The 128,049-nt window shown below is 43.7% G+C and overlaps 1 protein-coding gene across 1 annotated transcript; it reads left to right on the forward strand.

The window, feature by feature from the left end:
- Positions 1 to 48,055: 48,055 nt before the first annotated feature.
- LOC126456095 (gastrin/cholecystokinin type B receptor-like) lies at positions 48,056 to 109,938 on the forward strand. The gene is made up of 4 exons (XM_050091850.1): positions 48,056 to 48,222; positions 72,404 to 72,521; positions 98,276 to 98,561; positions 109,316 to 109,938. The coding sequence occupies exons 1-4, from the start codon at positions 48,056 to 48,058 to the stop codon at positions 109,936 to 109,938; spliced, it is 1,194 nt and encodes a 397-aa protein (XP_049947807.1).
- The last annotated feature ends 18,111 nt before the right edge of the window (positions 109,939 to 128,049 follow it).

The following is a 128,049-nucleotide window of genomic DNA, read 5'->3' on the forward strand; positions in this document are numbered from 1 at the left end:
CATTCGTCTTTTTTGTGCTATGATGGGATCGCGTTCCATTCTGGTTCCAACTTTTATTCTACCATACGTTTTACGTTAGACTGCCATATCTTGGCAACCGACGTAGATTTTTGTTGACTCGTGCGATGACTGAACCGGTATAGGTTTTTTTTTTATCGTTTTTAGAATCACGTTGCTTGAGTTGGGCATCGTTAGTCTGGCTCCTCTACGATTACCTGCCTCATATGGTTGAACTTATCCAGTATAACGACAGGCCTCACCACCACGTCAAGGTCACATGCTCGTAGGAGGTTTTCTTTACTTTTTACATTTTTAATTTTGTTATGTATTATTTTATTATTTTGTTGTTTTGTTTTATGTATTTTTAGTTTCTTTCATTTAGTTTAATTTTAATTTTAGATAAGTTTAACTTAGATATGTTTACTATATCGCAAGCTGAACATTTCACACAACAAATAGTAAACTACTGAAAAGTGTACATATTGTTATTATCTCTTATCTTAAAATTCTTGTCACTGTTTATTTAAGGTATACAATAACAAAAATTGAAACTGAAGGAACAGCCTTTAAAAAAACTCACGTGAATAATTTTGGCGTGAAACATTGCAACAACCAATCCGAATTAAGTATGATTGCCTGAAATAAGCAGAAGAACTGTGAAATAATGTATGCACGACAAAATACTGTTAACATTTCAGTCTTGTGCGAAAACTGGTGAACTTAAGATTATTTTGTCCAGAAAAAAATTTTATACATGTCAGCATAGTAGTTCTCGATGAAAAACGCAGTAAAACATTTTTCAATGGTGAGAAATTAAGTGACATTTTTCCTGACAATTATGTCCATAGTAATTTTCGGGTTTAATTTTCTGCATGGTGATTGATAAAGCTTTAAGCACTCGATCAAATAGTGTATCATTTTGTACCGGGCTGTTCATAACTCTAGTTTGGTACAGCATTTTTTTGGACGTCCGAAGATTTATCGATGATCTGAAGCCACTGGTGAATAAAATCTTTAGCGTATAAACAGCTAAACAATAATTTACTGCAAAAGTGAGTTTCTTCAATTACACCCAAATGCCACGCTTAAATTGCAATTCATTTCTACGAAACGCAGCTCCATGTGCATACCCATGATTTTTTTGCACATAAAATCCGAACGATGAAACCTTTTTGCCAACATTTATTATAATTACTATAAGAATATTTTCTTATTATCATCTGTATCACTTTAAACCATCTCAACACGTGCGACTAGCATAACACCGATTTCATGTATATTTTACGTGAAGCTTTAGAGCGCTATATAGTGCAACTATTAAAGCTTCCACAAAACAACAGGACGACCATTAGTTACGTTTGTTTGTCTACCTTCTTACAAAATTTGAACCTATTGGCACAAGTTTGTCAGAACACATTTTTGCAACAGCGCATCCACGTGTTACGATTACAAAGGCCGAATTTAAAATTATAATTTCTACAATAGTACAGACAATTTTAAAAGCGAATAACGCCTCAGAGGCACTAACTGAAATCAAATGGCATTTTACTTAGAACTCGGTGTTACAAGGACCCCGGTACATGTACACTTTGATCATAAATATGTTTTAAGAACAACAGAAAGAGAAACATGATAACAGATACTCCTGTACTGGCTTTAAAACAAAAGGTGAGCATTAGTAAATCAATAACAAATACAATTGAGCAGTCACTAATCCAAACATAATAGCGCTGTAACGCTTGTGTTAAGTAGCACACGACGGTAACTGTGCTAGCAAAAGCATAGGAGTTTTCATGAGCTTAACTTTTTCAATGAAATAACAAACAAAATATAAAACTAACTTTAGGCCTTTGTTGTACACGCTTAAGATTGTATTACATGTTTTTGTGACGTAAAAAACTTGCCCCACGGGGGCACTACACGACATCAAGGAAAGGAATTCGCGGAGTGCGAGGGCAGTTGGTGGGAGTTGTGAACTTCACAATTGTCAGCCTAGTACAAAATTTCAAAAACGGCTTTAAAACTGACTATATTGTCTAGCGCAGCAAATAAGAATATTGAAAAAAGGGCTTTTAAAAAAATGGTGGTACTCTGAAGAAAAGTCAATTTTTTTGGCAAATAGGTCGTTATAAAAACATGCACCAGAAATCGAAATTGAAATATATATCAGAAATCCTACGTACTACAGTGAAAAATAAGACTACTCACAAGTTACAAAAAGATGTGATGTAACCGCAAGTATATTTCATGAGTTATAGCTCCCGCCGTTTCAAAAATGCTGTTTTGGAAATACAAGCGTTTAAAATTTCAACTTGTGTTTTTTGATGTTGAATTGAAGAAAACCTTTAGTAGGCAGTGCCAGCACCGTACAATTGGCCATTTTTTCGACGATGTCGAAACACACTGCTTTTGACGAAATAATATCGATTAACTGACTTCCGCTTAAGAATGGAAGCTTTTTTTTGCGGGTCTGGGTTTACTTTTCGAACCTTTTCTAGGCGTATAAATATGTCTGTTTGTCAATTTCAAGCACTCACATTTTACTTCGTAAAAAAAAAAGCGAAATGAAAAGTTAACCAGGCGCGAGACAAGCACGCTCTTTCGTGGTGTTTACCATAAACGAATCATGTTATGAGGAGAATTCTTGTTGAGAATAGAATTTTATTTGGTAATAACGTCCTCTGTGGTGCTACCCGAAACTAACTGGATCTCTGTCCCAACGGTAACTGCCGGCCGCTGGTGGCCGAGCGGTTCTGGCGCTACAGTCTGGAACCGCGCGACCGCTACGGTCGCAGGTTCGAATCCTGCCTCGGGCATGGATGTGTGTGTTGTCCTTAGGTTAGTTAGGTTTAAGTAGTTCTAAGTTCTAGGGGACTTATGACCTCAGCAGTTGAGTCCCATAGTGCTCAGAGCCATTTGAACCATTTGAACCCAACGGTAACTATTATACGAGTAGTATTGGAGCGGTTGCATTCGGGCGCTCGGATGGTCCAGACCTCCACGCAGTAAATTGCGGTTTTAACATCCTTTTAACATTTATATTTTATATGAATGAATCTCTCTAAAGAACATTTTAAGCCAATAAAAACAATAGGCTACGAACGTTTTTACCCTGACCTATGCCCTTAATAGCACGATGCTCAGGGTTAGTCCTGCATCAGCCTCAGAAGCATTTAGAACGGTACATGTGGACACGTCCATCAAGCAAGTCAGCAGGAAACAGGTCTGGTCAAACTCCAGAGACAGAGCAAAGCAGCTGCTCTAGTAGGCTGTACGTGAGTCCAAAGCTTTCGCTATTACTTCTGTTTTTTTCTTTTCATAAAAATCGTACAGCTTGTAGACTATACTATTCCTTAGAATTATAAATAAACTTTCTAGCCACTAGTGCAAGTGCGCTTGATTTGGTCATCAGTCCGGAAGGGTTGTCTTGAAACTAACTCCCAGCTGAGGAAAGCCACGGAACTCTGGACTACTCGCTATTCCTCTTTATGTTGATCATTTGGACTACCCTACTGGTAGACAATAGTCCTCGCTTGGTCACTACTAAACCTGCGCTAGGTTTCTCATCAGTTTCACAGATGTGACGTTGGGCTTGTTCGATTTTCTGGATTGCGCTGTATTCACTCGCGCCGTTTCCATTTGCTTGAGGCGCATCTTGAATTTATACATCTACATCTACATGACTACTCTGCAATTCACATTTAAGTGCTTGGCAGAGGGTTCATCGAACCACAATCATACTATCTCTCTACCATTCCACTCCCGAACAGCGCGCGGCAAAAACGAACACCTAAACCTTTCTGTTCGAGCTCTGATTTCTCTTATTTTATTTTTATGATCATTCCTACCTATGTAGGTTGGGCTCAACAAAATATTTTGGCATTCGGAAGAGAAAGTTGGTGACTGAAATTTCATAAATAGATCTCGCCGCGACGAAAAACGTCTTTGCTTTAATGACTTCCATCCCAACTCGCGTATCATATCTGCCACACTCTCTCCCCTATTACGTGATAATACAAAACGAGTTGCCGTTTTTTGCACCCTTTCGATGTCCTCCGTCAATCCCACCTGGTAAGGATCCCACACCGCGCAGCAATATTCTAACAGAGGACGAACGAGTGTAGTGTAAGCTGTCTCTTTAGTGGACTTGTTACATCTTCTAAGTGTCCTGCCAATGAAACGCAACCTTTGGCTCGCCTTCCCCACAATATTATCTATGTGGTCTTTCCAACTGAAGTTGTTCGTAATTTTAACACCCAGGTACTTAGTTGAATTGACAGCATTGAGAATTGTACTATTTATCGAGTAATCTAATTCCAACGGATTTCTTTTGGAACTCATGTGGATCACCTCACACTTGATGTTCATTGTTCTATTTCTGTTTTTTGGTGACATCTCTTAAACTTTATTTCGTGATAAATTTTAACATTGTCATTTTATGCTTTATCCACCTCTTTAGGTTCAACCTCTGCATGTACGTTACACAAAACATCTTTTCAATATTAGCAGAAAAAGTTATAAAACTTGTACAACTATTTAGAATGTTTCACTGTGACGTGGATCGTAAAATGGAGATTATGTAGTCGGTAACCATACGCTCTTTCGTCTGCTTCACAGATAACGTCGGAGATTCGTGACTGCTGCAATGTCTCCAGACGCAATCATTGACAGTGAAAAAGTCGCTATTTACAACGGACCCATTGCAACGGTAAGTGACACCCGTTATTACTCTTTCATATTTTTTTTAATACTTCACAGTTTAGAAATTGTAAAGCGTCCCGTATCGTTAGCACTATTAAACGTGGTACGATGTACTTAAAATTTACAATGCGTTTATGTTCCGTAGTTTTGGTGGATCCTGTTCAAAGAAACAAAGCATCTGTGTTAGTCTTCACGTGCTATAATCCACGACAGTGACAACCAGTATGTAAATATGTTTTGATACACTCCTTTTGCTTCGTGGGAAGAATTATTTTGCATTAGCCGTGCTATTGTAACCGTCCATCGCTGGGAGAACCAGGGACTCTTGAATCCAGCGATCGTCTCGCTTTGCAACCCCGCCTAGCAACACTGGTGGATCCTTCACGTAGTGAGTCGGCTACACTGTTTGCTCCAGGAAAAATAGTAATTATTTTAGGAGGTACAGACTAAGTCGAATAAAACATTGCGTGCAAGGTATGTGTAGCAGCGCAAGTACCTACAAGCCCAGATAACGATCTAAGTCAAGGTCAACGCCCACGCCTCTAGTGCAATTGCGTGTGTTAAATTCAAGGTCTTTATGTCACCTTATACCTGTCACGTATCAAGATGACACCCATTCCGCCGCCAGCGCCTCTAGAGTAGTTGTATGACATTTATGTAGGTCAATAGAATAACATAAAAATGGCGGGAAAATAAAGTTCCGCTCCCACTGTCCTTCCCTTCTTCTCATTAGCCAATTGAGTGATCTCATAATTCGATCTGTGTACACTGTATAATTGGATTTCTCATTATTATTCATATATTAATATTCTACGTGCTTTCTTCAAATACGTTCGATTTTTCTTTTCAAAAAGTGTAGTGCCTCCCAGGTGCAGTAGGGTGGGAATCAGCACTAGCTGAAATATTGGGCCATGACACATAGTTGTTGAAGTTTCTGCTGCCTGCACCATAGAAGTAGCGCATACTTGAATTATGAGATCACGAAACGCAGCCAACGTATGCACCTCAGCAGCAGCAACACAGCGACGATCCACAGTGATGGGCAACCTGATATGCAGCAACTGTTCCCAGACAATGAGTACCTATTATGGCCATCATCGGTACCGCCCATCAGACAGCTAACATGGTATAAATCGGCCATTAAAGTGATGTTATCCTCCATTATGTACGGTCCAAGTGTGAGCGGTAGTATACGTTTTGTTGTAAGTTTGTCCTCAGATCGTAGGTTCAACATACTGTTAAGGATCGAAAATCGTCAATATAGCGGTACGAATGTAATGCGTTCACGCTATGAATGTGTATAATGTCACGATTTTTCAGATATATCTACAATGTTCAGTTCTCCTGTTACCAGACAGTATGAGTAGGTGACTGTCCGAGAACAGTGACAGTACATAACAATGGATGGGAATACCGAGAAGTGGAGTTCAAAATTTGGTGTGTTAGCTCAGCCAGCAGTGGGCTGTGAATGAATGTCTCAAGTGTTGCAAGTATGTGAACGGATTTTTAGGAAATGTATGGCATGTGCTTACAAAGCTTGCTCATCGGGACACTTCATGCTAAGAATTTCAGTGAGTGGTTTGCTTATGTATACATTATGTATGGTGCATCATCACTACCACATGTTGCTAAGGAATTACAAGCATGTTTGTACATATATGTTTACCCTACAATGTTAGCTGAAATTACAAAAAAATGAAAATAATGAATGTCTCCAATATAAAGTGCATCATTTAAACAGATAAACTCTCACTTCATATCAAGTGTGTGTTTCACTCCAAGGAACTGGTCTCTGCATTATTAGTGTGTTTAAAAAATGAAATCACAGTATATTATAAACAGTGGAATTTTCTGCAAGCGCTCCCACATGAGATCACCTCCCATTGCTGTTTTACAATTTTGGGTTAATTAGTTACATTTTTGACCAATTTTCCCTCAGTAACCAAAAACACACTTTTCAAGTTTGTCAACTAAAGTTCCAGATTTGATTATTCAACAGTTACTGCAATGCATCGTTTACACAAATAAACTCTTCCTGTGTGCCAATGCTACAAGTATACGATTCACTACAAGGAAATTATCCTGCCTTAGAGCAGACTGCTACTATAGGATAATGGTAGACTCGTCAATAACGGCAGAAAATGGAAATATGCACAAATACACACACACACACACACACACACACACACACACACACCCACACACACACACACACACACACACACACACACACACACACACAATGTAGGAAAATTTACACTGTAAATTTATACTGTAAATAATTACCCCCACCCACCACCACAATCAGCATATGATGGTAAAACACACACACACACAAACACACACATGATATAGGTAAATTTACACTGTAAGCAAGTAATCCCCACCCACCACCACAACCAGCATATGATGGTAATAGGATAGGCATGCAGTTTGTTGGAAACAAACTGAAAAGAATACGATGTGGCGTCCTGCATTAATCATATCCGTGGTCACATGCAGCTCCCCAGATAGCCAGCTGAAGATCTACTGCTGCAACAGCTCCCTGCCACCAGAGGCTGACCACCCACGTCAGAAGCTGCACTGTCGATAAGACATGACAGGTCCTAACTAGCAGACATGACGCACCGGCCAGAAACCTTCAGAATCGCCCACATACCTGATGAATAACGCTACTGAAGAGCTAGAAAGGTGGAGAACATCTCCTTGGCTCCTTTCGACGTACACTGTTATGTGTTTGTAACATTAAAGCAGTTAGGACCCTGACATACGTCCAGGAATTTCACAGTTGCTACCATTTCTGGAGGCTTGTTGCCTATGGCATAGTGGAATTGCAGCAGATTTCTACATACACTATTTTGTGTTTGTATCGTTTTAGAGCAGTAAGACGTCTGGCAAACGGGTGCAGGTAGCGTCTAATACACCTCGAAAACATCACGAACCAATCACTTACCTAACACGGTTTTATCAGCAGTCTCGAATGTGTTCTAAATTTAGGAGTCACAACCAGAAGTATTGTTATGATACATGAGCAACTTATAAGCAAAAAACGATCTAGTTTTCGGACTGACATTAGATTCTTAAGTGATCCTTATATCAAAAACAATGAAAGACTAGCTCCAATACCAAGAACGATAGCAGTTGTGCGCGAATATTAAAGCAGAAAGAATGTATGATTTTGTTTGCATGTGATGCGAGGATATACTGGGTGTGGTTATGAGAAAGTACAGCTAAAGCTATATTCCTGTATGTTTGAGTGTCCTTTATAGTATTTGATTCTTTAGAAATATAAGTGTGATATGGGGCCTTAAGTAAAATTCGAGCAACCTACCTTAACGAGAAAATGCTGTACTTCACAGACATCTAGACATCTTCATTTGGTGAACTCGTAGCGTCGAGAAGAAATGCAAATCGACTTTTTTCCGTTTTGCTTTGAAATCAATGAATTTTTAATAAATAATAATTCAAGAACAGTCTTAATCGCATTTATTATTGTGATAATGCCGCCAACCGGCTTCAATCCGACGTAGGGGTCATCTTCTGGGCGTTTACACCATTGGTCGACTGCTGGTGGTGTCACTCCTGTCTACATAACGGCAGAAAACTACCACTGTCGTTACGTAGACAGGAGTGACACCACCAGCAGTCATCTTCTGGGCGTTTACACCATTGGTCGACTGCTGGTGGTGTCACTCCTGTCTACATAACGGCAGAAAACTACCACTGTCGTTACGTAGACAGGAGTGACACCACCAGCAGTCGACCAATGGTGTAAACGCCCAGAAGATGACCCCTACGTCGCGTTGAAACCGGTTGTCGGTATTATAACAATAATAAACGCGATTAAGACTGTTCTTGAATTATTGATTAATCATGCTAATCGCTACTTCTCTCCATAACCATGTTGTCCAAAAATGAATTTTTACTTTGAAATAGGTTCTCCTGCAGTTTGTATCTGTTAGCGAATTGCAGAGGATGGCTAAGTGCTACATGAATCTTGACACAGGTATGTGTAACGTATTACATGTAAATATGCAGAGAGATCCACCACTGTTCTACTACACTATAAGTGTATTGGAGTCTTTGTCAGCGTTTGGTTTATAACTCATTCCACCACTTTAGGAAAGGGAGGGGAGGTGACTTGTACAGAGTACTGCGAGCATATTTGGAAAAAAAGTACTGTTTATTGCCATTTAATACATGTAGACAGACTTCCACGGGGTCAAATCAACAGCCCATTCCACAAAGAGAAATCGTAGCGTATAATATCGTAATACCACGATCCTTAGCCAAGGAAGATGTAACAGTTTTATCGTAGTTTACAGTAACATTGCTGCTTCCTTGGTAGCCTTCTCGCACACGGAAGTCGTGGTTTGATGTTAGGTGGTCATAAATCTCCATTTTGTTAAAAACCATAGGAAAATCGAGAAGTTACTCCACGCCTTGTAATGAGAGCCAGATGAGGCGTACTCGAAGTGCGGGAACAGTTTAACAGTGCGGCAATATAGAACATTACAACAGACGCGATATGGAGGCAATGGATAATCTTGCTAAGAAGTGCACAACGTAGAGCGTCACAAGAACATTCTCGATTTTTATACCAAAATTTACCTTATAAAAATCCGAATTATATTAATACCTTCAGCTGCCAACGAGCGTTGACATATATCAACGGGGACAAGTGAAAATGTGTGCCCTGCCTGGGACTCGAACCCGGGATCTCCTGCTTACATTGCAGACGCTCTATCCATCTGAGCCACCGAGTTCACAGAGGATAGCGCGACTGCAGGGACTATCTCGCGCACGCCTCCCGCAAGACTCACACTCTCGCCTTGTACGTCCACACACTACATTCGTAGTGTCCCACCCGAACACACTCGTTACTCGTGGAAGACATTCTTCCTAAGTACCGTAAGAGTTCGGGGAATATGTGTGCATCCGCACAGAAGAAGAAGGGTATGGCTGGTGTTGCCAGAACTATATACTTATATGGATATGGTGTCTGTTCTTTCGGACATGTCCGAAAGAACAGACACCATGTAAGCAGGAGATCCCGGGTTCGAGTCCCAGTCGGGACACACATTTTCACCTGTCCCCGTTGATATATACCATCGCTCTTTGGCAGCTGAAGGTATTATTATAATTGTGATTTCGTTCTAGACGGCTGCAGGTCATCGATGGTGTCTGTTCTTTCGGACATGTCCGAAAGAACAGACACCATATCCACATAAATTATAAAAATCCATACTCTTGTAGTGTACTTGCAGATATGCGTTGTGTAAGGCCGCTGCGTAGATTGGCAGATATCATTTTACGGAAACAGAATCCGATAAGATCAGTACAGTTCGACGATCGGAATAAATGTCTCAAGGGTTTCGGGGCACTCAGTTGAAACGTAATTGACGAAAGGAATCTAGTTACGTCCGCTCGTTCGTGTCCGAACAATCCGCCTCAAACCTCACATATTTTTCATTTTGTAACATTCAGAAATCATAATATAATTGATTGAAAGACAAGGTAATGGCTTGAATCAAAACGGAGCCGACACTACAGATAGATTTAAACAACCTCTATCGAACAAATATTATTACAACTACGACAATTACATCTGGTCAGCTGTAGCTCTCAACAACAACAAAGTGATAATACCAGGAGAAGATAGAAGAACAGCGCTCTTTCTTTTATTCTCAGTGACTTTGCATTAACCACTTTGATAACTTCAGGCTTGTTAAATGCAGTCTTTGAACACATACCAAAATCGTCTTCTTCTTTACAATTAAAGTATTGTTTTTTTCTTTTTTACACAGCATTACATTGTCAATTATGAAATAAAAATTAAGGCAAAAAGACAATGAAACGTTTTAAGGTCTTGTGTCATATCCACATCCGTAAGGTGGTAATCGTCTACACAAAGATGATGTAACACTCCAGGTACTTGACTCCTTAGAACATGTATTTTAACACCGGATAATTCCACATTATACGTATATGATATAGGCATAGGTTTTTTATATTTACTCGATATAGTTTCCAATGTCCCCTACTAATTTTGTTCCATTGTGGCTATTCGTGATACAGTTGTCCACATGTTGTGGAATACGGCATTTTCGTCTTCACCAAAATCTGTAGAATGTATTGGCTTTCCAATATTAAAGCACACATACAGGGTGTTACAAAAAGGTACGGCCAAACTTTCAGGAAACATTCCTCACACACAAATAAAGACAAAGATGTTAAGTGGACATGTGTCCGGAAACGCTTAATTTCCATGTTAGAGCTCATTTTAGTTTCGTCAGTATGTGCTGTACTTTCTCGATTCACCGCCAGTTGGCCCAATTAAAGGAAGGTAATGTTGACTTCGGTGCTTGTGTTGACATGCGACTCATTGCTCTGCAGTACTAGCATCAAGCACATCAGTACGTAGTATCAACAGGTTAGTGTTCATCACGAACGTGATTTTGCAGTCAGTGCAATGTTTACAAATGCGGAGTTGACATATGCCCATTTGATGTATGGATTAGCACGGGGCAATAGCCGTGGCGCGGTACGTTTGTATCGAGACTGATTTCCAGAACGAAGGTGTCCCGACAGGAAGACGTTCGAAGCAATTGATCGGCGTCTTAGGGAGCACGGAACATTCCAGCCTATGACTCGCGACTGGGGAAGACCTAGAACGACGAGGACACCTGCAATGGACGAGGCAATTCTTCGTGCAGTTGAGGATAACCCTAACGTCAGCGTCAGAGAAGTTGCTGCTGTACAAGGTATCGTTGAACACGTCACTGTATGGAGAGTGCTACGTGAGAACCAGTTGTTTCCGTACCATGTACAGCGTGTGCAGGCACTATCAGCAGCTGATTGGCCTCCACGGGTACTCTTCTGCGAATGGTTCATCCAACAATGTGTCAATCCTCATTTCAGTGCAAATGTTCTCTTTACGGATGAGGCTTCATTCCAACGTGATCAAATTGTAAATTTTCACAATCAACATGTGTGGGCTGACGAGAATCCGCACACAATTGTGCAATCACGTCATCAACACAGATTTTCTGTGAACGTTTGGGCAGGCATTGTTGGTGATGTCTTGATTGGGCCCCATGTTCTTCCACCTACGCTCAATGGAGCTCGTTATCATGATTTCATACGGGATACTCTACCTGTGCAGCTAGAACATGTGTCTTTACAAGTACGACACAACATGTGGTTCATGCACGATGGAGCTCCTGCACATTTCAGTCGAAGTGTTCGTACGCTTCTCAACAACAGATTCGGTGACCGATGGATTGGTAGAGGCGGACCAATTCCATGGCCGCCACGCTCTCCTGACCTCTACCCTCTTGACTTTCAATTATGGGGGCATTTGAAAGCTCTTGTCTACGCAACCCCGGTACCAAATGTAGAGACTCTTCGTGCTCGTATTGGGGACGGCTGTGACACAATACGCCATTCTCCATGGCTGCATCAGCGCATCAGGGATTCCATGCGACGGGGGGTGGATGCATGCATCCTCGCTAACGGAGGACATTTTGAACATTTCCTGCAACAACGTGTTTGAAGTCACGCTGGTACATTCTGTTGCTGTGTGTTTCCATTCCATGATTAATGTGATTTGAAGAGAAGTAATAAAATGAGCTCTAACATGGAAAGTAAGCGTCTCCGGACACATGTCCACATAACATATTTTCTTTCTTTGTGTGTGAGGAATGTTTCCGGAAAGTTTGGGGGTACCTTTTTGTAACACCTTGTATATGTATCGTCCCTCTCTGCATCTAGTCCTACAGCTTCTACCGCAATTTTCGACTACTCCCTCTGTATTATGTTTTTTCTAAGTGTATGTGTGGTTTCATCACTCTCCCATATCTAGTGTTTACACTGAAGTTCTTAGGTTTTCCATAAATTTCGATTATTCGTTGTGTACAAGGCTTAGTTATGTAAGTGTATCTGTAAGAAAGGGTACGCAGGTAGCTACAACTGATATGTTACAGTAAGTTTGTGTGGTAACAGAAGCAGATATGTTTCCATGCAATACACCACAGTACAGCATCAAGTTGCTATTAGAGGGTAGCAGAAGCTACCTCTGGCCAAAGCCTTCTCGGTGGTGTTGCTCTGGCATGCTATTCGACTAATGCTACAGACCCAAATGATTAAAGAGTAGCACTCTGCGAGGAATAAAATGCCATCTTTTTAACTCTGCACAAGACTGTCCACATCGACAGATGGGGGTACCGACTGTCAATCATGATTCCTGTGTTGACCAATTTTTTCCCAGCTAAGAGTTAAGATCACGATGTAATCACATTAAGAATTGACATAGCTAGATATTTTCTGTCTCCATGCAGAATGTCTATCTATCGCATCTCACTTTAAAAAAACATTCTTTGGAAATATACATAATTATGCAGCACTTTTTTCCAACCCCATCAAAGAATCTCTCATGAAATGTAAACTCTGCAGATTATCCCAAACACCTACTTATCTTCTGAGTCTGAAGCATTCGGTCAACTAATGTGCATCTAGTAAACACCTTTGAAACCATCATTTCTTTCTGCAAATACAGTAACATATGATCACTTTCTTTCAGTATTCACAGTAAATGCGGATATTCTGTATTCCCATTTCGTACCCTGATTTTTTTCTATATTGAATCCATATCTTACATATTTTTTCACGTTTTACATACTCTATGTGTAAATGTACACCAAAATTTACGTTCTGTTTGTTTATCCTACCACGTTTCTCCCCCACCAAACTAGAGAGAAGCTACAAAGTGTCTGGAAGATCATTTGTTCCACTTCTTCCGAATGTCATCCTAGAAAAACATCCATCAACAAACAATGACAACTGCCACGCCAATCCATACATACACTAAATACTCATGTATTGTGGTGGAATCTTAAATACAGCTATATGTTTACTACCTCCATGTCCACCCAACGATAATTGCACTCATTTGTACTTTCTCCTATGTTGTCAACATGGAATATTGTCCAACTACGGCTGTCAAAGTCTCGTATGTGCTATAAAAATACGAGATGTATGTAATAGATGATCATCTGCCTCTCCGAGAATTTGGAAAAAAATGTTCAAGTAACTGACGTTATCCACTTTTTAACTCACAGCCCAGTTGCTCTACTTGGTGTGTGTGTGTGTGTGTGTGTGTGTGTGTGTGGACGTAAGATGGTTGATGCCACTCTGGATGCTACCCTAGACCAAACGCTGGTCGATCCACCTCCAAACCATACCCAGATATAATGGGTTGATCCACGAACCTACCCTGTACAGTTGCAGCCCCTACGAAAAATGGACACATGCACACACAAAACAGTGTAACTGGGCTTTGTGTTTAAAACTCGAGAAAGTCAGCTTCTAAAAAAATTATTTTCAGCTGTTACATAGAGCCGTAATTTTTCACGAGGGCATGCAGCTTTACTGTATGGTTAAATGATGATGGCGTCTTCTTGGGTAAATTATTTCGGAGGTAAAATAGTCCCCAGTTCGGATCTCCGGGCGGGGACTACTCAGGAGGACGTCGTTATCAGGAGAAAGAAAACTGGCCTTCTACGGATCGGAGCGTCGAATGTCAGATCCCTTAATCGAGCAGGTAGGTTAGAAAATTTAAAAAGGGAAATGGATAGGTTAAAGTTAGATATAGTGGGAACTAGTGAAGTTCGGTGGCAGGAGAGACAAGACTTTTGGTCAGGCGAATAGAGGGTTATAAATACAAAATCAAATAGGGGTAATGCAGGAGTAGGTTTAATGATGAATAAAAAAATAGGAGTGCAGGTAAGCTACTACAAATAGCATAGTGAACGCATTATTGTGGCCAAGATAGACACGAAGCCCAGGCCTACCGCAGTAGTACAAGTTTATATGCCGACTAGCTCTGCAGATGACGAACAAATTGAAGAAATGTATGATGAAATAAAAGAAATTATTCAGATAGTGAAGGGTGACGAAAATTTAATAGTCATGGGTGACTGGAATTCGGTAGTAAGAAAAGGGAGAGAAGGAAACGTAGTAGGTGAATATGGATTTGGGGGGGGGGGAGGGGGAGGGTTGGGGGTGGGGGGGGGAGGGTGAAGAAATGAAAGAGGAAGCCGCCTGGTAGAATTTTGCACAGAGCATAACTTAATCATAACTAACACTTGGTTCAAGAATCATAAAAGAAGGTTTTATACATGGAAGAAGCCTGGAGATACTGACAGGTTTCAGATAGATTATATAACGCTAAGACAGAGATTTAGGAACCAGGTTTTAAATTGTAAGGCATTTCCAGGGCAGATGTGAACTCTGACCACAATCTATTGGTTATGAACTGTAGATTAAAACTGAAGAAACTGCAAAAAGGTGGGAATTTAAGTAGATGGGTCCAGGATAAACTGAAACAACCAGAGGTTGTACAGAGTTTCAAGGAGAGCATAAGGGAACAATTGACAGGAATGGGGGAAAGAAATACAGTAGAAGAAGAATGGGTAGCTTTGAGGGATGAAGTAGTGAAGGCAGCACAAGATAAAGTAGGTAAAAAGACGAGGGCTGCTAGAAATCCTTGGGTAACAGAAGAAATATTGAACTTAATTGACGAAAGGAGAAAATATAAAAAATGCAGTAAATGAAGCAGGCAAAAAGGAATACAAATGTCCCAAGACTGAGATCGACAGGAAGTGCAAAATGGCTAAGCAGGCATGGCTAGAGGACAAATGTAAGGATGTAGAGGCTTGTCTCACCAGGGGTAGGATGGATACTGCCTACAGGAAAATTAAAGAGACCTTTGGAGAAAAGAGAACCACTTGCATGAGTATCAAGAGCTCAGATGGAAACCCAGTTCTAAGCAAAGAAGGGAAAACAGAAAGGTGGAAGGAGTATATGGAGGGTCTATACAAGGGCGATGTACTTGAGGACAATATTATGGAAATCGAAGAGGAGTAGATGAATATGAAATGAGAGATATGATACTGCGTGAAGTAGACAACATTCCATTAGAGCTACTGACAGCCTTGGGAGAGCCAGTCCTGACAAAACTCTACCATCTGGTGAGCAAGATATATGAGACAGGCGAAATACCCTCAGACTTCAAGAAGAATATAATAATTCCAATCCCAAAGAAAGCAGGTGTTGACAGATGTGAAAATTACCTATCAGTTTGATAAGTCACGGCTGCAAAATACTAAAGCGAATTTTTTACAGACGAATGGAAAAACTAGTAGAAGCCGACCTCGGGGAAGATCAGTTTGGATTCCGTAGAAATATTGGAACAAGTGAGGCAATACTGACCCTAAGACTTATCTTAGAAGCTAGATTAAGGAAAGGCAAACCTATGTTTCTAGCATTTGTAGACTTAGAGAAAGCTTTTGACAATGTTGACTGGAATATTATCTTTCAAATTCTGAAGGTGGCAGGGGTAAAATACAGGGAGCGAAAGGCTATTTACAATTTGTACAGAAACCAGATGGCAGTTATAAGAGTCGAGGAACACGAAAGGGAAGCAGTGCTGGGGAAGGGAGTGAGACAGGGTTGTAGCCTCTCCCCGATGCTATTCAGTCATTATACTGAGCAAGCAGTGAAGGAAACAAAAGAAAAAATCGGAGTAGGTATTAAAATGCATGGATAAGAGATAAAATCTTTTAGGTTCACCGATGACATTGTAATTCTGTCAGAGACAGCAACGGACTTGGAAGAGCAGTTGAACGGAATCGATAGTGTCTTGAAAGGAGGATATAAATGAACATCAACAAAAGCAAAACGAGGATAATGGAATGTAGTCGAATTAAGTCGGGTGATGCTGAGGGAATTAGATTAGGAAATGAGACACTTAAAATAGTAAAGGAGTTTTGTTATTTGGGAAGCAAACTAACTGATGATGGTCGAAGTGGGGAAGATATAAAATGTTGACTGATAATGGCAAGAGAAGCGTTTCTAAAGAAGAGAAATTTGTTAACATCGAGTTTAGATTTACGTGTCAGGTAGTCTTTTTTAAAAGTATTTGTATGGTGTGTAGCCATGCATGGATGTGACACGTGGACGATAACTAATTTAGAGAAGAAGAGAATAGAAGCTTTCGAAATGTGGTGCTACAGAAGAATGCCGAAGATTAGATGGGTAGATCATATAACTAATGAGGAGGTATTGAATAGGATTGGAGAGAAGAGAAATTTGTGGCACAACTTGACTAGAAGAAGGGATCGGTTGGTAGGACATGTTCTGAGGCATCAAGGGATCACCAATTTAGTATTGGAGGGCAGCATGGAGGGTAAAAATCGTAGAGGGAGACCAAGAGATGAATACACTAAGCAGATTCAGAAGGATGTAGGTTGCAGTAGTTACTGGGAGATGAAGAAGCTTGCACAGGATAGAGTAGCATGGAGAGCTGCATCAAACCAGTCTCAGGACTGAAGACCACAACAAGAACAACAACAACATACATCCCAGATATTTAGTGTGTATATGTAGAAGCTTTAATAACTGCACCTGATTAGTATTCTGAAGATTATTTCCATATGTTACATACATCTTGTGTGTTTATGTCCCTGGGTACAGTTTGGCGTGTTATCGTTGTTATGTGGTGGCACAATGGGTATGCCAATTCTTTTTTTCTAAAAAGCCATGAGTATGATTAATTTTACATGTGCCATTGTACATAAGGTATTATTATGCTGTTAATATGGACGATTTTATTCATGCGACTGTATCGAGTATTCTCTTGTTATTTTATCCTGTAAGTGTGATCTGTTTTTATGTCATATTGTACAGAAAACTGGAGAAATTTACATAGATATTGCTGCAGATCGCTGATAGTAGCTTTGCTTTAATGAATAATTGGTGATAGGAGTGGTCATAGATCTACATTTAGTTGACTGTTAATATAAGTACCTTTAATTAGGTCAGACAGTTGTCTTCCAATGAGTTGTACTGTGGTTAATTGCAGAAATTAATTTTATTGCCATTTTTGTGTCTATGGGCAAAGACCACATAACAGGCATTATTATATTTGTTGGCCAAATTTTATCTGCTGGGGTGAAGTCTACTGAATTTTGTATTCAATGTGCTAGAGGTACTGTATATTTTTATCCTCTTGTTGAGCCCTGGCTCCCTGAACTATGTTGAGGTATAAATAAAGTTCTGTTTTGTTATTCTTTCTCTGTTATCAAGAAGAATGTTTATGTCAATGAATTTTTTGTGAAACTGAGCCCAAGACTGCGCAACCCCGAGCCCAGCCCCACTCAGATTGTACACTAAAATTGGCAGTAGAACATGATTGTGCATTGTGCCAGTGTGGGGCCCTTAGCCAGGCAGATAAGAGACTGCATCTTGCCATGCTGTGTGCTGTTACAGATATAGTTGTTAGGGATGTGGCAAGTGTGGTGTGGCATTACAGAGAGGAGGTCTCATACGAAGTGGTGGTACAGGAGCCGGTCTCTGTGAGCATTGGGGCAGAGCTATCCCACCTGTTTCAGTAGGTGAAGGGTAAGCTGGTGAAGTTGGCAGAAAGGCCAAGGTTGTGATTGCTGAGGTTAATACTATTTGGCTAGTCATGTTTGGGTTTAAGTTAGTATTTCTGTTATGAAAAGGTGATTCACCTTTCTGGGGTCGGGTACTACTCCAGCCTCGTTCTATCGCCTTCGGTTTCACAACCTTCGCATAGCGCTCCAGGGATGGCCCTCGGACTGACCATGGTGTCGGGTGTGCCGTCGTCATTGGCGCTGACGGCTTTCTGAAAACTGCTCAGTATTTACAGCAGAGCTCTTCACCTTGTATCAGACCACGTACAACATCCGGCGACACGGAATTTTAAATTGCCCCATTTGCTCAGACTGTCTCAGTGCCCTTCAAAGACTCTGTGTGCTGCACACTGTCCATTCCTTAGTGCAACGAGTCCAGGAAAGCTGTCACTTGCTCACTCTTGATGAAGCCACTGTGGTGTTTATGTGGGTTCCTGGTCACGTCGGTCTGACAGGAAACGAGGCTGCTGAGGTTGCTGCCAAGGCTGCAGTCCTCGTACTTAAGCCCGCTAGTTCCTACAACCTCTCCGGTGACTGTGTTGTCGTCTGTCAGCAGATGGTTTCACTTTAGGGTCACCACTGGTACTCCCTTCATGGGAACAAGCTCCAGGATACTGAGGCCCTCCCAGCGTCTTGGACGACCTCCTCTCTGCCCTCTCGCCGCGAGGAGATGATTTTAACCATGTTGCGTGTTGGGCACTCTCTTTTTAGCTATCGCCATTTATTTAGTGGTGCTCCCCCACCACTTTGTGCACATTGCTCCCAACCTTTAACTGTACGCCATTTCCTAACGGAATGCCCTTTTTTTAACCGCTTGCGTTCCCGTTTGTGTTTGATGTCTGAGTTAACGGCCGTTTTAGCGAACGACATCCGGGCTGTCGACTGCGTTCTACTTTTATCCGTGGTCACAATATGGCGAAGGCAATTTAATTTTTAGTTCTGGACCTTCGTTTCTCTACGGCGTATTTTATAGACGTTTCTCCACGTCCCCGTTTTTAGCTGTCTTCTCTTCCTTCGATTGGGGTTGACGTGTAGTCGTTTTAAGCTCCTCTCTTTGTCGTCATGTTTTACAGTTTTGATGTGGGCGCGTATGACCTTAGTTGTTTTTGGTCCCTAAAACAAAAAACAAACAAACAAAGAAATTTTCCGGGCCAGGACGTTAGATGCAATGTTCTTGGAGTGTGTGAATGATGTTAATGCTTTGTTGACGGTTGTTGAAGGGAAACTAGTCTTAGGTTCTACATCTACATGATTACTCTGCAATTCACATTTAAGTGCCTGGCAGAGGGTTCATCGAACCACAATCATACTATCTTTCTACCATTCCACTCCCGAACAGCGCGCGGCAAAAACGAACACCTAAACCTTTCTGTTCGAGCTCTGACTTCTCTTATTTTATTTTGATGATCATTCCTTCCTATGTAGGTTGGGCTCAACAAAATATTTTCGCATTCGGAAGAGAAAGTTGGTGACTGAAATTTCATAAATAGATCTCGCCGTGACGAAAAACGTCTTTGCTTTAATGACTTCCATCCCAACTCGCGTATCATATCTGCCACACTCTCTCCCCTATTACGTGATAATACAAAACGAGCTGCCCTTTTTTGCACCCTTTCGGTGTCCTCCGTCAGCAGTATTCTAACAGAGGACGAACGAGTGTAGTGTAAGGTGTCTCTTTAGTGGACTTGTTGCATCTTCTAAGTGTCCTTCCAATGAAACGCAACCTTTGGCTCGCCTTCCCCACAATATTATCTATGTGGTCTTTCCAACTGAAGTTGTTCGTGATTTTAACACCCAGGTACTTAGTTGAATTGACAGCCTTGAGAATTGTACTATTTATCGATTAATCTAATTCCAACGGATTTCTTTTGGAACTCATGTGGATCACCTCACACTTTTCGTTACTTAGCGTCAACTGCCACCTGCCACACCATACAGCAATCTTTTCTAAATCGCTTTGCAACTGATACTGGTCTTCAGATGCCCTTACTAGACGGTAAATTACAGCATCAGGTTGTTTGTGTTACTGGAGAGAATGATTGCGATAATAGTTGTAAGTAGCGCTGGGTTCACTGTATCTTCCGTGTTAGGTAGCTAGAGGGATTATACGCAGTTGTGAATTTTGTAAGGTTTTTTTCACGCTTTGAGGTGCTGTTTCTTGGGGCTACTTTGTTCGGTGTCTGGTTGAGTGTTTCTTTTTTGCTGGACATCATGAAGGTGCTGCCCTGTTGTGGACTGAAACAGGGAAAGCAGTAGTAGTGTGTATTATTTTGTAGATGTTCTTGTTTTTGTAATGGCTATGTATCAGCATGGCATGTTTGGGCTATGCAACATATTGTTGATTGTAATTGGTGTTTTCATGTGGTTTTAAATTGCGGGCTATGTGTGTGTATGTCACCCTTGTGTGATGGAGGTTCAGAGACCACTGTTGTGGATGGGAGATGGTACCGTGTATTTATAATTTATGGCATATCTTGTTTCCTGCTCCGCCTAACCAGCCATGTTAGCATTGCTCTCACTATAGCGTTTGGATAAGAGGCACAATTGGCGGCGTTTGTGGAGTTTCTGGCGCTGCTGCAAGTCTGGACAGGATACTGTGTGACAAGCACTGAGTCTTGGGCTCACCAGTGCTACAGCCAGAGTCTTGGGCTGACCAACAGGTGAGTTCTTGGACTGTGAGTGACGGTGCATGGTAGACTTGATTTCGATGTCAGCAAAGGACAAAAGCCCAGAACTGGGTTGCAGACAGCAGGAGCCATTCCTACTGCTGTGCATCCCATAAACAGGACCATCCATGCAGTCTGGTTGTTGTCTGCAGAAAATATGAATGCAGTCAGTTGGTGAGGAGCAAAGATCTGCTGCGCCAAGGAGCTCTCTATGGGACCCTCACTAACGATCAGCATAGGATGTGTGGACCAAAAACGATTGGAGTGTTTTCCTGGTCGAGAGAAGAGCAGTTGCAGTGGAGGCACAGCCAGGAGCTTTCATATTAAAAAAGTAGAGCTAACTGGATGCTTTACCAACCAACAGTAGTATTTTGGTCAATTGGGTGACGCAGCCTAGTGTATGGTGAAGAGTTTAGGCTGTGCATTTAGTGCATTGGGTGACCAGTAATATTTCACACAGTAGATGTATGCATGCAGTGCAGTGTGCTGTGGTTGTTGTCTGGTGGCATACTGAAGGTGCAGATGTTTTCTCTAAAAAGCAAGAGCCACATTGATTTTGTTTTTTATAGAGGCTGTGAGTGTGATCGATTTTGTATGTGTCCTTTTGCAGAACGTGATGTGGCTATTATCTCCAAACGCCTTTATCATTCATTATTTAGAGAAATCAGGACTTCAGGCTCGTACAGTCATTCAAATAAATCAGTGATGGAGGATGAAAATTTGTGCCAGACATGGACTTGAATCTGGATGCTCTGCTTTTCTAGAATGGCTGCCTTAACCGTCTTGGCCATATGGACACACCTCCAATCCTACTCAAATTCTCGAGCCCCTTTCCATCAGCCGCACTGCTCATAGCATTTCCTAAGTCTCACAGAGAAACTAAAGATATGGTGCAACTGCACTGAAAGTATGTGGATCTATTCTCACTCATATACATAGCCTGCTCTGTCAAGCACATCTGACAGAACAAACACCGCATACCAATATATCTTCATAATGGTTACCTGATCTGTCCAACACCATGGCTGCTGTCATTCACTGTGTACTACTCGTGGAGGAGGCGCAGCTGTAACATGGTGGCTGCGTGCTTGTGTGCAGCAGGTGGAGCCACCACGCGGCGCGCCCACGGTGCTGGTGGTGGCGCAGCAGGGCCAGCCAACATCTGGCTCCGGCTGTTGCACGTGGCCCGCGCCGCTCGCCGCCTGCTCGGCCGCCACCGCCCTCGTCGTCATCGTCGCCGTAGTCGCCGCCGCCGCCATCTTTACCTGCACCTCGGACTACCACTAGTGAGTATGCTCCACCTGCTCGCTTAACAGGTTTATAGTAATTTTTTTTGGTAGAAGCTAGGTGTGGTATTAGGCAACGGCCTTGCCGCAGTGTATACACTGGTTCCCGTGATATCACCGAAGTTAAGCACTATCGAGCGTGGTCGGCACTTGGATGGGTGACCACCCAGCCGCCATGCGCTGTTTCTGTTTTTCGGGGTGCACTCAGCCTCGTGATGCCAATTGAGGAGCTACTCGACCGAATAGTAGCGGCTCCGGTCAAAGAAAACCATCACAACGACCGGGAGAGCGGTGTGCTGACCACACGCCCCTCCTACCCGCATCCTCATCTGGGGATGATACGGCGGTCGGATGGTCCCGATGGGCCACTTGTGGCCTGAAGACGGAGTGCATAGGTGTGGTATTAACGTTTTAGTCGTATTACCATTGTTGTATTTATAAGTACCAGGAATAGATAATTAATATGTACACTTATTGAAACTTGAAACTTCCTGGCAGATTAAAACTGTGTGCCGGACCGAGACTCGAACTCCGGACCTTTGCCTTTCACGGGCAAGTGCTCTACCGACTGAGCTACACAAGCACGGCTCACGCCCCGTCCTCACAGCTTTACTTCTGCCAGTACCTCGTCTCCTACCTTCCAAACTTAACACAAGCTCTCCTGCGAACCTTGCAGAACTAGCACTCCTGAAAGAAAGGATATTGCGGAGGCATGGCTTAGCCACAGCCTGGGGGATGTTTCCAGAATGAGATTTTCACTCTGCAGCGGAGTGTGCGCTGATATGAAACTTGTTATTTGTGGAGCCTGACATTATCGGGAAAGGAGACAGTAGTCTTAGCGTAATTTATTAAAATTAACAAAAACTACAGAAAAGTTATTTTTTTACTGTCTAGATGGAAGTTTACATTAGACAATTAAAATATGACAAATAGTTTCGTTTCTGTATAACAAACATTTTCATATCGCACAAATCGTAAATACAGGCGAATATGCATGGAACAGTGTCAACAGAGAACATCATAAACACTTGCATTCGTATTAAAAACAACCAGACTAAGACAATGTCGATGTTTAAAGCATCATCAAGGGCAAGACATTACAGCCAATACCCGTAATCTTGTGAGACGCACGTGAAAAAAGAGAGAGAGCTGAAGGGAAATTGCAATCGTAAAATTGCATTAAACATTCATTGTATACGCTTGTAAAATAGGTGATACAGTAATAAGCTTTCTTACTCAACTACCTGTTTTACAAGCGTATACAATGGATAACTGATGCATTTTCACTTATGCACCTGCCCCCTTCCTCTCTTTTTGACCTCCCTGTTGCAAGATTGGCTCTGAGCACTATGGGACTTAACATCTGAGGTCACCAGTCCCCTAGAACTTAGAACTACTTAAACCTAACTAACCTAAGTACATCACACAGATCCATGCCCGAGGCAGGATTCGAACCTGCGACTGTAGCGGTCGCGAGGTTCGAGACTGAAGCGTCTAGAACCGCTCGGCCACAACGACCGGCCGTTGCAAGATTGTGGGTTATGCTTTAAACACCGGTATTGCCTTATTCTGTTTTTTAATACGAATGTATGTTCTTGCATGATGTTCACTGTTGATACTGTTCTATGCACACTCACCTGCATTTACACTGATGAGTCAAAACATTATGCCCACCGTGATGTTGAATGCCTCCTGGTGATGCTGCGAGCACGTGAAGCAGTAACGAAAGAAAGTAAGTGAAAGAGAGATGAATGGGCAGCCAATATAGCGAAGATATGGGCTACAAATCCAGAAATCCAATAATATATGTCATTTTGACACAGGGCACATTGTTGTGGAGCTTTGGTTGGATATGAGAATTTCTGAAACGGTGAAGCTGGTGGCTTGTTGGCGCTCTACTACTATGAACATCTATGGAACTTGACTGAAGGATGGTGAAGTAATGAGTTGGCTGTATGGTGTTGGACAATCACGTTTCGTCACAAAACTTAGAGGTCAGAGAATCCCCCACTTTGCATTCCAGGACAGGCAGCGATCTGTGGCAGTTCTGACGACAGAGTACAATACTGGTGCAGGCACAGGTGTTTCTGAACACATCGTTCGAAGGTCATTGTTGAACATGGACCTCCACATCTCACGCCCTCTACATATTCCTGTGTTGACCTAGCGACATTGTCAGTTACGATTGCAGGGCGCACAGCATTACTTAGTTTCCAGTGTGGATCAATAGAAACGTGTCACCTGTCGAATGAATCGCATTTCTTGTTACACCATGTAGCTAGATGGTTGGGAGCTTACACACCATCATCCATGGGACTGACTCCACGAAACATGCACTGTGCCACAAATTCAGGCCAGTGTGGGTAAAATTTTGCTATGAGGTATTGTGTTGTATTGTATGCTAACTGGGGGGCCTAGAAATGACGGAGAGGCTCCGACCCTGGCGCAGCCCCAGTGGTCCACAACCTCACGACGAATACCACAGTCCACTTCACTCCTCCTCCGCCCCAAACCAAACCACTCTTTCAGGCTTATTGGGCGATTCGGCCCCCGCTGGACGCCCCAGGGAACATCTCACACCAGACGAGTGTAACCCCTATGTTTGCGTGGTAGAGTCATGGTGGTGTACACATACATGGAGAACTTGTTTGCGCAGAAATCGCCAACATAGTGTAGCTGAGGTGGAATAAGGGGAATTAGCCCGCATTCGCTGAGGAAGAAGGAAAACCGCCTGAAAACAATCCACAGATCGGCCGACTCACCGGACCACGACACAAGTCTGCCGGGCGGATTCATGCCACGACCAGGCGCTCCTTCCCACTCTGGAAAGTCGGCATTAGACCGCACGGCTAACCGGGCGTGCTATGCTATGGGGTACATTGAGCTGGGGTTCCATGACATCTGTGGCGGTAATAGAAGGCATCATGACAACAGTGAACTACGTGAACTTTATTGCAGACCAGTTACATTGCTTCATGCTTGATGTCTCCCCCTTGGCGATGATATCTTCCAGCAGGATAACTGTCCGTGTTGCGAGGTCAGATTCGTGCTGTAGTGAATTGAGGGGCGTTATAGTGAACTCACACTGATGTCTTCTCCAGCAAATGTGCCTCATCTGCGCCCTTTGGAATACATATCGAGTACAACCTGCGTGCGTGTAAACCACGGGACTTGCTTGATCTGTGCATAGACGTCTGATGCCACATACTTCTGGAATCCTGTCGTAGAATCCACGCCAAACAGAAGTACTGCATTTGAAAAGTGAAACAACACGGTATTAAACAGGTGGTCTTAGTGTTTTGACTCATCGATGTACAATTTGAACGATCTGAAGATGATTATTACAGGTGGTTGTTAAACACAAACGAAACTAGTTATCAAGTTTTAGATGTCTAATGTGAACTGTGGTCTAGGCAGTAGAAAACAACTTCTGTACGTTTTCTTAAATCGTTGTAAAATACGTTTATTACTACCCCCAAAAATGTGAGTTGTATGGTAGCTTCCAAGACAACGGGTTGTAAGTGTGAATAATAAATAAATAAATCCTGCATCTATTATTCATCTTTTGGATTTGCAGCTCTTGTATTTTTTTCTTGTGTATAGTTAAAGGTATTGAATATAGGCTCCACCTTTACGAAAAACACTGTTTCTTCTTGTTATCATAACACATTTCGGAACCTCTATGTCATCACCAATGGCTTTCTTCCGCGAAAAACTGTAAAAAGTAAGCGTGTTTTAGGTTGTAACTGATCTAACAAAATGACGTCTAAACTCAGTTTTTATTTGTTTCTGTTCTTCCCTTATTTTACATTACATAGTTTTGCAGGACTATCTGTATGGTGTCCTGCACTGATAGCTTGTCATCTCCAAAGCAAACGATATAAATGTGAATGTTATCAGCGAGTTATCAACTCCCTTGGTTTTTTGAAAAACCTGATTTTGGTGTGGCAAAATGTCATGCATATATATTTGTTATTACTTACTTTTTTCTGACAGACCCTCCTTCTTTCGCGTTCTGAGAGTACTGCACACAAATAGTGAATGTTTTTTGTATGATTTTGGCTTAACAAACGCCTTTCCACGTCGCAAAACGAGATATAAACGATATTTTGTGTGTCCTAACCCCGCCCCCGACAATGTTCATTTGTTCTCTGGTGAGTTTGGCACCGATTTTGAATTTTGTTTACTTTTATCTCTCTTTTTCTGTGTGTGTGTGTGTGTGTGTGTGTGTGTGTGTGTGTGTGTAGCGGAGGGAGGGTGGGGGGTTGGGAAGGGGGGGTAAGCTACTTAACATACTCATGTTGTCCTTTCTGTAAAGTTCCTTTAATGTGTTTTAAGTAATGTGCCTTTGCAGAGTCTAGTGTATTAATCTAAGACTTCTTTGCCTTCTGCTACTGCCGTCTTTATGTGAAAGTTTCCTTCTGTTGTTATTTTATGGTATAGGCTGTGGCTGGATTTCAGTATTTTTAAATCTGTTCCTTTTGTAGTTGGGTGTTGGTTCTGGTCTGCTCTGTGGTGAGCAAACGCGCTATGGCTGCTGTTACTTTTTTTAGGCTGTTTAGGGGTTCTGAGTATCTTGTTTTAAAATACTTCCATGTTTGTCCTATGTATACTGATTGGCAAACGTTACACGTGAGTTCATATATTCACATTCTGTTGATTGTGAATGCCTCCTGTCTGTTGTTTTCGAAATTCCTGTTTTTTCTTTATGTTGCCTATTCTGTGGACAATTTTTTACTATGAGTCATTATGTGCCACTTTGTTTTTTGTGTGTGTTGCTACACTGTTGTGTCTTGCATGTGGTCATTGGTTTTGTTGTGTAGTTCTGTATTGTGAACGGTTTTTGTGTGTGTGGTGCATTTGTTTCTTTTCTGATCACAAATTTGTTGATTTAATTCCTCTTTCTTATGAGTCTTGTAACCATTTTCAAATGTTATTTCTTTATTGGATTTAGCTCCTCTCTGTGATTATGTTTCTTGTTGGTGTCCTGTTCAATCTGTGGAGTATGAATCTGAAACTTTCTTGCTAGTCTGCCACCATTGTTCGATAGATTGTGAATGGTGGTGTTTGTGGCTGTCGGTTTCTTGAATATTTTTCTTGAATAATATGAAGTCTTTTAGTGTTTCGTATGGTGAGATACAGAAAATTTAGTGCGCCTGTATCTATTTCTAATATGAAGTGAATTTTTGGGTATAAGTTGTTTATTTCATTGTGTAGTTGTCTTATGTGTATGTATGATTCATCAATCAGGCATGTTATGTCATTGCCATAATGGTACCAGTATACAACTTTGTATTTTTTTGGTTTTATTATGTGTGTGAATATCTTGTTCTCTAAGTTGCTCATGAATGTTTTGGCTAAGAGGGAGCTTATTGGTGATCGCATTGGCAGTCCTTCATGTTGGGAATCAAATTCTTTGTTGAACATAATGTGTGAGTCTGGTATGTTTCCTTGTTATTTTATTCTTTGTCTGACGATGTTGATTGTTTCATTATTTGAATGGAAGTGTACACTGAAGTGATATCAAACGATATGAGTATCGCTGTGTCTGTTATGTCTATGTTCTTGATTGTCTCTACTAGTTCGACCGAGTTTTATAGTTTCCTGTCGTTTTTAAAAGTGTTTACTTTCTTTAGTGATTTGTGTATAAACTGGGCTAGATGGTATGATATAGCATTTCTGATATTGGTGACCGGTCGTAAATAGGTATGTTCCTGTGCACATTTGGTAGGGATTTTAGAGAGAATGCCTTTCAATTTTTTTGGTCATTCTTTTTATCTGGCCTTTTGATAATGTATTTTTTATGTTTTTCAGGACTTGTTGAACGTTTCTCTGGTGTCTTGCTGTTGGGTCACTGGTCAGTTAGATGAGTTGTTATCCTCCAGAAACACTAATGTTTTACCTACGTAATCCTTTTCATTCATAATCACAGTAATGTTCTCTTTGTCTGCCCTTGTCAGTATGGGATTATTATTCTCGAATCAGAAACGTACAAATTTACAGTAGCCTTACACATCAATAAATATGTACATACATATACACAAATTGTATTTATATTACATGTTTTAATTGTTGTTTAAGCTTGTTGACTATGGTTTTCTCTGGTGTTTTGTCATTAGAAATTATGATGGCTTCATGTGTTCTGATCATCTGTGTTATGTCCGCAGCAAATAATTCTCTTCCGAAGTCTGCATCTGGGACCTATGACCTCGCTGTTTGGTCCCTTCCTCCCCCTCCACCCCCCCCCCCAAAAAAAATCAACCAACCAAACAAGTTTGCATTAAAATTTGACGTACTCAGTCTTTCTTGTACTTTTGTAATGTGTTCAGATTCTGTTATGAGATCTTCTATCGTTTTTGCGATGTGTGCGAGTTAAGGCTGTGTTTTGGCCCTCTTTTCCGCTAGGGTTTCTTATTCTTTGGTGAATTTAATGTCAGGTTGATGATTCTGTCATGAAACATGTTTTTGAATGTGATGGCTGTTTGCAATTGGTGTGTCTGTGTTGTTTATGATTCTGCATTTTTTTTTGTTTTATTTCTCCTGTGTTTCCTGGATTATTTTATGTATTTGCGCATTTTCTCTCTGTGTTATTTCCTCAAACTGAGCTGATATTGGGAATTTATCGGACAATTCTAAATGTGTTTTGTAAAGTTACTTGTTGAGCACTGGTTATTTAGCGTATAGGTCCCTGAATTCCTGTTTTAGCCACGTAATTTCCGCCTTCCTTCTCACTTTACTTACACGCTGATGAAATTCATATTTACATCGTTTGGTTTGCAGATGACAACCTATCAGTGTAGAACACCAGGTTGTCCTGCAAAACAGTATAATGTAAAATCAAAATAAGAGCAAAAAAGAGCAAAAACTATCTTTAGGTCACATTTTGTTAGATCAGCTACGACCTAAAATACGTTCACTTTTTCACGAAACCCACTGATGGTAGCACAGAGGTATTGAAACATGTTTGGGTAATGAGATAGAAGCAGTGTTTTGCGTGAAAGGCAGAACCAATTTCCAATAACCTCTACCTATTGTTTGCAAACTGAAGAGCGAGCAATTCTTCTTGTAAAGCAAGTGGCCATTCCTAAAATAAAACTGGTACTGTCACAGGTTTATGTGATTCATGTGTGTTTTTTGCGTGAGTTGCGTTATTAGTTTCTCCATATTAAGAGACTGCTACTGCTTCGCAACTGTGTAGTGAACTGATGAATAACCCGTCCATTAGATAATAGATTTTTAGTTTACCTCGATTTAGGGTTTTATACTGAGACCAACTCTACCGTATTCTGAAACTAACGCCGCAACAATAAATACAAATTACGGGCATGTTCGTTATGAGCGTTAGCGGCAACATACACTCCTGGAAATTGAAATAAGAACACCGTGAATTCATTGTCCCAGGAAGGGGAAACTTTATTGACACATTCCTGGGGTCAGATACGTCACATGATCACACTGACAGAACCACAGGCACATAGACACAGGCAACAGAGCATGCACAATGTCGGCACTAGTACAGTGTATATCCACCTTTCGCAGCAATGCAGGCTGCTATTCTCCCATGGAGACGATCGTAGAGATGCTGGATGTAGTCCTGTGGAACGGCTTGCCATGCCATTTCCACCTGGCGCCTCAGTTGGACCAGCGTTCGTGCTGGACGTGCAGACCGCGTGAGACGACGCTTCATCCAGTCCCAAACATGCTCAATGGGGGACAGATCCGGAGATCTTGCTGGCCAGGGTAGTTGACTTACACCTTCTAGAGCACGTTGGGTGGCACGGGATACATGCGGACGTGCATTGTCCTGTTGGAACAGCAAGTTCCCTTGCCAGTCTAGGAATGGTAGAACGATGGGTTCGATGACGGTTTGGATGTACCGTGCACTATTCAGTGTCCCCTCGACGATCACCAGTGGTGTACGGCCAGTGTAGGAGATCGCTCCCCACACCATGATGCCGGGTGTTGGCCCTGTGTGCCTCGGTCGTATGCAGTCCTGATTGTGGCGCTCACCTGCACGGCGCCAAACACGCATACGACCATCATTGGCACCAAGGCAGAAGCGACTCTCATCGCTGAAGACGACACGTCTCCATTCGTCCCTCCATTCACGCCTGTCGCGACACCACTGGAGGCGGGCTGCACGATGTTGGGGCGTGAGCGGAAGACGGCCTAACGGTGTGCGGGACCGTAGCCCAGCTTCATGGAGACGGTTGCGAATGGTCCTCGCCGATACCCCAGGAGCAACAGTGTCCCTAATTTGCTGGGAAGTGGCGGTGCGGTCCCCTACGGCACTGCGTAGGATCCTACGGTCTTGGCGTGCATCCGTGCGTCGCTGCGGTCCGGTCCCAGGTCGACGGGCACGTGCACCTTCCGCCGACCACTGGCGACAACATCGATGTACTGTGGAGACCTCACGGCCCACGTGTTGAGCAATTCGGCGGTACGTCCACCCGGCCTCCCGCATGCCCACTATACGCCCTCGCTCAAAGTCCGTCAACTGCACATACGGTTCACGTCCACGCTGTCGCGGCATGCTACCAGTGTTAAAGACTGCGATGGAGCTCCGTATGCCACGGCAAACTGGCTGACGCTGGCGGCGGCGGTGCACAAATGCTGCGCAGCTAGCGCCATTCGACGGTCAACACCGCGGTTCCTGGTGTGTCCGCTGTGCCGTGCGTGTGATCATTGCTTGTACAGCCCTCTCGCAGTGTCCGGAGCAAGTATGGTGGGTCTGACACACCGGTGTCAATGTGTTCTTTTTTCCATTTCCAGAAGTGTATAAAGGAATCCGAGAACGAAAATAAGAGAAACGAGATAACACCCAACGACGGAAGATAATGGAAAAAAGTGGTATGACTCACAGAGAACCTTAAGCACAAAGAAACGTAGCTGGGAGAAGATAGGAGCAATGGTTCAAGTGGCTCTGAGCACTATGGGACTTAACATCAGAGGTCATCAGTCACCTAGAACTTAGAACTACTTAAACCTAACTAACCTAAGGACATCACACACATCCATTCCCGAGGCAGGATGCGAACCTGCGACCGTAGCGGTCGCGCTGTTCCAGACTGAAGCGCCTAGAACCGCACGGCCACTGCGGCCGGCGATAGGAGCAATGGCTTTATTGTTTGACAGATGGAAATTTGGCCAGTCACTTTCCTTCTACTCCATTTATGAATTTCTTAGTGAGAACAAGTGATTATATATTTATTTATTTATTTATTTATTTATATATAAGGGCCAATCAAAAAGTTTTCGTTTGAGGGCGTTGCAGCAACGTATATGCAACGTAGCACGACTCCGATGCAGGTATATAAGCATCGATATGTAGGCAAGGGATTAGAGAGGCATTCGTGTCTTTCCGAAGTGCATGTGGTAAATGCAGAAACGTGAACTATGGCGACGTTATTACCAAATCCGTCCAAACAAAACCAACGTGCTCTTAATCGTTTCTTCGCTGTCGAAGGACAAACACCGGTAGACATCCATCGGAGAATGAAGAAGTTGTATAGGGCAGTATGTCTGTATAAAACACCGTTTTGGAATTGTGCGCCAAGTTCCGTGCCGGAAAGTACGTCCCCATGTCAAAAATGTAACGCAGACATTACTCCAACGCAAATGGGAGACATTCGAGCACCCGCCCTATAGTGTTGGTCTCTCTCTCTGTGCGATTATCACTTCTTCGGTGCCTTCGTAAAGGCCACCTTGAAGAGTCGGTGATTTCTGTCGGACGAGGATGTGCATCAGTTAAGGACTTCTTCACACAGCAAGACACGGTGTTTTACCGAACGTTTACCTGGTACGCCGGTGGGATGCTTCCGGCCATTTTGCCTGATTGGCATACCGAGTCTGGCCATCAAGAGGAAATTTTCTGTTTGCTTCTTACGTTATTAATAATATCGATAACGTGTTACTTGAAATCTGATTTCTGCACATCTTCAGTGCAGTAATATAATCGGCATGAGTAAATTAGAACAGGGCACTTGCGACAATTCACCGATTCAGCATTACGCCCGCCCGCCGGACGCTGCCCCGGCTGTTAACCGTAACCAGGAGCCCTCAAGACTGCAGCCCCACTGACGCAACAGACCTGCTTTGGCGAGTATTAATCGTGGTCATCCGGCCAGGCAGATCATAGAAGAATCAGCACCGCACCTAATGAAATTTGCACCCAGTGAAATTTGCGCCCAGGATAGGCTCACTTATCTCCCCACTCGGGCTCCACAACTTGCCCGGCAGGTGGAGCAGTCGAGGGCTCTTAAGGTTCGTTGACACGGGCCATATTTTAAGGCAATGTGTAGTTGTAATAGTGGTAACGGCAACTTTGACTCAGTGCAGCAAAGTCCATGCCGTATCTGTCTCCATTCTTGACTGTTTTGTGCTTCCATCTTACTCTCAGCCTTGTTTCTCTTTCTTATATCGACAATGTGCACTGCCACGTTACAAGAAACTATATTTTCCTTCTTAGAGATTATGTTTGTCTAACGTATTAGGCGAACTACATCTCCAAGAACATGGAAGCCACAAAGGAATGACTGATAACATAAAAAAACGATAATCTTTCGTTGCATTTTGAAAGTTGACGAGCTACATAGGAGCACTCGATTTATTTGTCGTGTACAAGAGTACAGTAGTGGGAAAACGAAAGAAGCATGAAATCCATGACCGTAATACGCAAATCTACTGCCAGAGCTTTGGAACACAGAAAATAATACATGCAAACAGTGTAATCTGAAAAAAGACATTTTCAGTACTACCATCTTAGTAAAGGATCTGTGGTAGTGAACCGTAATTTTGTTTTTATTTTGGTGCTTGTACACATTGCTTTTCACGCCCCGTAAGTTTGTTCGTAATGTATTATATTTATGAAATTAATAATTCTCTCACTTTACTGATGAACCTCTATAAAACGTTAACGTAAACTTATGATTGTTATTTCAAACTGTTTTAATAAATTCCTTGAGTCCTTCCACCAAAGCGTTGGAAATGCCTTGAACCAAGACGCATATTGATGAGAAGGGCAGTTCAAAAACGTACGTCTGTATGAACCACCGCTACCCAAAAGCTGAAGTGTTCTAGCTCGTACACAGTAATTAATATTGGTACTGGTCTCACCACTCCTCCGACGACTTACTCATAAATGATGTATTCAAAATTGTGTTTCAGGAAAAAATATTTATCCAGTAACAATTCACAAGTTAAAAGATTTGGAAGCAGTCTCCTTACTTGGAAAAAAAAAGGATAACGCTAACGCCCACGACGCCTGACTTCTCTTTTTATTGCTAACTATTTTCCTTGCCTAATGCAGATGCAGGAGAGCTGCACTCACTTCCGCCACCTCGCTTTCGTTCATTTCGCTGCCATAGTGTTGCTCGCCTGAACGCTCCTGACTCAGAAATGTATTTCCGCAATCACTGCCAGGCAACAGTGACCGTCAGTGTTGCCGTACAACATGTAGCTGCAATATGCTTGGTCGCGATTTTGCCGCCCAATATGCAATTTTACGGCCCCTGGGAACGTACCTTTAATTGTCGTAAGGATGAAGAGGACTAGAGAGACTCGAAAAAGAACTTTAATATCAAAATTGCTGTAATAGGAAGTGATCATATTTCTTCTGTTGGACGATTTTTACTTACTACTGTTTCTTCAGAAAATACCATGGAAAGCATATAAACCAAATTAGGAACATAGAAAATAAAAATTGTATCACTTCTATTTGACAAAGCATGCTTTAGAGTAAATATGAAATAGAATATGATCCACACCCGTCGATCAACATATGGTACATGTAATGTACGTGAGGTGCATTGTCATACTAACTGATAGTACAAGAGATGCACGCATATAGGTAAAATTAGATGTAAACAGCTTCTCCTCTCACTCGCAGCGCTACATGCACACGCCCCTCTATATGACTTCAAAACAGCAAAACGATTTTGTCTGCTGGTCTAATTCTGCATATCATTGTCATTATTGCCAAATGGAAGATATGTGAGCATTATAAAATTTTGTATTAAGTAAGATATAGATTAAAAATAACGTATGTAATAACAAAGAAAAAGTTTTTGAAGGTTGTAGTCCACAACACCATTTTCCAGATTAAGATAAAGTAAACATTGTAAAAGAAGGAAAACCAGGATTTAAGCGTTAAAACTGCAAATCCGGGCATATCGTAGAGCGTTGTGTCGACCACTGATAGCGCCCTTCTTCCGGCAGCAGGGTGTTTACGTTGCTGGTCATTTGCATGACGGCGTCAGCGCCCCTAAAACAGGCCACCAGCACCTCACTGTGGGCGCCAGACAACTCCAGCAGGCAAAAGCCACAGCTCGTGGCTCAGCCGAGCAGGCAATCACAAGTCGTAAAGAATACATTAGTAGCAAATTAACTTTCCTGCTTTGTTTTTCCAGCGTTGATTTCCACTGTTTTGTTTTGTGCATCATTTCCGTTTGATCTCAAATGTTATCTTTGCTAAGTTTCTCCTTCTCAACATGCAAACCCAACGCAGTTTTGTTGCCACCATACGTAATTTATTTAATCCTTCTGTTAAATAACCTTCCAGTCTAGCCAATGTAGGCCTTATCACAAACACGTCAGCATATTTTATGAACCCCAGGATTTGCATATTCGTCTTTCTTTTGTGGTAGATTGTGAAGCATTCGTAACTGAAAATTATGTGTTGGTCAAAACTCAGTTTCAATCCTGTGCCGCGCGGAGTGGCCGCACGGTTTAGGGCGCCCTGTCATGGATTGCGCGACCTCTCCCGCCGGAGGTTCGAGTCCTCCCTCGGGCACGGATGTGTGTGTTGTTCTTAGCATAAGTTAGTTTAAGGAGTGTGTAAGACTATGGACCGATGATCTCAGCAGTTTGTTCCCTCAGGAATTCACACACATTTGACCATTATTTAATCCCATTTGGGAGGACGACGGTTCAACCCCGCGTTCGGCCATCCTGATTTAGGTTTTCCGTGATTTCAAAAAATGGTTCAAATGGCTCTGAGCACTATGGGACTTAACTTCTGAGGTCATCAGTCCCCTAGAACTTAGAACTATTTAAACCTAACTAACCTAAGGACATCACACACATCCATGCCCGAGGCAGGATTCGAACCTGCGACCGTAGCGGTCGCGCGGTTCCAGACTGTAGCGCCTAGAACCGCTCGACCACCCGGACCAGCTCCGTGATTTCCCTAAATCACTTCAGGCAAATTCCGGGATGGTTCCTTTGAAAGGGCACGGTCGAATTCCTTCCCCGTCCTTTCCTAATCCGATGAGACCGATTACCTCGCTGTCTGGTCTCCTTCCCCAAATTTAATCCTATTCTTCCATAATATACGTTCTAGCCTTCTGATGGTTTGCCAGTTGCTATCCTATTTTGAAATTAGACATAGAGGATGCGCGAATGTAGTGATAGGAGTTGGGGGAGAAGCTATATAAAACTTATTTCACCTATATACACTCGTAATCCTGATCTTTCAGTTAGTGTGGCAACGCATATTATGTACCTTACATTACATATACCATCCAAAGCTATGAGCTATATTTTATTTTATATTTATAATAAAGTGTGCTTTTTCCAAGGAGAAGAGATGCGGTTTTTAAATTACTTGTTTGTAATTTGGTTTTTATGTTTTCCATTGTTCCTGAAGATGGTTGACGTTGGACGAAGCCGGTAATAAGTAAAAATTTTGCCATTGCGTCAGCGAGGAAGTAAAATAAATTATGAAAGAATCATAGTGCTTTGTACATGATATGTCGCTTTTCCAAGAAGTGTTCATGTTTTGTCTAAGGATTTTTCGAAATAAAACAGACTCGTACCACGCATTACCCAGGCTCTGGACTGGGTAAACGGCAAAAGAAAAATGTCATTTATTAGTGTTTAATTAAAATCAGCTTTTAAGCATGTCAGTATTTTATTTTTTACATTTATATGTTATTATTTTTATTTTGTGCATTTTCGTATACGTCATCCAATATTAGGCCGATGAATTTATTAAAAATTTTTGGAATTTGCAGAACGCTTTCAAACAAGTCCCGATGTTACCAGCCTCCTCGTACCTTTTTACTGTTTTTTCCAGAATTTCATCAAGTTTCATGACATTGTTTTCTTTCGGTTACCTTCCATATTTAGCCCTGACTTCATTAACGCACACACTGAGTTCTCTGCTTCTGTCTTCATACGCTCTATCAGGTCTTTAATTTTGGGAATTTTTCCCGAATAAATTATTAATTTCGTTGGTCTGGCTTTCTACGGCATTGGTGGTAGAATGGCGCCATTTTTAGTAACTTCATAGACAGGCCGGGACTTCCTCATTTTCCAACCATCTACCTACAAAATTGCCGTAAAACTAAGAATACTTGGCGATATCCCGTGATTATGAATGCGTCTCGAACGAGGCGCAGCAGACATCTTCAGGTTGAAGAAATTCCAATGCAGCACACATGCGGATTTGCAGGCTTACTTCTTTATTTTCTCTGTACTCTCACTTAAGTCTCAAATCTTGCAGTTTTCTACTGAGAGATTTCTTCATGTGGAAATGGCAGGCAGGCATACACTTCAGTGTGCACAAATTTTAGAGCAGAAATCACAGCTGATTCGAAATCAACGGTGACTTTTCTTTAGGATTTCATTATGGTAAATTATCGATAACATTGCGGAAAGTACAGATATATGACTTTTTTCTTTTGTTTGGTAAGAATGCAAAGGGCACTGAACAGATGTTTGTCTCACACTTAGACTTCCAAAGTCTGCTTGAATAATTTATAAGAGGTGATCAAAAAGTTTCCGATTGAGGGCGTCACTGCAGCTTATATACAACGTTGTCCGCCCGCCTGCCTTTGCTGGGTGGTAACGTGCTTGCCTCCGACGCCAGCGGGCCCGGGTTCGATTCCTGGCCGGGTTAGAGATTTTCTCCGCTCGTGGACTGGGTGTTGTGTTGTACTCATCATCATTTCATCCTCATCACCGGCGCGCACGTCGCCCATTGTGGCGTCGAATGAAATAAGACTTGCACTTGGCGGCTGAACTTCCCAGAATGGGGCCTCCCGACCAACGATGCCATTCCCTCATTTCATTTCATATACAACGTTGGTCGGCTCCGATGCGGATATAGAACCACCGACTTGTAGGCAAGGGATTAGTGTGGTGTTCGTGACTTTCCGAGGTTCGTGCGGTGAAATCGAAAACGTGAACTATGGTGAAGTTAGCCGCGCGGGATTAGCCGCGCGGTCTAGGGCGCTGCAGTCATGGACTGTGCGGCTGGTCCCGGCGGAGGTTCGAGTCCTCCCTCGGGCATGGGTGTGTGTGTTTGTCCTTAGAATAATTTAGGTTAAGTTGTGTGTAACCTTAGGGACTGATGACTTTAGCAGTTAAGTCCCATAAGATTTCACACACATTTGAACATTTTTTTGTGGTGACGTTATTACCAGTTGTGTATAAACAGGACCAACGTTCTGTTATTCTTTACTTGGCTGCTGAAGGATAAACAACGGTAGACATACATTGGAAAATATAGAATATGTGTAGGGCAGCATGTCTGGCGAAAGCCACCGTCGGGTTTGCTTCGCGATAACGCACGACCCAGTAACGCGGAAGTGACGTCAGCTCAAGTGGGAGACACTCGAGCACCCGCCCTATAGTCCTAATCTTTTCCCACGAGATTGTCACACCTTTGATCCCTTAAAAAAGGCCTTGAAGGGTCGACGATTCTTGTCGCACGAGGATGAGCAGCAGGCAGTTATGGACTTCTTCACGAAGGAGGACACGGCGTTTTACAGTGTGGGTATCTTCAACCTAGTGTCGTCAGTGGGATGAGTGCCCCAATGCTCGCACCGATTTTATCTGATTGGCACTCTCATATATTTACGAAAGTCGCATGATATAGCATTTGAAGGTTCCATCTATAAAAAAGCCTTGTTTGCTGTTTAGAGTTTGTCTTCCTTCTTCTTGAGCAAAAACTATGCTCCTGTCTCATACGTTATCATCACTTACAACAACACGGCTGCCGTCATTACTGTGAGTAGCACCGTTTGAAGAACAACTTATTGTCGTGTTTTTGGTTATATCTGGTTTCCGTATGATTTTTCCGGTGATTGTATGACAGGTTAAATCAACAGCCGAGATCGCAATAATATTTGTTTATTTACCGGTTTCGGCTTGTGTTAAAGCCATCTTCATAATTTTTTACCCCTTATGGCTGGTGCTGGCGGCTTCTGGGTTTCCTCGTGGTTTCACAATCGTACACAGCCATAGGGGGCCAAAAACCACGAAAATGGTTTCAACATAAGCCGAAACCGAAAATACACAAATATTACTGCTACCTCGACTGTTGATTTTAAGCTAAATATAGCACCAGATCGCTGCACTCTGTAGACAATGTTGTCTTAATGTATGGTTCTATAATACCCCCTTAGTTGTTTTCTGTTCTAGTATTTCAGTAACAAAATCACATCCTCGATTATGCAGGTCACCTAACTCTTCGGTATGTATTTTAGAAATCAAAGTCTCGCGTGACCCCTTTTTCTACTCATTCACTCTCTTTTGTGCTTCTAAGCGAGCGTCATTGGGTGGTCCACGCTGATGCTCGTTTGAACAGTGTCTGGCCTTAATCATTCCTCTGTCTGTGTTTTGAACAACGCCATTTCGCATTCCCGCCTACTTTGGTTATCTTTGCTATTTAGCAGTAACAACCGAAGTCACCACACGGCTTACCGCGGATGGTCGTTGATACTTCCATATCAAACCTGTAATCACACAAACAAGTGGCACACTGACTGAACATTGCGAAAGTCAGAATCATACCGACAGTGATTGTCCATACGGTCAGCCACTGGGATGGACGAGGACTTTCGGAGTGCAGGTAAACTGTGTCCCACGAGGAGTGTTTCCGGTGGACGACGACTCTCGATGTAAATGTAGGCCTTGCCCTTGAGCAGGTAGCTTCCAGGGATACTGGATGCAAATTTCACAGATTTCCGTTTGGGTGCAATTTTCACTGTGTGTGGTTTTCAGAGACCCGAAGAACATCAAGTCGAACATTGTTGTCATGTTGCTTTCTGCTGTGAGGCTGCCAATTTCCTTCTACCATCTCGACGGCAACTACAGCCTAGATGGGACAAGGGTCGAACTAAGGTCCTCCCAGCCCCGAGCCACTGGTGTCCGACAAAGCCGGCCGCCACTCTCCAGCAATCGGTCCGCGGTTTGAATCTGGATAACACTGCCGACTACTGCTGGGTCTGAACGTCGGCTCTCTCCGCTCACAGCTACGGGAACTGATGCACCACCGCCTGACGGCAGAGAGGCAGCTCCTAATCATGTGCTAGAAACGCCGTAGCCGAGCCGTGTGGACGAGACGCATCTCTGCCTGCCCTTCGCAGCCTGAGTTTCACCGCCTCTCACCTTACGCCCGCCTCTTGTGGGTGCACACTTTCTACGCCTACATAACTACTATCAACCACTAGTTGCTTACATATTCTGCATACCCCCAACACAACCACCAGAGAACCACTCGCTCACAACCATCTTCATCATTGAATATGGTTAATGTAAATAACTGTTGTATAATGATATCCTGTTAGATCATTTTTGGGTACAATAGGCTAAGGATTATCATGTGCATGCACATTATACATTTATCTGCTTTCTGACAAGGTTATTATTACAATTTCAATGATGACATTATTAAGATTTTTCACTTACCCCATGTTAATAAGGACCATCCACATACTTTGTTGTAAATTCGTATTATCTGATCTGGTTTTAAACATGTTCTGAATCGTTGAGAATCTCCTCATAATGGAGCTATGATAGAAAAAATGTGTTTAATCAAAACTAGCATAGCGTTGGCATTTATAAACACACATCAAAAAAAGTTTTGCAACACCTCGGTTCCGAGAGTTACGGAACCAGTGCAGAAAATTGAAATAGAGATCAACATAAACGTCATCTCCGCCCTTTTTATTGCTCATGAAAACCACAACTTGCATGTTGTACTACCATACAATGAGATTTTCACAGGTGGTAGTCCAAATTGCTGCACACACCGGTACCTCCAATACCCAGTAGCACTTCCTCTTGCATTGATGCATGCCTGCATTTGTCGTGGCGTACTATCCAAAAGTTCATCAAGGCACTGTTGGTCCAGATTGTTGTCCCACTCCTCAACGGCGATTCGGCGTAGATTCCTCAAATTGCGTTGGTGGGTCACGTACTCCATAAACAGCTCTTTTCAATCCATCCTGGGCATGTTCGATAGGGTTCAAATGGTTCAAATGGCTCTGAGCACTATGAGACTTAACTTCTGAGGTCATCAGTCCCCTGGAACTTAGAACTACTTAAACCTAACTAACCTAAGGACATCACCCGAGGCAGGATTCGAACCTGCGACAATGGCGGTCGCGCGGTTCCAAACTGAAGCGCCTAGAACCGCTCGGCCACACATACCGGCCACGATAGGGTTCATGTCTGGAGAACATGCTGGCCACTCAGAACCGCTCGGCCACACATACCGGCCACGATAGGGTTCATGTCTGGAGAACATGCTGGCCACTCTAGTCAGGCGACGTCGTTGTCCTGAAGGAAGTCATTCACAAGATGTGCACGACTGGGGCGCGAATTGTCGTCCTTGAAGATGAATGTCTCGCCAATATGCTGCCTATATGATTGCACTATCGGACGGAGAATGACATTCACGTATCGTACAGCCGTTACGGCGCCTTCCATGACCACCAACGGAGTACGTCTATCCCACATAATGCCATCCCAAAACAGCAGGGACCTCCACCTTGCTGCACTCGCTGGACAGTGCGTCTAAGGCGTTCCAAACACGTCTCCGACCTGTCTGGTTGAAGGCATGTGCGACACTCATAGGCGAAGAGAACGTGATGCCAATCCTGAGCGGTCCATTAGGTATGTTGTTGGGCCCATCTGTACCCCACTGCATGATGTGGTGGTTCAAAGATGGACCTCGCCATGGACGTCTGGAGTGAAGTTGCGCCTCAAGAAACCTATTGCGCACAGTTCGAGTCATAGCACGACGTCCTGTGGCTGCCGGAAAAGTATAATTCAGCATGATGGCGTTGCTGTCAGGGTTCCTCCGAGCCATAATCCGTAGGCAGCGGTCATCCACTGCAGCAGTAGCCCATGGGCGGCCTGAGCGAGGCATGTCATCGACAGTTGCTGTCTCTCTGTATCTTCATCTCCGAACAACATCACTTTGGTTCACTCCGTGACGCCTGGACACTTCCCTTGTTGAGAGCCCTTCCTGGCACAAAGTAACAATGCGGACGCGATCGACCAGCGGTACTGACCATCTAGTCATGGTTGAACTACAGACAACACGAGCCGTGTACCTCCTTCCTGATGGAATGACTGGAACTGATCGGTTGTCGGACCCCTCCATGTAATAGGTGCTGCTCATGCATGGTTGTTTACGTCTTTGGGTGGGTTTAGTGACATCTCTGAACAATCAAAGGGACCGTGTCTGTGATACAATATCCACAGTCAACGTCTGTCTTCAGGGGTTCTGAGAACTGGGATGATGCAGAACTTTTTTGATGTGTGTATTAATAGGTTCATATTTTAGAAGCATCGTTTGTTTTTCCATGAAAGGACATTAGTCAGACATTCTTTCAATGACGAAAATGCATTTATTTAGTAGCATGGATATTTCATTGCCCTCTGACCGCGTACAGGAATTTCTCCAGTGTTGTCGTTCTGTTATTGTGTTCTCATATCTGCAGTGTAATTTTTTGTGATAAGACAGAAGAGGTTGCAAATTATGATCCACAGAGCAAGTTTCCAGACTGAAACAGAGATCTTGCTCAGTAATATGACCAAGGATGGGCACAAAGCACTTCATTAAAAGGTTGCTTCATATACACCTATATATCTATCTGAATGATTACTATATTTAATACATTTAAACAGATGCGAAAACTTCAATGTTTAACGGTCTGATGAACTTCTTTCAGCCCTGGGCAAAGATCCTTACGAGTGCTAACATCACCAAGACGAACACTACTGACGATTTACAACATTACAGACAATGGAACCCAGGTACGTGTCATTTACGCCTTTTCCTCTTATGATGGCAGCATGTATGAATATGTGCGAGCCTATAAGCTGTTACTTGCCAGATACTTACTACAAATAATTATCTTGATATGTAGACGCTTTGTTAATAACAGTAATTATTTAATTCCTTGTTTTATACCAAGTTTTGCAAAGAAGAAATAACAATAGCCTAGCTGGACATCAGCTGACAAGCAGTTTTGAAATACATTACATAGTTTTTTTTGTACCTCTAAACTATTGTTACGTTTGCGTTGTCAGATTATATAAAATTACTTAGAAAATAAATATCAGAATAAATATTCAGCGAATTTTATAATGTAAATTTAACGGAACGATACTTGCAGAGAGCTTTGATTTATTCATTCTATGACTTTCATTACCCTCTGTATTCAACACGTAACTTTCTTTAGCATGTAACTCAAACTTTAAATACACAAACACTATTTATATTGAAATGTACACTAATGGTTTGACTCCATTACTTGCTCCCAATTTATTAGTCAAACATTGTAAATACTAGTAGTTATATGAGGAGAATTAATAATTGAAGCTACTGAGACTTTATGTTTATTTTTCATAAAGGAATTTAATAAGGTAAATAACTTACTATTTTCTATTTTAGTTCCCGAGGAGTCGGTAGAAAATTCAAAATTAAACCTTTTCAAACTAAGTTTGAACCTCATATCATAATTATGACAGGTTTACCTATAACTCAGTTAGCATTTTAACTACACTGTGTCTAAAATTAAAGCAACAAACCGCTATTTCCCGTTCTGTGTCTAATTCACGACAGAATCATACAGATTGTCAACAGATGTCTGTACGATTGTGTCTTGCACGGAAGATGGCATTCCGGCCAACGGTCAACCACGCCATCGATGGCGTCAGGACACCTGTCAAAAGGGGTAGTGGTTGCTGGGTAGTTCCACATCCACAATCGCTGTGTACACAGTCGCAGATGGAACTGCAAATTTGTGCTAAGATCCTATGGGACCAAACTGCTGAGGTCATCGGTCCCTCAGCTTACACTACGCTAAGACCAACAAACACACGCATGTCCGAGGAAGGACCTCTGACGTGGGTAGCCGCGTGAACCGTGACGAGGCGCCCTAGACGGCTTGGCTACCTCGCGCGGCTAGTCACAGACGGTCCAGTATGGTAGAGAGAAGACACGTGCCAGACACCCTGGAGGGTGCTGAGCCATAGGAAGAATAGAACCAGGAGAGTCACAAACTGATATTACCACATGACTTAATGTGAATCGTTTTGTTGCCTTCCAGATGTGGCGATAGTTGATAGAGGCAGAAACGATATCCTGGAGACCAGGGTAGGGCTGCCCACGTCTGACATCAGAGACACTTGACCGTTATTTACCAATGAGGGCACTACAGTGCCGAGTTAGCACTGCGCGGAGAATGGTATCTGACGTTGCAGCATCCAATGGTCTTGTAGCATCGAGGCAACGCTGTACGGAAGGCTTCGGTAGAGTTGCCTTTCTTGTCGGAGACCGGCTGTATGTGTACCTCTGACGCGTCTTCACAGAATGGAACGTCTAGAGTGGAGTCGTCAACATGCCGTCTGGAAGGTCGAACAGAGGGCCAATGATCTTTTCACAGATGAGTCCCGATTTGGTCTGAAGAGTGATTCTCAGCAATTCGCATCTGGAAGGAACGTGGAATACGATTTAGGGGCCCAAACATTGTGGAAAGAGACCAATGTCGAGGCGAATCCCTGATAGTGTCGACATGGACTATTTTGATCTCTCGAACACCTCTTCATGAAATAGTGTGGGTGAGTCAGGTATTGTGATGAGATCTTGGGATCTCTTGTGCGGTTGTTGAGAGGTACTGTGGGCCCGGACTTCGTGCCAATGGATGATAATACTCGACCTCGTAGATCACAGGTGGTTGAAGTTTTCTTGGAAGATACTGGACGCATGGCATGGCCTGCTAGCTCTCCCGCTTTGAATCCCACAGAGCATGTCTGGGATGCACTAGGGAGATGGGCTGCGTCACGTCAGCATCCACCAACCACTCTTCAAGATTTGCTAGCAGCTTTGCAGGAAGAATGGGCGTTATTGCTTCAACATGAGTCCGATGAAATCATTCATAGCATGCACCGTCTTTGTCAGGTCTTGACTGTTGCCAGAGGCAATCACACATCATACTGAAAATCAGTAACCAGTTGTCGGAATACGTGTGCAAATCTGTTAAGTTGGAAAAAAGGAAGAACCTTTTTGCCTACAGTTATGCATGTTGCTGTTGTTTACGTTCTGTACTCTTCACATTGCTTCTACTTTACTACCACCTGTTAATACAATTTTGTGGCAAAATAAGGTCAGCCTCCAAAATTTCGTTCGTTTCATTAATTGTGGACACCAGTTGAGTCAGAAATTATGATATTTATTTCATAGTGTATGTAATGTAACGATTTGTTCTCCTTGTATTATGTCCATAACCACCAACTTACTTAACGTATCTCTCGATAAAGTTGGCTATTTCATAGTAATACTTTCGCACAAAGTTGATAATGACATCTGTATAGGGTTACAACTGGTAATTGAGCTGGAACAAATATGCGATGAATAGAACTACTCGTACTTACAAAAATAATTAACGGATATGTATATTAACCAAGTAACTGTATCTAAAAGTGTTATCTCAACCTATAATGTTACAAATTTTCGATGTATAGCAAGTTCTTGCCTGAGTAAATGTTGTACTATCATTACCAGAAGTATTATTATTATTTTCATGAAGCTTCAGGGTGTCACTGCAGAAATGTCACGTAACTTGATAAAATCAGTTACATGTGGAACTTATTAATCTGAGACAAGTATCATAAATTAGATAATTAGCATTTCATCCGAAAACTGATACACAACATTTTGTGTAATAAGATCCAGAAGCTTTCTTTTCAATGTGTTAAATACTGACAGTAAGCTATCTTCTGACTGACCTCAAAAAGGAGAGAACATGTTAAGGTTGCACTCATTTTTCACTTAGAAAAAAAATATGTGAATCGTATTTCAAAAATTAGAGCACTGTGACTGAAAATAAGTGACATGAAATAATTAAAAATTGCTAGTGAAAAACCATACGTTTCTATATTAAATATTTGTTTACGAGATATCGCAGTTTTAGGTGCTATCATAGCACTTTTTGGTACACTAGTAATTTGAAGATAGTTATGATACAGGACTGAGGTGTTGATTTGTGATTAAGAAGACGACTATTTAATGCACTGTCCACTATCACACCTATGTTTATCGTATTTCTCCAAAAAATATGTCAGCTACGTTAATTATTGCTTACAAAAGGTAACATCTAATCCAATATAATGCCGCATATATTTATTATGATTAGTATGTAATCTCCAAATGTCAGCAGGGCTACCTCGTAGGAAAGGTTCTCATTCCTCGTGTACTGACAGCTTTCTTGTAGGATATGTATACTGAATACAGGTTACTGTACATTTTATGGACATCGTTTTTTTTTTTAAGACAAAGAGAAAAAAGACTGTGGACTCCAGTGCAGGTGCACAGTCTGCTCCAGTCGATTGCCTTCGAAGGAAGTAATGTCTCATCCGGTAGAATAATCGCAATCATCAATACCCTCGAGACAATGCAGAGCAGTTTGGTATTCGGTACACGTCGTCTGCGCGAAATCTGCTAATCAAGAATGTTAACCACCAAACTGACCAAACACTTCTGACGAATGTTTCTACCGCTACCAGGATTCGAAGTTGCCCCCTCTGGTTTGAGCAGCCCTCCAATAGAGTGCATTAGTGACTTCGGTCAGCCACAGTATGTTTCTATTTATGTTTATTTTGTTGTTTCGGTCTTCTAGAAATGTTTCATCACTGTCAGATTCTTGTATACAGTGGAGAAAATTTTGAACAGATGATTATCTTACTGTTTTCTTTTTTTAAGTAATCTACTTACTTGACACACGAAAATTGAATTACTGAGTAGCAAGCTGCACAAAACCGTCTCCGAATGTCATTCTGTATATTTCTTTTATATTCTGTATACACGCTGAGCAACACGGTGAGTGCATTTGTGAGGTTTGTTACGTAGAAGATCAGAGACCTTCGAAGCCACACATTCAGAAATAAGATTATACGCTGAGATGACAAGAAACATGGGACAGTGATATGCACATATATAGATGGCTGTAGTGCCGCGTACACAAGGTATAAGAGGGCAGTGCATTGGCGAAGCTGTCATTTGTACTCAGTTGATTCATATGAAAAGATTTACTACGTATTTACGTCCTTACAACAGGAATTAACAGACTTTGAGTGTGGGGTGGTAGTTGGAGCTAGACGCATAGTTCATTCCATTTCGGAAATCCTTGGGGAATCCAATACTACGAGATCCACATTATCAATAGTGTACCGAGAATAGCAAAATTCAAGCCTTACCTCTCCCCACAGACAACGAAGTGGCCAACGGCTTTCATTTAACAATCCTGAGCAGAGGTTCTGTGCCAACAGACGAGCAGGACTGAGTGAAATAACAGCAGAAATCAATGTGGGGCATACAACGAACGTATCCGCTAGGACAGAGCAACGAAATTTTGCGTTAGTGGGTTCAAATCGTTCAAATGGCTCTGAGCACTAATGGGACTTAACATCTGTGGTCATCAGTCCCATAGAACTTAGAACTACTTAAACCTAACTAACCTAAGGACATCACACACATCCATGCCCGAGGCAGGATTCGAACCTGCGACCGTAGCAGTCGCGCGGTTCCGGACTGAGGGACTAGAACCGCTCGACCACCGCGGCTGTGTTAGTGGGCCATGGCAGCAGACGACCAACGTGAGTGCATTTCCTAACAGCACGGCATCGCCTGCAACACCTCTCCTGGCTTAGTGACCATATCGGATGCGATGCAGCATAGACGATTGGAAAACCGTGGCCTAATTTGATGAGTCCGGATTTCAGTTGGTAAGAGCTGATGGTAGGGTTCGAGTGTGGGACACACTCCCCGAAACCATGGACTCACGTTGTCGACAAGGCACTGTGCAAGATTGTGATGGCTCCATAAGACGAGGGTTGCGTTCACACGGAATCGATCACTGACCATGGAATGGTTACGTTCGGCTACCTGGAGACTATTTGCAGCTATTCATGGACCTCCTGTTCTCAAACAACGATGTCACTTAGCGTGCCACAACTGTTCCCTATTGGTTTGAAGAACATTCTGGACAATTCGAGGGAATGATTTGGCTAACCAGATCGCCCAACCTGAATCCCATCGAATATCAGTTAGTGCACAAAATCCTGCACCGGTAACACTTCCGCAATTATGAACGGCTACAGAGGTAGCATGGCTCAATATTTCTGCAGTGGCTTATAACGACTTGCTGAGTTCACGCCCCGTAAAGATGCTGCACTACCCAGGGTAAAAGAAGGTCCGACGAGGTATTAGGAGGTATTCAATGTTGTCCTATGAAGACATGGTTGGAGACTGTGGCTGTTATTTGAAGACAAATGTTGATGGTGTTGAAACAGCGACCAGCCACAAATTTATTTCAGTTCCTTTATACAAAAGGTACCGTTACCGGTTTCGAATCATTACGATTCATCTTCAGATAGTTTTCATGCTTTCATTAGAACATGTGGTGCGCTTTTTTTTTACAGATTAATTAACCTACATTTCAAAACACTCCAAACTGACATTTCACAATTAATCTGTCTCAACACCATCAACATTAGAAGGAATCCCAAGAGTTTTGTCACCTCAGTGTACAGTCACTGTCTGTTCGCCTTATAAAAGCCACAAGTTCTAACAAACTTCTTTCGGCGGCGTCGCGAGCAGTTTCCCTGGATGGCGAACTGCGAGCTACCACCCAACTCGAACCTGTCGTTCGCGTTGTGGAGTGAGAACACCTACCTGAAGAACGTCGACCGCGTCGTCTATCTGGTGCTCTTCGGGCTGGTTGGTGGAGCCGCCATCGCACTGAACGTAGCAGAACTGTACGTCGTCTTCACCAGGTATGCTGCGCACATGCTCAGAGTGTATTACGACCGTTGTTCACTTCAGCGTGGAAATACGAGGCACAGTCATTAACATACTAGTCTGATATCAGTTTACATGGCACAGGAAAGATAACGACTCATATTTTAAGGAAAGTCATTAAAATATCTAGAACTATGACGTCCTGAGAGAAATTAACAATACATCTACATCTACATCCATACTCCGCAAGCCACCTGACGGTGTGTGGCGGAGGGCACCCTGAGTACCTCTATCGGTTCTCCCATCTATTGCAGTCTCGTATTGTTCGTGGAAATAAAGATTGTCGGTGTGCCACGGTGTGGGTTCTAATCTCTCTGCTTTTATCATCATGATCTCTTCGCCAGATATACGTAGGAGAGAGCAATATACTGCTTGACTCCTCGGTGCAGGTGTGTTCTCGAAACTTCAACAAAAGCCCGTACCGAGCTACTGAGCGTCTCTCTTGCAGAGTCTTCCACTGGAGCTTATCTATCGTCTCCGTAACGCTATCGCGATTACTATATGATCCTGTAACGAAGCGCACTGCTCTCCGTTGGATCTTTTCTATCTCTTCCATCAACCCTATCTGGTACGGATCCCACGCCGGTGAGCAGTATTCAAGCAGTGGGCGAACAAGTGTACTGTAACCTACTTCCTTTGTTTTCGGACTGCATTTCCATAGGATTCTTCCAATGAATCTTAGTCTAGCATCTGCTTTACCGACGATCAATTTTATATGGTAATTCCATTTTAAATCACTCCTAATGCCTACTCCCACATAATTTATGGAATTAACTGCTTCCAGTTGCTGATCTGCTATACTGTAGCTAACCGATAAAGGATCTTTCTTTCTATGTATTCGCAGCACATTACACTTGTCTACATTGAGATTCAATTGCCATTCCCTGCACCATGCGTCAATTCGTTGCAGATCCTCTTGCATTTCAGTACAATTTTCCATTGTTACACCCTCTCGATATACTACAGCATCATACCCAAAAAGCCTCAGTGAACTTCCGATGTTATCCACAGGTTCATATATATATATATATATATATATATATATATATATATATATATATATATATATATATATTGTGAATAGCAACGGTCCTACGACACTCCCCTGCGACACAACTGAAATCACTCTTACTTCGGAAGACTTCTCTCCATTGAGAATGACATGCTGCGTTCTGTTATCTAGGAACTCTTCAATCCAGTCACACAATTGGTCTGATAGTCCATATGCTCTTATTTTGTTCATTAAACGACTGTGGGGAACTGTATCGAACGCCTTGCGGAAGTCAAGAAACACGGCATCCACCTGGGAAACCGTGTCTATGGCCCTCTGAGTCTCGTGGACGAATAGCGCGAGCTGGGTTTCACACGACCGTCTTTTTCGAAACCCTTGGTGATTCCTACAGAGTAGATTTCTAGTCTCCAGAAAAGTCATTATACTCGAACATCATACGTGTTCCAAAATTCTACAACTGATCGACGTCAGAGATATAGGTCTATAGTTCTGCACATATGTTCGACTTCCCTTCTTGAAAACGGGGATGTCCTGTGCCCTTTTCCACAGATAATAAGATTAAAACTATAAGGGATATTGTTGAACGGGTGACAGGACAGACAGTCAGGGAACAAGATACGATAACAATTAAACTAAATGAAAATGTTATGACGGATAATTCACAAGCTGCAAGTGTTTTAACAATCACTTTCTAAATATAACAGTAAAAGTAGGATCAACTGGTTCAGTTGAAGAACAAAGAGTGAAACCGTTTATTAAAAATGTCACTCCACAAAACTTTTAGCAATTAGGAGTAGCACAAACATAATTCATTGAAATTAACTGAATTATAAAAATTCTAACAATCAAAGGTTTGTATGTTGATGCAATTTCAAACAGCATTCTGAAACGTTGTTCGAACTTCATAAGTAATGTTCTTAGTAAGGCGAGTAATGCGTGACATACAAAGGAAATTTTTTCAGACAGGTTGACATATGCAATGTTGTTAAGGCTCTCTACAAGAAAATTATCGTCCAGTTTCCTTATTAATATATTTTTCCAAAATACTGGAAAAAGTAATGAACTCAAGCGTAGTCTCACACGTAGATAATAAGAATTTACACGGCATATCACATTTTGAATTCCAAAATGGTTAGACTGGACTCGCATTCGGGAGGACGACGGTTCAATCCCGCGTCCGGCCATCCTGATTTAGGTTTTCCGTGATTTCTCTGAATCGCTCCAGGCAAATGCCCCGATGGTTCCTTTGAAAGGGCACAGCCGACTTCCTTCCCCATCCTTCCCTAATCCAATGAGACCGATGACCTTGATGTTTGGTCTCTTCCCCCCAACAACCCAACCCAACCCTAAATGGTTACCCAACCCTGCGAGCTATGTACACATTCAGCCACCAAAAACACTGACGGAAAAAAAACGTAGCACCAAGAAGGAGTTATGCGACATGAACGAAAGCTGGTAGGCGTGCTTGTACATCTGAAAGATGATGTCTATTTAGATTTCGCTCTAGTCGCCTAAGAGGATGCAAACCAGGTTTGCTTTAAATACACGCTGTAACGGTCGTGAGCGGTAGTCACCTTTGAGATTGGACGTGACGTGTCGATGTTAGTCAAGAATACCTTTAAGGCGAGAAAGACGCCATTATCAACACTTTACTGAGCCTGAACGTAGTCGTGTAATAGGGCTGTGAGAAGCTGTATGTTCCTTTTGCGAGACTGCAACAAGACTTTGTAGGAACGTAGCCACTGTACACGATTGCTGGTAGTGGTAGTCACGAGAATGTTTGGTCGCAAGAAGATCGGCTCCGCATCGCTACGTGGATATGCCGACAAGGAAGCCCATGGTGTTCGGTTTGTGGCTCTGGCACATCGTACTGCATCTGCAGTAGGCATCAAGTTGAGCGTCAGTTGGCACCACAGTGACACAACGAACTGTTACAAAACGGCTACTTCAAGGACAGTTCCGAGCCAGAAGCCCCGTAACTTTATGCCACCGACCCCAAACCACCTCCATTTGAGATTCAATTATTTCATGCGACAACTGATTGGCGGGCAGAGTGGAGACCTGTTGTGTTTCCTGATGAGAGCGGGTTATTCCTCGGTGCTAATGATGGCCGTGTGTTCGTTAGGAGCAGGCCGGTTGAAGACCTGCAACCAACCTGTCTACATGACAGACACACTGGACCTACAGTTACCGTCTGGGGTGTAATTTCGTACGACAGCAGGAACACTCTCGTGGTTATCCCTTGCACGGTGACTGCGAATTTGGTGTTCTGACCTGTTGTGCTGCTATTCATGACCAGCATTCCAGGGGTTGTCTTCCAGCCGGATAACTCTCGCCCACATAACGTTGTTGCAACCCAACATGCTCTTCAGAAAGTCGACATGCTACCTCGGCCTGCTCCGTCACCAGATCTGTCTTCAGGGACATCATCGGATGGCAACTCATGCACCATCCACAAACAACATTAACCATCCCAGTACTGGCCGACCATATGCAACAGGCATGAAATTCCATCCCTAAAACTGACGTCCAGCACCTGTAGAACACAATACATACCCGTTTGCAAGCTTGCATTCAACATTCTGGCGGTGACACCGGTTAATATTGTACCAGCATTTCACATTTGCAATGTCTAATCTCTTGCTCACATTAAACTGTGATCTAGCAATACCTTACATATGTTATGTAGACAAATGTGTACCTCAAATGCCATTACTATATATTAATTATTTTTGGTGTTGTGATTTTTTTCTGTCAGTGTATTTCAAGCCTTAAATAATAAAATATCGCCAATTGGTATGTTTTGTGTTCTTTCCAAGGCGTTGTATTGTTTAGATCATATTATAGTCCTAGAAAAACGTAAGTTTTATGGAATTGATGGATTTACTAAACAAACAGAATGGAAACATTCAGGCAATGTTGGAAAACTAGAAAATGAATTCCAGTTAAACATTAGTGTATGCATCAACAGCGTTCCAAACGATTGTCAGCAAATTACAGTGTTTATCGTCTACCACAATTACCAACGTCTTGCGAAGCTAAGAGTCAGTGGTCTACTATACCACAAAGACCAGCAGTCTCAATGAACAAAGATAGCCTCTATAGCATGAGAAGATAAGAGTGCGGCTGTTCCTGCAAAGAGAAATCAGATACATTAGTGTCCAACAGAACTAAATGGCACCACAGAAGATGGAAGGAGCGGGAAACAGACCAAATCTTTGCTGAGCATTGTCTGGAATGCAGAAAATGACGTGTAATGCAGCAGAAATACTGCACTGTCAACAAAAACTCTTCATGCTTTAAATACTGGAGGTAACGAGTCACCACAATAACCATCCTGAACAGTTGCTACGTGACTAAACAGACTAGTTCGCTTCCACTCCTTGATGCTCCGAAAATAGCATTCGAAAATCCTGACTGACTACCCATTCCATCTTTCTTATGTTATTCCGTATTATAAAGGGTTTTTCCAGTAATTAATTTTAGTATTTTACCATTTCATGTGTATTATTTTGTGATTAGTGTTCTAGGCTCATTTTTAGATGGTTATAAATTCGTTGCTTCAGTTATACAGGATGCATCATGCACTGAGGTGACAAAAGTCATGGGATACCTCCTAATATTGTGTAGGGTCTCCGTTTGCCTGGCGTAGTGCAGCAGCTCCACGTGGCATGGACTGAACAAGTCGTTGGACGTCCCGTGCTGAAATAATTAGTTTTGCTGCCTCTATGGACGTCCATAATTGCGAAACTGTTGCCAGTTCACGATTTTGTGCACGACTTGACTTCTCAATTATGTCTCGTAGATGTTCGATCGGATTCATGTCGGGCGATCTTGGTGGCCAAAGCATTCGCTGGAATTGCACAGAATGTTCTTCAGACTAATCACGAACAGTTGTGGTACGGTGACATGGCGCAGTGTCATCCATACAAATTCTATCATTGTTTGGGAAATAAAAGCCATGAATGGTTCCAAATGGACTCCAAAAAGCCAAACGTAAACATTTACAGTCAGTGATAGGTTCATTTGGGCCAGAGGACCTAGTCCATTACATGTAAACACAGCCGACACCGTTATGGAGCTACCACCAACTTGCACAGCGTCTTGTTGACAACTTGGGTCCATGGCTTCGTGGGGTCTATACCATACTCTAGCCGTACCATCAGCACTTACAAACTGAAATCAGGTTTCATCTGATCATACCACAGTTTTCCAAGGGTCCATCTGATATGGTCACTAGCCCCGGAAGTCGTTCTATCGGCAAAGGCAATCGTGTCAGTTGCCTGCTGCCATGGCTCACTAACGCAAGATTTCGCCGTAATATCCTAACGGATACGTTCGTCGTACCTCCCACGTTGATTTCTGCTGTTATTTCAAGCAGTGACCTTTTTTTAGACAAATCTACGCAAACGCCGCTGCGCTCGGTGAAGGCCGTCCGTCACTATGTTTTATGTAGTGACGGGCAATGCCCGAAATTTGATATTCTTGGTATACTCTTGACACTGTGGATCTCGGAATATCGAATTCCCCAATGATTTCCGAAATGTAATGTCCCATGTGTCTATCTCCAACTACTATTCCGCATTCAGAGTTTGTTAATTTAGGTCGTGTGGCCATAATGACGTCGGGAAGCTTTCCGTATGGACCACCTGAGTACAAGTGACAGCTCCGCCAAAGCACTGCCCTTTTATACCCTGTGTATGTCATACTATCGCCACCGGTGCGTGTGGATATCGGTAGCCCATGACTTTTGTCACCTCAGTGTAGTTAACAGCGAAAACTGGTGCATACATCGGATAGTAGAAGAGAAAATTTTCCAGTACACGTGAGTCCGCGAACGAGATAATGGGGAACGTGCGGTAACTGACTGCAGTAGGGAATACTGAATGAAACTGTGTGTGAAATAAAACTTTTCCATGAAGCCTCACTTCTGTAACAATTACGAGAAATGATCTTGTGCAAGTGAAGCTACATCTGAGGTCCCAGAAGGAAGCGATTTAGTCCCGCTGCTTTTCCTAATCTGCATAATCGATTCAGGAGACAATCTGAGCAGCTCTCTTATACTGTCTGCGTACGATTACGTCGTTTGCCGTCTAGTAAAGCCATCAGAACTTAAAAACGAATAACGAAATGATTTAGACAAGACATCTCATACTGCATAAAGTGTCAATTGACTTATAATCTAAAAAACATATGACGTTCTCTACATGAATTCCACAAAAAATTCGGTAAATTTCAGTTACTCCATAAATCACTCAGATTTAAAAGTAGTCGATTCAACTAAATACCCAGGGATTGCAATTATGAATAACTTAAACTGGAACCAGTACGTATAATTTTTTTTAGCGAAGGTGAACCCAAGAAGCTTTTTTGGCAAAACATTTATTAGACACAACAATCTGCTAAACAGACTGTCTTCACTACGCTTGTCCACCCTCTCCTGCATTATTACTGCGCATTGTGGCATACTTAACAGATATGATTGACAGAGGAATCGAAAAGGTCCAAAGGAGGAAAATCGTTTTGTATTATCGCGTAATAGGTGAGTGTCGCGGTTATCAGAACTCGCACCTACCCCAGACAGGTATGACCACTGTGATAAAATAACAGAAGTCAGAGCTCGCTCGAAAACATTTAGGTGCGTATGTTGCCCGCGCTATGTTCGAGAGTGAAACGGTAAACAAACGTTCTAAAAGTCTTGCTATGAACCCTCGTGCAGATACTTAAGTGCAAATTTTAGACTAATCATGTATGCACTATAACATCATCGTCAGTAACTTTAGACAACGAAATAAACCTGAAAACTAGGTCATGTACGCACAGTAATAAATAATCGGGGATATTTTTTTTTCCTGGTACAACGTTAACTTGCTACCCTCAGTAATTCCCGTCTTCAGCACAGAGAACAACTCAATACGCAGGATTTAAGTACTACATAAGAAAGACAAGCTTATATTTGGAAGCGTGCGTCGAAGAATCACTAATTTCAAAATTTTCGGAAATTTATAACAGAACTACTGCCAATCCTTATGGCCGAGAGTAAGTCTTACGAAGGCTAATTAATGAAAAGGACAGCCTACTTTTAGCACAATACGTGTTAATAGGAAAAGCACAATCCTTCTACAAAGCGTTCTAATGCTCCATCAAATGATCAAGCAGTCATGGTAGCTGATATAGAATTCAAAAACATGGTGCTACGACCGTTAACAATATACAGTAACGTAACAGGGATCTTAGGCGGCCTTAAACCGGTCTCTTTGGAATAAAACTGACGTTACCTGTTGGGTAGATTCACCACGGGTACTGGAGGAAGATTCTGGTGTCGCCTTCGTACATTTCGAGCATATATATATATATATATACACTCCTGGAAATTGAAATAAGAACACCGTGAATTCATTGTCCCAGGAAGGGGAAACTTTATTGACACATTCCTGGGGTCAGATACATCACATGATCACACTGACAGAACCACAGGCACATAGACACAGGCAACAGAGCATGCACAATGTCGGCACTAGTACAGTGTATATCCACCTTTCGCAGCAATGCAGGCTGCTATTCTCCCATGGAGACGATCGTAGAGATGCTGGATGTAGTCCTGTGGAACGGCTTGCCATGCCATTTCCACCTGGCGCCTCAGCTGGACCAGCGTTCGTGCTGGACGTGCAGACTGCGTGAGACGACGCTTCATCCAGTCCCAAACATGCTCAATGGGGGACAGATCCGGAGATCTTGCCGGCCAGGGTAGTTGACTTACACCTTCTAGAGCACGTTGGGTAACACGGGATACATGCGGACGTGCATTGTCCTGTTGGAACAGCAAGTTCCCTTGCCGGTCTAGGAATGGTAGAACGATGGGTTCGATGACGGTTTGGATGTACCGTGCACTATTCAGTGTCCCCTCGACGATCACCAGTGGTGTACGGCCAGTGTAGGAGATCGCTCCCCACACCATGATGCCGGGTGTTGGCCCTGTGTGCCTCGGTCGTATGCAGTCCTGATTGTGGCGCTCACCTGCACGGCGCCAAACACGCATACGACCATCATTGGCACCAAGGCAGAAGCGACTCTCATCGCTGAAGACGACACGTCTCCATTCGTCCCTCCATTCACGCCTGCCGCGACACCACTGGAGGCGGGCTGCACGATGTTGGGGCGTGAGCGGAAGACGGCCTAACGGTGTGCGGGACCGTAGCCCAGCTTCATGGAGACGGTTGCGAATGGTCCTCGCCGATACCCCAGGAGCAACAGTGTCCCTAATTTGCTGGGAAGTGGCGGTGCGGTCCCCTACGGCACTGCGTAGGATCCTACGGTCTTGGCGTGCATCCGTGCATCGCTGCGGTCCGGTCCCAGGTCGACGGGCACGTGCACCTTCCGCCGACCACTGGCGACAACATCGATGTACTGTGGAGACCTCACGCCCCACGTGTTGAGCAATTCGGCGGTACGTCCACCCGGCCTCCCGCATGCCCACTATACGCCCTCGCTCAAAGTCCGTCAACTGCACATACGGTTCACGTCCACGCTGTCGTGGCATGCTACCAGTGTTAAAGACTGCGATGGAGCTCCGTATGCCACGGCAAACTGGCTGACACTGACGGCGGCGGTGCACAAATGCTGCGCAGCTAGCGCCATTCGACGGCCAACACCGCGGTTCCTGGTGTGTCCGCTGTGCCGTGCGTGTGATCATTGCTTGTACAGCCCTCTCGCAGTGTCCGGAGCAAGTATGGTGGGTCTGACACACCGGTGTCAATGTGTTCTTTTTTCCATTTCCAGGAGTATATATATATATATATATATATATATATATATACATATACAGGGGGGGTCCATTGATCGTGACCGGGCCAAATATCTGTCGAAATACGCGTCAAACGAAAAAATTACAAGGAACGAAACTTGTCTAGCTTGAAGGGCGCTATGGTTGGCCCGCTAGATGGCGCTGCCATAGGTCAAACGGATATCAACTGCTGTTTTTAAAATAGGAACCCCCATTTTTATTACATATTCGTGTAGTAAAGAAATATGAATGTTTTAGGTGGACCACTTTTTTCGCTTAGATGGCGCTGTAATAGTCACAAACATATGGCTCACGATTTTGGACGAACAGTTGGTAACAGGTAGGTTTTTTAAATTAAAATACAGAACGTAGGTATGTTTGAACATTTTATTTCGGTTGTTCCAATGTGATACATGTACCTTTGTGATCTTATCATTTCTAAGAACGCATGCTGCTACAGCGTGATTACCTGTAAACACTAAATTAATGCAATAAACGCTCAAAATGATATCCTTCAAACTCAATGCATTTGGCAATACGTGTAACGACATTCCTCTTAACAGCGAGTGGTTGGCCTTCCGTAATGTATGCACATGCATTGACAATGCGCTAACGCATGTTGTCAGGCGTTGTCGGTCGATCACGATAGCAAATATCCTTCAACTTTCCCTACAGAAAGAAATCCGGGGAAGTCAGATCCGGTGAACGTGCGGGCCATGGTATGGTGCTTCGACGACCAATCCACCTCTCATTAAATATGCTATTCAATACCGCTTCAACCGCACGCGAGCTATGTGCCAGACATCCATCCTGTTGGAAGTACATAGCCATTCTGTCGTGCAGTGAAATATCTTGTAGTAACATCGGTAGACTATTACGTAGGACATCAGCATACATTGCACCATTTGGATTTCCATCGATAAAATGGGCGCCAATTATCCTTCCTCCCATAATGCCGCACCATACATTAACTCGCCAAGGTCGCTGATGTTCCACTTGTCGCAGCCATCGTGGATTTTCCGTTGCCCAATAGTGTATATTATGCCGGTTTGCGTTACCGCTGTTGGTGAATGACGCTTCGTCGCTAAATAGAACGCGTGCAAAAGATCTGTCATCGTCCCGTAATTTCTCTTGTGCCCAGTGGCAGACCTGTACACGACGTTCAAAGTCGTGCAATTCCTGGTGCATAGAAATATGGTACGGGTGCAGTCGATGTTGATATAGCATTCTCAACACCGACGTTTTTGAGATTCCCGAATCTCGCGGAATTTGTCTGCTGGTGATGTGCGGATTTGCAGCTAAAACACATACTTGGGCATCATCATTTGTTGCAGGTGGTGGTTGAACACTTCCTGTTTCCTTAAATAACGTAACTATCCGGCGAACGCTCCGGACAGTTGGATGATGTCGTCCAGGATACCGAGCAACATACAGGGTGTTTCAAAAATGACCGGTATATTTGAAACGGCAATAAAAACTAAACGAGCAGCGATAGAAATACACCGTTTGTTGCAATATGCTTGGGACAACAGTACATTTTCAGGCGGACAAACTTTCGAAATTACAGTAGTTACAATTTTCAACAACAGATGGCGCTGCAAGTGATGTGATAGATATAGAAGACAACGCAGTCTGTGGGTGCGCCATTCTGTACGTCGTCTTTCTGCTGTAAGCGTGTGCTGTTCACAACGTGCAAGTGTGCTGTAGACAACATGGTTTATTCCTTAGAACAGAGGATTTTTCTGGTGTTGGAATTCCACCGCCTAGAACACAGTGTTGTTGCAACAAGACGAAGTTTTCAAAGGAGGTTTAATGTAACCAAAGGACCGAAAAGCGATACAATAAAGGATCTGTTTGAAAAATTTCAACGGACTGGGAACGTGACGGATGAACGTGCTGGAAAGGTAGGGCGACCGCGTACGGCAACCACAGAGGGCAACACGCAGCTAGTGCAGCAGGTGATCCAACAGCGGCCTCGGGTTTCCGTTCGCCGTGTTGCAGCTGCGGTCCAAATGACGCCAACGTCCACGTATCATCTCATGCGCCAGAGTTTACACCTCTATCCATACAAGATTCAAACGCGGCAACCCCTCAGCGCCGCTACCATTGCTGCACGAGAGACATTCGCTAACGATATAGTGCACAGGATTGATGACGGCGATATGCATGTGGGCAGCATTTGGTTTACTGAGGAAGCTTAGTTTTACCTGGACGGCTTCGTCAATAAACAGAACTGGCCCATATGGGGAACCGAAAAGCCCCATGTTGCAGTCCCATCGTCCCTGCATCCTCAAAAAGTACTGGTCTGGGCCGCCATTTCTTCCAAAGGAATCATTGGCCCATTTTTCAGATCCGAAACGATTACTACATCACGCTATCTGGACATTCTTCGTGAATTTGTGGCGGTACAAACTGCCTTAGACGACACTGCCAACACCTCGTGGTTTATGCAAGATGGTGCCCGGCCACATCGCACGGCCGACGTCTTTAATTTCCTGAATGAATATTTCGATGATCGTGTGATTGCTTTGGGCTATCCGAAACATACAGGAGGCGGCGTGGATTGGCCTCCCTATTCGCCAGACATGAACCCCTGTGACTTCTTTCTGTGGGGGCACTTGAAAGACCAGGTGTACCGCCAGAATCCAGAAACAATTGAACAGCTGAAGCAGTACATCTCATCTGCATGTGAAGCCATTCCGCCAGACACGTTGTCAAAGGTTTCGGGTAATTTCATTCAGAGACTACGCCATATTATTGCTACGCATGGTGGATATGTGGAAAATATCGTACTATAGAGTTTCCCAGACCGCAGCGCCATCTGTTGTTGAAAATTGTAACTATTGTAATTTCGAAAGTTTGTCTGCCTGAAAATGTACTGTTGTCCCAAGCATATTGCAACAAACGGTGTATTTCTATCGCTGCTCGTTTAGTTTTTATTGCCGTTTCAAATATACCGGTCATTTTTGAAACACCCTGTACATAGCACACGCCAGTTGGGCATTTTGATCACAATAGCCGTACATCAACACGAAATCGACCTTTTCCGCAATTGGTAAACGGTCCATTTTAACACGGGTAATGTATCACGAAGCAAATACCGTCCGCACTGGCGGAATGTTATGTAATACCACGTACTTATATGTTTGTGACAATAACAGCGCCATCTATCACATAGCGAAGAAAGTGGTCCAACTAAAACATTCATATTTCTTTACGTACTGCACGAATATGTAATAAAAATAGCGTTTCCTATTTTAAAAAACGCAGTTGATATCCGTTTGGCCTATGGCAGCGCCATCTAGCGGGCCAACCATAGCGCCATCTGGTTTCCCCCTTCAAGTTAGACGAGTTTCGTTCTTTGTAGTTTTTTCGTTTGATGCTTATTTCATGAGATAGTTGGCCCGGTCACTATCAATGGACCACCCTATATATATATACTGGGTGATCTAAAAGTCAGTATAAATTTGAAAACTGAACAAATCACGGAATAATGTAGGTAGAGAGGTACAAATTGACACACTTGCTTGGAATAACATGGGGTTTTAATAGAACCAAAAAAATACAAAAGTTCAAAAAATGTCCGACATATGGCGCTTCATCTCATCAGAATAGCAGTAATTAGCATAACAAAGTAAGACAAAGCAAAGATGATGTTCTTTACCGGAAATGCTCAATATATCCACCATCATTCCTCAACAATAACTGTGTCGCAGAATAATGTTGTGAACAGCACTGTAAAGCATGCCCGGAATTATGGTGAGGCATTGGCGTCGGATTTTGTCTTTCAACATCCCTAGAGATGTCGGTCGATCACGATACACTTGCGACTTCAGGCAACCCCAAAGCCAATAATCGCACGGACTGAGGTCTGGGGACCTGGGAGGCCAAGCCTGACGAAAGTGGCGGCTGAGCACACGATCATCACCAAACGACGCGCGCAAGAGATCTTTCACGCGTCTAGCAGTATGGGGTGAAGCGCCATCCTGCGTAAACATCGTACTTTCCAGCAGGTGTTTATCAGCCAGGCTGGGGACGATGCGATTCTGTAACATATCGGCGTACCTCTCACCCGTCACGGTAGCAGCTACAAAACCAGAATCACGCATTTCCTCGAAGAAAAAAGGCCCGATAACGGTAGGCGTGGTAAATCCAACCCAAACCGTGACTTTCTCGTCGTGCAATGGAGTTTCCAAGACAGTTCTAGGATTTTCGGTAGACCAAATTCTGCAGTTGTGGGCGTTGACAGACCCTGGGAGTGTGAAATGAGCTTCGTCGGTCCACAACACGTTACTCAACCAATCGTCATCTTCCGCCATCTTTTGAAACGCCCACACCGCAAATGCCCTCCGCTTCACTAAATCGCCAGGTAACAGTTCATGATGCCTATGGATTTTGTACGGATAGCATCGGAGGGTACGCCTCAGTATCAATCAAACAATAGTGTATGGAATGCCGGTACGACGTGCGACTGCACGAGCGCTGACTTCCCCGTGCATGGACGAACCCGCTATAGTCTCCATTTCTTCCTGAACTGTGGCTTCGAACTTCGAAATCATTCTTGCCACAGCTCCATTTGTCAACAGACCTTTTCCCGTTCGAATCCCCTTCCTATGGCGATAGGATCGTAACGCTGAACTAGCACACTCCCCATTCTGATAATACAGCTTCACTAAAAGCGCCTTGTCTGGTAACGTCAACATGCTGCGACTGCTGGCGCATCCGATTCTCCCTCTCATTACAGCTCCTTTTATACACGATTGTCATGCGCAGTCACTGACGTTTTGCTGTCCAGCGCCATCTGTCGGACATTTTGTGAACTTTTTTTTGTTTTAATAAAACCCCATGTCATTTCAAGCATGTGTGTCAATTTTTACCTCTCTATCTACATTATTCCGTGGTTTATTAAGTTTTCAAATTTATACTGACTTTTTCCTACCCCCATGAACCATGGACCTTGCCGTTGGTGGGGAGGCTTGCGTGCCTCAGCGATACAGATGGCCGTACCGTAGGTGCAACCACAACGGAGGGGTATCTGTTGAGAGGCCAGACAAACGTGTGGTTCCTGAAGAGGGGCAGCAGCCTTTTCAGTAGTTGCAGGGGCAACAGTCTGGATGATTGACTGACCTGGCCCTGCAACAATAACCAAAACGGCATTGCTGTGCTGGTACTGCGAACGGCTGAAAGCAAGGGGAAACTACAGCCGTAATTTTTCCCGATGACATACAGCTTTACTGTATGATTAAATGATGATGGCGTCCTGTTGGGTAAAATATTTCCGAGGTAAAATAGTCCCCCATTCGGATCGCCGGGCGGGGACTACTCAAGAGGACGTCGTTATCAAGAGAAAGAAAACTGGCGTTCTACGGATCGGAGCGTGGAATGTCAGATCCCTTAATCGGACAGGTAGGTTAGAAAATTTAAAAAGGGAAATGGATAGGCTGAAGTTAGATATAGTGGGAATTAGTGAAGTTCGATGGCAGGAGGAACAAGACTTTTGGTAAGGTGAATACAATGTTATAAATACAAAATCAAATAGGAGTCACGCAGGAGTAAGTTTAATAATGAATAAAAAAAATAGGAGTGCGGGTAAGCTACTACCAACAGCATAGTGAACGCATTATTGTGGCCAAGATAGACACAAAGCCCATGCCTACTACAGTAGTACAAGTTTATATGCCGACTAGCTCTGCAGATGATGAAGAAATTGATGAAATGTATGATGAGATAAAAGAAATTGTTCAGATAGTGAAGGGAGACGAAAATTTAATAGTCATGGGTGACTGGAATTCGAGAGTAGGAAAAGGGAGAGAAGGAAACATAGTGGGTGAATATGGATTGGGGGAGAGAAATGAAAGAGGAAGCCGTCTGGTAGAATTTTGCACAGAGCATAACTTAATCATAGCTAACACTTGGTTCAAGAATCATAAAAGAAGGTTGTATACATGGAAGAATCCTGGAGATACTAGAAGGTATCAGATAGATTATACAATCGTAAGACAGAGATTTAGGAACCAGGTTTTAAATTGTAAGACATTTCCAGGGGCAGATGTGGACTCTGATCACAATCTATTGGTTATGAACTGTAGATTAAAACTGAAGAAACTGCAAAAAGGTGGGAAGTTAAGTAGATGGGACCTGGATAAACTGACTAAACCAGAGGTTGTACACAGGGAGAGCATAAGGGACCAATTGACAGGAATGGGGGAAAGAAATACAGTAGAAGAAGAATGGGTAGCTCTGAGGGATGAAGTAAGGAAGGCAGCAGAGGATCAAGTAGGTAAAAAGACGAGGGCTAGTAGAAATCCTTGGGTAACAGAAGACATATTGAATTTAATTGATGAAAGGAGAAAATATAAAAACGCAGTAAAAGAAGCAGGCAAAAAGGAATACAAACGTCTCAAAAATGAGATCGACAGGAAGTGCAAAACGGCTAAGCAGGGATGGCTAGAGGACAAATGTAAGGATGTAGTGGCTTATCTCACTAGGGGTAAGATAGATACTGCCTACAGGAAAATTAAAGAGACCTTTGGAGAAAAGAGAACCACTTGTATGAATATCAAGAACTCAGATGGAAACCCAGTTCTAAGCAAAGAAGGGAAAGCAGAAAGGTGGAAGGAGTATATAGAGGGTCTATACAAGGGCGATGTACTTGAGGACAATATTATGGAAATGGAAGACGATGTAGATGAAGATGAAATGGGAGATATGATACTGCGTGAAGAATTTGACAGAGCACTGAAAGATCTGCGTCGAAACAAGGCCCCGGGTGTAGACAACATTCCATTAGAACTACTGACAGCCTTGGGAGAGTCAGTCCTGACAAAACTCTACCATCTGGTGAGCAAGATGTATGAGACAGGCGAAATACCCTCAGACTTCAAGAATAATATAATAATTCCAATCCCAAAGAAATCAGGTGTTGACAGATGTGAAAATTACCGAGCTATCAGTTTAATAAGTCACAGCTGCAAAATACTAACGCGAATTCTTTACAGGCGAATGGAAAAACTGGTAGAAGCCGACCTCGGCGAAGACCAGTTTGGACTCCGCAGAAATGTTGGAACACGTGAGGCAGTACTGACCCTACGACTTATCTTAGAAAATAGATTAAGGAAAGGCAAACCTACATTTCTAGCATTTGTAGAGAGAGAAAGCTTTTGACAATGTTGACAGGAATACTCTCTTACAAATTCTAAAGGTGGCAGGGGTAAAATACAGGGAGCGAAAGGCTATTTACAATTTGTACAGAAACCAGATGGCAGTTATAAGAGTCGAGGGGCAGTGGTTGGGAAATGAGTGAGACAGGGTTCTAGCCTATCCCCCATGTTATTCAATCTGTATATTGAGCAAGCAATAAAGGAAACAAAAGAAAAATTCGGAGCAGGTATTAAAGTCCATGGAGAAGAAATAAAAACGTTGAGGTTCGCCGATGACAGTGTAATTCTGTCAGAGACAGCAAAGGACTTGGAAGAGCAGTTGAACGGAATGGACAGTGTCTTGAAAGGAGGATATAAGATGAACATCAACAAAAGCAAAACGAGGATAATGGAACGTAGTCGAATTAAGTCGGGTGATGCTGAAGGAATTAGATTAGGAAATGAGACACTTAAAGTAGTAAAGGAGTTTTGCTATTTGGGGAGCAAAATAACTGATGATGGTCGAAGTGGGGAAGATATAAAATGTTGACTGGTAATGGCAAGGAAACCATTTCTAAAGAAGAGAAATTTGTTAACATCGAGCATAGATTTACGTGTCAGGTAGTCTTTTTTAAAAGTATTTGTATGGTGTGTAGCCATGCATGGATGTGAAACGTGGACGATAACTAATTTAGAGAAGAAAAGAGTAGAAGGTTTTGAAATGTGGTGCTACAGAAGAATGCTGAAGATTAGATGGGTAGATCACATAACTAATGAGGAGGTATTGAATAGAATTGGGGAGAAGAGGAGTTTGTGGCACAACTTGACAAGAAGAAGGGACCGGTTGGTAGGACATGTTCTGAGGCGTCAAGGGATCACAAATTTAGCTTTGGAGGGCAGCATGGAGATTAAAAATCGTAGAGGGAGACCAGGAGATGAATACAATCAGCAGATTCAGAAGGATATAGGTTGCAGTAAGTACTGGGAGATGAAGAAGCTTGCACAGGATAGAGTAGCATGGAGAGCTGCATCAAACCAGTCTCAGGACTGAAGACAACAACAACAACAACACTGACTTTTTGTTCACCCGGTATATATATACATATACTTCCCATAGGTTCATGTTAACGAAGCGACTCCTAACTGATCTTTATCAAACTGCGATCCGTTAACTAGCGTGTTTAAAAATCTTTATCTGCATATGGGGATATAGATGTTTAAACACGCTACTAAACGGATCACAGTTTGATAAAGATCAGTTAGGTGTCGCTTCGTTAACATGAACCTATGGGAAGTATACTATTATGTGTTAAACAGTTCTGCCGTCTGGGGAGTAAGGTTACACAAGACGGCCGAAACAGGTAAGACATCACAAGCAACCAAACAACGAAAGATCTTAGCTTGTCGCAAACAGTGACTTGGAGTCAAGGAATGGGTTCCTGAAACTTAACGTGTGGAGCTCATGAATGTGTGAACCGAAACGTGGTTGTCGGAAACAAGAGAATACGAAACTGGGCGCATTTGAAAAATGTAAAAATCGTGTCAAATGATGAAGTACCAACAAAGAAACATGTTATGGAACATCTTGACCAGAACAAGGAAGTGGCAACGCGAGTAACCCCCACCTCCGATTCTGTATAGCACACATTCAAACGTCTGATTCTTCTACAAATTAGTTAATGTGAAAGATATTTGACGATAAGCATATAAGGAGAAAGAGTTTAAAATTACGTTTAAAGTTTGTTAGAAGTCTACCAGTGCTCTCAGTCTCAAACACTTGTTGAATACAGTCTGGGTCATTTGGGCGTAGCGAGTTACAGAGCCTGAAGACAAATACACAGTTTGTAACAGTAATACTTAATTTATTGTGTTAACGGAAGATGATGCCGCTTGCAAGAGGTCGATGTGGGCATTGACTAAACTGGTCAGTTAAATGCCTGATCCCGTCGGAACTAACGGGAATCAGAACCCCGCCCCCGCAATTTTTCAGATACGTAATATGCATGGATCAAGTCATCTGAAACGAATGTTAATCAAACACGCAACAAATTAACGGCATACACTTGGCACTGCATGAACAATCTTACGGAAACGCGTGGACACAATTCTCTACTATGACGCCCGCTTGCATATCGGTCAAGGGAACTAATGAAATCATTGGTACAGAACAGAAAAAGAAATCATGTTTCTCCATAAAATCCTTTCAGGATTACGAACGCTTACTCGAATCTGCGTCCTATTCAGCACTTACCAAACCAAAAATCGGCTTCATAGTTCAAAGGCAGCATCCGCGCCCCACGGTGTCTGATATCAGCGTCCAGAAGATGTCCGGTACAGTCAATCTCAACACAGAGTCAGAACATTTGCTCCTTTCCAAATCTGACACCAGGACGCCGAAAAACGCCGCTTCTCTATCCTCCTGAGTGCTCCACGAAAAAGCAACCGTCCTAAAAATGTTCGTCAGGCAAACACAGTGGGTACTAGTGGACGGTCAATGAAACGAAGGTAACTCGACTCTTCACGTCCCTCTCCTAAGAAAGTTTTTAGGAACATCAACCAGGAAGTTTCCACGGAAGAAGACAGAGAACGAGAGAGAGAGAGAGAGAGAGAGCTTATTATGTGGACGCCGTCTCCTAGCCTTGAGAAATAACTTTGGCAGGGCAAGGACTGCGTTCCTCGCTTCAAACTACTGTGTGTGACCAATCCATTATCTCCATAACGAAAGACAGTAACTTGCAAGTATGTGCGCTTTGTCACTTCCAGCCTACGTGCAAACAGTTCTCAGATTTGTAACCTATAAATTTTACGAACACACCAGAGGAAGGCGTTTCCTGCATAGGTGGTGGTGGTGGTTAGTGTTTAACGTCCCGTCGACAACGAGGTCATTAGAGACGGAGCGCAAGCTCGGGTTAGAAAAGGATTGGGAAGGAAATCGGCCGTGCCCTTTCAAATGAACCATCCCGGCATTTACCTGAAACGATTTAGGGAAATCACGGAAAACCTAAATCAGGATGGCTGGAGACGGGACTGAACCGTCGTCCTCCCGAACGCGAGTCCAGTGTGCTAACCACTGCGCCACCTCGCTCGGTCCTGAGCAGATACGCAACACCGTGACGCCTCAAGGTCAGCCTCTCTGAGCTTAAGTGGCGTCTGTCCTTTGAAGCCTCCATCTCGCCAAATTCCTTAAACGCAAGCTAAATGAGCTACCTCTTGTGAAGGGACACAAACGCAGCCAGCCAACGCAACTCGCGGCTGGATTATGGGTATCGCAGAGTAGCATTTTCTCATGCCATGTGGGGTAAAGTATATAAAATAAGGTTGTAGGGATGCCCGTCTCCCGCACCCTCTCACCCCTCCCCACACAAAGTCCGAGTCTCGCTACCAAATAGATTAAACTACCAAGGGAGAGCTCGTAATGATTAAAAAATAGCTCATACTTTCCCTCTGCCAAGAAGTACATGCAAATTGCAGCCGGAAGATGATTTGTGGGAGATGCTGGCTATTAATCTTATCCAGTTACCCTGAGGTAACAAAAGTCATGGGATAGGGATGTGCACATACACCAAGTCGGTAGCATCGCGTACACAAGATATACAAGGACAGTGAATTGGCGGAGACTCATTTGCACTCATGTGATTCGAGCGAAAAGACTTCCGACGTGATTATGGCCGCAAGACGGGAATTAATAGAATTTGATAAATTTCCTTTAATTTACGTCTATGGTCACAATCTTTTTTTGTTTAACAGATTACCGGTTTCGGTCTTTAATGACCATCATCAGATCTGTTTCATAAAAACAAAGTCCTAATGTACTGCAGCCATAGTGGCATTGTCAAATGTTTAATGCGGAATCAGCACCAGCATCGTCAAATACATATAAATAACATCACATGCACGAGTCATGTTGTCAGTAACACTGATGCTGGTGCTGATTCTGCATTTAACATTTGACGATGCCACTATGGCTGCAGTACATTAGGACTTTGTTTTTATGAAACAGATCTGATGATGGTCATTAAACAAAAAGATTTTGACCATAGACGTAAATTAAAGGAAATCTATTAAATACACGGGTCACTGTGTTTTTTCGCGACGATGTCGCAGCTTGTGTAACAGAATTTGAGCGCGGAATGGTAGTTGGAGCTAGACTCATGTACATTCCATTTCGGAAAACGTTACATATTTGACATTCTAAGATCCACGTCGTCAAGAGAGTGCCGAGAATGTCAAATCTGAAGCATTACCTATCGCCACTGACAACGCAGGGGTAGACGGCCTTCACTTAATGAACGAGAGCAGCGGCGTTTGCGTAGAGTTATCAGAGCTAACGGACAAGCAGCACTGAATGAAATAACCGCAAAAATCAATATGGAACGTACGACGAAAGTGTCTACTAGGACAGTGCGGCGAAATCTGGCGTTAATAGGCTATGACCCAGACGACCGACGCGAGTACTTTCGCTAACACCGTGACATCGCCTCCAGCGCTTCTCGTGGGCTCGTGGCCATATCGGTTGGATCCTGGACTACTGGAAAACCGTGGGCTGGTCAGATGAGTCCCAATATCAGTTGGTAAGAGGTGATGGTAGGTGTCGTATGTGGCGCGGATCCGTCGAAGCCATGGGCCCAACTTGTCAAAACGGTTGGTGGTGGCTGCATAAAGGTGTGAGCTGTGTTTACATGGAATGGATGGGATCCTCTGGTCTAACTGAACCGATTATTGACTGGAAACGGTTATGTTCGACTACTTGAGATCCATTTTCACACGTTGATGGGCCTTATATTCCCAAACAACCGTGGAATTTTTGTGGATGGCAATGCGCAATGTCACCGATTCACAGTTGTTCGCGATTGGTTTGAAGAACATTCTGGACAGTTTAAGTGAATGTTTCGGCCAGCCAGCTCGCCCATCACGAATCCCATCGAACATTTGTGAGATATACTAGAGAGGTGAGTTCGTGCACGATATCCTACACTTTCGCTGTAGAGGCAACACGGCTCAGTATTTCTGCAGTGGACTTCCAATGACTTGTTGAGTCCATGGCCACGTCGGGTTGGTGTATAAGGCGCTGCGAAAGGAAGCCCGACACGATGTTAGGAGGTATCCCATGACTTCTGTCACCTCAGTATATTTCTGTTACTTCTTTTTATCAGAGTGACGGAAATTGGTCTCACATGAAACTGGTCTGCTAGACCACTGGCGGAAGCCATTCACTCTTAATGAGTAGGTTATAAAAGCACTATAAATTTTTAAACCTGATCAGTACTTACAGGGTTATTACAAAAGATTGAAGCAACTTCACAGCTCTACAATAACTTTATTATTTGAGACATTTTCACAATGCTTTGCACACACATACAAAAACTAAAAAAGTTTTTTAGGCATTCACAAATGTTCGATATGTGCCCCTTTAGTGATTCGGCAGACATCAAGCCGGTAATCAAGTTCCTCCCACACTCGGCGCAGCATGTCCCCATCAATGAGTTCGAAAGCATCGTTGGTGCGTGCTCGCAGTTCTGGCACGTTTCTTGGTAGAGGAGGTTTAAACACTGAATCTTTCAAATAACCCCACAGAAAGAAATCGCATGGGGTTAAGTCGGGAGAGTGCGGAGGCCATAACATGAATTGCTGATCATGATCTCCACCACGACCGATCCATCGGTTTTCCAATCTCCTGTTTAATAAATGCCGAACATCATGATGGAAGTGCGGTGGAGCACCATCCTGTTGAAAGATGAAGTCGGCGCTGTCGGTCTCCAGTTGTGGCATGAGCCAATTTTCCAACATGTACAGATACACGTGTCCTGTAACGTTTTTTTCGCAGAAGAAAAAGGGGCGTAAACTTTAAACCGTGAGATTGCACAAAACACGTTAACTATTGGTGAATTGCGAATTTGCTGCACGAATGCGTGAGGATTCTCTACCGCTCAGATTCGCACATTGTGTCTGTTCACTTCACCATTAAGAAAAAATGTTGCTTCATCACTGAAAACAAGTTTCGCACTGAACGCATCCTCTTCCACGAGCTGTTGCAACCGCGCCGAAAATTCAAAGCGTTTGACTTTGTCATCGGGTGTCAGGGCTTGTAGCAATTGTAAACGGTAAGCCTTCTGCTTTAGCCTTTTCCGTAAGATTTTCCAAACCGTCGGCTGTGGTACGTTTAGCTCCCTGCTTGGTTTATTCGTCGACTTCCGCGGTCTACGCGTGAAACTTGCCCGCACGCGTTCAACCGTTTCTTCGCTCACTGCAGGCCGACCCGTTGATTTCCCCTTACAGAGCCATCCAGAAGGTTTAAACTGCGCATACCATCGCCGAATGGAGTTATCAGTTGGTGGATCTTTGTTGAACTTCGTCCTGAAGTGTCGTTGCACTGTTATGACTGACTGATGTGAGTGCATTTCAAGCACGACATACGCTTTCTCGGCTCCTGTCGCCATTTTGTCTCACTGCGCTCTCGAGCGCTCTGGCGGCAGAAACCTGAAGTGCTGCTTCAGCCGAACAAAACTTTATGAGTTTTTCTACGTATCTGTAGTGTGCCGTGACCATATGTCAATGAATGGAGCTACAGTGAATTTATGAAATCGCTTCAATCATTTGCAATAGCCCTGTATATGAAATGCTGAAAATCAAATTTCTGTTGCCCCGCTAAACCGATAATACGCAGTCTGCAACTGGGATCGTGCACCGTGAACCATTAACTGGTTAGCCGTTTAGTAATGCAGATGTGGAGAGGTATTCTGGCCAGTTAAATTGCCAATGGATGAGGCAGCGGAGAATATGTCAGAAACAAACAGAAACTGGGAAAGTTAATCGACAATGCATTTACTATTAAGTAAAATGCGTCATTTGAGTTACTAATTTATGTTCTTAGTTAGCATCTACATAATTGTTTTCTTGGTTTCTGCTTTAATATTATTTTACTCTCCTTTTTAAGAAAAAAACTCTCTCTCTCTTTCTGTCACTCTTTCTCTCCTCTCTCTCCCTATATGTCAGGTACCTAATTCAATTCTCATGACAGCGCAGTGGTTGCAAATCTCTAGACAGACTTTGTTTGCATATTATGACAGATTAGAAAATTGAGTGCTAACGTCTATTGCGTTTGTTCCAGTAATTTCCTGTTATTTGTTTTCTCACAGCTGAGTACCTGCATCTAGAAAATTCCCGCGTATACATCTCACAGATGCAAATTCTGTGAAAAGAACGATATGTCCAACATTACTGTGCAGAATGTATCTTGTACGTAGTATTAAAAGTGGAACCAGACTAATTATGAGAAGCATCTATCATATGATTGCCAAATTGAGTGCCTTTTTTCCAGTCGCTACATCCAATGGTAGAGTTGTTAGTAACATCTTGATCAGAATCCTGTAACTTATTTGAAACAACCAATTCTTGTACTGCTTTGGTATCTTTTTCTTTTTTCCATATCCATCCCTACTCTCACTGGAGGCCCCAACAAAAACCAAACGTATATGAGAATCATAACGTTACGTCATGCACGTCATGAGTGTTTTATGGTTATATTATTAAATGCTTCTTTATTTGTAATTGAAAGGCTGAAAAGCAGCACCATAGCGTTTAATTTATGTGAAAATGATGATTATCAATTACTAACATTGTTTTCTGCTGTTTAATTATAACTGTAATGCGCAGTGCCCCGTAAACAGAATTACTGCCACACCAGACACGTCGTCCGGCCGTAAATACTTACAAGTAACTGATGCCCTTGCAAATCAGGGACGGGCAGCAAGTTACTAGTGAAAGGAATATAGAAAGAAAAGATACCAAATTAGTATTAAGAATTGGCTGTGAAAGCGTTGGAGAGGAGGTTGTACTGAATGTGGAGTGTACGTGAACCAAGGGACTGATAGTGGTGAAGTCAGTCACTAGGATCTGACTTACGCAGAAAGCGAATGGATTAGAGCCTTTCATTGAGCTACGACAGCTACAGTAGTTGCAACTGGTAGGATGGATAGGTCTAAGGGAAATGGGGTTGATTACAACTGCGATGGGAACGGTTGTGAATTGATTGCGTATGAGGGGTAATATGTATGCTGACTGAGGTTGTTCCAGCAGATCAGGCTTTTCAAGGACGGAACATACAATGAAGTGCTGGAAATCAGGTTGAAGAGTTTTGTTAACATTTCGAGCTAGTCAGAACACGAATGGATACGGAATGATAGGCCAAGTAGTGATGTATTAATAGATTCGTTGTGTTCCAGGAAGTACCGGCTGATGTTACGCTGCTGTCTCGGCTCGCTGGCTGCAAGCGACCTCCTGTTATCAGTTTTCGCTGTCATAAGCAACACTTCCAACCTCAGTCATCCCATACTTAGATGGGTAAGTCCATTTTTAAGAGAACTCTGTTATTATGAAGCGACGTGTGATGCTTTCTAGCAAAGAATTCATTGCACGGTACTTAACACCTCTGAAAAGGAAAACATATGTGCTTGACCGAGATACAATTTCCGACATCTATCTATCGCCTTGATTTCCTATTTAGAAATCCGCTCACGTCTCACAGACAATTCAAAAAAATAGTTCCATGATCTCATATCTGAGGATTTTTTTTTACACGTGGCTGTGTAAAGTCATTGATGTTTAAAATCCCATTAGGAACTGGGTGGGTGAGGGGCGGGGCAGTTGTATGTCTCTCTCTGGACAACAGATAATTAGCAAAGTCTTATGTCTGTTGTAAAGCAGATCGTCAATCTGAACTGTTGCTACGAGGCTAACTTGGTGCTATAAGGTTTTGTGCTTCTCTCTGATATTTGTAAAATTTATTGCGTCTAAGTTTCTGAAATTAGTTTCTGCCTGAGGAACGTCGGGTTTAATCTGAATTAGAGAGGCTTACTGCAGTACATTTGTTCCGTTTTTGAAAGTAGGGTTATCCACTGCTGGCTTGCTGGGCCTATCGTAGCTTCATCACGTCACCTTTAGCCGTCACTTTTCAGAGTTCCCGTAGGGCCTTCAAAGCTACCGTAGCGGTCTCAGGGCACACTCAGTCCCCGCTCCGCCCCTATGGACAATAGGACAGTCTCCTGCTTCATGCCGTTGCCCGCCTCCCGTGAGTGGACGAAACGTTGGACTTTTGGCAGATAGGAGAACTTCTAAAGATTGGAATAACGGAGCAGTTATACCGATATTCAAGAAAAGTAATATAAAATAGTGCCAAAGCTATCGGGAATCACACTAATGAGTCATTTTATCTTTGAGAAAGCTTTGGAAACTCGATTTTGGACCAAAACAGGAGAAAGGATGAGAGAAAACCAACATGGCTTCAGAGCAGGAAGGTCTGCAGTAGGTCTAATTTTCACCGAAAGACATTTACAGAAGTATCAGTATTAAAATGGAACAGCTCTGCTAATCACCTTCCTGTACTCTGAAAAAGGACATGATTACGTAGAATCAAGGTATGGAAGTCTCTGGAGAACAGAGGAGTAAACATCTGTACGAAGGATAAGACAATGCACAATTTGAGTGTCAGCTGTGTTAAACTGGGAGAAGAGAGATAAAATTGCCTGAAACAGAAGAACGGCTTGAGACAGTGGAAGTCCACATTCACCATTGGTCCTCATTGTGGTGATGGATGAGATAAGGAACGTAGAGGCCCAAGTAATTGGCGAAGGAAATAGGAAACAATAGTGTTTACAAATGATTTGACGATTTGGGGAAACACAGAAGAGGAAGAGGAGGAACGAATAACACAAGGATACGGGAATTATTGTACACTCCTGGAAATGGAAAAAAGAACACATTGACACCGGTGTGTCAGACCCACCATACATGCTCCGGACACTGCGAGAGGGCTGTACAAGCAATGATCACACGCACGGCACAGCGGACACATCAGGAACCGCGGTGTTGGCCGTCGAATGGCGCTAGCTGCGCAGCATTTGTGCACCGCCGCCGTCAGTGTCAGCCAGTTTGCCGTGGCATACGGAGCTCCATCGCAGTCTTTAACACTGGTAGCATGCCGCGACAGCGTGGACGTGAACCGTATGTGCAGTTGACGGACTCTGAGCGAGGGCGTATAGTGGGCATGCGGGAGGCCGGGTGGACGTACCGCCGAATTGCTCAACACGTGGGGCGTGAGGTCTCCACAGTACATCGATGTTGTCGCCAGTGGTCAGCGGAAGGTGCACGTGCCCGTCGACCTGGGACCGGACCGCAGCGACGCACGGCTGCACGCCAAGACCGTAGGATCCTACGCAGTGCCGTAGGGGACCGCACCGCCACTTCCCAGCAAATTAGGGACACTGTTGCTCCTGGGGTATCGGCGAGGACCATTCGCAACCGTCTCCATGAAGCTGGGCTACGGTCCCGCACACCGTTAGGCCGTCTTCCGCTCACGCCCCAACATCGTGCAGCCCGCCTCCAGTGGTGTCGCGACAGGCGTGAATGGAGGGACGAATGGAGACGTGTCGTCTTCAGCGATGAGAGTCGCTTCTGCCTTGGAGCCAATGATGGTCGTATGCGTGTTTGTCGCCGTGCAGGTGAGCGCCACAATCAGGACTGCATACGACCGAGGCACACAGGGCCAACACCCGGCATCATGGTGTGGGGAGCGATCTCCTACACTGGCCGTACACCACTGGTGATCGTCGAGGGGACACTGAATAGTGCACGGTACATCCAAACCGTCATCGAACCCATCGTTGTACCATTCCTAGACCGGCAAGGGAACTTGCTGTTCCAACAGGACAATGCACGTCCGCATGTATCCCGTGCCACCCAACGTGCTCTAGAAGGTGTAAGTCAACTACCCTGGCCAGCAAGATCTCCGGATCTGTCCCCCATTGAGCATGTTTGGGACTGGATGAAGCGTCGTCTTACGCGGTCTGCACGTCCAGCACGAACGCTGGTCCAACTGAGGCGCCAGGTGGAAATGGCATGGCAAGCCGTTCCACAGGACTACATCCAGCATCTCTACGATCGTCTCCATGGGAGAATAGCAGCCTGCATTGCTGCGAAAGGTGGATATACACTGTACTAGTGCCGACATTGTGCATGCTCTGTTGCCTGTGTCTATGTGCCTGTGGTTCTGTCAGTGTGATCATGTGATGTATCTGACCCCAGGAATGCGTCAATAAAGTTTCCCCTTCCTGGGACAACGAATTCACGGTGTTCTTATTTCAATTTCCAGGAGTGTATTTCTGTAAGTAAATGTAACATGATGATTACAATCAAGAATAAGAGAGAGTCACATCTAGAATAATAATTGGTGGGGAACAACTGACGAAGGAGGAGAGTTTCTAATATCTGGGGAGATTAATATATGACAATGGAAGATGCTACAGAGAAATAAGTAGCCGGAGGAAGCTAGCAGAAAGATTACAAGAGAATGTTAGAGGTGTGATATGGAACAATGACGTCCCTCAAAACAGCAGAACAATTATACATCGAGTGTACTACATTGACGGAGAAAATCGCATCACCAAGGGCGAGTTTTGAGACATAAACAAAAGTTGGTGGGCGTGTTCCTACATCTGAAAGATGACGTCTTTCAGATTTGGGGCCAGTTGCCTAAGAGTGGAGAAAGTAGCGCCGTTATGAGGATGCAAATCAGGTTTGATTTAAATACACGCAATAACAGTCGTGAGATTCAGTTATCTTTTAGATTTTACATGATGGGTTGATATCAGTTAAGAATTCCGTTATGTTGACAATGATGCCATTGTCAACACTTTACTGAATTTGAACGATATCGTGTAATAGGGCTACGAGAAGATGGAAGTCCCTTATGCGATAATGCAGCAAGACTTGGCAAGAATGTAGCCACTTTACATGAATGCTGGCAGCAGTGCTCATGAGAACGTGCGGTCGCAAGAAGATCGAGCTTGGGACGACCATGTGGCACTACCACTGTGTTCGGCGTATGGCTCTGAGCAACGCAATGCGACTGCACAACAATTTGAATAGCAGCTGGCAACACAGTGAAACGACGAACGGTTACAAACCGGTTGCTTCAAGGACAGCTCCGAGCCAGACGCCCAGTACCGTGCATTCTCCTGACCCCTGACCACCACCATTGGCGACTCAAGTGGTGTCAAGCGAGAGCTCATTGAAGGGCAGGGTGGAGGTCTGATGTGCTTTCCGATGCAAACTGGTTCTGAGCCGGTGGCAGTGATGCCGTGTGTTGTTTAGGAGAACGGCAGTTGTGGGTCTGGAATCAACCTGTGTGCGTGCTAGACACACTAGACTTACACCTGGAGTTACGGTCTGGGGTGCGATTTCGTCTAACAGCAGGAAAACACTTTCATGGCTATACCACGCACCCTGACCGCAAATTTGTACGTCAATCTGGTGATTCGATCTGTTGTGCTGCAATTCATGAGGAGCATTCCATGAAGTATTTTCCAACAGGATAACGCTCGCTCACATACCGCTGTTGTAACCCAACATGCTGTCCAGAGTGTCTACATATTCCGCTAGCTGCGACATAGTCACTTATATGAACAGTGATTCAATACTGTCAAACGTTTTTTTATTCCAGTCTTTGATCACAATATCAATTCTTTTGACGATGACCGGTTTCAGTCAGTGATGACCATCCTCAGATCTTTTTTAAACCATGTCTTAAAGTGATAAGGCCGTAATGGCATCGTCAAAAATATAAATATACTCTGCACAGCACCGTCACGTCGATCTAAAATAAGGTGTAGAATAGGCCACATCGTCCACACAGTCAATTTTGCAAAATTGACTGTGTGGACGATGTAGCCTATCCTACACCTTATTTTAGATAGAATAGGCCACATCGTCCACACAGTCAATTTTGCAAAATTGAATGTGTGGACGATGTAGCCTATCCTACACCTTATTTTAGATGCGGCTTAATTTTGGTTTTTATTTTAGTTCAAAGCACGAAGATGATAGATACTTTACGGAAAGAGGTCACACGTTGCTGTTAATCATTTTCTATTTCCAGTGGTCTAAGACTATTGTCATATTATGAATCACCACACACACACACACACACAAAATATTGACGTACAATATTAGAAAAAATTATAATGTCAGTCTTTCTTGGATTTAAGTACCAAACACGTCTACCCCCCGATTATTTTCAACTGTTACTCGATGAAGGTAATTTGCCAAGCATTAATTTTCCTTTCAAACAACAACATTACTGAAAATCTACATATTCCTCATATGGATTTATATCCATCAGACAGGGAGCACAACAGTGGCGATCAACAATGTCGCTCGAGTATGAGGACATGCATGCACTTGTATTACTGTTCACGTACAACTATGTACAAAAGTCTTTTATTTTATTTTTGTAAAAATCTTCTAATCGCTGTGAACTTGAAAGTTTCGCAGATTCTCAGACCGGTTGTTACTGTAGCCTGGAACGAAAATTTTGTGCGCATAGTGCTGCTAAGTATTTAAAAAAGAAAGACCTGATTGGCGGGAAAATGCAGTGTGTGATTTTAGATGACTGACTTCGATTGCTAATTATCTCTGGTACGAAGGCAATTGAGTCATTCTGGTTAAGTACGGTGACCTACTGTCATCACATGTCTTGAATGATAAAACATAGCACATTTTTATAAGTTCATGTATAATGAACATCGTCTACGAAATCTCTAAACTTTGCAAGAAAGATGTTAATTCTTTTAATAAATCAAAATCCGGCTGCTGCCAATACTACCAACATCGCATTCCAGTCCTTCAACAGCTCCTGGTAGAGACACCAGCCGACTTTTCTGTGCACAGTGAGTTGCTGCTAACGTGGTTTTTTGCGCAAGCCACCGTGTTCCTTGCATCACCGCCATGGACCGCTAATTTAGCGTCATAAGTGGCATCAGCAGAGGTGCTCCTGGCATCTATACAACCTTAGATATTTTTCTCATCCCGTTGTCCTCTTCCACGTTATGTCGAGAACAAAGTCATTCACTGCTGGCATCTATACAACCTTAGATTTTTTTCTAATCCCGTTGTTCTTTTCCATGGTATGTCGAGAACAGACTCACTCGCTGATGGCTGTTTCGCCACGGCAGCAAAGTCGCCCCAGTTGGCTGCTGCCAGACCTATCAACATCACATTCCGAGGCTCAACGCTTCTTGACTAGGGACACTGGGACTTTGCTATACAGAATGAGTTGCAGCTAAAGCTATTTTATCTCCACACCAGCGTTTTCCTCGTACCACTGCCACTTCAAATGGTACAAATGGCTCTGAGCACTATGGGACTTAACACCTGAGGTCATCAGTCCCCTAGAACTTAGAACTACTTAACCTAAGGACATCACACACATCCATGCCCGAGGCAGGATTCGTACCTGCGACCGTAGCGGTTGCGCGGTTCCAGACTGAAGCGCCTAGAACCGCTCGGCCACAACGGCCGGTGCCACTGCCACTGTCTGCTAATTTGGCATCAGAAGTGACATTAGCAGAGGTGCTGCTACGCTCATCAGCAATGCAAGTGAGACACAGCACGTGCCGTTTATAATCATTCATGGGCTCCTGGTATCTATTCTACCATGCATTTCTCCTCGTCTTAGTGTCATGTTCCTCGTTATGTCGAGTATAGACTCACTCCGTGCAAGCTGCTTCCCTAAGGCAGGCTCAGTCGATACCGCTTACTCAGCAAGGTCTTATCATCTGGCTGCTGCCAGCACTACCAAGAGGGCTCGCACAGAAAAATCTAAGTGCTCGTTTTTCCCGCGTGCCTTTAGAGAGTGGAACGGTAGAGAGAAAGCTTGAAGGTGGTTCATTGAACCCTCTGCCAGGCACTTTATTGTAAATAGCGGAGTAATCACGTAGATGTAGGTGTAGATCACATTCCGATGCCCCAACATTTCCTGACTAGGGGCATAGGCGGACTTTGTCATACGGAATGAGTTGTCGCTAAAGCAGTGTTGTCTTCACGCCAGCATTTTCCTTACATCACCGCCATGGACCGCTAATTTGGAATCACAATTGGCATTAGCGAAGGTGTTACTGTCATCAGCAATGCAACAGAGAGGCAGCATGTAGGAGTTTTGGATAAAGTGGTTTTGCTTTCACGCCATCATTTTGCTAGCGTCACCGCCGTGGACCACTGATTTGCATGTGTATTTTATAGACACACGCGGGCTGCTGATATCCGTTTGTCCTTTTTTCTGGTCCCGTTGTCCTGCTGCTTGTTATATCGAGTATAGACTCAATCAGTGCTCGTTTTTTCACCGCGGCATGCTGTGCTGCCACTGCCTATTCAGCACGGTCGCCCCAGCCGGCTGCTGCCAACACTGCCAACAATCACATTCTGGTGCCTCAACAGTTCCTGATTAGGGACGCTGGCTGACTTTGCTGTACAGAATGGGTTGTTGCTAAGCGGTTTTATCTTCACAGCAGCATTTTTCTTGCGTCACTGCCATTGACCGCTAATTTGGCATGAGAACTGGCATTAGCAGGGGTGTTACTGTCATCAGAAATGTTACTGAGAGGCAGCGTGTGCATTTTATAACCTCTCGTAGGGTCGTGGCTTATATTCTTCCTTGAATTTTTCCTGTTCCCTGTTATGTCGATTATATACCTAGTTTTGGTCGCTATCGTTGTTTATGATACAACACACAAATGTAATCCACAGCTACTCGTTTCTGGAGTGTTTCCAATATCTGGCTGTTTGTGTCCTAGCTTTAATGTATACTCAGTTAAAACTGCAAGCAAGTCATAAAATAAAACAAATAAAGCTCTTAAGACTTAATGTCCCCGTCCTACTTTAAAAGCGACAACATCTAATTCTCTGTTTCGCTTCTCCATACACTCCCCATTCACCAGAGAGCTCCTTTCCTGTTGTTGTAACTCCGGTCACATCTGCTAATCTCACACCAGCTGCCCTCTCGTGCACTAGCTTGTTCTGTAGAGAAGTTTACGGCTTATTGGCTGGAAAGAGGCCAAGGGAATAATCAATAATACCGGCTGTATGTACACAAGGTAACTTGCAAGGTCGTGGGACCCCGAGCACTGAGCAACACCGTGTGGTGTGTTGGGTATGATAGAGGAAGGGACATTTTGCAAAGCAATTCAGGTAGAAAACATGGTTGAGGCGAGAAAGGCCGTGGTTGCCGGGGAAGTATAAGTCAATGCAGATAGTAGGCTATTTTAGGTATAGTTTGTTCAAATGCGCATGAATTCCTAAGGGACCAAACTGCTGAGGTCATCGGTCACTAGACGTACACACTACTTAAACTAACTTACGCTAAGAACAACACACACGCCCATACCGAGGCAGGAATCGAACCTTCGGCGTGAGAGGTAGGTATAGTTTGTTGTGAGTAGTGTTGATAAGTAAATTAGGAATTTTGGAGTTCTCCAAGAATCTACACTAGTAGATTATGCGTTTGACATCCAGATTGCGTCATTTGTGAGCAAGGATTTCCTCTTCTTTTTCCGTTTCTGTGTTACACGCCTACTGCTTATTCTATTTTTTAGTAAGAGAGATGTAAACCGTGGTACAGCGCTAACAAATTGGAACGTAGGTAAGTACCGCAAAGGCGTCATTGGTTTAGGGGTTTCTGTCTTTACAGGACGCGAACTGGCTCAACGCAGCGTAGCAAGGTGTCGGGATTCCACGGTGGGCATGATAACAGGAAATTCACCTAGAATACTGAAGTCTTAGAAGGAGTTGCATTCAACCAAGAGGGTTGCGTAATAGCATAGAGGACACATTTAGCTGTAGTTAAAGAGTGCGATTGTAATATAAGTTAAAAAACTTCTAGATAATATGTCTATTTGCAGGGAATGTATAAGGTTGTAATGGGTTCAGTGGAACGTTAACGTTTTAATTTAGTCTGATAAGATGTTGATACATTTGTGAAGTGTGATAGACAGGATACCTTGTTTAGAGAAGACAGATACAAAGTTGTTAAGAGTAAGTACAAGAGTGAATGAAGGCAGCTGGTGAGTAGCAGTGAATACATAGTTTCGTAATGTGGCAGGATGCCTACTGGATCCACACACTCCTGTCCGTGCGAGGTGGTTGGCACTGCTGCCAGATGGAAGGGGCAAACCTAAGGACATTACACCTGTGAGCAGTGCCTATTAATAAGAAGAACGGAAAAAAATTGTATATAATGAGTACGGGAAAATTAAAAGCAAATACAATAGATTCATGCCATTATAGCAAGTTCCACGGTTCAGGAGCAGACTGGAATTCGGAGGATCTAATTACTCCCAAGAGGGGAGAAACTGTAGCGGCTTCAGCTCGAGTGGGCCACAGTTGGCTATCAGTTACGAATTCCGGTGGTAGGCACTGTAATATTACATTCAGCATTCTGGAAGCTGCCTTACAACAGGACGGCTTGCCCCACTTAGAACGCATGGGGCAGTGCTTTTCAGGTGGACGTGGCAATAAGTGAGGCTTTTTGTCACAACAGCGCCACCTGAACGCATATATCTGGGTCTATGGCTTGCACTGGGGACTTGTCTGTTGTCACCATACGTTTGACCTGGCCTGTCCTGGCATCAGACAGGACTTCTGATGTGACTACTTCTGGTGCGAGCTTCTCACGTGATTACCACCAGTGGCACGCTGTGCTTCAGGCTTACACTTCATCTCAGCGCTGATGCAGTGTGCACCCAAGCCGGCTGCTTCCAACGTCCACATCGGCTACGAGGTACAGTCAAGGACCTGCTAGCGTCAGCAAGCCTGATGCACTTGGGCTTCATGCTGGCTGCACTCGAGTGGAGCCATTCTGCACACTCCAGTGCCTAACAGTCCGTCGCCTCCGCAGAGCCTGGGTTCGTCCGATATCACACCGAGTCCGATTTACAACCTTCCGGCCTGCCGACAGCACTCGCTACTGGCTGCTTCTCCCCAGGGGACTGTGCTGACACCGCCTCCTCAGCAAGGCTATCCCAGCCAACACTGCAGTTATTGCAATTCGACACCTAATAGTACCTCACTACTGGCCCTGGCCGACTTCGCTATTTAGAATGAACTGCCAATAAAACTTGGTTACCGTCTTAGATTATTCTATGGCTTCACCATCGCCACAAACTCGGAATTACCCATTCACTGAGGTCATACCGATACTCGACATGCTGACAACCTGGCGGCCATGCTGCTATCCTTGGCTGACAGTGTAGCAGTCAGCAACCCGGACCGCTACAGCGCCGCCGGAAAATCCAAGCCGAAACGTGCCGCGTCCCATCACGGCACAAAGATCCACAAGTGTTATATCGCCGAAGTACTCTTCGAAGGCTCCATGCAGTGCCACAGTAAAAAGGTATACAGTTCCAAGAAAAAAAGAAAAGGTTGGTGTCGTAAGTTGTCAGCTACAATAGCTAAAAACCACTTCCTTACCGTAAACTGGATTTACTTTGACCGTCATAGTTACTTTGACCAATTATAGACAAACATTTTTACAGCTCTCTGCTGGCTATCAGTTGGATGTTTAGTATATATTACTTGGTGGTAAAGTTCCATGAATATACACTAAATGGCGCAATGTCGTGCCGATTTTCTTGCGCAATGGTTGGCGAGCCTGTTACGGTTTATAATTGTGAACGAGAAGTGTGTTAAAATCAGTTTGTGCAAAATCCACCGATGTCATTCAACTGCAAAGCGATGGGTGCTTGCAAATATACCGTGTATATTATTCGATTAATTCTCAAAATAGACCACTGATTAATTTTTTGTTCACATTTATGTGTCTGCCTCTATATTATGATTTCTGAGGTCATGTGCGTGATTTCCCTGTTTCGGGGTTACATTGACCAGTGGTCATTGTTACTCCAGGTAAACAGAGACACAATTTAGCGAACAGTGTTGATGCCAGTGACAATATGGAACTAAGGAATACATACATTAACCATCGGTACTTAGACGAAGGCTCATTCGTAATTGGTAATGTGGCTACAACTAAGAAAAACGAATGTCAGTCACATGTTCTAACTGCAAGCTGCTGTGGTTCAGGCGGTGATTCAGGTCTAACATATAATGAAATATATCTCCAGAAATAATGAATAAAGTTTCTTTCGCCACATGTTCTAGATATTGTCTCGATAAATGAAGAACAGACCATTTTAATCCTAACTGCAAGGGATGTTCTGAAACGAGGATTCAGGTCAAAGATGGCTAAAACTGAAGGTACTACGCTCAGCTAAAGTTGGAGGTATCTGTGTGGTACTCCATCATAGTACCTTTCATTATATTTATAATTTTGATAATGGATCAAACTGTGTGATTTATCTACCGTACTAGTTTTTTTCTTTTGCCAGGCTTAATAAAGCACTTAAGTAAACTTTAGATCACCGTTTTTATTTTTGAGTGCTCAAAGTTTCAATGTATTTTTATAGTACTGACCACAAATAGAATGGTAGCTAACAATTGTGGTGGAAGTATAGGCAGGGAACTGTACCCCCAGATCTATGATAACTTCGATCACCTACATTTTCTCCGTCACTTGCTCTGCGTTTTAGAAAATGTATTGCACTAATCACAACTTGACTAGAAGAAGGGATCGGTTGGTAGGACATGTTTTGAGGCATCAAGGGATCACAAATTTAGCATTGGAGGGCAGCGTGGAGAGTAAAAATCGTAGAGGGAGACCAAGAGATCAATACACTAAGCAGATTCAGAAGGATGTAGGTTGCAGTAGGTACTGGGAGATGAAGAAGCTTGCACAGGATAGAGTAGCATGGAGAGCTGCATCAAACCAGTCTCAGGACTGAAGACCACAACAACAACATTGCACTAATTAGTATCTAATCCTTTCATACTAGCTCCTACGTTCACTGACATAAATATCACAAAAGTTAAAAAACTATTATGATAACCACATTTGAATCTGAAAATCGCTCCAAGTACACCCAGCTTCAAACCAGACCTCGATGTATATTTACTCATTCCAGATGCATCAGCGGAGCCCTTTCTTAGTTATCTCAGCCTGCAGACTATATACACTACTGGCCATTAAAATTGCTACACCACGAAGATGACGTGCTACATACGCAAAATTTAACAGACAGGAGGAAGATGCTGTGATATGCAAATGATTAGCTATTCAGAGCATTCACACAAGGTTGACGCCGGTGGCGACACCTACAACGTGCTGACATAAGGAAAGTTTCCAACCGATTTCTCATACCCAAACAGCAGTAGACCGTCGTTGCCTGGTGAAACGTTGTTGTGATGTCTCGTGCAAGGAGCAGAAATGCGTACCATCACGTTTCCGACTTTGACAAAGGTTGGATTGTAGCCTATCGTGATTGCGGTTTATCGTATCGCTACATTGCTGCTCGCGTTGGTCGAGATCCAATGAATATAGAATCGGTGTGTTCAGGAGGGTAATACGGAACGCCGTGCTGGATCCCAACGGCCAGCCGGCCGAGCGGTTCTAGGCGCTACAGTCTGGAACCGCGCGACCGCTACGGCCGCAGGTTCGAACCCTGCTTCGGGCATGGATGTGTGTGCTGTCCTTAGGTTAGTTAGGTTTAAGTAGTTCTAAGTTCTAGGGGACTGATGACCTCAGAAGTTAAGTCCCATGGTGCTCAGAGCCAACCCAACGGCCTCGTATCACTAGCAGTCGAGATGACACGCATCTTATCTGCATGGCTGTAACGGACCGTGCAGCCACGTCTCGATCCCTGAGTCAACAGATGGGGGCGTTTGCAAGACAACAACCATATGCACGAACAGTTCGACGACGTTTACAGCAGCATGGACTATCAGCTCTGAGACCATGGCTGCGGTTACCCTTGACGCTGCATCACAGACAGGAGCGCCTACGATGGTGTACTCGACGACGAACCTGAGTGCACGAATGGGGCCGGCCGAAGTGGCCCTGCGGTTAAAGGCGCTGCAGTCTGGAACGCAAGACCGATACGTCGCAGGTTCGAATCCTGCCTCGGGCATGGATGTTTGTGATGTCCTTAGGTTAGTTAGGTTTAACTATTTCTAAGTTCTAGGGGACTAATGACCTCAGCAGTTGAGTCCCATAGTGCTCAGAGCCATTTTTTGCACGAATGGGAAAACGTCATTTTTTCGGATGAATCCAGGTTCTGTTTACAGCATCATGGCGGTCGCATCCGCGTTTGGCGAAATCGCGGTGAACGCACATTGGAAGCGTGTATTTGTCATCGCCATACTGGCGTATCACCCGGCGTGATGGTATGGGGTGCCATTGGTTACACGTCTCGGTCACCTCTTGTTCGCACTGACGGCGCTTTGAACAGTGGACGTTACATTTCAGATGTCTTACGTCCCGTGGCTCTACCCTTCATTCGAACCCTGCGAAACCCTACATTCCAACGGGATAATGCACGACCGCATGTTGCAGGTCCTGCACGGGCCTTTCTGGATGCAGAAAAAGTTCGACTGCTGCCCTGGCCAGCACATTCTCCAGATCTCTCACCAACTAAAGACGTCTGGTCAATGGTGGCCGAGCAACTGACTTGTCACAACACGCCAGTCACTACTCTTGATGAACTGTGGTATCGTATTGAAGCTGGATGGGCAGCTGTACCTGTGCACACCATCCAAGCTCTGTTTGACTCAATGCCCAGGCGTATCAAGGCCGTTATTATGGCCAGAGGTGGTTGTTCTGGGTACTGATTTCTCAGGATCTGTGCACCCAAATTGCATGAAAATGTAATGACATGTCAGTTTTAGTATAATATATTTTTCCAATAAATACCCGTTTATCATCTGCATTTCTTCTTGGGGTAGCAATTTTAATGGCCAGTAGTGTAGAAACCATGTTTTCTGTTGTTAGTATTTCGCAAATTACAAAACAAGTTTCTGTATACCAATCCTTGTGGATGACAATATGATGGACTTTGGCCACTCACTTATGTAATAAAATGAAACACCTGTAGCCGTCGATTTGATGTTATTTTTTTGTATCCTAACCAGTGTCGGTGACTCAATACACCATCGTCATGCCTTAACTGACGCTGATGGGGTGAACCCCAATCGTATTTACAATTCTCTGAACTGGCTTCCATAGAATACTGTAAAAGTGATGTTAGATCTACAACCATGGTGTCATAGAATATTGCAAAAGCAATGTTGTGTCTCGAGCCATGGTTTCCATAGAATACTGTAAAAGTAATGTTGTGTCCCCAACCATAGTTGTGCAGAATAGCATAATGAGGATGTTGTGTCTGCAACCATGGTTCCACAGAATCCTGTAAAAGCGATGTTGTGTCTGCATCTATGTTTCCGCAGAATGCTGTAAAAGTGATGTTGTGTCTGCGTCTATGGTTCCGCAGAATACCGTAAAAACGACCTAGTGTCTGCAAGCATGGTTCTGTAGAATAGTGTAACTATGGTTGCAGATAGAACATCGCTTTTACAATATTCTACAGAAGTCAGTTCATAGCTGTTGGTCACTGGTGGGATCGTGTATACGACTTAAGTTCACCCCTCCAGTGCAAGTTGAGGCCGAAAGATAGCGTACTGCCCCCCAAAGCTGGTTTCAGTGCAGTACAATAACATCAAAGCGTAGGCTGCAGGTGTTTCGTTTCATTACGTAAGTAGCACAACGTCGCCTGCAGCTGCAGTGGAGGAATATAAAGCCGAATGTGTGCTTTTGCCAGAACCTGGGCGGGACGATGTGCGGCTCGGTGCCGCTGATGGAGTTCGCGGGCGCGCTGGCGAACGCGCTGACGCTGGGGCTGGTGGCGCTGGACCGCTACCGCAGCCTGCTGCTGGCCGCCGGCCCGGGCCGCTGGGAGCCCGCCGCGCCCGCCTGCTCCACCTGCCTCGCCATCATCTGGGTCGTCGCCTTCGGTCAGTCGCTAACCGCTCCGCAAACATTAACTCTACTTCTCTGGCGTCGCTCTCTTGTAGAATTTTGCAAAGCTCGATGCCGAGTCCCTCGACTCCGGGAAGGCGTTCGGTGCGGGCCAGTTGCGCCATTGGGCTGAAGGGTTCCTACATTGAAGAGCCAGAAACTGGTACACCTGCACAATATCGTGTAGAGCCCCCGCGAACACGCAGAAGTGCCGCAGCGTGCCATGGACTCGACAAATGTCTAAAGTACTGCTGGGGGGTATTTACACCATGAATCCTACTTGTCCGTCCATAAATACGTAAGAGTACGAGAGGGTCCCACAAGGATCCATCTTAGGGCCATTGCTTTTTCTTGTGTACATTAATGATCTCTCATCAGTTACACTGCCAGAGCAGAGTTCGTTTTGTTTGCAGATGACACAAGTACTGCAATAAATAGTATGTCGAGTGTAGTTCTAGAAAGATCTGCTAATGATATTTTCATGGATATTAATAAATGGTTTAAAGCTAACTCACTGACATTAAAATTCGAAAAGACTCACTATATGCAATGCAGAACCTGTAAGAGGTTTCCACCCAGCATATTCATAAAGTATGAAGAAGAGCAGACAGAAGAAGTCGACAGTCTTAACTTCCTGGGATTAAAACTTCATAATAAATTCAGTTGGGAGGAGCACACCACAGAACTGCAGAAACGCCTTAACAAATCTGTATTTGCAATTCGAGTGTTGGCAGACACAGGCGACATAAAAATGAAAAAGCTTGCATACTTTGCCTACTTTCATGTCCTATGGTATAATATTTTGGGGTAACTCTTCAAGTCAAACAAAAGTTTTCAGAGTCCAAAAGCGTGTAATACGTATTATTTGTGGAGTAACTTCACGGACGTCCTGTAGAAACCTCTTCAAAGAACTGGGTATACTAACTACTGCCTCTCAGTATATTTACTCCTTAATGAAATTTGTCCTAAATAATATATCTCTTTTTCCACCAAACAGCTCAGTTCATACATACAATACCAGGAACAAAAATGATCTGCACAAGGACTTAAAAGCACTTACTTTAGTTCAAAAAGGGGTCCACTACTAAGGAACACTCATCTTCAATAATTTGCCAGCAAACATAAACGATTTAGTTACAAATAAAGATCAGTTTAAAAGTAGCCTGAAAGACTTACTAGTGGCCAACTCCTTCTACTCCATCGACGAATTTTTTGATAAAAGCAAGTGATGTATTGTGCATATTCATACTATTAGTATTGTTATTTCAGCTTTAAAAAAAAATTACATGATTCACATCCACGAGGATCTCCTCAGCACGGATCTATGGAACGAAAAACTAATCTAATCTAGGGTGGAGGTCTCTTCTGAACAGTACGTTGCAAGACATCCCAGATATGCCCAATAATATTCATGTCTGGGGAGTTTATTGGCCAGCGGAAGTGTTTAAGCTCAGAAGAGTGTTCCTGAAGCCACTCTTTAGCTATCCTCAACGTGTGGAATGCCGAATTTTCCTGCTAGAATTGTCCAAATCCGTCGGAATGCACAATGAGCGTGAATTCATGCAGTTGATCAGACAGGATTTTTACGTTTGTGTCATCATTCGGAGTCGTATCTAACTGCGCACGACCCACACCATCACGGAGTCTCCATCAGCTTGAACGGCCTCTGCTAACATGCAAGGTCCATGGATTCATGAGGTTGCCTTCATACCTGTACACGTTCATCCGCTTGATACAATTTGAAATGAGACTTGTCCGACCAGGCAATATGTTTCCACTCATAAACAGTCCAGTGTCGGTGCTGACGGGCTCAGGCGAGGTGTAAAGCTTTGAGTCTCGCAGTCATTAAGGGTACACGAGTGAGCCTTCGGCTCTGAAAGACTATTCCGATGATGTTTGTTTCAGTGGTTCGCACGATGATACTTGTTGATGCCCCAGCACTGAAATGTGCAGTAGTTTGCGGAAGGGCTGCACTTTTGTCATGTTGAACGATTAGTTCAGACGCCGCTCATCCTTTTCTTGAAGGATCTTTTTCCTACCGCAGCAAAGTCGGAGATTTGATGTTTTACCGGATTCCGATATTCATGGTACACTCGTGAAATCATCGTACGGGGAAATCCGCATTTCATCGGTACCTCGAAGATACTGTGTTCCATCGCTCGTGCGCAGACTATAACACCACGTTCAAACTCACTCACATCTTAATGGCCTGCTATTGCAGCAGCAGTAACCGATCTAAGAACTGCGCCAGACACTTGTTATCTTATATAGGCGTTGCCGAGTGTAGCACCGTTTTCTGCCTGTTTACATATCTCTGTATTTGAATACACATGCCTACAACAGTTTCTTTGGCGCTTCCGTTTAACAAACGGAACACATCGCGTCACTCTCAATGGAGACAAATCTTCAGACGTCAAAGTAACTCTAAACGAACTACAGTCCGATCAAAATTGCTTGGTAGTTGACGTCTGTCACTTGCCACTACAGTGTTGCCACATCTGCTGTCGGCTACCACTCGGCTGTAGGCGACATACGAACACGGAGGGTAACTTCGCAAATGATGTTCAATGTGTAACGCGGAACAATGTTGGAAGCGGCCGCCGCGAGGTATGACGGAAATGCGACATGCTCTACCGACAGCTGGTTTTAAGCGACCGATAACTGAACTACGTCAGACGCAGGGTTTTGTGGCCCCGAATTTAAACTCATGTCCTAACCTAACCACAACTCGTGATATCCGAGAAAAGGGCGATCAGCAATCTGCAACAGAACTAAAATCGTGACTGCTTTTTTCGCGGCATTTAACGCTAACTTCTAAGAGCAAACTCAAGAGAGAAAAATTTCAAAATGTGTTTGTTTGCATAACCAGGTTCAGCAGCAAAATTTCAGTTTCAGCGGTAAAAGCCAACTGTTATTGCTCGCTGTCACTGATTACCTGAAACTATCCTCACTCTGTCATCGCATTACCGACAGATGAGCAGTCCTGGCTGGCACTTGGTTGCAGATTATAGGCGACACAAGCAGACTCCAAACGAAAAAAAAATGATAGAAACAAAAATAAAAGCAAATAAAAAAGTCAGTGCCATGATGAAAATGATGCGGTAAAGTATTAGAAATAAAAACCAATTAACCGAATAAAAATGATACGAAGCCTATTCAGAAAGTAAGGTCCGATCGGTGTCACAAAATGGAAACCACTGTCAAAATCAAAAATGTCTTATTTGTAACAGTTGCTGGCCGGAGTGGCCGAGCGGTTCTAGGCGCTACAGTCTGGAACCGCGCGACCGCTGCGGTCGCAGGTTCGAATCCTGCCTCAGGCATGGGCGTTTGTGATGTCCTTAGGTTAGTTAGGCTTAAGTAGTTCTAAGTTCTAGGGGACTGATGACCACAACAGTTAAGTCCCATAGTGCTCAGAGCCATTTGAACCATTTTTGTAACAGTTAACTGCACCTTCCAGCTACCTCTCTACATAGTCACCGAAATGATTTAGACATCTGTCGCAGCGTTGTACCAACTTTCCAATACCCTCGTCATACAAGCAAGCCGCCTGTGCTTCCTGCCAATTCTCTTCTCTGATCTACAGCTCGTTGTCTGTGCCAGAACATTGTCTTCATATCTAGAGGTTCACGTGAGCAGAGATGAAACTCAGAGAGAGTCAATTATGGGCTGTATGTGGCTGACCAAACACTTCGCATCGGAAACGCTGCATGAGCATCTTCATTGCCCCTTCAGAGTGCGGCCGAGAATTGTCATGCAGAAGGAAACGCATGGCAGCTATGTTAAGCAGGCTGCATGGCCTCAGGCGAAATATCACACCAGGCCCTCGTACTTGGCGAGAGACACTATTGTTCTAAACATTTTTACGTGCACACTGTGCGCTCAGAACTGAAAAGAGCGACGTGACCCCATCGACGGGCGTACTAGAGACACTGCCCAACATATCTGGGCAAAGCTTCATCGGATTTTCACTGTGGTTTCCATTTCGTGACCGATCGGACCTTACTTTCCGAACAGCCCTCGTAATTACAGTCTTTTGATTAGACATAGAAAAAAAAATCACCAGACGAAATTCGAACCTTCGACCTTCTATGCGTCAGATTTACACGCTAAGCACTATGCTTTGCCATTACACTGCTAATAGTTGTTATATTTGTGACTGTCGTCTTCAGGTCGCAATGATTAATTGACAGCCTTCAAAAATTCAGCTTCACACACTGTGGCACCAAGCGTTCCTAATGTAAGCCGATCTCTGTGTTTATAATAGCTGTATAAATGACGCTGAATCGCGTCTTGTACGGAACAATCCAGCAGTATTTGGCTAGCGCTGTGTATGAAACGTGGGCATTTCGGTGTGAGTGTGTGTGCGCGCGCACGCGCGCGCGCGCGCGCGCGCGTGTGTGTGTGTGTGTGTGTGTGTGTGTTTTGTTTTTAGTCTGGTTATCATACTTGATGAAATACGAAATAAAAGGACCAGACCGAGGATTCGGAATCCAAAGACATCAAGAAAGAAAGCCGGACTAGGAATTGGAAGTGAACTACTTGTTGTGGTAGTCTGGCAGCAGCGAACGGTTCGGGCGTGACTTGAGCGCTCTGATTGCGGGAAACCAGCAACAGCGCGTGAAGTGTTAACTATCAACTAATTTTAATCTAGTCAGTAACGTCGAAAGTTCGGTGAGACTTTTCGTGGATGATGCTACCGTATAAACAGAAGTCGCACCGCTAGAAAACTGTAGCATAATGCAGGAAGACCGATAGAAGATCGACCTTTATGTAGGCATTGGCAACTTGTAACGTACTGCGCATAAAGAGGCAGAAATATCACTTATTGTATGATACCACGATTCCAGAGCGATCACTGGAAGCAATCACATCCATAAATTAACTAGGAATATGGGCACTGAACGATTTAAAGCGGAACGAACTAGTTGGACGTAAGGCAGATGCCAGACTCAGATTCATTGGAAGAATCCTCAGGAAATGTACTCCACCCACAAGAGCGTAGGTTGTTAGAAGAGTCCTCCTACGTATATTTCGCGAAAAGATCATGACGACAAAATTGTAGAGATCCGAGCCCACACGGAGGCTTGCCAGCAATGGTTCTTCTCGCGAACCATTAGCGCCCGGGGCAGGAAAAGAGGGAGGACACTGGTACACAAAGTACCCTCCGCCAAACGCCGTAATGTGGCTTGCGGTATATAAGCACAGGTGTAGAAGCTTTCTAGTATTGTTAGAAATTTGTCCCACAGAAATAAAGGGCAAAATTTAGGAGCTTGTCATTTTTTGCACAGTGGTAATCTAACAGAAGTACAAGACTTAATTTCCCTGTACATCATTGACAAGAAACAAAGGAATTATGTTTGTAGAATCGTTATGTGACTGGAAATAGGTTAGTACGCACAGGAGGTACGCGCATTTTTCACAAGCATCCATGAGAGTTCAACTACCTTACATAAACCGCTCCAAAAGCATTATACATTTCGTGACAGGATATTGCCCGCATATTGTGTGTTTAGGTAGAATTAACATGATCAGGACACAGACGTGCAACTACGGATTGAAAGGCATATCTGAACATACTCTGGTTGAATGTGACAACATATGGAATTTACGCAGGGAGTAGACATGAGATCGCATACTCTGTAATGCAGAAAAGCTTCTACTGCCTGGTATTCTCGTGAGTAATACATCCTAAATCAAACCAGATTAATTCAAAATACAGCAGATATCGGACAACAAAATGAAAAGAGCAATTGAAATAGCTCAAGAGGAATTACAGACCAGCAAGTTCCACCGGCAGCTGCGGATGCAGAAACAGCACTGGAAGTTACGACAACATCAAATCCAAGAGGTAACCTCCCAACGATGCGAGTACTCAGGTGTCTATGAAAGATCAGTCACAAAAGAGCTGCTAATAGAAGACAATTTTTCTGAATATGAGGAGGCGGGGTTGGACTTCGAGTATCGTGCTCTCCTGGCGCGTTTCAGGAGAAATGGTTCCTGATTTTTCCGGTAGGGTTGAGGTGTTCGATGCTGGCACAGCGCCCCTATGGTAGAGCCTCAGATACCAGGAAAACTTTCCTAATGACACGGTGATCACCTCCGCTCAGAGAAGGGAAACTATTTCATGACTTAAAGACTAGCAGCGCACTCAGTAATGTAACACTGGACAATGAAATCATTATTACTCTGAGCGTAGTAGTACATCCTAAAGCTATAGTGTGTAGTTACACTTAATATTTTTTGAATAGTTAATTACAGATTCTGAGCACTGGAGGACCAGTTGGTCCAAGAATACTAGGTGGTAATTCTAACATACACTGAAGTGATAAAAGTCGTCAGACGCCTCCTAACATTGTGTAGGTCATTTTTCTGTCCAGCTTAGTGCAGCAGTTCTATATGGCATGTATTTTTTATAACCTCCAATAAGTATTGAGATTGCCGTTTCATATTTTTAGCAGTAATAACTGAATAATAAAAGATACAAAGCTTCAGAGCATACGGTCTCAAAATGTTCAATGTTGCTCTTTTTGTTGCTCTGCTCCTAAGCTCCCCACATTGGTCTCTCGTTTGCATGTCAATCACAATCTCATTCCACTGAATCTGCTTACAATACTCAAGCCTCGGTCTCGCTGTACAATTCTTACCCCTGAAATTTCCCTTCATTACAGACAATTCCCTGAAGGCTAATGACATCTACTATCAGCTGATCGCTACAGTTACTCAAGTTTTACGATAAATTACTTATTTTCCCCAATACGATTGAGTACCTCCTCATTAATTATTCCACCTATCCATGAAATCTTCATCATTCTTCTGTAGCACCACATTTCAACAGCTTCTTTCTGGTCGTTTCTCAACTGCTTATCGTTTACGTTTCAGATTTTCTAACATTTCAAATTGTAACATATTTAAACAAATTTCTCTTTTTCAGGAAAGCTTTTCTCACTTTTTCCAGTCTGCATTAAAATCCTCCTTACTTCTGTCGTCGTCAGTTATTTTCTGGCCAAGTAGAAAACTCGCCTACTACTTTCATCTTCGAAACACAATTCCTCAGTGTTACTTGATCTGATTCACCTGCAGACCAGCGCTCTTTCTATCTGTAATCGATATTCATTTTATAAGCTCTTTTCAAAACACTGTACATCACGTTCAACTAATATTGAAAGTCCTTCCCCGTCTTGCCGTAATTACAATGTCATTGGCAAATCTTAAAATTTTCATTCTTCTCCCTGAACTATAATTTCTTTTCTAAATTTCTCCTCCCTTCCTGTAGCGCTTATTAACTGTGTGGTAAAACAACATTAACTTCCTTTTCAGGTACTGCCTCCCTTTCATATATTTCGATTGCATTCTGGTTTATGTACAAGTTGTAGCTATCTTTTCCCTCCGTGTATTTTATCACTGTTAGTTTCAATATTTCAAAGGGTATATTCCATACAACGTCGCCAAAAACTTGCACTGAATAAAAATGTGCTACAAACGTTTATTTGTCTTTCTTTAAGAAAAGTAGCAGGGTCAAAATTGCCTCGCGTATTCTTTTGTGTGCAATTAGTGTCAGTATTCTACGACCGTGACTAAGTGAATTGATGATTCTATAATATTCACGCATATATATATATATATATATATATATACACTCCTGGAAATGGAAAAAAGAACACATTGACACCGGTGTGTCAGACCCACCATACTTGCTCCGGACACTGCGAGAGGGCTGTACAAGCAATGATCACACGCACGGCACAGCGGACACACCAGGAACCGCGGTGTTGACCGTCGAATGGCGCTAGCTGCGCAGCATTTGTGCACCGCCGCCGTCAGTGTCAGCCAGTTTGCCGTGGCATACGGAGCTCCATCGCAGTCTTTAACACTGGTAGCATGCCGCGACAGCGTGGACGTGAACCGTATGTGCAGTTGACGGACTTTGAGCGAGGGCGTATAGTGGGCATGCGGGAGGCCGGATGGACGTACCGCCGAATTGCTCAACACGTGGGGCGTGAGGTCTCCACAGTACATCGATGTTGTCGCCAGTGGTCGGCGGAAGGTGCACGTGCCCGTCGACCTGGGACCGGACCGCAGCGACGCACGGATGCACGCCAAGACCGTAGGATCCTAGGCAGTGCCGTAGGGGACCGCACCGCCACTTCCCAGCAAATTAGGGACACTGTTGCTCCTGGGGTATCGGCGAGGACCGTTCGCAACCGTCTCCATGAAGCTGGGCTACGGTCCCGCACACCGTTAGGCCGTCTTCCGCTCACGCCCCAACATCGTGCAGCCCGCCTCCAGTGGTGTCGCGACAGGCGTGAATGGAGGGACGAATGGAGACGTGTCGTCTTCAGCGATGAGAGTCGCTTCTGCCTTGGTGCCAATGATGGTCGTATGCGTGTTTGGCGCCGTGCAGGTGAGCGCCACAATCAGGACTGCATACGACCGTGGCACACAGGGCCAACACCCGGCATCATGGTGTGGGGAGCGATCTCCTACACTGGCCGTACACCACTGGTGATCGTCGAGGGGACACTGAATAGTGCACGGTACATCCAAACCGTCATCGAACCCATCGTTCTACCATTCCTAGACCGGCAAGGGAACTTGCTGTTCCAACAGGACAATGCACGTCCGCATGTATCCCGTGCCACCCAACGTGCTCTAGAAGGTGTAAGTCAACTACCCTGGCCAGCAAGATCTCCGGATCTGTCCCCCATTGAGCATGTTTGGGACTGGATGAAGCGTCGTCTCACGCGGTCTGCACGTCCAGCACGAACGCTGGTCCAACTGAGGCGCCAGGTGGAAATGGCATGGCAAGCCGTTCCACAGGACTACATCCAGCATCTCTACAATCGTCTCCATGGGAGAATAGCAGCCTGCATTGCTGCGAAAGGTGGTTATACACTGTACTAGTGCCGACATTGTGCATGCTCTGTTGCCTGTGTCTATGTGCCTGTGGTTCTGTCAGTGTGATCACGTGATGTATCCGACCCCAGGAATGTGTCAATAAAGTTTCCCCTTCCTGGGACAATGAATTCACGGTGTTCTTATTTCAATTTCCAGGAGTATATATATATATATATATATATATATATATATATATATATATATATATATATATATATATATATGGAAATGAAGTCCCAAGCTTCTTGACAGAGCGTAGGGTAACGATGCGGGAGACCCGCACCGCCGTACTGGGTAAGGTCTTATAAGGTCTTAATGGAGGTGGTTTGCCGTTGCCTTCCTCCGACCGTAATGAGGATGAATGATGGTGATGAAGACAACACAACAACACCCAGTCATCTCGGGGCAGGTGAAAATCCCTGACCCCGCCGGAAATCGAACCCGGGACGCCGTGCTCGGGAAGCGAGAACCATACATCGTATACCAGCTGGAATACTTTTGTCATGGTATGTTCTAAAGATCTCAATAATTCTGACGGAATGTTTGCTGCTGCAAGTGGCGTGTTTCGATTTGGATATTTCGTTCTGAAAATCTTCTCGCGGTATCGTGTCTGCGATTTCCTCCTCATTTACCTTCTATTCCATAATATTGTATTCACATTTGGTAACTTTTGTCGAAAGGATTCTTTAAGTTATGTCTCGTACGTCATTATATTAAATAGGTATAGAGCCTGCGCTTACAAATTTTTGCCACACCCTGCCTAAAACAGGAAGATCAACACATTTAACCATCTAGCCATGTCTGGGTGCGATGTACGATGTGCTAATGGCCCTACGTCGCACTTACTACATCTGAGCTGCCTGTTCCGACATTTTCGTCGCACTGTCTTAGCACATTCTCTTGTGTTACACTTAGACGTACACCGAGATGACGAAAGTAATGGGATACCTCCTAGTATTGTGTCAGGCTTCCTTTTGCCGGGCGTCGAGCAACAGCCCGAAGTGGCATGGACTCAACATGTTGTTGGGAGTCCCCTGCGGCAATATTGAGCCGTGTTGCCTCTATAGCAGTCCGTAAATGGGAAACTGTTGTCGGTGTACGATTTTGTGCACGAACCGTCCTCCGGATTACGTCCCATAGATATTCGATGGGACTCATGTCGGGTCAGATCACTCGCCCGAATTGTCCAGAATGTTCTCCAAATCAATAGCGAGCAACTGTGGCGGAGTGACAGGGCGCATTCTTATCCATGACATGAAGTCCATGGATGGTTGCAAATGGTCTCCAAGTAGCTGAACATAACCATTTCCAGTCAAGGATGGGTTCAATTGGACCAGAGGACCATATAAACACAGCCCACACCATTACAGATCCACTACCAACATGCAAAGTGCCTTGTTGACAGCTTAGGTCCGTGGCTTCATGAGGTCTGCGCCACACTCGAACAGTACCGCCAGCTCGTATCAACTTAAATCGTGACCAACCTGCGGGTTTCCAGTAGCGTGGGGTCCAACCGATACGGTCACGAGTCCAGGAGAGGCGCTGGTGGCGATGTCGTGCTATTAGCAGAGGCACTCGCGTCGGTCGTCTACTTCCATAGCCCATTAACTCCAGATTTCGCCGCTCTATCCTAATGGATACGCTCGTCGTACGTCCCACATTGATTTCTGCGACTATTTCACCAAGTTTTGCGTGTCTGTTAGCACTGATAACTCGACGCAAACGGTCCGCAGCTCGTGGTCTCGCGGTCGCGTTCTTGCTTCCCGAGCACGGGGTCCCGGGTCGATTCCCGAAGGGGTCAGGGATTTTCACCTGCCTCGAGATGACGGTGTTTGTGTTGTCCTCATCATTTCATCATCATTCATGAAAGTGGCGAGATTGGGCTGAGCAAAGGTTGGGAATTTGTACGGGCGCTGATAACCGCGCAGTTGGGCGCACCACAAACCAAACTTCATCATCATCTACGCAAACCTCACTGATCTCGGTCGTCAAGTGAACGCCAACGGCCACTACGTTGTCTGTAGTGAGGGGTCATGCCTGAAGTTTGGTACTCTTAGCACAATATTGACAGTATAAAACTCGGAATTATTGAATTTCTTAACGATTTCCGAAACAGACTGTTCCGCGAGTCTAGCTTCAACTATCTTTCCGCGTTGAAAGTCTGTTTGTTCCTGTCAGGCGGCCACAATCACGTTGGAAACCTTTTCACACGAATCTCCTGCGTACCAATGACAGCTCCACCAATGCACCGTCCTTTCATACCTTGTGTATGCGATACTATCGCCATGTGTATATGCACATATCCCTATACCGTGACTTTGTGACCTGAATGTAGCATTTTTTACATCTCGTGTAAAGCGTCGCTGGTTGGCGTGTAATAATGTCTTACTGCGCTAATGTATTAGGAGTTTACTCTGCAGTCGTATTAGTATTTTTAAGTTCAGTTGACTCTTTCCATTTTGGAAACTAGCCTACGTTAGACAGTGGTGTGGCACTGCGCTGTCCCGCAGGCGTGGCGAGCCCGTCGGTGTCGCTGTACGAGGTGACGCTGACGCTGGTGCTGGTGATGGAGGGGGGCCGGCCGGCGGACTGCCGGCTGCTCGACCGCTGCTACGAGAGCACCGAAGCCAGCGGCAAGACCTACATGCGCGTCCTCTTCGGCTTCATCTTCATCCCGCTGCTGCTCGCCTTCCTCGTCCTGCACGCCGTCGTCGCCAGCTTCGTCTGGAGGAAGAGGAAGCCGTTCGCTTCTGCCCGTAAGTGAGACGGTCGAATCAAGCAGGACGGCTGCCTGAAGCAGACGATCTACTTTCGTTGGAGCAGTTACTTGACATAAACTGCAAAGAAACATATTAGCACCGCCGGCATATCTGCATACGTGAAGGGAGGTACATTCCAAGGAGTTGAGAATGAAAGCATAAGTCTTACGAAATTAATGATAGTAGTACTACTCTATAGTTATAAGAGTCGAGGGGCATGAAAGGGAAGCAGTGGTTGGGAAGGGACGTAAATAATGGTTGAATTATTCGAACCTTACGTGCAAATGGAGCTTCTATATTTTTTATTTGTATTTATTTACATGTGGGACGAGGAATTTACTACGGGGGTTGTAGCCTATCTCCGACGTTATTCTATCTGTATACTGAGCAAGCAGTAAAGGAACCAAAAGAAAAATAAGGAAGAAACAAAATCTTTGAGGTTCGCCGATGACATTGCAATTCTGTGAGAGACAGCAAAGGACCTGGAAGAGCAGTTGAAAGGAATGGACAGTGTCTTGAAATGAGGATATAAAATGAATATCAACAAAAGCAAAATGAGGATAATGGAATGTAGTCGAATTAACTCGGGTGATGCTGAGGGAATTAGATTAGGTAAGGAGACACTTAAAGTAGTAAATGAGTTTTGCTATTTGGGGGGCAAAATAACTGATGATGGTCGAAGTAGAGAGGATATAAAATGTAGACTGGCAATGGCAAGGAAAGCGTTTCTGAAGAAGAGAAATTTGTTAACATCGAGTATAGATTTGTCAGGAAGCCGTGTCTGAAAGTATTTGTATGGAGTGTAGCCATGTATGGAAGTGAAACATGGACGATAAATAGTTTAGACAAGAAGAGAATAGGAGGTATCGAAATGTGGTGCTACAGAAGAATGCTGAAGATTAGATGGGTAGATCACACAACTAATGAGGAGGTATTCAATAGAATTGGGGAGAAGAGAAAGTTGTGGAGCAACTGGAGTAGAAGAAGGGATCGGTTGGTAGGACGTGTTTTGTGGCGCCAAGGGATCACCAATTAGTATTGGAGGGCAGCGTGGAGGGTAAAAATCGTAGAGGGAGACCAAGAGATGAATACAGTAAGCAGATTCAGAAGGATGTAGGTTGCAGTAGGTACTGGGAGATGAACAGCAGGTTGCACAGGATAGAGTAGCATGGAGAGCTGCATTTAACCAGTCTCTGGACTGACGACAACAACAACAACAACAACAACGACAACAACAACAATACTCCTGCGAAATAAAAACAAAATAACAATCAATATGAACGCATTCTTTCCGATGGTGCATATCTGGGACATCAGAACCTGCTGCTTGGTAGTATTACATACCCTCTTGCGTATCTTGTGTATTACTCTAGGGGCGTTCAACAAGTAATGCAAAACATTTCTTTCCTCAAAGCATGTCGGTTTCATTCAGGATTCCAATACACCACATTATTTCCCACTCTTTTCTATACAAAACCCCATTTTTCAACATAATCTCCGTTCAATACGACGGACTTGAGCCCCATTACTACGGCGGCTTATAAGCCGGAATGTCGCCACTCTTGTGGTCGACGTGGGAGCCAACGTCTTGCTGCATCGACAATGTTCCCGCGATCCATGTACTGTTTTCCGTGGAGTGCATCCTTCATTAGGCCAAACAGATGGAAGTCGGTAGGTGCGTGATCCGGGCTGTAGGAAGGACAGTCCAACGAAGGTTTGTGAGCCCCTCTCGGGTATGCACACTTGTGCGAGGCCTTGCGTTGTCGTGAAGCAGGACAAGGTCGTTTGCGTTTTTGTACCGACGAACACGCCTAAGTCGTTTCTCCAATTCCTGTGGGTAGCACGATACACTTCAGAGTTGATCGTTGGACCACGAGATAGGATATCAAGCAGAATGACCCTTTCAGAGTTCCAAACAACGGTAACCATCACATTATCGGCTGAGAGTGTGGCTTTAAACTTTTTCTTCGGAGGAGAGATGATGTGACGCCACTCCACGAACGGCCGTTTCGCTTCCTGTTCGAAGTGGTAAACGAATGTATCATCACCTGTGACGATGTTCGACAAAAAAATAGTCACGATCAGTCTCTTAAAGCGAAAGCAATTCCGCATACGTGGCCCTTCGTTGCTCTTTGTGGTCTTCGTTAGACGGCTAGGAACCTACCGGGCACACACCTTTTACCCCAAGTGACGGACGAGTGTGTCAGCGCTACCGACAGAAATGCCTAGTTGTGCAGTGAGATGTTTGATTATGATAAGTAGATCACCTCGAATGAGAGTGTCCTACGTTCCAACACTGCAGGAGTTACAACTGTGTGGGGTACGCGGGAGAATGGTCTTGTTTGCTCTACATTGTTGCGATGATAACAGACGCCTCGTCCAATGACTCACCGTGCTTTTGTTCACTGTCGTCCGCCTGCTTAGCTGAGTGGTAATGTGCTCACCTCCCATCTAAGCGGGCCCGGGCTCGATTCCCGGCCAGGTTGGAGATTTTCTCCGCTCGGGGACTGAGTGTTGTGTAGTTCTCATCATCATTTCATCCTCATCTCCGGCGCGCAAGTCGCTCAGTGTGGCGTCGAATGAAATAAGACTTGCACTTGCGGCCGAACTTCCCCCGGCCAAGGGTGCCATTCGCTCATTTCATTTTCATTTCATTTGTTCACTGCCAGTTCTCTGTAGCCATTCCGTAAGTGACTGTGGATATCTGCAATGCTCTGGTTTTCCACCAAAAGAAACTCAGTGACATCTCTCTCCATGGAACTCATCTCCGTTAAAGAAGTCATTTTGAAGCCTCGTATACAGTTACCACCTATCGGAAATTCATGAAACTATAGGGGCTGAATCGGGAACACTTCATGATGTGCCACAACAAATTCCGCAGATTTTAAAACCGAAACTGGCGGAAAAAAGTATGTTTTGCATTACTTAATGAACGTCCCTGGCGATATACTTGGATCCTTTTCGGCATGCTGTCAAGACATCGCTGCTTCAGCCTATCGTTCTCCTTGATTGCGGCCCTCTTCGTGCCACCAAGTATATGAAGACTGTTCCTGTAACAACCCTAACAACCCACTGTAAGGTTAACTGCTTCCGAGTCCGCTCAGTAGGGTTCACGTCACCAATTACCATATGCCATTTGGTTCATTTCTGCCTCCTGTTCAAGAGATGAGCTCGGCATGCTCGTGCACTCTCGTATTGGAAGACCGTAGGCCTGAAAAATAGGTCTGAGACTCCTGTAACGTTACTGCATACGCCTCAAATTATTCTCGATAATGATGCGAGGCGTTCGTATGTGATACTGATTGAAAACATGACTGACCCATTCCGATTCTAAACCAGTGGGGCAGCGCGGTGTGGCCGCGTGGTTCGAGGGGCCATCTTACGCATTGCGTGGCCCCTTCCGCCGGAGGTTCGAGTCCCCTCTCGGGCATGGGTGTGTGTGTTGTTCTTAGCATAAATTAGCTTAAGTAGAGTGTAAGTCTAGGGACCGATGACCTCAGCAGTTTGGTCCCTTAGGAATTCACACACACTTGAGCATTTTGAAAACAGTAGGGACTCCATGCCTGAGACCTGGATTTGTAGCCGAACATGTTCACACTCTTTGAAGACAATCATCATCTGCAGTCGACGGTGCAGAAAACCCGACACGATTTATTTCGTTTTCGTTCTACGCGTCGTCTTTCCCATCTGTTTCGTGGATCACGGTGCTGGATGCTTTGCAACTTTTTTTGTAATGGACGCCAAAGAGCAAACTGACTGTCTAAGTTACCATAGCCCTTCATCCCTCCTCCCCTTCAGTTGTCATGAAAAAGGCGGTGCACAGTTCTGTTTCATTCTCCTCGGGATACCTAGGAACCATAAGATGGAAGTTGTGGTCATCAGCAGATATTTTTCACCAACGCCACGAAACACACCTTCAGTTTGCCATCCCTATGATAGAGGTCCCATTTTCGAGTGACGACGCTGTGGTGGTCACCATTTCGGTGAGCAGCTTCCAGTGCTGACAACGTTTCTCACCGTAAAGTGACATCGCGCGCACGGCCTGCACTTGAAATAATCCTTCGAGGTGTGTCGTCACACTCAGGGTTCACAGGTCACTTGTTTGGTGAGACATCGCGCTATATTCAACCGCTCTGTGAAAGCGAGTTTACTTCTTCCCCCATTGTACAGGCTGCTGAATGTAGCGATATCCTGTGAGAAAAAGACTGGCTTTTGATCGAAAAAACATTACCTATGTAAGTCTTGAGGCTGGTGAAAAATGTGCAAGTATTGAGTAAACAGTGGGCGACGGTTATTGCTTCTATTAAGCGTCCTTTTATGTTTTGAGAATTAAATCATGCTTCAAATAGGCTTTATTCTTTTTATTATCTGTGCCATCGGCCAGTTGCAACCTTATGTCGTTTTTAAGCACGTATCTTAAGCTTCTAGCTTCATTTTACACTGTAATACATTACATAGACCTTATAATGTGTCCAGCACAAGTGTGGAGCGCGAAACGAATTACCACAACAACACCTCCGTGCGAGTACTAAGGTCACAATCACTTTTTAAAAACTCCTTAATGAGAGATGTGAAAGGCAGTCTAATATAGATTAATAGGGTGTTATTATTTAACAAGACTGTTTTGATAAAGCTGTGGATAGTCAAGATCGCAAATACAGTTTTATTCATTACTAGTTTCTGATTATCTACAAGCCATCTTCAGATCATAACAAAATACATTAATTAGTGTATATTTGCCAAACGGCGGGACACATTGTCATCGTTTATGTGACCAGGATCGTTTACTATACAGTCCATTGGAGCAACGATGTGAATTATTCCAGAATAATGCACACTAACAGAATTAGACAATTTATATACACTCCTGGAAATGGAAAAAAGAACACATTGACACCGGCGTGTCAGACCCACCATACTTGCTCCGGACACTGCGAGAGGGCTGTACAAGCAATGATCACACGCACGGCACAGCGGACACACCAGGAACCGCGGTGTTGGCCGTCGAATGGCGCTAGCTGCGCAGCATTTGTGCACCGCCACCGTCAGTGTCAGCCAGTTTGCCGTGGCATACGGAGCTCCATCGCAGTCTTTAACACTGGTAGCATACCGCGACAGCGTGGACGTAAACCGTATGTGCAGTTGACGGACTTTGAGCGAAGGCGTATAGTGGGCATGCGGGAGGCCGGGTGGACGTACCGCCGAATTGCTCAACACGTGGGGCGTGAGGTCTCCACAGTACATCGATGTTGTCGCCAGTGGTCGGCGGAAGGTGCACGTGCCCGTCGACCTGGGACCGGACCGCAGCGACGCACGGATGCACGCCAAGACCGTAGGATCCTACGCAGTGCCGTAGGGGACCGCACCGCCACTTCCCAGCAAATTAGGGACACTGTTGCTCCTGGGGTATCGGCGAGGACCATTCGCAACCGTCTCCATGAAGCTGGGCTACGGTCCCGCACACCGTTAGGCCGTCTTCCGCTCACGCCCCAACATCGTGCAGCCCGCCTCCAGTGGTGTCGCGACAGGCGTGAATGGAGGGACGAATGAAGACGTGTCGTCTTCAGCGATGAAAGTCGCTTCTGCCTTGGTGCCAATGATGGTCGTATGCGTGTTTGGCGCCGTGCAGGTGAGCGCCACAATCAGGACTGCATACGACCGAGGCACACAGGGCCAACACCTGGCATCATGGTGTGGGGAGCGATCTCCTACACTGGCCGTACACCACTGGTGATCGTCGAGGGGACACTGAATAGTGCACGGTACATCCAAACCGTCATCGAACCCATCGTTCTACCATTCCTAGACCGGCAAGGGAACTTGCTGTTCCAACAGGACAATGCACGTCCGCATGTATCCCGTGCCACCCAACGTGCTCTAGAAGGAGTACGTCAACTACCTGGCCAGCAAGATCTCCGGATCTGTCCCCCATTGAGCATGTTTGGGACTGGATGAAGCGTCGTCTCACGCGGTCTGCACGTCCAGCACGAACGCTGGTCCAACTGAGGCGCCAGGTGGAAATGGCATGGCAAGCCGTTCCACAGGACTACATCCAGCATCTCTACGATCGTCTCCCTGGGAGAATAGCAGCCTGCATTGCTGCGAAAGGTGGATATACACTGTACTAGTGCCGACATTGTGCATGCTCTGTTGCCTGTGTCTATGTGCCTGTGGTTCTGTCAGTGTGATCATGTGATGTATCTGACCCCAGGAATGTGTCAATAAAGTTTCCCCTTCCTGGGACAATGAATTCACGGTGTTCTTATTTCAATTTCCAGGAGTGTACGTCGACACTGAGGTCATGCTCTCCATGTTACGTTATTAGAAATTGATGTCACAGGTAGTGATAGTTATGGACTCTGAAGAACGATATGCCAGTTCCACATTAGAAACTAGTGCTATGTGAACTCCATAAGTAGAGTAGTCATCTATTCGCAGATTGTTTTAACCATAGAACCGTAAAGGGGGGGGGGGATATTAAATTGTTACCAAACAATCGTAAATTTTACTACTCCATATTTTATTCCAATAAAATCGTAATTCATACAACTACATAGGCTTCCACGGCCGGTGTCATGATACTTAAAATTCTTCTGGGTGTTGTATCACGTCCTTGTATAATATACTTTAATTACAAACTATAAAACTTCCTCAGAGCAATAAATCATCATAATTTATAGTTTATGCACTTCTTAATTACAATTATAAACCCTCCAACGGTTTGTCACATGCAAAATAAGTACAAAATGTTCGGTTTTACACCGTGTACTGGCAATACGAGATTGCCAGGAACTGCTAATTGGTATTAGTTACAATTGTAAATTTTTCGAGTGTTTGGTGATATGAGGTTGAACACCACAATGCTTTAATAGGTATGATCCTGTTAGAGGTGGTATGCCGTTGCCTTTCTCCGACTTTTGAAGTGACTCGCCCAGTCAGCTATGGTGGGGACCTACAGTTTACGAGGATTCCGAACAACAGTGCAACTCGCCATTTTTCACAACAACAAACATCGTCACACCTGAAGGAAATTATAAGAGAAAGACAACAATTTTAAGTCTGGCCGGGGGGATCGAACACAAGACCGTTAGATTTATGAACACAAACATGATTTTTATGTTGATATACGAAGTTTACATAGCACTAGTTTCTGGTGAAGAACTGTTCATTTCTTTATAGTAACATAATAAGGCAACCATGATAACAGTGTCAAATATGAAAACTGTGCATAACGTATGACAACCTTTTATTCTGGGATAATTTAAATCATTGTTAAATTGGATTGTATGATAAACGATACTGCTCATACAAATTATGACGAAGTATCCCGCCATTTGGCACGTGTACATTGATCAGTGTATTTTGTTATGATCTGAATAGGGCTTGTAGATGAGCCAAAACTAGAAATAAATAAAATTATGTTTGCGATCTTGACTATTACAGGTTTTCTGAATCCACGTGTTTAATACGATATTCTTCAATAGTTGGTCCAAAAGTTATTCCATTCGAACAAAGATCACTGTTAAAATGTGAACTCAATTACCTGTTTAATGCGTAAAAAAACTGAAGTTCGCCCGTTTTGAAGGACAACCTTTTATCATCACAACCGTTATACAACACTCTGCCTAAACGCGATTTTACCTTGATCGCTTTTAGAGGCTGTTGTATAACAGATATGATGTGAGCTTGACCTTCGAAACGCGTAAATTTTAATGAGATTTTACACTGTAAATAGATGGCTGAGCCGACATTTTAATATCTTGGAACATTTGCGTTTAGTATTCCTAAGTGTCTCCGCAACAGCCTCGTAAAGACTGAATCACACTGCCACAGGACCACATTCCTGAATTCCTTCCATCGTCGTCTTGGCTTAATCCCAAACGCCTGAGCAATTCTCACATGAGGTGGCAATTAGTTTTCCCTGAAGTTTCACATAGTTTTCTCTTTCTCTTAATGTCACTAAGATACCAAGGCAATTAAATAAAAAGAATAATGATCACTGAAACAGCTTTGCTTTCTAGAACGTGTCTGATGTCAAGCAGAGGATCTATCGTTACTCGTGGATATCACATGACGGTACCCTTGGCGACGTTCAAATACCCGTCCAGTCATTCAGATTTAGATTTTCCGTGCTTTCTCTGAAGAAGTAAAAGAGAGTGTCAGAACTGTTCAGAACTGTTCATTTGAAAAGGCCAAGGTCGATTTCCTGTTCAGTTCCCGTCTAATCCAAACTTGCTTTCCAGCTGTAAGGAATGTCGCCAGTAGGGTGTTTAACCCCCCCCCCCCCCTCCCCCCAAACCACTCCTTCTCGCCCTTCCTCTTCCTGGGTCCATTACTTCGCAATAAATCGATTATAAAGTGTCAGTTCAGTGAATTATCACTGACCAACGTCCGTAAGCGAATGAGATCATAATGACAGGTCAACAGCAAAGAACGACCACAGAATTTGAAACTTCCCATTTGTACGTAAAGAATGACAGTGCTGGAAAAACTCTTACGTTATTTGATTTTCAAACAGCTGAGCAAAACTGAACGTACTCAGACAGTTCTCTCTTTACTTATTCTGATCATCACTAAACTGACACACAATATTTTTAGCGCAACGCAGTCTCACTTCCAATAATCCCTACAAAAGAATGGCCATGAGTAACAATAACCTATACCTTACACTAGCGAATATTCCAACAATGAGTCCAACCAGCCACAGACTGCACACAGCGCAGTCAGCGATTTTCATACAGAGCACTACGTGGCGTTACCAACATAAAAACCTAAACAGCCTACTTACAAATTTAGCTGATATGTGACATACACCGAGCAAGCAGACATGAATCGTCAGGCTCTTTGGCAACCCTGGGATACGAAATAAGAAACTTCATTATTTTCGTCAAAGGCTCCTAGTACGAGGAACATCGCGGGTTGTTGGTATACAATAGCCATTGGTAACGCTGTAGATAATGTGACTCGGGACAAGATTGTCCAAATGTATTCTTATTCCCCTCCCCCACCCTCTCCTCCTGCGCATATAATTTCAGCAAAACTACTCGAAACTTATATGTAATATGGAACTGAGCACTGTGTCACGAGAGACGGACCCGCTACTGTAAAAGTAGGGCGGAGGGCGGGGGGGGGGGGGGGGGGGGGGGGGGGGGGGGAAATTGTCAGTTAAGAAGCAGCAGCTTCAAAATGGGTCGGTGAGGAAAGCTGGGTGGCTTCGAACATAGGCTAGGCATTAGATGATATCGCAGTAATAAATGCAACAGGGTCATTTCAAGCGTCCAAAGGCTGCCAGAGTCGACTGTAGCTGATGCGACTATGAAGCTGAAACGCGAAGGAACAACCACAGCTAAACCAAGACCAGTAAGGCCTCATGTGCTGACCGTCATACACTGACGATCATTGTGGAGGGTGGTTGTAAAGAAATCACATGAACTCCCGTATTCCAAAGTGCTACCAGAATTCCGGACAGTGTAAGGACTTAAAAAGAATGGGGTATAATGGCCGAGCAGCTCTTCATATGCCACACGTCTTTATACTGAATGAGATGTTGTGAAGAGCGACGACACTGGGCAGTAGATCTCTGGAAACGAGTGATCTGGAGTGAAGAATCACGCTGTACCCTATGGGAGTGCAATGGAACTGCTTGGGTTTGGTAACGTCTGGAGAACGATACCTGCAATCATGTATAGTGTCTACAGTGATGTAGCGAGGAGGTAGTGTTACGGTACTGAGTGTTTCTCATTCTATAGCTTTGTAGACTGCGTATAGTGCAGGAACATTTTGGAGACGATGATTGTATCAACATGACTGTGCACCCTGTGATAAAGTAGCATTTCTGAGGCAATGGTTTGTGGACAATAACATTCCTGAAACCGACTGGCCTGTCCAAAGTTGCGACCCGAAAGCAATGGAACACCTCTGGGGTTACTTTAGTCCAGACCCGAACGTTCAGCACCATACTCTTGTCCGGTTTCGGCTTTTGCGGAAGAATGGGCTGCCATTCCCGCACAGACATTCCCTCAGTAGAGTTTAAGTCATCATAAAGGCGGTTGTTGGACACATTTTGATCAAACAGTGTTTTATGATTGGTGTTACATTCGGATACGTCGGAAAATAATTCCGTAGCGCCTATCACTCAGGCTACATCCTGAAATGAGCTGTGCTGAGGTCACATCTCAGGTATAGTTTATGAGTGAAATGTCAAACGTGTTTCGTTACTCACCGCAAAACTAATCAGTTCCCAGCCCCTCCCCCCTGCCCAAAAAAAGAGACGGAAAGCTGCCTTGATCTAGGAGTGAAAAACTGTTGAAGTCGTTGTACTATGCCGGCCTTGTGGCCGAGTGGTTCTAGCCGCTTCAATCCGGAACCGCACGCCTGCTACGGTCAAAAATGTGTGTGAAATCTTATGAGACTTAACTGCTAAGGTCATCAGTCCCTAAGCTTACACACTACTTAAACTAAATTATCCTAAGGACAAACACACACACCCATGCCCGAGGGAGGACTTGAACCTCCGCCGGAACCAGCCGCACAGACCATGAAAGCAGCGCCTGAGACCGCTCGGCTAATCCCGCGCGGCTGCTACAGTCGCAGGTTCGAATCCTGCCTCGGACATGGATGTGTGTGATGTCCTTAGGTTAGTTAGGTTTAAGTAGTTTGTAAGTGTAGGGGACTGATGACCTCAGATGTTAAGTCCCATATATTAGAGCGATTTGAACCATTTTTTTCTTTGTGCTATCTCGTTGTCTCAGCCGCCTGCGGCTCACAGAATGCGCGCTGCGGCAAGGGCCGCGGGGACGGCACCACGTCCAACAGCAGCGGCGACGCGAACCGCTCCAACAACGCCACCAGCAGCTCTGACACGCTGAGCGGGCGCGCCCGCACGGCGGCCGGCGCCGCTTCCACCGCCACCGCTACTGCCACCGGCGTGGCCTCGCCGTCGGGTCCTTTCCAGCGCGCTCCCTCCGCCAAGAAGACGTCCCCGCACACGGTGCGCAACATCCGCTCCTTCCGGCGCATCATCGTCATGATGGTGCTCTTCTTCGTGTGCCGCCTGCCCAACTGGCTGTTCAACATCGTGCACGACGCGGCCGGCACCGGCGACAAGTACGCCTGGTGGCTGGCGCGCTACGGCGTCAACCTGCTGGCGCTGTTCAACAGCGTCGTCAACCCGCTGCTGTACTGCTTCTTCAACGAGACGCTGTCGGCGGTGGCGCGCGTGCGCAGCTGGCTGACGCGGCCGTGCCGGGCCGGCGCGGAACCTCACTGTCAGCAGCAGCCCAGCAGGCAAAGGGAGCCGCCCAGGCCGCCGTCCATCGTGCCTCGCGGGCCCTACTACGACGCCGAGCACAGAACCGCCAACTGGAAGCCCTGACAACCACACACCAACTGTACTGAACTTCACAATCCTTAATAAATAACGTAGATTTCCTAAATCAGTCTGTTGATCATTAAGGCGAAATTTTACTGGGACCACATGTAAGCGGCTATAACCAACACCGACTCAAAAGAAAACCTCGGCGCTTGTTGGTGACGTCACGTCAGCTAGGCACGTCGAACGCCAGGTCTGCTGCAGGCAGAAACGCCTGGGCGTGCTTATCACTATAAATCTCCTATTTTTGGACAAAATGTTTGGTATTGTCTTGTATTCTGCAGTTTTATTTAGATGAAAGATTTTCTTACTATCGTAAAGCTACAAATGAAGATCATAGTTCTGTATTACGGAATCCTGTCGAAACAAACGTAGATCAATATGAGAAGATGCTTTGCCCCATTGCAAGCTTCGGAAATTTTACATTCAAGTAACTATATTTACTTGATCCATTTTGTTATCGAAACTTACCCCAATCCCCTTACAACGTACTCGTTTCTTTTATTTATTTATTTATTTTCGTTTGACATCGTCACTGGAAATGTGAACCAATTTACATGTGTTAATGCCCAACTGTTGCCAGTCATTAGATTACAGTCGTTTTCAACGAAAGGAATTCTAAACAGGAAACAAAATAGCTTCACACATCGAAAATACTGCTGAGCTTAAACTTTTTTAAACATGCACATAAAAAAAGATAAATGTTCCCCTCTTGCAACTCAAAGAAAGAACTTTATAAGATAAAAAAATTTTATTTGATAAAACAAGTGTCTCTCTTTTGCCTCTTCTTATGTCCCCCAACCCCTCCCCCAACGTGTACAGTCGCAAGATATTTCATTAACATTCAGTGGTCCTCACCCCATAGTCAACCAAGATACCTAAAGAAGAGCACCAATATGTTCACAGTTTCTTGTAAAAGCAACCCAGTACAAACGTAACTTCCTCAGATTTACAAATAAAGTAAAGAAGCACGAATTCTGTTGCTGCTGGACCATGAAGTTGGTTTTGTTTGTCAATCCTTAAAACAGGTGGAAATTTAAGTTCAGAAGTACACTATTTGTTAAGAAGTGTAATGAATTGCACAATTAATTGATTGCACAAATCTCTCAGAAGACTGTGTGTTGGTCAACTACTGCTAATAGTTTCACATTTTCCTGCGTCAGGGAGGGAGACATCACCATTATGAGTATGCCTGCAACAGACCTGGCGTTCGCCGTGCCTAGCTGACGTGACGTCACGAACAAGCGCCGAGGCCTTCCTTTGAGTCGGTGTTGCTATAACACGTACTCCACAGAGCATTTAGAACAGGGCGACACGAAGGAAATAACTGAAATAAAAGGTTTCACCTCCGTCATAAGTTGCATTAAGAAGTATCTTCTGTATTTCTTAATGGGCACTAGTTTTGGACACCTATGTCCATTTTCAAACCAGCCATACTGTGACAACACACGCAAAAGCCTGTGTACGAAACCTGGCCCTGCAGTGACTATCAAAGCGGGACTAAGGCCGGCTCAACAATAGTAAATAGACCTCATAGGACAGTCCAGTTCTGACATGTCTGACGCATATGGTCTGTTAACTGTTGTTGAGTCAGACGTAGTGTCGCCTTGTTTGTTACTGCAGGGACAATTTTTGTACATAGGTTTTTGGCTGTATTATCACACTTACGATACAGATGGTTTGAAAATAGACATAGGTGTTCGAAACTAGTCACCGTCAACAAATGAAAAAGATACTTCTTAAAGCAACTTCTGACGGAGCTACAACCACTTATTTCAATTAAAAAACAAGTGTCGGACCAACTTTTGTCTTGCAACATAAACTCCGTAAATGAGTCTTCTGTAATGAAGGTGCAGTTTCACTGCACTAAGAGATGATACGCGGCTATGACACATGCTCCACGGCTATCGTTGCTGAGTGCCTGCCTTCAGTCTGATATTCCTGCTTTTTACGGTCGTGTCCGCCCAAATATACACTAGACTAGTCTCTCCAGTTCATCTTAGGTCTTTTAGCGACCAAGTAGAGAGTGCACAACTCAGGCCTGTACCAAGCTAATAACCTAAGCGCAAGGATTAAGGAAATGTGCACTGAAAGGCAAAAAAAAAAAAAAAAAAAAAATAAATAAAAAATAAATAAAAAAAAAATAATAAAAATAAATTGTACACCCGCGAGCACACAGAAGTGCCGCAACACGACATGGCATGGACTTGGCTAATGTCTGAAGTAGTGCTGGAGGGAACTGACACCATGAATCCTGCAGGGCTGTCCATAAATCCGTAAGAGTGCGAGGGGCTGGAGATATCTTCTGAACAGCACGTTACAACGCATCCCAGATATGCTCAATAATGTTCATGTCTGGGGAGTTCGGTGGGCAGCGGAAGTGTTTAAACTGAGAAGAGTATTCCTGGAGCCACTCTGTAGAAATTCTGGACGAGTGGGATGTCGCATTGTCCCGCTGGAATTGCACAAGTCCGGCGGAATGCACGATAGACACGAATGGATGAAGGTGATCAGACAGGATGCTTACGCACGTGCCACCTTCAGAGTCGTATCTCGCTGTATCAAGGGCCCCATATCATTCCAGCTGTACACGCCCCACACCATTACAGAGCCTCCACCAGCTTGATAGTCCCCTGCTGACACTCAGGGTCCACGGAATCGCGAGGTTGTCTCCATACCCATAAATTTCCATCCATTCGATACAATTTGAAACGAGACTCGTCCGACCTGGCAACATGTTTCCTGTCATCAACAGTCCAATGTAGGTCCTGACGGGCCCAAGCAAGGCGTAAGCGTTGCATCATGCAGTCATCAAGGGTACGTGAGTGCGCCTTCGGCTCCGAAAGCCCATATCGATGATGTTACATTGAATGGTTCACACTTGTTGATGGCCCAGCATTGAAATCTGCAACAATTTGCGGTAATGTTGCACTTCTGTCACGTGGAACTATTCTCATTGCTCGTCGTTGTTCCCGTTCAGGATCTTTTTCCGGAGATTTGACGTTTTACCAGATTCCTGATATTCACGATACATTCGTGACAAGGTCGTACGGGAAAATCGCGACTTCATCGCTATCTCGCAGATGTTGTGTCCCATCGGTCGTGCGCCGAATATAACACCACGTTCGAGCTGACTTAAATCTTGATAACCTATAGTAACCGATCTAACAACTGCACCAGCCAGTTGTGTTATGTAGGCATTGCTGACCGCAGCACCATATTCTGTATGCTTACATATCCGCCTCGCAGTCTGATGCTCCTTGCCACGATGCGCGCGGCTAGCCTCGAGTCTTCCCTCGAGCATGGTGTGTGTGTCGTCCTTAGTGTAAGTTAGTTTAAGTTAGATTAAGTAGCGTGAAGGCCTAGGAACCGATGACCTCAGCAGTTGGGTCCCATAGGAACTTACCACACATTTGTTTACATATCTCTGTATTTGAATACGCATGCCTGAACCACTTTCTTTGGCGCTTCAGTGTATGAGGCTATACAAGATAGTCAGAACAGAGAAATAACAGTTAAAAAAAGAATTCTGTACACTGCTCTGTTACCGAGTTATTTAGCATTGAAGTCAGCCAATCAGGTCGTCACGCGTGCGGATTCAACAGCCTGCCAGAGACGGTGTCGCCAAATGTGTTCTTTGTTCGGCTTTCCAAAACCGAGCAAACATAGATTTTTGCTCATCTAGCTTAAATGTATCAGTTCCGAAAAGGCACATTTTAACTGGTAACGAGCATTTCAACAAGTGTTAGTACACGGACCCACAGACGCCTGTGCATTACCGCATTTTACCACGTGCAAGTGCTTGCATTTGCGAGCACAAAGACTTAATTGGCTGACTTGAATGCTAAATAACTCGGAAACGGTGCAACGTACTGAATTTCATTCCGAATAATTATTTCTCAGCACAACGTGCCCAGCAACATCTTTACAAACTTTTCACATTGTTTCTGACCACCCCGTGTACATCTACAAAATTCGTGCAACAAAAAATAGATGACTCCATCTTTAAAAGGCTTTTGGCACTTGAAAAGCGTAAGGAATTTTACTGGGAATTATTAAAATTGGAAATTCCAGGCCATCATTCCTAGGTGTTATCTTTCATAACCGCCAAATGGATTGGTTCAAATGGCTCTGAGCACCATGGGACTTAACTTCTGAGGTCATAAGTCCCATAGAACGTAGAACTACTTAAACCTAACTAACCTAAGGACATCACAAACATCCATGCCCGAGGCAGCATTCGAACCTGCGACCGTAGCGGTCGCGCGGTTCCAGACTGTAGGCCTAGAACCGCTCGGCCACTCCGGCCGGCACGCCAAATGGAGAAAGGGACGTAAAACACTGCAATCCGTCACAGTACCGTAATACAATTTGAAATCATCCTGCCAAGAGATCCACGAAATTATTTCCAAGAAAAATAACGTTCGCTATAAGGTGGATTTATATTTGAAATATTAACACTTAACTATAGAATACTATTATTACCATTTTTTTACAAAAATAATTGAAGTTACCAAAGTTATTGAATATCTTTCAGTTTTCCATTCGAGAAGAATAGACACGTAACTGCTTGTCTCGTTTAATGAAGATCTTTCAGTTTATTTTGACATAATTATCTTAGGAAGACGACTGAGGTATTAAGAAGACTTAGCACTTACTTGCTGCCATAATTGCCAAGTCAGAAGGCTGTTTGCTGGTTGCATTTGTTTATGAGTCTCAGCATGTTTACCGCTGATTTCGCAAAACTAGTTTAAGCACGCTGAGGGCTGATCTCGCAAAATACTGACTATAACTGATTATTAATAAACGATTGAAAATACCCAACTGCGTCTGTTTCTATTTGAAATAAGTAATCAAGCCTTTAGGGCAAAAAGTCCGGCTAAATATAACGGCGAGTTCGGCTTTTCTTCTTTTGGAACTGTCAGCCCTACCCTTCGTGTAATTCGACCACGGCGACACAACGCAACGCACAGCATGTGACCCAATGGCGTGCCGCGCTTCGCAAACTGTTGTCATCCGTATGCGGTATCTGTCGACATGTTGCCCTTTGTTGTAAGCAATTACTGGATCTTCACAGCCAGGTGGGGAGCGTGTAGTGGAGGACTGATAAAACAACTTCACTCACTGAAAATGACAGTAATTGATGTTCATCGTGGGATATTAAAACTAGTAGCTACAAAGAAAATAAATTAAGAAATGACGAATTGGTTCAGCTTGTCAAGAAATGGTTCAAATGACTATAAGCACTATGGGACGTAACATCTGGGGTCATCAGTTCCCTAGACCTAGAACTACTTAAACCTAACTAACCAAAGGACGTCACACATCCATGCCCGAGGTAGGATTCGAACCTGCAACCGTAGCAGCAGCACAGTTCAGGACTGAAGTGCCTAGAACCGCTCGGCCACAGCGGCCGGCGTACGAAATCTATTTCACACAATAGCGCACTGTGATAAGGCCCACAGAGATTGAGAAGAAATCGATAAATGTTAATCACGGGATAAGTTCTTAGCTTCCCTTTTCCGAATGTAAATACTGAGCAATATTCCTGTCATCCTCAAGCGAAAACATTGTGCTGATGAACGCCTGTGGTACTACGGTAATGCCTATGATCAGCGAATCCGGTGATTGCGCCCCTAGTTTTTATTTGAATACTCTTAAAACGTGGGCTGACATTTGGTAGAAAGTGACGACGTATGCCATCGTGAGGACCCTTAAATGTATCACCTCTCAAAGAAGTGAAACGTTCAAGACAATGCAATACTATGAATACGCTAATGCTCTCTTTCATGTGAAAATTACATTTTGATCCTCTGCAATGATAATACATGGTTGCTGCGTTTGTTTGTTAATGTTCTTCCGTTAGATAACTAACTGAAGTAATGACCAGCAAGTTAACACCTTCAGAAAAATGATCTTTCAATCTGGATCAACAAATTGTTCAGGAAAAAAGTATGCACTCGTGTTGCAGAAGGATAACTGACTAATCATTTCTGTTCAAGAATTACTCTGCGGAATACAAGAAGTCGTTAACGAGAAACAAACTTACTCTAAATTTGATAATAAGTGTTTTAGAGCTGAGTATTTAATTACCAAAGTTAGATTTACTAGATGAAAGGGCAAATCATTTTTTCTGCTGATACTGTATTGGTGAATATCTCTATTACACTCGAAAAGTAATGAACTGTTGACAACAAATTTCATGACGTGCTGTGAGGCTGTGGTTATATTCCAAATTGTATACATACTAAACAGATGCCTGCAACATTTAAATGTGTGGAGTCTACATATAATTTTAATTGCTTTCTTCTGTGCAATGAATATTTTTTGCCTGAGTGAGGGGTTATCCCAGAACAGTACCCCGTAGAGCATCAGTGAATGAAAATATGCAAAAATGTTGTCTTACTGATATCTGTGTTCCAAAAGTACAACTAAACTAATGGCAAAAGTAGCTGTACACAAAGGGTTCAGCAAGTGTACTTTATGGCTTTTCGAATGTAAGTTTTCATAGTATGTACTCTCAAGACCTTAAAACTATCCTGTTTATTATTTTTTCTTTGTAAACTACATTCTTAATAGGTGGAGTAATTTTGAGAGTACATAACTGGTTTACCTATGTTTTTCAGTGTTTGAAGGCAGTCTCTTTATTCAAAACAATTAATAATTTTAACAAAAACATTTTCCCTGTGGGCACTTAATTGATTGCCTTGACAATAGTGCTTGTATCATATGAAAAAATAAGTTACATTGCCGCCAGATTCAAATGAAATGGTAGGTTATTAACGTATCGCAAGAAGAGTAGTGTGCCCATGATCGAAACGAGCTGATTGTCCACTGTGATTTCTTCCCATTAGGACGATATGGCGTCCCTGGTGGATTAACACAGCAACCACTTAGAATACTAAGACGGATGAGTCAAAAGAAGCAATTAGTTATGGTGGCTCGGTATTCCCAGATGAAATAAAGTAACTATTCCTGGGTCACAAAATGGCTGACAGAGACGGAGGTCTAACAATTTGCACCATTCTTGGGCATAGATTTTTATTTCAGTTGACACTGAATTTTGTTTTAGAAAACCTAATTTTTGAATTGATAATGGCAGAGGCAGAAATGTCATAATAAAACAAAATAGTTTAAGGCATCTAGCTTCATTCATAAAGATTTACCGAGTAAGGTGGCGCAGTGGTTAGCACACTGGTGGACTCGCTTGTGGGACGGTCAAACCTGCGTCCGATCATCCTGATTTAAGTTTTCCGTGATGTCCCTAAATCGCTTCAGGCAAATGCCGGGATGGTTCCTGTAGTGTCGGCAGACTTGCCAACACTACGCACACTAATTGAAAGAGGTGGCCAAGATGCACGCGCTAACTCACGCAGGGTGGCGTGAGGTCTGAAACAGGATACGTAATGAAAGCTATAAAGAAAAGTACGTAGCTGCTGGAATACTTAACTTTAATCCATCATTTGTATACAGCGTTCTTGATGATACAAGTGAGACTCTCTCTAGATAAATGCAATATAATGCTAATGGCGCCTTGCTAGGTCGTAGCCATGTACTTAGCTGAAGGCTATTCTAACTATCTCTCGGCAAATGAGAGAAAGGCTTCGTCAGGGTAGTCGCTAGCAAAGTCGTCCGTACAACTGGGGCGAGTGCTAGTCCGTATCTCGAGACCTGCCTTGTGGTGGCGCTCGGTCTGCGATCACTGACAGTGGCGACACGCGGGTCCGACATGTACTAATGGACCGCGGCCGATTTAAAGCTACCACCTAGCAAGTGTGGTGTCTGGCGGTGACACCACAGTTCCTTTGAAAGGGCACGAGTAACTCCCTTCTGCATCCTTCCCTACCCTATGGGACCGATGACCTCGCTGTTTGACCCCCTCCCCCAAATCTACCAACCAATCGCAAGAATTTATGAAGACAGAACTCCACCGATGTAACAATAGTCAACACGTTGCCATAAGTCGGAGGCTACGAGTTGTCAAGTTTTGATAGGCGACATAAAACGGCGCAAGAAAAATTGCTGTATTCGTCAAAAAAGTGTTGGCTGATGTTGCATGCTACAAATTTGCTGTCTTTGTGCCATCGAACTCCGCCACTTCCACTGAGCAGGATCAGAATAATAATCATGACGTTGCAAACAGTAGCAGCAGCTACAGTCTTGGTCGTAACCTTGGGTAACAAAGAAAAAAAGGGGAAACCAAGATGGCTAAAAAAAGATAATTATTTGTTGGAAGTCAAGAATCTCACAATGGATTTTCTTGGAGACTGATGGATGATGATGAAGTTTTGCGAAAACAATGTACACAGCAAGAACCTAAAATTTCCAATTTCTAATACATATAACATCAAATGATCACTATCATGAGGCTGATGTCAGATTGTTACTGACAAGGAAAACTCCCATCGCACCCCCGTCGGATTTGATGGTGAGATGGCCCATTGGATAGCCCGTCAAGCACTGCACATAGATGAAGAATGAAATTAGGAAGAAGGTGTACTGAACTGTGGAAATGGAAACGAACATAGAAACCGTGAACAATATGTATACACAGAGTGACGTAGAAATGTCGTAGCATCTTGGACATGCGACCACGAAGTTGGACTGCGGAGGGGGTGATCCGGGCACAAATCTCCCCCATGTCCCACTTTTTTTTCATAAAATTATCAAATGTCCGTCCGGACAAAGATCTGCATAACGCGTTCCCGTTCACAGGAGCGAGTAACAGTAAGATGGATGATTACCTGAGGCCCCATCTTACTGTTACTCGCTCCTGTGAACGGGAACGTGTTATGCTGATCTTGGTGTCTCTCGCGTCCATCTAGAAAAGATAACGTGAAGATTCCTAAATAAGGTGAAACGCGTCGTTGAAAAATAATAAAACTGAAATTGCAACCAGGACTGTTTTTAACCAATACTGTTAAGCACTGGTTTGCTGTTGTGCCACATATTGACTGGAAGAATTTTTATCTCCTATTTGTTCTTAACAAGTACCACGTGTTATGACTCTTACGTTCCACATGGAAAGCTTTTACTCTTGAATGCCTTTATTGTGGCCGGCCACGGTGGCCGAGCGGTTCTAGGCGCTTCAGTCCGGAACCGCGCGACTGCTGCGGTCGCAGATTCGAATCCTGCCTCGGGCATGGATGTGTGTGATGTCCTTAGGTTAGTTAGGCTTAAGTAGTTCTAAGTTCTAGGGGACTGATGACCTCAGAAGTCAAGTCCCATAGTGCTCAGAGTCATTTGAACCATTTTTGCCTTTATTGTAATATAGTTCACGCCCTATTATTTGTTGTTTTCATTTCTGAGAGAGGTCTACGAGGCATGTCGCCTACTCTCACTATTCATCACATTTACCTGCGACGGTAATATATTCTTACCACATGACTCATATTCTACAACCGATGTGTAATATGACAATTGTCAAGACTACAGAAGGAGAACAGTCACGTCAATGATAGAACAGATAGTTCACAAATTTGCAGAAAAGAATGGGGCACCAGGAGGTTTGAACACGGACCTCCCGCTTTGCAGTCCAACAGTGTGGCCACACATCCACGACGCCAAGGTTCGATGTTGCACGCTCGAGCTTGGACCGTTCTTTGTTACTGTTTTCCTTTTTTTTTCACAGTTCAGTATCCTTCTTCTTGTTTTCATGGTCAATCTGTGTTTAGTTTTTGACGGGCTATACACTGGTCCATTTTACCACTAAATCTAAGGAGGGTGCGATAGGGAGCTTCCCTTGTGAGGTTGAGACATTTCGATGCATTTCCGCGCGTTCCGGAAGTATGAACCAAGTATCTCAAGAATTATCCCACAAGTTTTCAGAACCACAATACCTGTGATTTCTATGACTTTTAACAGGTAAATAGGAAAACAGTGTCGCTAAAAACTGTTGAATTTTAGATTCACCAACTATCATTGACGGCCGCAGACTTCGCAGTATCCGACATAAATAAAATAAGGCTGAAATTGCCAAGCCAGGCACTCCAAACTGTTTATAAATTTGTGACTGGTTGCGTTACTCACCAACCATCATTAACGGCCGAGGAGTTCACAAGATGCAAAACGGATAAAATAACATTTGTACTGCAAAACTATTTTGTTTTGCACCAGATCTATGCCTTCCAGACGGAAGCATTCTCAGCAACTTCCAGTTTATTGAGTAGCTCTTGCGTTGATCCTCTTTGATCCCAGAGTGGTATGCAGAACATGAACCTTGTTTTTCTTATACCGACTGTTTGCAGTTTTGACAATTAGTGTCCGTGAACTGCACAAAACAAACAAATAACAATTGTGGTAATAAGTGACCGCAGTGGATCCATCACTAGCAAACAGCCATGTTTGTTCTTCAGTCACAGTCCAGTCCTGTCGCAAAGACATAAAGACAACGTGATCGCAGAGAAGCCACGTACTGATATTATTCCTAGCCTTCTAGGGCGTGCTGGAAAGTAATTCCTCCAAATTTTTTTATGTGAAAACTCTTAAAGATTTTAAAATAAAACAAAAGTAATTAACATTCTTCATCTTTATTCTTCATGTCTACATATTTGCAGTCCTCTGCCCCGAATTGTAGCATGTAACACGGCGGTGCGTAATATATATATGTCGGAGCGTGAGAAACGCCGTGCTGTAATCAAGTTTCGAATTCGAAGAGAGTGTTCACACATGGAGCACCTTCTGCTTCGGCCGACAATACCAGACCAGAAACGAGCTTTACGACTTCTCCAACAATCTGATCCCTTGGGCTCACTATCATCTATCATCCTCCATACAGTCCCGAATTGGCCCCATTCGATTATCATCTGCTTCCAAAACTTAAAAAACACCTTAGAGGACTTCACTTCGATAGTGATGAATCGGTGCTAGCACAGGTGAGGTTGTGGCTCTGTCAACAGAGTCGAACGTTGTACACTGGCGGCATCAACAAATTGGTCTCTCGTTCGGAGAAATGTCTTTGTCGCCAGGGTGACTATGTTGAGAAAAAATATGTAACATGAAGAATAAAGACGTAGAATATTAAAAATGATTGTTTTATATCTGAAGTTTTAAGAATTTTCTCATGAAAAATTCAGAGGCATTACTTTTCAGCATTCGGTCCTACTTCTCTTCTTGAGTGCTGATTAGACCTTACAACATTTACTTAGTTGTAGTACAATAACGTGGTATGAGATAATATTCTAATATATGTAGATAATATTTTGAGGTAAAAAATAATAAATAATTTACGTTTCCTTACGAAGAGACAACAATATCTCGCCACGCGACACCAACGAATAATATTGTTTCTCAAGCTTATATTATCAAACATACCCTGAGATGTTTAGCTTTGCGATAGATCACGTAAACATGTTACGTGTAACATTTTAAGGAGCCTCACGCCACACATCTGTAGCAAAGCTGTGCACGTTATTTGAAACAAATGATATTTTAATTTAAAAATCAGAGCAGATGTCAATATTTTCTCCCCCGTTTATAACTGGAATTCGATCCTTTTCAATAATATGTATTTCACTACAGTACTTTCCAGTACAATTTTCCCCCTTATGATAGATGCACTAAAAACCAGTACATTTAAGCACAAGCACAACGACGCCATTTTACTAATATCGCTTCATCACTTCGATTATAACCTATCTCCACTAAGAGACTTAGGACATCTTCGCATAGTGGCATCGGCAGATGCAGGAAATCCCCACAGAAACTACGATACTATAAACTCCCGGGAGCATCCAGAGGGTAATCGTTGGCGAAAGTGGGCTACCATGCCAAAAAGTAGGCCGGTGGAAATTTATGGCGGCGTCCGGTAAGCTTGTTTGAACGCGGCGACATAAGGCGTTTATTGCACACCCATAACGAGATAATGCGCCGTCGTTAAAGAAAGATAATACGGATTTATAGGTCGTGGCGGCTCAGCTTTATTTTCAACCACCTGATAACAAGGCAGCCGTTTCGCTATCAGCGTGTGGATTACCTACATTGACTCTCCGTCATCCATTCGGTAGGAACCACGTTGCCCCATTATTCAGCTGTACTGCTGTATGAGTCATACTACAACAGAAACCTTAAAGGTGATCAAATGTGCACTGTGTAACTGGTTTCATTATTATTATTATTATTTGCAGATGGGCCCAACTGGATCACACAAAGCCTTAGGATTCAATCTTCTGTGTTTACAAACAGTTTTCAATTTTTCTCGGTGAATTCTCTTTTCTGCTTTAGTCAGTTTTGATCCTTGTGTCTTTCCAGTTTTGTTCTCCAATGCGCTTACATTTCAACTTAAGTATGAGTTTCTGTCTGAAACTTCGGAGGAATTTATCTGCTACCTCTCCAGATCTTCTTTGACTAGTTAATTCTGGGAACACATTCTGACGTATCTCTAACAAAAAGAGTTCCAACAAGCTAAACATCACGGATTTCTAAAGCACTTATCACGTGATACCCAACTTGCGCTTTTCTCACATCACATGCTCAAAGCCACGGATCAAGACAGTCAGGTAACAGCAGTACTTCTTGATTTCCGAAAAGCGTTTGACTCGCAGTCACATCGATGTTTATTAATAAAAGTACAATTATACAGGGTATGAAATAAAATTTGTGACCGGGTTGAGGGTTTCTTTGATGGAGATTAATCGACAGAAGTAGAAGTAATCTTGACGTTCATATTAATGAAGTTCTATCCGAAAAAGTCTGCACAAATATTCAGAGTCTGATAAGATTTCAACGTAATGAAAAGACTGGCAACATCCATCAAATGTACAGAAATATAAAATAATAAACTTCACGAAAGGAATAAACGTAGAACCCTATTAGTACAATACCAATGATTCACAATTAGAATCAGTTCATACAAATACCTGGGTATAGCAATTTGTAGGTAGGTCTACGAAATGGAACGATCACGTAGGATCACTCGTACCTAAGGTAGGTAGTAAATATCGGTTCATTGGCAGGGTGTTGGTAAAATGTAGTCGGACTACAAATGAGACTTGTGCTTCCCAGCTTGAAAGCTGACGAAGGGCGTCCTCAACGATGGTCATCTTTCACTTCCTTTCCACGATTTTTAAACCACGTGAACCATTCGTAACATCGTGTAAAGTTTAAGCACTCATCACCGTAGGATTCCTGCATCATTTGATGTTTCCCTGCAAAGGTTTCCTCGAGTTTCACTCACAATTTAATGCAGGCGCGATGCTCCTTTAACTCTGCCATCTCGAAATTCGCAAACTGTGTGACACAACGTTCTACTCAATACAGCACTCAACACTGATAACAAATATATAAAAATGAAACTTCGGACAATTACACATCAAACACAGGCTTGTGCACGGATGCCAACGGCATTTCGCTCCAACACACCACACCATTAGCGCAAAATTACCAAAGTTCCGGAAATTTTGAACAGACTTCGTATTATATTTTTCTGGCAAAATGCCAGGATGGTTTCTTTCAAAGAGCACTGCCGATTTCTTCCCCCCTCCCCTCCCTAATTGGAGCTTGCGCTCCGTCTCTAATGACTTCCTTGTCGACGTTAAACACAAATCTCCTGCTCCTTGCACTTCATTCGCGTTTGTTCCGCATATGATGCAGCTAGCAGCTGTGCAAATAGACTCTCCATTGCAGTGCTAAGCTGTCTATTTGGCCAAATTCGTACCATATGTGAGTATATGACACGACTTTGTTCAGACAGTATGTTCAGCGTTGCAATAGACTGTCGATTCCCGCACGTAGAAACTGATGAAAAACATATAAAACAATATGAAACTTCCTGGCGAGCCTGGTTCGCAGGAGAGCTTCTGTAAAGTTTGGAAGGTAGGAGACGAGATAATGGCAGAAGTAAAGCTGTGAGTACGGGGCGTGAGTCGTGATTAGGTAGCTCAGATGGTAGAGCACTTGCCCGCGAAAGGCAAAGGTCCCGAGTTCGAGTCTCGGTCGGGCACACAGTTTTAATCTGCCAGGAAGTTTCATATCAGCGCACACTCCGCTGCAGAGTGAAAATCTCATTCTGGAAACATCCCCCAGGCTGTGGCTAAGCCATGTCTCCGCAATATCCTTTCTTTCAGGAGTGCTAGTTCTGCAAGGTTCGCAGGAGAGCTTCTGTAAAGTTTGGAAGGTAGGAGACGAGGTACTGGCAGAAGTAAAGCTGTGAGTACCGGGCGTGAGTCGTGCTTCGGTAGCTCAGATGGTAGAGCACTTGCCCGCGAAAGGCAAAGGTCCCGAGTTCGAGTCTCGGTCGGGCACACAGTTTTAATCTGCCAGGAAGTTTCATATCAGCGCACACTCCGCTGCAGAGTGAAAATCTCATTCTGGAAACATCCCCCAGGCTGTGGCTAAGCCATGTCTCCGCAATATCCTTTCTTTCAGGAGTGCTAGTTCTGCAAGGTTCGCAGGAGAGCTTCTGCAAAGTTTGGAAGGTAGGAGACGAGATACTGGCAGAAGTAAAGCTGTGAGTACCGGGCGTGAGTCGTGCTTCGGTAGCTCAGATGGTAGAGCACTTGTCCGCGAAAGGCAAAGGTCCCGAGTTCGAGTCTCGGTCGGGCACACAGTTTTAATCTGCCAGGAAGTTTCATATCAGCCCACACTCCGCTGCAGAGTGAAAATCTCATTCTATAAAACAATAAATCATCACGTGCGTATGTTGTAAATGCTGCCACTGAAAGCCAAGGAATCTTAACGTAACATTAATCCGTGACTTGGAATGGTCGCTTAACCGTAGCTAGTTTGTGAATAAATACTCATTACAACAACTTTTGGTAGTTCTGTGATGCCATTCCCTAAATATGATGAAGCTGTGCACCATGATCTACAGAAGATATGTAAATTGTCAAGTAAAACTTTAATAAACGACCTACATAAATAACATGCAAACACGTGTTGGCGTACGCCTTGAGTGAAGAGATACCGGCAGACGGCGGCTAATGATGGTGATGTAAGTTGGGCGCCCGCCGTCACAGCCTTTAGCGCTCTTAAGAAAATCTTTAAAAGACGACGGAGAATAGAAGAACCCCATAAAAGTATCAACATGAATTAAAACGTAACAGATCACGCACACACACACACACACACACACACACACACACACACACACACACACACACAACCAAAATCAATGTTAGCTCCAAACAATATTAACTAACAGAACAAGGGCCAGATGAATGTTGTAAAACACTACAGACGACTACTTTTGGCATTCAGAAACAATGACCGAATTTTCGGTACCACTCGTTTCCATCTCACGGCAACGAAAATATAAAACATGTGACGAGGCATGTTTAGCTCCTTTACATCGGTCTAATTTTACGCAGTACCACATGTACCAAGAACGATATATTAATTTGGGCCTGTAGTTCTTCCAGCTATTTCTAGTGGAACCTTATCTCAACGTCATACACACTACTGACAAAACCAAATTTCTAGCATCCATTGTGCACTTCATATACACGAGTTTAAAACACGAACTGCTAGAATGTAAAAATGTGGTCACCTCTTCTTTTCTGCTAATGGCCACAAGTCTATCCGCGTATAGCCGCTAAAGGCAGCAAATTATATTGCATTTTCTGGTGCCCGCCTTGCTTAGTATTTTCCTTGTCATGGTACTCGCGCTCAGAGAGATCCAAAGGGAAACAGTTTCAGCCACGTGGCACGAAATATTACTATCACACCGCCCATTCTAACCTACAGCCTTACTGCAGTTTCTCTGAAGTACTTCATAAGAATCAGCGATTGTTTCTCACATGATTTGGACGCTGATAATCGTCTCATCTCCGAAAATTGGAATTATTCTGCAAAAAGCCGGCCGAAGTGGCCGTGAGGTTCTAGACGCTTCAGTCTGGAACCGGGCGACTGCTACGGTCGCAGGTTCGAATCCTGCCTCGGGCATGGATGTGTGTGATGTTCTTAGGTTAGTTAGGTTTAATTAGTTCTAAGTTCTAGGCGACTGATGATCTCAGAAGTTAAGTCGCATAGTGCTCAGAGCCATTTGAACCATTCTGCAAAAGATAAGGTGGATAACGTTATTTGGTTGGGTTAAGATTTATATGTGCCCAGAGCCATTATTATTCTAAAGCTGTGTTTATGAATACTCCAAACAGTCTTGTTAAATATTAGAGTATTCTAGACTATGAAAATTTACTATTTTTTTCTGCGCGAGCGGAACTATTTTACTCAGTTTTGGGGCTGTAAAGTAAGTATTTTGAAAACACGAGCAACCTCTTAACATTATGTCTTCGTAAATTCTAATAGCAACGCCAAGACGTCAGTCATATTTCAACGAAATGACTCAACCAGGCTAAATTACAAGAGACTTTATTTTCTGACAGTAAACATCTGTTATCAGTTTCTGGTATTTCATTCTCCGTATAGGAGCAACTATTTTTTCTTGTATTCAGTAGCGTCTTTGTAGGCCGAATTTTGAATTTTCATCTAATTTATTGATTATTCGTACAATTATATTTTGTCAAAGCTCAATCTATTTAGGTTTTAAGTCCTACTGTTTGAAAACTACTTTCAGTTTCTTACATCAGAGACTTTACTACAGTACAGTAACCATAACATTATGACAACGTTGTAAAATCTTTGCTTTTCTTCACTCGTTCGCCGTCCTTACGGGTTCTGTGAACAGCAGTACGATGACACTGTTACTATCATAACTTGTTTTAAATCTTTATCTGCCCTTAATTCTACTTAGGTCGTCTTCCAGGAGCCATTCAGCTATAATTGGTGAAGTTCTGAGTTACTACAGCAGCATATATTTTTCAGGCGCAGTTGGCCAAACTAGTCTTAATGTGTCCTACTAGATCCCCGAGGTTTTCAAACAGCACATTCAGCTTCGTAGTCACCTGTATAGTGAATTTCTTATTCCAGTTTCACATTCTGCAGTCCCCTTGATGTCTTAACCATTGACACACTTCTGGGTCCGTTACGTGCAAGGGGGGGGGGGGGGGGGTTACATACCCTGTGGTTCGCGGGGGTCGCTATTTTTCAGTCTTGTAATCATCTGACATGAAATACACTTCTCAGAGAGACTCCACACATGCTTTTAGAAATATCCGTTCGTGACCAATCGACTACAAACACTTATAATTTAATTCATTACGATGCGTACAATGCAAGTTCGTCTCGCGTATCGGCTGTGTACTGTGTACCGATTTTAATTTTCCTATGTCAAGGTACGATCGTTCATAATATACAAGCGTGTTTCAGTTATCAAGGCCCTGCATTTTGGTAGACCGATTTTATAAAATCCATTAAAATCCATCATAAATGAATTAAACATGCATCCTAATAACAGAATTCAGGCACGTATTATCGACAGACATCGCAGCCCTTACAAGTTGTGCAGGTAGTGCAGTAATCACGGAATTGTGCTGTCTGTTATGTTTCATGCTGTATTTAACGCTTAAAATTATAGTTCATACAGCAAACTATTGCAAAATGACATTTTATATCACGTGTCAAATGCTCTTGATAGTTCAGTTCACGGTATTCTATTAAAGAAGCTCAAAAATTGTATCAGATACATTTCTGGTAACGAATTTTCAACCGATCTTACAAACAGGTTGTAGAGTGTAACAATAAGAAATCCATTGAGTCTTCATAACGGAACAGCATCTGTAGACAGGCGACAACTAGTCCTCATGTAGCAAACTATAAGATGGTGAGGTTCGTCCTACTTTAACAAAAGTCATATATGGCATGTGTTTTGTATCACACAAAAAAAATTTAGTTCCAAATAGTTTTGTCGAACACTATATGCCTATAAAATAAATTGAGTATCTACGGTAATCTTTGTGACATAAATAATATTAGGATCAATGTGTGCAAGCTAGTAGCACATAAAAAAATCATAAGCTTTCGTTACGTAGCGTGCTGCATCACAGCTTAGTCTACAAATTCCAGCTCTTTAGTGTTGCTACGCAACCAACAAAGAAATTTATTTTCTTAAGCCGGCATATTTCACGATCACTTAATATTCTTTCTCTCGCAGCTTTGCTTCGTTCTTAAACAACATCTTTGGTCACTAATACCAATATACACTCCTGGAAATGGAAAAAAGAACACATTGACACCGGTGTGTCAGACCCACCATACTTGCTCCGGACACTGCGAGAGGGC

Source organism: Schistocerca serialis, chromosome 2, assembly GCF_023864345.2.
Source record: "Schistocerca serialis cubense isolate TAMUIC-IGC-003099 chromosome 2, iqSchSeri2.2, whole genome shotgun sequence".
NCBI lineage: Eukaryota > Metazoa > Arthropoda > Insecta > Orthoptera > Acrididae > Schistocerca > Schistocerca serialis.

What these genes read in the sequence shown, in the direction of transcription:
- LOC126456095 (XM_050091850.1), top strand. Translation starts at nt 48,056, where the DNA reads ATGGCGAACTGCGAGCTACCACCCAACTCGAACCTGTCGTTCGCGTTG. An exon ending in CTGTACGTCGTCTTCACCAG is followed by an intron (nt 48,223 to 72,403) that starts GTATGCTGCGCA and finishes GTTGTGTTCCAG; the next exon opens with GAAGTACCGGCTGATGTTAC. An exon ending in GTCATCCCATACTTAGATGG is followed by an intron (nt 72,522 to 98,275) that starts GTAAGTCCATTT and finishes TTTGGAAACTAG; the next exon opens with CCTACGTTAGACAGTGGTGT.